Here is a 130,646-nt window from a genome sequence, read left to right as displayed (position 1 = left end):
ATGGTTTTCATTAAAAATGTCCTTAAATCAAATGCGTTTTCTTTCTAAGTGTTTTTATCTGCAAATTACCTACATACATTTATGCAATATAATTTTAAAAAGTTTAATAAAATATTGATTTGTTACTTGTTCCTTGTCCTGTGGTTTAGATAAATTGAGACTTTCCCCTAAAATAAAAAGAAGAAATTTAGTTGCAAATGGAAAAACCTAAGAAGACTGTTATTTTAATGAAAAATTTAGTTATTGATTTTTTATTTCATTCAATTTGGTTTAGGTTAGTATATCACTTGTAAAAGCAATTGCTTCTAAATGTGTCATTACATTTACAGTTAAATCGCATGTAAACTCTATCTTTATCAGTTATAAAAAAAATTCACTTTAATTTCTTAAATCAGCTCATCCCTAAAAACATATTTGAAACATATGTATGCGCAATATAATTTTCAAAGAGACATTTATTAAAACTAGATGCCCAGATGTAATTCACCGTGATCCCTTGTCATCCTCAGGGTAAGTTATGGTTTAGTCCAATTTTTTTTTGTTGGCAATTATTATGGGGTTTAAAAAGGAGTTTTTAAATTGTTTTTGAAATCTTAACTAACTGCTTAGGATAAAAAATACTGGTTTACTTTATTAAAATATCTGTAAAAATCATGACCAGTTCTCTTGGCACCCCTATGACTCTCTGCGGGAAAACTTTAGTTTAGTCTCAAATTTTTTACTGATGTAACAATGTAATATATATGTTATATTTGTTTTAAAATTAAAGATAACAAAATAAAATTATTTAAAATTACTTTTTTCAAATTCTGCACTATTTTTCAGCTGTATTGCATAATCATCATATTCTAGCCACCGTTTATACCTCTTCCATACTTAGTGGATGCGGTGTGCACTCTCTCCTGCTTGTTCAGCATGCACACCCAAATCATATTTATTATGTTAGAGGAAAGAATACAGATGGAACATAAGTATATGAACTTTCCAGTTTTCATTTAATTGATACTCAAAGCTATGATTCAGATGAACTTGAAGATTTTGAAATAAATCTTTGAAATCTAAAATTGATTCAGACAAGAACTCTTCAACTTTATTCCCAAATTCTTTAGTTTTTAAAATTTAAAATCTTCTAGTACAAGTAGTAAATGAAAGAAGCAATCTTATTTTTGGATCAAATGAGGCTGTACTTATTAGATTAATCTCTAGATTATTCATATTGTCTAAAAACCTTTGTGTATTTTTACCACCTAACCCAATCCCATAGTAGCCTTGCAATATTATATAATTAGTCTTTAGCCAGCATTCAAATCCAGGCCACAGAAAATGTAAAATTGTTACAAACATTGAACTGATTAAAATAAAAAGGTGAAACTCTGGAAGTGGGACGCTATGTTCAACCAATGTTTCTGGAGGATCATCAAAATAAAGGCATTCTTTTTTTCTTTAGTAAGAGTCCGGATTTAAACGTTATTTTTTCACCACTTTCAAATAAACTTTCAGCCTCACACCAGACACATGCAAACTTGCCTCTGTGGCTTCTAAAACCAAATAAAAACTTCCTGCCTCTAAAATGAAATGCCACTGAGTATTTAAAAACTCCTAACCTCAGTGGAGATAGGAGTATGTTAAGCTTTCCATTTTTCTCCAGACACATCTTCACCAAAGTTAAAATTATCGATCTTTTAAATGATAGCATACGTTGTCTCAAAAATTTCGCGCACTTGAAGCTTTTCGGCTTCTGTTAAAGCGTCGCATTTGCCCATGTGTATGGGATTGTATTTGGTCATGATCATATCTGTCCATTTTATAATTTCGCGGTCGGTTGGTTCTCGTCTTACTTTGACGCCGTATATATAAACTTGACTTCTCAGTCTATGATTTTCTCTAGTATCTTGTCTAATTTGAGCGTTTTTGTTTTTATTTCGAGTTGTTTTTGTAAAGACGTCTTCGTCGTTGCATATTTCGCTCAGATAATTTAAATCAATTTCGCAGTTTTCGTTTTTTTCTAACGCAAAAATATTCTCCGCTGCTGTAGCCATCTTCGTCTTCGCTTTCGCTTTCGACTTCAACTTCTGTTTCGCTCTCTGTGTCTTTCGTTTCGCTATCGCTCAATCCGTATCGTTTTTTTTCTTTGAGTTTTTTTAAAAGATAAGCGGCGTTTTGTTGTTGTTGGTCTTGTCTAAAATGACTTTTTGAATTTGCGTTGCCTCCTCTTATAGCATTTTGTTTTTTTTTCTCCTCCTCAGAGTTTAATTCTGAGTCATTTTTTTCTTCTTGTTGACGTTTTGTTTCGTTCAAAGGTTGAGCGTTTTGCAAAGGTTTTAAATAAAAAACGTTTTCGAGTTTGTGTGCTTTGACGTAAGGATATCTTTGAAAAGTAACAATTTTTTTGCTGACGCTCATGGCGTTATACGTAAAGTCCATTTCGCCGTTTTCTCCTACCGGAATGTAAACGGCCTGTTCTTTGTTGTCGGTAATGTTTGATCGCAGTCTAGCGTGCGACGTGGACTTTTTAAAAAGCGCCAGATGACCGTGACTCACCGAGGTGGTTGTTTTTAACAAGTCGGTAATGGGATGTTGGTTTCTTTTGACGGAAGGAAACTCGTCCTTAAACAACTTTTCGATTTCTCCTCCGTGATCAAAAGTAATAATGCATTTGTAATGAGAATGCAAAGAGTTCCAAGTGCTGGTGTTTTTGTTGGGAATGGAATGAAAAATACTGATGGTTGCTATGCCGTAGTGCGAACCGCTTTGACAAAAACTGGCGTATTCGGAGCTTTTTAAACATTCTTGACTGACGTCGTCAAAAAGAACTAAAACTTTTAAAATGCGATTGTCGCTATTTTGAATGCCGAAAAATTGCTTGGCGCAATGCACTACGGGATGAATAGCGTTGTCGATAGTTTCTTTCTCCAGCGTGCACACGGCAAAGGCTTCTAGATTGTTTTTTTTAGAGACGATCACATGATGCCAATCTTCTAACTGAACAGAAGACAAGTCTCTTTTAACGATTAAAAAAAGCAATTCCGCTTTGTCGTATTTACCTTTGTTGATTAATTTTCTAGCTAGAGTAGACTTACCGCTGCAAGTGGGACCTACTATAAAAACGTTTTCTGGATAATTATCGCGTTCGCCTTTAAAAATATCCACTTCTTTTTTGTCGTCTTTGGATATTTTTTGCAAAGAGCTTATGCCATTGTGTTTTGTATAACACGAAGAAAATCCGCACTCGTTAAGATTTTCTAACAAAGACTTATCTTTTTTACTTGTTTTGTTTAATGTGTCAAATTCATTTGTTTTTGTTGTCTCATCTTTTTCTTCCATTTTATTTCCAAGTTTAATAATGAATTACTTATCATACATATTTATAAGTACATTTATACAATCGTTTACTGTTAACAAAAAAAACTCAGTCTCGCTCATTTATTTAAATAGGTTTTTACTTGGATTATTTTAGCGCTGAATTTGACGTTTCTATTACATTCATAAGTGTTTTTTTTTCCGCAAGTAAAACTTGTGTCTCTCGTTCAAATTTTATTTTATGTTCGTCTATTTCTCGATTAATAGCCTCAACTCTTTCGCTCAACACCCCAACCATTTTAATCCATTTGTTTTGTCTTGTAGCAAAGTCTCTTATTTGATCTTGTAAAAAATCATTTGTTAAACCAGCTTTTATTATTTCTAATTTTATTTTTGGCAAACTTTCAATGTTCAAATCTGGCGTCAGTTTTCTTTTGAGCGTGTTTGATTTTGCCAAGTCGTCGTTGTTGGTCTTTTTTTTTTTTTTTAATTTTTTATTTCTAAATACAAATATCAAATATATATATTTTTTTATCATTTCAACAAAATTTCCTTTTTCTTTTTAATACCACAAATACTAAAATTACTTAAAAAAATACCGTCAAAAAAATACAACATTTATTAGAAAAAGTTCATCTTAATGCGAATCACAGTTTATATTTCTTATTTTTATTCTTCCTTTTTTTCTTCTTCTTTTTCTTCTTCTTTTTCTTCTTCTTCTTCTTCTTCTTCTTCTGATTTTTCTTTTTCGTATTTCTTTCCTTTTTTACTCGGCGGTGCAAAATCACAATTACACATTCTCATAGCGCACAAATCACAATCTTTACGTTTAAAATTGACCGTCGCCATAGCAGCATTTACACTCAAAATTTTTACACCGTGAATTCCGTATTCGTTAAATTCAAAAAGTTCCTCCAGAATGTTTTCTTCAATATCGACAAGGGTTTTATGTTGATCGTATTTTGCAATATAAACGTCTTCGTTTTTTGTCAAAGTAATAAATTTCAATTGAGTTCCACAGGGCGCGTGTTCATTTTCGATTAAACCACCAGATAAAGACAAAACAGCGTGTTCTGGTGATAACCAATAACAAACCAAGTCATCATCATTTCGAAGATGTTCCATATCCAGAAACAATGCTTTACAAATTGTTCGATTTTTTGAAAAATGCATAACACGAACCATTTTTTTATTATTAACCTAAAATATAAAAGGTAATATAAAAGGTAATAAAAAAAAAAAAAGAGGATACTCGGAATTGAACCGAGGACCATTTGATATGCAGTCAACCGCTTTACCTCTAAGCTATATCCTCTTTTATATTTTATAAATAAAAAAATAAAAAAAACATGTGATTTATATTTTTTATTTGTTGTTTTTTAATTCAAAAGCGTCCATATTAAGTTCTTTTCTCATTTTATTGTCCAACCATTTTAAAAATTGACAATCAGGCAACGTCTTTACATTTTTTCGTCTTTTTTGAGATTGTTCGAACTCTAACAAAAACAATTTTCTTTCCAACCCGATTCGACAATCTTCTAAATCAATGTTCGCGTTGTTTGCCATTTCTTCCATTTTTATTTTTAACAAGTTTGTTTAGAAATATCTATTTTATTAAATATCTATTTATCTATTTGTTTAGAAATATCTATTTTATTTTTTTTTATAAAAAATTGCAAAAATATAAGACTAAACAAATTTAAAAAAACAATTGAAAAAACCAAGCAATTTTATATTATTATTATATTAAAAATTATTCATAAGTGATATTATCATTCTCCAATAATTTTCATTATTAACACAGCGAGTTTCGTACTTCTTTATCCAACGTTTTGGTTTTAACAAACGAACGTTGGGACTTTCCACAATCCAACCACGTAACATTGTAAACTGTTTTTTTTTTTACTTCCTCACAAGCCATTTCTATCATAAATCTGTTAAATTTTTTTTGCAACACTTTACTTTTTTCTTTATTGCTCAATTTTTTGAAGTTCACGGGTAAATTTTCAAAACTGTTTAAACAAACCATTTTAATTACTTTTTCTGAAAAAAATAAAATAAAAATAACAGTGTAATATAAAAAAAATAACAGTTGTAATAAAAGAAAACAAATTGAGTAAATAACGCAACGTTTTTTATTTCCAGTTAAACGTTTTTTTTATTTCCAGTTAAAAAACAAACTCTTCGCTTGATTTTTTTAACAAACACAAAAACACAACATAAAAATAATGTTCTGGCGCAATTTGATAAAGCTTTTGAATGATAGCCGAATATTTATCACTCAACATTCTTTCGTTGTAACAAATGTTCTCCAAATCGCATTTAAAAAGGTTTAAGGATCGACCAAACAGCTTTACATCTTCCCCATAAATGACTTGAGCTAATTCTGCCATTTTGTTTTTTGTTATAACATTGAATGCATAGGAATTAAATATTTTTCCATGAGCTTGCAATGCTTGTTTTTCTTCCATTGTTTGACTATAAGCTTTTATTGCTTGTCTTGCTTCCATTTCTTGTCTTGTAATGCACACATTTTTACAATCCATTTTCTTTTATAGTTTTTTTTCCTAAATTTAAAAAATAATTATATTTGATATATATATAAACGTTATCAAAAAAAATAAATAAAAAAAATAAACAAAAAAAATCAAGACACAATAACAAAGTATATTATATCAACAAAAGTATAAAAGTATATTTTAACAACAACAACAACAACAAAAAATTTTTTTGTTACATTTAAAAAAAAAAATCATTTATAAAATGCTCAATGTCTTTCTGTTCAATGTCGATAGCTTCAAATGTGTTTTCCTCTGTCCCCACTTTCAACAAATACACGTCGTGTTCAAAAATATACGTTTTTTTAAGTTGTTCACATTTTTGTAAATATTCTTCCATATCTTGTTCTGTTTTGAAGAACAACAAAAAACAATCTCTATAAAGTTGATAATACTTTTCATTATCCAACTCACAACGATAATCCGTCGTAGAAACATTAATAAATTTATATACTCTCTTTCCAGCGTCGAAACAAACAGCCTTAACCATTTTTTTTTTATTGTTGTAATTTTCCTAAAAAAAAGTAGAATTATACAAATTAAAAAAAAAAATAAACAAAAAAAAACTCATTAAGTCATAACACATTAACTCAAAAACTCATAAATTTACATATTATTATTATTAAATATTACACATTAAATTTATTGTACATTATAAAAAACAAATAAAAAACAATTAAAATTATTTATTACATTATTAATTTCATTTTTTTTAATTTGCAAAAGCAATTAAATCTGTTGCCTCTTGGCGCCACATTTTATTTACAGCTTCTTTACCTTTTTCTTCCGCTAGAAACACTTTTAAAAAATCTTTATTAAACTGAAACGGATTGTGTTCTTTTTGAAGTTGTATAATTTTAAAATACTTGTCGCTGATATTTAATCGTTCTTTTATTTTTGTCCGACATTTTATCCATTTTTAACGCATCAGTTAATTTTTTCCAATCATTATCATAAACATGCAAAGCGATACAAACCAGTTTAAACGAAGCAATAGGCGTCATTACTTTTATATCATCAACAATAATTTCTCCAACAAATATTCCATTTGTTTGTTTCAATTCCATTTGTTTATTCATTACGCTTCCTTGACAATCACAATGTTCATTACAATACTTTATTTCCTTTTTTTCATACCGAGCACACATTTTTACAGAAGGATAATAATCTTTGAGCTTACGCAATCGTCGAACGTAATTAATGCTTGAAATAATGGAAGAAGCATATACATAATTTAATTGCACCTGTTCATTTAAAAATTCCACTGCTTTATCTGAATCAAAGGTCTTTAATTCTTCAGGAAATTCAGAGTCATAATACATTTTTGTCGGACACAAATCCAAATCATCATCTGTTGTTTCATTGTCTGTTGTTTCATCGTCTGTTTCTTCTTTGATTACTTTGGCGTTTTCTGTTTCCATTTTTGTTTTGTCATTGTCTGTTTTATCTTCGTCATTGCTCACTTTTTTATAACTTCTTTTTATGCCGGCCTTTTCTGTTTCCATTTTGTTTTTCTAAAATAAAATAAATAAGGTTAAATAAAAAAAACCACAATTTTATGTTAAATACAACATAATGTTAAATACAATATAATGTTAAAAACAACTACATCACAAAAAAACATATTTAATATGCATTTTTACTTTTTTTTTTTTCATTAACATTTTATCATAAAAACTTTTTTTACATAAAATCGCTAAATGGTTTTAAAAGCCCCAAATTTCGACAAAAAGATCTGTCAATACTGGTGTGCACAAGCTTATGATGGTTTTCGGAACAATCAGAACAAACGTAAAGCTTGCAATGTCGACAAGGTTCGTCCAATTCATAATTTTCTGGATCATTTTTTTTGAAATACATAAGACAATGAATGCACTTTTCATACTTCTTGTTGCTCGCATAATTAGCATCTAAATATCTTTCACATTTTTTCGAGTGAGCAAAACTTGAAAGAGCTTTATAAGTGTTGTTGCGTAAAATTTCAACATTTTACTCCACTGAATTTTTAATCGATTCTCATAATTCGTAACATTTTCCATTAGATGAGACACTTTTTCTAAAGCAAAATAGATTTCTTCCAACGTTGTGTTATTTTCATTCGTTTCTTTTTCTTTCAAACACTTTACTTTTTCAATAACGCTGCACAATTCCTCTTTACCAGTTTTCAGGTCACTTTCATTTTCACACAACAAATCCATTTATTATTTTTTTCAATCTAAAAAATAAATAAAATATCAAATAAAATTGCAATTTTATTTGCAAAAAATGCAACAACAAATAAGCAACTTCACGGTACTTTCATTGACACACAACAAATTATTATGTTATTATTTCAATAAATCATATATTTCAATAAATCTTATATTTTAACAAATGTCTTTGTCTTGCGCGTCAACATTGGTTTTTGTTTTGCAACAACAAATAAGCAATTTCGCGATGACCATTTTGAGATGCCAAGTGCAATGGGGTTTTATTGTCTTTTTCTCGCGCATCAACATTGCCTCCGTTTTCAATTCTCATCTTTTTTATATAAAATAAAAATTTTAAATATTAATCTAAAAAAAAAAAAATTGCGATTACAATTAATACAAAAAATTGTCACTTTTTATTGTCATTTTATTATTTCGTCGATTCAAGCAATGTCTTTGTTACCAGTTGCAAATAATTGTTTAATAAATCGTTAAAGACATTCGTTAATTCTTGCAGGTCAGTAACTTCATTAACATTGTACAATGATAAACAAACAGCATCAGAATAATTATACATGAGCTCATTAAATTTGCTAATAACAACTTTACACTTTTCGTTAAAATCGGTCATCCTTTGAAGCATTTGAAACATTAATTCGTATCTTTGTTTAGAAGTGAAGCGTTGAAAAAGCAAATGAAAAAGTCAATAAACTCAATAAAAAACTGCTTATGAAGTTTTACATGATAAATATTTCATAAAGAAATTTTTTGACGCAGGATACAAGTCAGATTTTTTGACGCAGGATGCAAGTTAGAAGTTAGAAACATTAACATAGTATATAACAAAATAGAACCAACAAATGAAAAAGTCAATAAACGCAATAAAAAAACTGCTCATGAAGTTTCACATGACAAATATTTTATGAAAAAATTTTTGACGCAGGATGCAAGTTGAATGTTATATATTAAATGTTATACATATATTATACATTAATATTATATAATAAAATATATTGATTTCAATGAGAATAGGAGAAATCGGAAACTGCAGTCAGTTATAATGATAAAGAAAAATGCCAAAGAATTCAGATGATGCAGAACTTCTTAAAAATAAAGTTAATTGTCTTAAAATATGGGATTTTATATAAAAAGCGCAGAACCAGAGAAAAAACTCCAACACTAGATGATTTAGCCAAAACTTGGTATTTGCAATGCAAATTTAATTGTTCGATAAACAACTAAACTTGATGGATTAAACCTGACAAAAAGTTAGTTAGTATGCTTGTCGATAACAAAAAAACTAAAGAAACTGATCATGAAACTGCTACGGAAATTAATTATCCAATGGAAATCGATTATCCAATAAAAAAAAGCAACAAAGAAAATTATCTTGTGATGAAGAGTATGAGTAAGAAACTTTTGAAATGTTAAATATGCAATGTTGTATATAATATTGTATATAGTATTAGCAATGTTATTTATAGTTTATAGCAATGTTAAACATATGACAATGTTATGTATATAGTTTATAAAATGCAACACAAAAAAATTGTTTAAAAATATATCAACGCAACATATGTAAAGATTCGACACAAAATCGTTTTAAAGCAATACGTGTAAAAAGGAGCATATTTTTATACATCCAAAACGCCTTGGTCGTCAACGACATCTTCAGGAGATTCTAAATCGGGATGACTAAATTTCACTAAATTGCCTTGATTCATTTCTTTCTTTAATCGATACTTTAAATACGGTTGTAAAACTTCAGTATCAAATTGAAACATGCAAAATTCCTCTCTTTTTAACACTTCCTCTTCTAACTTAATTAAACGTTGAATGTTTTCGTCGCTGCAAAGTTCGTTTTCTTTTAAACTCTTGTTGCTTTCTTCCAACTCTTTTAAACTGTGACAACCTCTAACGAAACAACTTAAACCGCTATACCAAGTGTACATTTTAGAAACAGTATTGTTTTTTGGCATAAACTTCAGTCGGTATTGAGTTATTCTAACGCCTTTCATATTAAGTGTTATGCGGTTTTGAAATACCGTTTGTCTTTCACTTTTGTTATCCTCTTCAACGACGTCAATAAAATCATTATCAACGTTGTGATAATAATCATGTTCGTTGCAAACAACATCCTCACCGTTATTCATGTAAAAATTGTCAGTCAACGCTTGAAAATAATTTAAAGGAGTCAATTTGTATCGAGGATAACCTTTGGCTCGAATTTTTGTTAAAGATGACTCAACAAAATAACATTTAGGAGCTAAAGCTACCACGCAACGAATGTCAGCAGGAGGAGGATATTCGTTTTGAAAATGTTTGTAAGCTTTGGAGTGTTCGTTGTTGTAAAAGGGATGAGTTTTTGGATAGTTGGAATAGTCCATTTTTGAACGAGTTCTGCAATCAGAATAAAGCATTTCCTCAACATAATGGCTAAACGTTGTTTTGTTAAACATCTGTTTATTGTCAAGCAAACGATAAAACATTAAACAAGCAGAATCCGTATCAGTCACCATCAATTTGGTGTGTATATTGTGATCTGCGGCCACTTTTTGAACGTTCAATACAAATCCACCAATGCTTCTTTTGGCTTCGTCTAACACTTGAGAAGCCATTGCTCTTAACGAACGATTAAAACGACGTTTGTTTCTTTCCACAATTAAATAACCGTTGTTATCACTTTGTCCGCCGTCACCCAATCGTCCCAACTCAAATAAAATATTGTCGGCATTGTCGCCCAACACACAAATAGTCATAGTGTCTAAGCATTTTTTGCGTCAGACTTTCTCGAAACCACTCGTTGTAAACATGTTCTCTCTCGCGTTGATCAGCTATTTCGATAACTTTGTCTTCAGCGTTAATGCAATAGAAACCTGTCGGATGATCTACAAAATTTCCATTAGCGTCGTACAACAACTCTTGAAAAGGCAAACTAAGCATATTTTTAATTTCAACATCGGCATAGTTTCTCTTCAGCAAAATATCTCGACACTGTTTCACGTTGTCAATAACATACACTAATTTAGACTGAGCGTTCACTCTAATACCCATTTTGCGATATTTCTCATCATCCATTGCCAAACAACCGTAGTGAGCGTTTGTTCGTAATTTAGCATTGGCATCGTTTATTTTGTCTCCTTTCTTTAAAGCTTCTTGTCTTTGTAAAATGTTGCTAACCACTAACTTTTTGGCAAAAGGAAAAAGCCACAGCCCGAGAACAAAATAAACTTGAAGCAAAACACCGCCACACTCTTCTACTAAAAATTTGAGCAAAGGAACGCTTACCACGTTGTCGTGCTTGTCCATTTTCATCACTAGTTTTACTTGTTTCTTAACAGGAGGCAATTTAAAACATTTTCTGTAACGATCATATTTTCGAAGTTGCAACAAATCTCTTGGACCCAACTGATAAATTTCAGCCACGTCTTTTTTCACGAGACAAGTATACAAGCCCAACAAAGATAGAAATCGAGGATCGATTTTTATGCGAACGTAACACAAAGCTCCTTTTGAAAAACCGTAATACGTATTGGGATGATAATACTTATTTAATATATCTTCTAAACTACTCATTGTATAGTCAAAAACATAACGCATTTGAACAGGCACTGGTTCCTCTTGCGCTCCACCATACTGACCATTTTCGTCAAACATTTTTATACACGTTTGCAACGTTGTGTTAATTCCATTGTCCTTTAACCAATCTTCAATGCAATCCGTATCAACCATAAAACGTTTGCCGTTTGTTGACATTCCGCCTTTCATCCAACTATTAATAAAGCGATGATGTTGGGAAGGCGGATACTGCGCCGCAACGTTGCACAAAAACTGATTGTACATTCTCGTAAAACGAAATACAGACAACTCGTTCAACATATGAAAACCGGTGTTCTCAAAATTTTTACTATCGTAGCTATGCAACGTAACCAACAAAGAAACACCATCCAACACCGTGTAAATTTCCAACAATTGACGCAAAGTTTTCAGCTTCAAAAAAGTCCACATTTTATCCACCACGGCATAACTTTCTCGAATCTTTTTAATTTCTTCTTCAAAAGTCGACGTTTTAGACAACAAGTTTCCAGCAAATATTTCAATGGGAGGTGTTTGTCTGTAACGAATATCTAACAAACAATGATCAATATGCTGATAGGGAAATATCGTTTTTTTACAAAAACAATTTCGAAGAGTTTCATCAGAACGAAGTTCCACCATTTGCTGTTTGTTTATATAATTTTTACTTTTTAAATATTGAGTCATGGCGTCAATTAATTTGGTTTTTCCGTCTTCGTCTAACAACGACGTTGCAGCATCTAAGGAAGTGTTTAAAATGCGAAATGAGTCCACAAAACGAACATTACCCATTATCAAATTACGAAATTTGTGAAAACTGGACCCGATGATTTTTAATTCTTTGAGATTTAAACAATGGACCGTTCCCTCTATAGAAAAAAACCGCAATGCATTTTGGTCTTTGTATTCACCGAAAATAAACAAATCTGTGTTAATGCTTTTTAAAATATACAGTCAAGTAATTTAATTTAAAAAGACTTTTCAAAATGATTTCAAATGATACAATATCTTGTGATAAACTAATAACTCATTCTATTAAAGAAGATATTACTGTTGAGTCAACAACAACAACAAAATACCGCGGTGGCATAACTTGTTGTGTTCCATTATGCAACAATAATTCGCTCAAAAACAAAAACTTATCGTTTTACATCATCCCAAAGGAAAGTAATTTGAGAAAAAAATGGCTATCTTTAATTAGTAGGAAAAACTTTGTTCCTTCTACTTCTCATCGGGTTTGTTCAGTTCACTTTATAGGAGGAAAAAAGACTTATATGAACAACTGTCCATCTTTACTGTCAAAACAAGTTAAAGACAACATAAAAAAACCAAGAATCACAGTAAATAGTTCTATTGGATATAAAAGAAAAATAGACGAAATTGAAAACGAAAAAAATGATGTTAATTTTTCATTTGAAGAAACCGAGTCTGAAAAGTTAAAAAAAGAAATTATTATCCTAAAGGACAAACTGAACATTATAAAAACTAAAAAGAAAGAAATGAAAAATATTATTATGAACCAAAATCACACTATCAATCAATTAAAATTTACAGTTGACAGATTTAAACATAATCAAGCCCACTTTAAATTTTATACTGGCTTTGAATCATACAATCTATTTAAAGTTTTACTAGAATATTTAGAACCTGCTGCAAGCAAACTTATATATTGGGGGTCAAATACAAACATTGAAAAAACAACAGACTTTAATTACAATAAAAAGGGAAGAGAACGCATAATGAGTTCAGAGTCTGAATTGTTTTTAGTTTTAACAAGATTTCGACTTGGCCTTTTGGTTGAAGACATGGCACTGCGCTTTGACATATCCTCAAGTCATGTTAGTAGAATCATAGTGACATGGACTGATTTTTTGCATTCTCAAATGCGTATGCTACCAATTTGGGCAACAAAACAAACTGTAAAAGAAACAATGCCAAAATGTTTTAAAGAAAAATATGAATCAACAAGGGTAATCTTAGACTGCACTGAACTGTTTATCGAAATGCCTACATCTTTTCGAAGCCAATCTGCAACTTTTTCTAATTATAAACATAAAAATACAGCAAAAGGATTAATTGGAATAGCACCAAATGGAGCCATAACTTTTGTTTCTGATTTATACTGTGGTCGTTTTTCGGACAAACAAATTACTAAAGATTGTGGAATATACAACCTGCTTGAACCAGGAGACAGTGTAATGGCAGATAGAGGTTTTGATATTGCTGATGATTTACCGGAAAACGTTTCATTAAATATACCACCATTTCTAAATGGAAAAGCTCAACTCAGTCTAGAAGATGAGAATGAAACTAGAAAAATTGCTGCTGTTCGTATTCATGTAGAAAGAGCAATACAGCGAATAAAAAATTATCACATTTTACAAACACCATTTAAATTGTCTACGGCACCAGAAATTAATAAAACTTGGATAATTTGTTGTTATTTAGCAAACTTTTTGCCACAACTTGTTTCAGATAAATAAAATGTTTGTAAAAAATATAAAAACAATTAATCTAAACTGCAAATATATTTTCTTGCATAAACTCAAAGTAAAATTTAGTTAATTTTGGTAAAGTAGTTTTTTCCCATTGCTCTTTAAGAAATTTAATACTCTCGATAAAAACATCTTTTTCAGTATAAACTATAAAATCTAGTTCTGTGACCTCTAATAATGCCATAACACCTTGACATTGATAAAAATAAACATGATTTTGTTTAAGCATTGTTTTACCATCAACAACAGAAAGAAAAAATGTTTTATCTAGGCAAGCTTCAGCTATAGTTAAATCTTTTTTTGAATAAGGACATTTGATTTCAACAGCCCTTATTTTTTCATTTACAAATACAATTCCATCAGGGCTTGTACCAAGCCAAGGCCATTTTGGGTTTATGATAAATCCACATCTCGTTACTGATACGTTTTTTATATTTTCATACTTTTTTATTGCGGTGTTTTCATTTATTTTACCCCAATTACAAGCTTTGTTGCAAGAGCTTTTTTTATTGTTTTTCAAAATTCTATTCAAAATAGAGGCAGGAAATATACTTTTTTGTCTATTAATAACAAAACCAAAGTTTGAAGATGTCAAGCGTTTTTTTCTTTCTTCAAGCCATAAACTTGTAGATTGTGATAAAGTAGCTCTTTCCAAAGTCTTTATTTTCTCTTTTGATAGAACTAAATATTTTGTAATAAACTTTAATTGAGTTTCATCAAATTCAAATGAATCACTGAATTCTACTTCAAATCCATTAATTATGGTATCAACAAGATTAAACATAACATCAGAATTTAAATCGAGTTCTTTTACATTTAGCTGATATTCAGATATTGATGTTTCATAGTAGGACGTGGAATGATAATTGTTTCCTTTTAAAAGATTTGCAAATGCTATTCCTTCTCCTAGATTATATAAACTATCAGACAGTTTTTTAATTTTTTCATCACTTGGATTATGTGCAAAAATTGGGGTTGCACAAAAGTTTCTATTTCCTGATACAAAAGGACGCTTTCGTGAGTTGTTTAGATCCTTTTCTAAATCACTCTTTTCAAAAGAAACTTTAGAAAGTTTAATTGGTTCTGAATTTCTTCCTTCAGCAGGAACATGCCATTGTTGTAACACTTCTGTGCATGTTTTATCGAATGGTACAGAGTTTAAATTTAATTGCTTATATTCATTTAACTGAAATAATACTGCCGCAACATGCTTGCAGCATCCTCCCATACCAGCTTTACAATTACATTTAGCATACAAAATATCTCCTTCTTTTTGACAAAAATGTACATAAATAAGGTACTGATTTTTTTTCATTGAAGCTGAAACATTAGCTCTAACAAGAAAAGAATTTATTTCAATCTTGACATTAGGTTTTACAACTAAATTTTTAACGAAGCTCTCCTTAAATAGCTGATACCCAGAGATTTTATGCTTTGAAGCACCTCTAGCTCCGAAATCAGTCGAACTATCGTCTATAATTAAATATTTGTGTATTTTTTCTTGGCTTATATTAGGTAGTAAGGAAAGACATCTTGACCAAGTGCTTATTTGTTCTTGTACAACTTCTTCAGCATCTATTTGATTAAACTGACTAGATATTTCTCGAAATACTGGTTGAGAAATACTATTTGAATCATTTTCCAAACTAGTTTCATGGCTATTAACTTTGTTTATTGCTGACATGATAATATGTTTTGATAATTTGTTTATTTTCGGTGAATACAAAGACCAAAATGCACCGCGGTTTTTTTCTATAGAGGGAACGGTCCATTCATTACGCAGGCATACAAGTTTTTTTTTATTTTTTCGACGTCCACGTTTAGGTTCGAAGAATCAAATAACGACCGATAAACCGGCAAGTTTAAAACGCTCGATATAAAATCGTTTATCATCACTTTGTTATCAAATACACTGTTGTGAGCAAAAACGTTAATTATCTTACACACTTCGCCATAATTTAAATTGCAACTGCGATGAGCTACTTTCAAATTCTGTCCTGTATAATGATTGTGATCTACGCAAACAGGATCCGTGTACAAGTTTAAAATCGTTCGAACATAAAAAGAAAACTGATTTTGATTTTCTCTGGAAAGCAAAGAAAACAAATCGTGACAAACGTCTCCTTTGGCAACGTCTAATTTGTCAAAACCCAACATGATTTCTTGCCACAACGCCAAAAAACCAAACCGCTTATTTTGAGAGTCAAACAAAATCCACATGAGAAGCATCACTTGCATGTCGTCGTTTAGCATATTGAAATCCAACAAAGGTACATTTATTTTTAAAATATTTTTTCCATTTTCTTGTATTTCTTTCAGAACAGACTTTATCCAATAAGGTTCCATAGAGAACAGTTCAAAAACATCTGTCGTCGAAGTTTCGTTAGAATAGACAGGCAACAAAGCAGCATCATTAAAATATACAGGTAAGCGAGATGAACACAAACCGCCAAAACGACACAAACGTCGAATAACTTCAAACACACGTTCGCTGTCCATAACAATTGTTTTGCAAAACCACCCGTTCTGCATGTTTAACGAACTGAATCGATAATAATTTCTCAGAACATAATAAGCGTCCATCCACATTTTTAAATCTTCTTCCAATACCGTTTTGTCCGTTTCGCACAACAACTGTTGAATGTCCTGAGGCAAAGAAAACAAATTTACTTTGCTTGCTCGAAAAAACAGTTCGTGAGTAACATGTTCTTGAACAAAATCGTTATTATAATAAACGTTATGTTGTTCGGCGTTCAATAGAAGATCTTTGACGCACACGTTGTCCAATTTAAGTTTGCATATTCCACATTTTCCATTTTGAAGCTCGTACAAACGCTAACGTTCCGAAGGAGAAAACGTTTTTTTGCTGTGTTTTTCCAACAACTCTTGTTCCATATAAATTTGTACCACATTTATCAAACAAAACATATCGTTCATTAGCAATTGACCTCTGTAATTATTTTTGTCCTTTGAGTCGCTGTCCATGTAACGTTTGTATAACACTTCTCGATAGGCTTCCCACAATGGATTGCAATGTTTTAACAAAGTCATCGGCATGGAACTTAAAGGAGAACGTTTCAAAATGTCATCACGTTCTTCATAATAAAAAGACAAAGAACGAATTACTTTTCCTTCGCAATCCTTACCAAACGTTTCTTCGGCCACACCATCATCTGTACAATACAAACAAATGGTGTGACTATAATAATATAACTTACCGTCATATCTTACCGTTTCGTTATCATCTAAAACGTCTTTGTATTCAGTCAACGTTATGACAAATGTAATTAATATTCCTCCTAACATTCCATTTACTTTGACTTCCTTGTCCATCAACGAATTAAAAGTGTTTTTAGTCAGTTCTTCTATTTTAATCACAATTGTTTCTGCAGACACTACATCGTTCAAAATTACGTCCAAAGATTTAAAACCTTTATCTTTATAACGTCGGTTGCTGTCATCTTCGTATATTATTTCCACATACTGAGCTCCATTTTTAAACTTTGTCTTATTTTGTCTGCCTTTTAATTTCAACATGCTAATGTTTTTTTTGTTTTTTTTTTTCTAAATAAAAAATAAAAGCTATTTATTTAACACATTATTTTTTTTAATGTTTATTCAACACATTAGTTTATTCAACACATTAATTTCAACAAAATAGTTTATTCATTAACACATTAATATTTATTTATAACATTTAAAACAAAACATCATTTACATCCTCCATATCAGCATATCCTAAACTTAAAAATATATCCTGATTTTGATCATTCCATTTTAGTTTTGCTAACAAATCATTACGTCTTCGACTAAAAAAATTATAAATTTTTTTTTTACAATTTGCATCCGAATCAATAATTAAATTAAACAAAGCAGCGCAACGTTCATTATTTTTAGCAACGTCAGCTTCAATTCGTTCTAAATGGTGCTCTTCTATGTCCATGATTCTACCAAAACTTTTCCATTCACTACCAAACCACATGCTGCAACAGGCAACAAATCGAGCTCTTCCTCGAGATCGACATTCCTCATTTTTTTTTTTTTTTAATTTTAAAACATCGTATTCAGTAAAACGCTGCACATTTTCTACAGGCTTTTTTCATGTAAACTTTGTTTCCATTTTTTAACTTCGTTTTCGTGCATTACCCATCTTTGAACATCTTTTACTGTATAAAAATTGTTTTCAACGCAAGTTGTTTCCGAAGGTTGTTTAGTTTCTTTTACTTTATTGCTATATACATTTTTGCTGTCATTGTAGTCTTCAACGTTTTCCAAAGGTTGTTTTAATTTTACACCATCATCATCCTCATTTTTATTATCGTTCTCTTCATCATAATCAATACCATTTATTTTAAAATCCATATTTTAATACTTTTTTTTTTTTTTTTTTTTTTTTTTTTTAAAAAAATATTTTTGTTTATATTAACATCCATATATAATTTTTATATTCCTATCATGCTCAATTCATGTTCATATCCATTTATAATCTTAAAAAACATTTAAAAAAACATTAAAAATTTTAAAAAACATTAAAACTTTTAAAAAACATTAAAACTTTTAAAAAACATTAAAACTTTTAAAAAACATTATAATTTTTCATGTTCATATCATATTCAATTCATGTTCATATCCATATATAATCATGTTTGTCATATCCATATATAATCATGCCTTTGACATATACCAAACCCCGAACCATTCTCGTCAAGTAGCATATTATTTGAATATCTTAGTTTTGGTTTTATTTTCTTCATAACAGTCTTCATAAGATAATGCAAATATAACTTTACAAAAAACGCTCTTCCCCCAAATTCATAGTTTAAAATTTGTTTTGTCACTTTTTTTTTTTTTTTTTTTTTTTTTTGCATTTACTTAACAAAAATAACAACATAAGATAATGCAAATATAACTTCACAAAAAACGCTTTTCGCCTAAATTCATATAAAAATCATATAAAAATCGCAACACAAAAAAAAAAATTAAAAAAAAAACTAATCACATAATGTTATACTAGATTCGCATTGTTTTAACAAATGCAATTGTTCAAAAAAATCTGTTACTTCTTTGTTAACACTCAAATTATTTAATACTTTCCACAAATGTTGTTTTGAACACACAAAATAAAGTCTATCTAAACTACTCACTCGACTACAAGCGACATAAAATAATTCGTTTATATTTTGACCGTACAAACATTTTAAAGACAAATAAATTCCATTCAATGTTTTTCCTTGAGATTTATGAATAGTTGTTGAAAAACCCAATTTTAAGGGCATGCCAATTCGTTCTGCCGTTTTGTTATCGCCTTTAGCGAACTCTTCAAGTGTAAAAGACACGTCAACAGTTTAATTAACATTTTCGTTAAAAATACTCACAACGCCGTCCTTTACGCTTTGCACAATTCCCATCATTCCATTTACTAATTTGTTACTAACGTCTATATTTTTTGTTATCATAACAACGCTATTTACTTTAAGCGATACTTTATCAGGTATTTGAAAGTCGTTTTCGTTTATAACATAATCGTCATTCAACTTAGTTCTTTTGCTTTCAAAAGTATAACGAACAGAATTTATTTTTTTTAAGCGTTTTTTATTATACTCTTCTACGTCTGCGTTTTTATAAAACACACGCGAGTAAACAACATTTTTATGATCGTCTCGATCAATGCAACGTTTGCATAACACATTTATATTTGCATTGCTCAAAGCGCCATTTCTTATTTCGTTTAAAATAGAATAAAAATGTTGATCGTTTTCTTGTCTAAAACTTTTGTTTAAATCCACCCAACTAAAATTCGCTTCTGAAAAGCATTTGCTCTTAAAAAAAAAATTCTCCGTTAACAGGCGGCAATTGATACAGATCACCGCAAACTAACAGTTGAACGCCGCCAAAAAATAATTTGTTTTTTTTTTTGTTCTTGTGCAATACGATTAAGCAAATCAAATTGAAAACTATTTAGCATTGATATTTCGTCTATAATCAACAATTGAACAGCATTCCAATTTGTTCGAGTAGAATTACTTAAATTTTTATTACGTACGCCAAACATTTTTCAAAATCATTGTCGAAATCTTGTAATTTAGCTACGCCTAAACCAGAAAATGAATGAATTGTCATACCTTTTTCAAACAAACATGCCGCTACGCCGGTAGATGCCGTTACAAACAAACCATTTTTAAACTGTTTTATAATTTCCAACAACACATACGTTTTTCCGCTGCCAGCATTTCCAGTTAACAAAACGTTTTGTCGTTTCCATAAACAATACAAGACGTTATTTTGTTCTAAACTTAAAGCCATATACGCGTTTAATACGCATTTCTGTTTCGAGGTTTTTAAAAATTTTTTACCCTATTTATACGTTTTTAGCAGACGTTCAAGAATGTTTGTAAAAACAACGGCGTTTTTTGAAATCTAGCCACCTTTACAAATACTAATTGTCAAAATGTTATTAAGACGTTTATTAATCAAATAATCATATAATCATCTCAATTTGTTTTCTACAGGTACGATTGGGATAATTCGCAGCATTTTCATATCAGAAACATTGAAATAAATGGTTATACCAGCTTTGAAACGAAAGAAAATTTTTTTTATGTTAAAGGACTAGAAAAATTTTCGGCAAAAGAAATAGTGGAAGGATTAGTCCAAGAGATTGCAGAAAATCAAAATCAAAAATGGATACAAAGGGAAAGCAAAGCGAACGTGATTATGAAACCAACGCCCATGCCCTTTACGGTTACATATAACGACTCCCCAACGCCTTATTTTTGGACAGATACAGATCGTTTAACTCATATTTATGGAGATAAAGCGCCTAAAAATCAAAAAAACGTGACAAATATTAAGGGACAAGCTTTAAAAACATTTGCACACGATACTCAAGGCGAAGTAAAATCAAGAAACAGCAAAAGAAAAAAAGTCCCTAATCCTCAAGTTTCTTCTAAAAAAACAAAAACAGTCAAAAAAACAGTTAAAAAACCACTGGTTATTGAAGATGAAGAAGAAGAGCAAGAATTGGAAAACGAATCTTGCGATAGCGGAGAAGAAGAAGAAGAAATTATTCATAAAGCTTAATAAAAATCATTTATAAAGCTAAAATTAAATGTATGTTTTGTAAAAACATAATATATAAAAAAATAAAACGCAATACTTTATTAGTTTTGATTTAACTTTGTTTAAAGTAATAAAAACACCCGTAAAAAAAATGAAATGCATTTTTTTATATAAACAAATGTTTTTTAAAAAAAAAATGTTTATCAAGCAACAAATGCCGCCAAAAAAAAGAACACGTCAGCATAAAAAAAAATATTCCACACGGTTAAAAAAAAAAAGACAAAAGAAACGTGTTATTAAAGGAAAAGGTTTGGCTCAATATATCACGCCTCAAAACGTAACAATTGCCGGAGAGCTGGGACTTTCTCTTTTAAGTTTGTTAAAAAGGAAAAAAAAACCTGATACAATTCAATCAACTTTAAAACCTATCGTCACAAATATGGAAAAAACAGCGTCAAGCCGACAATTTACACAAGCAGACTTGCAAAAATTGGGTCTTTAAAAAAAGTTTTTTTTGCACATACGCATTTTTTAATTTTTTATCTCATCATTTGTTGTAACAGTGCTTAATCAAACAAACATAAAATGTTTAAAATAATATTGACGTTTTTATTTTTAACTTTGCTTTCTTGATAAGTTGCAAAAGTATTTCAACATTTTATCACTTGCAACGTGTTTGTTTGCGCAAAGGTTATATTATAGAAGTAAAAAAAACTTTTTTTTTTACTCATAATAAAATGTCGTTTTTAAAAACTAATCAAAAAAATGACATTGTTAAAGCTTTACGAATTTTAATACACGATCCAAATTTAATTGATTTTGATTATTTAAATTCTACTTTGTCTAATTTTAAAGAAATAGTTGAAGACGTATTGGTGGAACCGGAATTTCAAGCGATTAAAGAAAACGAAAATTTGCTACGCTATTTGTATGAACGTTTTGCCTACATACTATTCATACACAAATGGGAAGGATTTTTACTTTTTAAAAAAAGCAGAGAAAATTTCGAGCAAGATTGTCAAAACAAAGACATTAAAGATTTGGGAAATCGCACCAACGAACTTTTTAAAGAACGCTACGTTTCTTTTACTGTTACCAAAGATATTAAACACGTAGCATCGACAAGATTAAGAAGAGGTGCGTTAGTTGATTTATACATGCAGTTTCCGCATTTGGTTTCTAATCTTACGTTACCCAATTTAAAAACTTATTCGAATATCATGCACGTGCTTTATCATTATTGCTATTTTACGCTGTACACCAAAAACAAATTAGCTTATACTGTGCTGCTTGAAAGCAAATATTATCAACAAGGAAACACATTGACTTATTATTATACAACAAATCAAAAAGAAATTTCTTTTGACTACTTGGAAAAATATTTTCCTCAAGTAAACACAGTAATATTTTTAAAAAAAAATTTTAGCGAAAGTTATTGTTATAAAAAAATAGAAAACGCATTTTGCAGTGTAAACGGTAAAATGTTTTATAAAAAAAAATAACATTATATAACTTTGTTTGTATTTTTATTCCACATATTCCCGATATTGAGGCACACCTTTGCAATCGCCAATTTTATACATTTTAATCACGCCCTCTCCTCCACAACAAAAACAATTTTCCATAAAAGTTTTTGAATGTGCTTGTTCTTCTTCTTTTTTTTGTTTTGTATTTTTTTCAATCCACATTTTTATTTCCACTTCATGTCGACCTTTTCCATCGCACATGGAACACACAACGTTTGTAAAGTGTTTTTCATTTGTAACGTTACACGAAACAAGTTTTTCTTTTGTCATAAATATCTGCAGTTTGTTTGGAAAAACACTTTTTGTTTTTTCACACTCTTGTGATTTAACCAAAACTCTTCGTTTTGACATTTTTTTTTGTAACTTAGCGAGCTCCAAAACGTTTTTTTCAACAAATAATTTATCAACAATTTAAAAAAAAAAAAGTATTTCAACAATCCGCTAATGCAAACAAAAATTTAAAACAAACAAAAATCAAATAATTTTATTTACTTTTATTATATACACATGAACATTGTGTGTGTGTTTGCGCTAATCACAAAAAATATATATATAAAAAAATTACATTACATTTTTTACAATTACATTACACTCTTTAATGTTATGTATTTTTATCAAAGTTTGATAATCGTATTTTTTTATAAGAGCTCGGCAACGCTTGCTGCCGCACTCGTCACCTATGGCCATTTTTAAAGCCTCGTCAGGCTTGTAGTCTGGATCAGACTCATCAGAACAGTCTTCGTCAAACGAAGACATGTCCTCTTCAAAGCTTTCGACTTCATCCAAAGAAATGTCTTCTTCTTCTTCACAGCTTTCGTCCTCCGTTGACAATTCCTTACTCTCGTCCTCAATCAGAAAATCTACTTCTTCCTCGTAGGCACTCCTCTCTTCTTCCTTATCCATTATATTTTTTAAAAAACTGTTATACTTTGACAACTCATTCCCATTTAACGCACACAACTCTTCTTCGGAATCTTTGGAACCAGAAATCCCATATTCATCATTATTATTATTCTTTTTTTTTTTTTTATTTGTTTTTATCTACAATATACAACAAAAATGAAAGCATCATCGCTAACTTACATCACATTAACACAGTCGGCGGACCGAAAGTAATTATTACTAAGCGAACCGAATGAAACGTCTTTGCGGCACACATCAAAGCAAATCCTTTGCACTAAAGTTTAATAAAAAAAAAACATACAATATTCCGTATCCCGAAGTATATACTACCTATCATCATCTAGACTCTCAAGAGTTCTTAGTTTTCCACATTCTTCATTTCTCAACCCTTCACACCACAGGCAAGCTCTTTTTCCTGCATGGCCTGACAGACCAAACACAGCATTGACACACTTTAAATCAAATGCTGCAAAAAACTTGATATCTTGCAAATTGAGTTTTTCTAATATTATTCTTAAGTTATGGTTTGTATCAGGAATATCTTCAACTATTGCAAGAATTTGACAACGCTAAACACCACTATTCATGTAAATTGCAGACTTTGTACTTTCATGTGCATCAAAGACATTAATTATAACTTTCAAAAAAGATCCTCCACCATCCATAGAAATTCGTGCAAATGCTGAATGAAGGTTTAGAGCACGCTGATTTATCAAATCCAGTATGAAAGATGATGTCTCTTGAACATACACAAGATCCTTTGAAACTTTTCCATTTTCACTGTCTAGGAAACTTATCTGTAAAAATATTTAAATAATATCATTATTTATTTATACACTAAAAAATAGCCTTCTCATTCAACGACTTGTACAAGCATCTCCAGATTTGGAAAATTTAGGGATTAAAGCTTTAACACAAAAACGTTTAATATATATTTCATAAAAAAGATAACAATAATTTCTAATTTATATATTAGTCAATTTAATATTAGCTGCACTTAATTTTACAAAAAAAATTACTTTACTTAAAATGGTTACACATTATATAGTTACAATATTTGTATGTGTAGCCATCACAAATTCATGGTGGAGGATCTCTTTCTCTTTACATATATATACATATTCATACAAAATGTTAGAACATTCTGAAAAAGCACTTTTGTGATTAATACTTATAAATTACCTTTTCTACATTATAAAATTGTGATATGGATTCCTCAAGATCATTCAATATGCCAAAAATATTAGGTTCTACAGCAGTCTTATTCCCTAATCCTTTCCGAAGAGAAGATATTAACTGTTTGGTGTCGTTAATAGAAAGTTCCAATATTACTTGAAGTTCTTTTATGACCTGTAAAGATACTTATTTTACTGTTCTTCGATTTGCCTTGTTGGCAGGACATCCAACAGTTACAACCAATTGGTTTCCACCAGTTGATAAAGAAAAAGTTGCTCCTTTTGGAGTGCAGACAGCATTCATCTTATCTTTTAATAAACCTGAAGCAACTTGTTCAGCTTGAATGCTTTCCAAACTCTTGGCAAGAGAGATCACGTCTGTTACAGCAACTGAAGAAGAACAGTTGTGGGTGTGTTCAGGTGATAACATTGAGAAACATTTTCCACAGAGCTTTAAGTTATCTGGTGAAGAAGATATGATTGGTTCTGTTTCACTACTTTGGAGCATTGAAGCTGAATTCCTGGTCAACATTTTCAACTCAACCTTCAAAAGTGGTATTTAAATACATAATTATATAAAGATAAATGCTTCATTACAATGAATGATTAAAAATAAAAAGTGGTATGGTTTTTTAAGTAAAATATGATTCTTTTTGGGGAGTAATAGGCTTACTTTATAATAACACTTTAAAAAAATTAATAAGTTAAAAAATATTTTTATTTTTTAAATATGAGAATTACCTTTGATACTCTCTCCCCACGAGCCTCTGGGTGTATTTCCCGACTTCATCAAGTAAAGGTTTCTTCTACAACTAGAGCAAACTACAGTTGGGTAATTACAAATTTCAAGGGAATACCCAGGATATATATACAGCTTCATCAGATCTTCTATTGTTGAATTTTCAGGGTGTAAAGACTTGGACCTCGATCCAAAAAATTCCCAGCAGCAGCAAAAGTCATTTCGTTCAAAGACAGCAGTCGATGAGCTAGCAACAGCCATTTTCGTTTTTTAAATAAAATTTAATAAATGAAAATTGCTGCTGCTAGCTAATGATTAAAAACATTAATTAAATCCAAATAATAACACGGGTGTCTTGTTTCAAATAACATGATTTTATAAAAAATATGTAACTTAAAATACAATCTTTAGAAAAAGTTATTATAAACATTTTTTTGATTTTTTTTTTTAAATTAATTTCACAGTATCTGATTCTTAGATAAATATATGTAAAAGTTAATTGTATCACTTGATGGAAGACATCTGTTTTTTGTTTTTTTTTATTCTTGTATTAGACTTACGCTTTTCATTACCCACAATTTATGTCGTCAATACGACGACTTTTTTTTACCGATTTTTAGTAACTTTTTTAAGCATTTATTCAAGGCTTTTAATTATCATTTTTAATATGTTAACGATTTTGATTTTAAAAACATTTTTAATGATCAATATAAACTAATACTAAACTAATAAAAAAGGTTTTGGTTGAGTGACACGACATAAAACCTAGCGGTCTCTCTGGCTCACAGTGATGCTTAAACTGAAATTGCGAAAGCAAAATTTAAATTAAAAAGGTTTCTCTTGAGAAATTTTCTAAAAAGCCTGTCTGGAATAAAAAGGAATCGTCAGGAATACATGAAAAGTTATATGGAGGGATATCGTTCTGCTAAAACAGTTTCACATATCTCCAGTACAGTTTTTACTGATTATCAGTGCATTATTTATTTATTTTCATTAGATATAGATTATATATAGAATTTTTTTTTTTTATTATTTATAGATCATCAAACTGATTTGGTATCAAATTCATTGAATGAATCATCTGAAGCTATTTCGTTACCGGAAAACGAAAGTCGAGATGATTTTAAAAAACTATCTGTCAGTATTAGTGAGTACTTATCAGAAGGTGAGAATGGCAGTCAAGGTGATGAATCAAATGTTTGTAATTTTTCTAGTGATTTTGAATTAAGTGAGACTGATATTTAATCTTAACCCAAACCAGTATATATCATATGTGAAAAACTTGCACAAGTTGCAGTTAAGTGCTCTTGCGCCCACCTCCATTTAGCCTATCAGGAGCATATTTTAGGTAATCTTTCAAAAAATCTCGAATTGTGGATCTCGTACTCTCTGCATAAGTCGTCAAAACCGAATCTAAAAATAGAAAAAGAGTTAATTATTTAAAAATTTGTCTGACAAATTTTAATTGGAAATCGATCTGCAGATCGCCTACAGCTAGTTTCATATCAACAAGACTAAGAAATTTAAGGGCTGTTGGTCATATAAAATTTAAGCAATTGCCAGATACAGCATGATAAAATTTTGTCTTTTCGAAAGCTTTCTTTTTTCCTCTCTTACCTGCCATACTATATTTAGCTTGAAGACTATTTGACCTTGCCCTAAAAGTTGCAGAAAAGAAATAAAAATCTCATATGCACAAATTAAGAGTCTTGTTATCTGCAATTAAACTTTTTATTAATCTTTAAATAAAAATAAAAATATCCAACAGTTTAAATTGTAATGAATATATTTTCTATATTTAATAAATACATTAATATATGTATATATTGTCTATATTTGTCATTATTATTACATATCAAAATAGTATGTCTGAATTTCAAAACCGTTTCTAACTACAAAATGGTGGTAATATAAATATAATATCATTAGATATTATATTTATATTACCACCATTTTTGAAAACATTTATGTAAAACATTACCATTGTAAAAGTATTTTAAGAAAAGCAATAATGAAAAACACTTGAGAAGTATTTGGGAGTTTACACCTTCCCTATAGTGACAAAATGAACTTACCGTTGCATGATGCTTTTTATACTTGTTTTGTAATTTGTTCCACCGACTCGACTAACTTGGTTGACCTAAGATTTTGCAAGTTTCAAGTACACATTTTATAAAATTTGCTTGGTTGTTTATAAAATAATTATAAACAACCAAGTTCTTCATGGATTGCAACAAAAGTAGAGTTATGCAATAGAAGTTAGTACATTTTACTAACAGTTATAAGAACAACAATATTTTCCGAACCAAATCTAAAACAAATTGATTCACACAACTAATGCCATAACTTATTAGAGGACTCAGTCGAAGCTGGTGTTCAGGATATTTTAGTAAACTGAACTTATAGTCAGTTCTTTTTATTCAAGTTCATGAAAAACCATTCTTCCTTTCCATTCACCTTGTGTTGTGCACCGCTCACAACTAAAGTAACCAGTATGGCTTTTAATACACTTGAGAAATTGTCTTGCTGGAGCATCACATGTAAAATACTTTATTGAAACTAAGTAGGATCGATCATGGTAAATTAAGTGATTTTTAAATTATCATACTCTGTTAAGAAATCCTTCATGAAGTCATCAACATTATTTGGCTTTTTCTCACCACAATATAAGGCAACAATAAATGGGTTTAAAGTGCTAAACTTACAAAGAATAGGCCATAACTGTGTAGAAGAAGACTTAAACAAAGGCAAACCATCTATGTTAACAGTCAATTTTTTTTTTTTTTCTGTGTAACCATTATTTTCATTCAAGGCTCTTATGATTCCTAAAGCTATTCCAATGTACACATAACTCCCTCCACATACATTCACAGTTTCTACAGACCTTGGTGTTTTTAGTAAGGTTCTTGAATCATTTGGTAGTTCATTGGAATGACCATGTTTAGCTAGGATACCTAATACTTCATTTATTGCTATCTGTGTCAATCTATTTCGGGACGCCCAAGATGCCAGATCTTGCAATAGTGATGTTGTTTACAATTCATTATATTGCTTATCAGAAGAGTTCAATGTTTCAAAATCATTATTTGTACTAGATGCAGTTGTATCATAAGATGAATTACATGTGATATCAAAATCATCATAAGTACAAGAGGTTAATGTAACACTATTTCTAACTATTTGGTCATAACTCTTTAAAACACTTCCACCATAAACATAACTGTCAACAGCAACATTTTTATCAACAGAATAAGTATCATTTTCACTTTCTTCTTCTAATACCTCATTAACTAATCGTTTAAAACTTCTCCATTTACTTAACCGAGATGCCATTTTATTAAATAATCTAATTTCTATAAACAATTTTTCAGAAGTAAAACGCTTAACTAAAACTAAACCATTGATGAAAACTCATATAAGTAACTATTACTAACCTAAACTACTCAAAGCTAAACAACTTTTAATTAAGTGATTAATAAATAACTTAAGTAACATTAATTAATTTGTTAATAAGTATGCTGTTCTACATATTTAGTTATATTTAGTATTAGTCAAAAGCACATCAATTATATTTCTTTTGATATTTTTATTTACACATAATAAACATTATATAATGCTTTATATATTATATTATAAATAAAAAGTGTTTTTATATTAAAAAAACTTTGTTTATGTTATTATAAAAATACATGCTAATGTTTATGATAAAAAAAATTTATTATTTATTAAAGCAATTACTGCGCGCATAACATATTTGTTAATTACATAGCCTATGTAATAGGCACATTAATTATTTTAGTGTTTATCATTGTTAAGCACAAGACATTGATGAAGTAAAAAATAAATTGGAAACTCATTTAAATGAATACTAAAAATATATAACAACTGACCAACACTTTTATATTTGTTTATAATGTATATATTTTATACAATGTTATAAACAATTTTATCACATCGACTTCAAGTAATTAAAGTAAGGTTAGAAATTCGACCTGGCATTAAAATAGAACTTAGATTAGTTTTAGTATAAATGTAACGTTACATACTAAGAAGCGAAAAATTATAAACAAAAATAAACAGGTAGTGAAGTTTAAAGATTCTGAATTTATTCTCGCCTCGTGATACAAAATTAAAATTGTATCCATTATGTAATTATTAGAAAACGCAAATGGTTTAAGTTTAAGTTGCTTAAAACTATGATTTTAAGACATCAAAAAAAAAAATTTTTCAACGTTTACCGAACGTTGATGTAACGTTGATAATAATAAGAAATACGACGAATTTAAAGCTTATGAAATCAAACGTCAATAAAACGTGAGCATTACTTTATCTAGCCACGTTGATTATTTCAACGTTAATATAACGTTGGTATTTGGTGGATTGACGTCGTGACCAATAAACAACGAAAATCCAACGTTTAAATAACGTTGTGTGCTTGCTGGGAAGAGTTACCATAGATTTTTTCTTCCTTCTACTTTTTTCCTTTACAGATTCCAATTCTATTAAACTTTGTGGAAATCTAAATGTAAAAGAAGAATTAAAACTAACCATTTTTGTTGCCATACAGAGTGGAACTAGACATACACAGTTTAATGAGATCAGAAAACAGCGCCGGTGTTGCGCATACATGGCTGATGAGATCGTAATACATGGAGAAATTTTATTTCTGTGAGATCAAAACATTTTACTTAGGATCGGATGGTTATTATTGTCGGATGTGGATCAATCGGCAGTGCATCTTTATATTTGATGTCTGTTGTCAACGTTGGTGCTCCTTCTAACATTTTTTTTGTCAATTGTATAACCCCCATTTTTTCGGATTTACATTGAACAAAGAACTGAATAATAAATGTAAGTCTATTTACAGTGATAAAGTTTTGCTGTGCTATCTGGCGTAAAATATATGACTGCGCCAAGTCTGCTTTTATCTGTGTATGTTACAATTCTGCTTAATAATATCTTTATCTTTGTACATTAAGTAATTTTGTTAAAAGACAATTTTTTTACAACTTTCCAATTCGGTAGCTGGCATACATAGTTCTAGCTGTCGAAGTGTTTGCCGACTGTTCATTATCTTTAATTCTTTTATGAAATTAATGAACTGTTCTCGCATTTGACCTTTTTTTGACTTACGCTCTGTTAATATTGGTTTATTTTCTAAGTGAATTTCCGATATAGTCGCAGTCGGCAAATAGCGTTGAAATAACGTTGAATTAACGTTGAAACCAAACGTTGAATTTACGTTTAAGCAACGTTTTGAATGAAAGTTTTTTTCAACGTTGATTTATCAACGTTAAATCAACGTTCGGTTCAAACGTTAAATCAACGTTCAATCGACGCAAAATACGTTATAAGAACGTTGAATTTACGTTGAAACAACGTTTAGAATGACAGTTTTTTTCAACGTTGATTTATCAACGTTAAATCAATCTTCAATAGACTCAATTAATTGTGTCTATTGGACTATCAATGTATATTAAGCGTATAAAATATATTCAGTCTACAGTTAGACTACTTTTAGTTAAGTTTAGTTAGACATATATTAGTAAAGAAAAAGATAACATTTGTTTATGATATATATATATATATATATTTAAATATTACATATATTTAGATGTATTTGAATAAAATCAACACGAATTTCTTTTCTTTGCTGCCACCTTTTCGAAATGAGCGTATTTAAGGAAGTCAGACAATATTCCATCAATCAAAGTTTCTGTCGCTCCATCGTATATAATAGTACTTACCTGACGGGGAAGTAAACCTGATCAACATGGGGCTTCTTCCAGGGTGAGGCTCTTGCATTGCACTTCGCCTGGGCTGACCCCTGCGATTACCGCTAACGTCGGTAACTCGACCGTACAATTTCTGGTAGAAGCTTTCAAATCTTCCTTTTTTGATTTTACTTTATATTTTCTGTAAAAAAAAAAGAAAATATAAGGTAAAAATCAAAAAAGGAAGATTTGAAATAATGAATGGAAAAGTTTCACATAATTTATAAAGATATACCTTTAACAATGCCATATAAATTAGTGTTCTTAAAGCATATTTTTCCATCTTTGCCTTTCATATTCATTGAGGCCATAAGATTGTTTGAAAATATTCTAAATTTTTAAAAGATAATGTAACTGTGAAATGATTATAAATAAATAATAATTTTTCAAATATTTAAATTGAATTTATTATAAAATAAATTTTTTCTAAAATTATTAAATAAATAAGTTTTGTAAAAAGTAATTATGAATGTGATAAGAGCTATCAGTTAATTACCTCAGCATAATTTTGTGTATTCTATCTTTTGAAGATGTTCCTTCAATTAATTGTAGCTGATTTACCTACAAAAAACATAAAGTAAATCTAACATTATGGTTTGGGTCAAATATGATATCAAAACATTGAACTATTTCAGATCTCCAAGACAAATTTTAATAAAGTGATCCAGGATTTTTCTAGGACAAATTCTAAGTTCCGAGTTTTTTCCAGGACAATTTTTTCCTATATAATTCAAGAATTTTTTAATGTATTTAAGGACTGTTGTCCATCTTAACAATCTTTTTTTAACTAAAGGGTAATGTTCAATAACTAAATAACTATTTAATAAAGTACTTATTATAACTCATCCATGATGAGCGCACTTTTTCATCATCTAATGCTTTATCCACTTCAGTGAACTCCACTTCTGATAAAATAATCCTTATTTGGCTTACAAATTCACTATTAGAAGCAGGCTCAGTCACTGTTTCGATTTCGTATCTTATTTCTTATATTTGTAAGTAGATACAAAACTTTCTTTTGAAACTCTACAAATTTTGTTAAGTTTTACAAAATAACTTTAGTATTTGCATAGTAAAGAAATTTTTCAGTTTTTAAAACTTTTAAATCTTATATGAATTTTATATTTCTACAAAAAAAAATAAATTTAAATAAAAATTTACTTTAAAATATAAAATATCATACTGCCTTCAGACATTGGAAACTTATCAACTTTATCTAATTTCTGTAGTTTATTTCTATTTTTCTTAACTTCATTGTGTGAAGTTAAGAAAAATAGAAATAAACTACAGAAATTAGATAAAGTTGATAAGTTTCCAATGAAGTCACAGCACTTTGAAAACACGGAAACAACATAATATAAACATATGTACCATCTATAAACACAATAAATATCTTTAAATATGTATATAAGGTTTAAATATGTATATAAGGTTCTGTAGTTTATTTCTATTTTTCTTAACTTCATTGTGTGGTAAATTGTTTTTAACTAATTTCTTTATACAAATTGAACTTAAAACATATAGATTAAAAAAGCTTTGTCAACACTTTGTATCACTATCAGTTGAATATTACACTTTATATTATAATTGTATCTTTTTTTTTTTAAATAACACAATGTTATTTTAAATTAATTAAATAAATTTAATGAGACAATAAACTTTATCTTGAAAAGAAGAATTGAAATCTTTTTGGAAAAACTTTTGGCAAGGTGAGTTTAGGTTCTTTCCATACGCATCAACTTTTGGCTCTAAAATTATAAATTGAAGGTAAAATTAAGTTACACAAGATTAAATTAAGTTACACCACTAAATTATATATTTCATAAATACAACGACATGATAACATTTCATTGTATATATGAAATCATATATACAATGTATATATGATTTCTTAATAAACTTAATATATATATACATATATATATATATATATATATATATATATATATATATATATATATATATATATATATATATATATATATATATATATATATATATATATATATATGTAAATATGTATGTATGTATGTATGTATTGTATGTATGTATGTATGTATGTATGTATGTATGTATGATAATTCCAGCATATAAACTAATGCCTACTTGGAAAATAACCAGGAAATTCTTTTTGTTTACATTTTCTTTGTTTATATTTTCGAAGAAAATCAACATCCTCATTGTCACTTTTTTCTTCTGTGATGGTGAACTCAAAATTTTCACAATCCTGTTTGCTTTCTGTGGAAATGAAAAAGTTATAACAGCTCTCTCTCTTAGCCCATTAATTTTAAAAAAATAACTTTAAGAAATAGATGTAATACCAAAAGAGAAATTAACTTTTATTATTGGAAACTTTTCCGATTCCGTGTCATACTGAAAGATTATTAACCGATTTCGTGTCATACTAAAAGATTATTTCAATTACTTTTTGGGCTTTACTTATTTTACTTTAAACACCAACACAACGCATAGTTAATTAAAAACGGAGTTTTTTTGTCAACGTTGAAATAACGTTGAAAAAACGTTTAATGAGCGACGTTTAAATAGTAACGTTATTTTAACGTTGAGATTTGGTTAACCAACGTTGAAACAACGCTTCAACCAAATATCAACGTTGAAACAACGTGAAGATGCCGGCTGGGTTTATATTATTGCTTCATATATTATTGATCATTACCACGTTGTTGCATTCTAAAATTTACTGCTGCAAGTGGATCATAGATGTATAGTTGACAATATGTCGGCGGAACATCTTGATTTGGTCTTAGATTACCTATACGATGAAAAACTTGACCACATATTCTAAAACATGGCGGCCCATGGTTCACGGGTTGAACTACATTAGCTTCAAATGAAGCAAAAGAAAGACAGGCGTTATAATTTCTAATATATTTTTAAAAATTCAGATCGGCATTTCTATCTGCATAGTTTCCTTTAAATAAATCTTCTAAATCTTGTGGAAATGATGGAGGTTGCGACAAAACTTCCTTTCCATTATGGCAACATAAAAAATGTGTTTCGTCAGGAAATTTCTTAGCACCACAATGCTGACAAACATAATTCATTTCTCCTAAATAATTATAATCAGGAATAGTATTACTTCTTGCTATACAATGCATTCTTTCGTATCTAGCAGCATTTCTAGCATTTTGTCGATTATTAATTTCATCTCTTTCATTTCTGCGACGATTAACTTGCCTATTAACATTTCCATTTTCAACACTAATATCTGCTTCTAGCCTAATATCATCCATTTAAACTTCACTTTCAATTGAAAGTTATACGAATCAGGAAAGAAACGAATCCTGATGATTGCGATCTTTCCTATATAATTTCCTTTCTACTCTAAATAGCACACACAAATAATATTTAAATATAACAGACTGTCATTTAAATTAATTTATACAATACTCTTATGACTTTAAAAATATATATATCAGCTAGGAGATGTTTGAAAAAAAAATAGCTTAGCAAATAATTAAAAAAATTATTAAAAACATGCAATTCTAATAATAAACATACTGCTAACAAAGAAAAATTAAAAAAAGAAAAAAACGTTGTAAACCCTTTTTTGCAAACTTAAACATTATTTCTCAAAAAAAATTATTAGCAAATATTTTTTAAAAATTCACAAAACTTTACAATATTTTGTTCTTCTATACCATATAAATACATCATCTGATAAATCTAAAATAAAAAACGTAATGAATGAGTAAATAAATAAGAAAAACATTACATACAAAAAATGAAAATCTATGGACCTTATAGAGAAAAGATGTAATGATTTACCAGAGTAGGAGTTGTAAAATTTTAATATTTTATGTTAGCTTTTACAAAGTAATTCATGCTGGAACATCATGATTCCAGAATATTTATAGCAAAATCATGTAGTAAACAGCACTTAAGACAAAAAATTAAATTGATATAAAACAAACTGTATATACAGCAAAATAATTTGTATTGGTTTTTAGATTATTGATTTTTAATAAAACTTCCTATCCATTTTTAACAATAGACACTAATATGAAGATAAGCCAAATGTCTACTAACTCAATAGATAACAAAAAAAAATCACAGCAACAACAGAACAATAGCACACACCATAAGTTAATATTATATATATGTATATAATAACTTAAGTAAGATAACATTCATATAAAACAAAACATAAGTAACAACATTACGCAAAATGTTATTAAAATACATTATAATGTATTTTTAAAATAATCTTTAATAATACAGGCTTGAAAACAGCTAGACCTAAAGCAGTAACAGTTTGACACTTAACACCATCGTGTAACCCTCTGTTAAAAGTATATCACTTGGCAGGCAAAGTTGACAAATCTTGCTCTTCACGTTTACCAAGTCACAGCACTTTGAAAACACGGAAACAACATAATATAAACATATGTACCATCTATAAACACAATAAATATCTTTAAATATGTATATAAGGTTAAATATATATACCTCATATACATATTAAAACACATTTTTCAAACAGTTATATAACACATATCAACCTATACACAAAGAATAAAAAAACACTTTGCATTTTTATAAAAACACATTGATAAAAGAGCTATAGGTGTGCAAATAAAAATTTTAAAAGTGATGCCAGAAAATTTAAAAAGATGCAAAATGTATATTTACAAACAATACTCTTTACCTTTTTTTTTTTTTTTTTTTTTATAAGAACTGTAAACCTTATAACAAAATTTAACCTTTTCATAATATAACATGTAACAAGCCATGTCAGTGTTAGCACAAAATTTTAATTTATTTTCTAAATTTTCTAAAAGAGAACAATAATAGTTAATAGCATCACAAAAATTTCAAAGTAGTAATAACCATTTTATGGAAACAGCATTAGCAGAACTTTAAATAACATCCGTACCCTTATTTTCCTTCTAAAAAATAAAATATCAAAAACAAAACTGCTAAAAGAAAAGCTAAAACAAACAAAATACAAACGCTTTAAAAATTAAAATCCTTTTCACTTCTTCTGATAAAAATTTAAATCCTTTCTACTTTATCGAATAAAAATGTATATATAACTATTTTATATACTTACTTCAATTATAATATGATCTTAACGATTATCATTTATCTTAATATGATTCTTCATGTAATATATCTAAACTAATAATTAAATTTCAAAAGGAAAAAAGTTTTAACTCGCTTAAGAGATTTTTCTTCAATGGACGCTAGCATTTAGAGAATGCGCTTTTTCAAAGCCTAGTAATTAATGACGAAACGACGGTAAACATTAAACGTTAAACGTTTCTGTGCTAATTATATTAAGATTATATTAAGATGATATCATTCGCTTTGTTGCTTCCTTGAGATTTTGCCCGCGTTTTGCTGCTACACTCTTCACCTAAAGAAGTTGCGCCATACTACAAGTTAATGAGAGATGTGATTAAGAAGTTTTAACTTTAGAAATACTTGATTAATTCTTATAATAAATCCTTTTAAAACATAGTAAAGTTCTATACCTAACCATTTGCCAGTTGGTTAGGTAAAAAGATAGTTTTCATGTAATTACATATATTAATAATTCTCCAACTTTCTTTAGGATTTTTTAGACAATTTAATCAGTATTTATTGACAAAGATTACCGTGGTGTGACCTTACAAAGTCCTATGCTTTAAGAAAGTCCTAATTTAAGAAATGACAAATTTCGTTTATATAAAAGAAACATTTGCGGAAAATAACTTTGTTGATTTCTCTAGATATCTAGTTAGATAAAATAACTAAAAATTTTTCTATAAATGTTAAATTTTATGTAATTTTTATTTATTTAAATTTTATGTATAATATAATAATAGTAAATAATAATAGTAAATAAAAGTATAATAATAAATATTTATTTAAATTTTATGTAAAAGAAATTTCTCATTTCTTAAATTAGGACTTTTTTAAAGCTTAGGTTTTTGTTAGGTCCACACCACGGTATGTCCTTAAGTTTTACAATTTCAAAAAAATTGTAAATAGCATTTTTACTGTTTCAGAATCACTAATATATACACAAATCAATTTCCTCTCACAAAAATCATTGCTTTAAAATGATTATTTGAATTATATTTTTAGATTAAGACATAAGTCAACGGTCGACTTACAAAAGTTAATCTTTTATTTTAACTATATTAATTAAAAAAACTTAAACTATTAAGTTTGAAAAATAGTTATTAAAATCATGTTTGAAACAATTCTAAAACTTAATAGCTTAGTAAAAACTAATTTATCCTGCTTTAGTGCATCCTCAAGTTGCTGCAATTGTTCGATGTTATAAACCGGGAAATCAAGAGAATCAAATATATCATCATCGTCATCATCATCATCTTTACCACCTAGTGTAAGAGTCTGTAACATGGCAGTGTTGTTGTTCACTTGCGTCTGCAGATTATTCATAGCAGCTTTAAGTTCCACCTGAAGAAGAATAATCTTGTTTAAATTGGCATTCATTGATAAAAAGGCAGTAGTGGATGAAACTAGTGAAATAGTTTCAGCATTGTGAACAAACTCAGACTCAATAAGCTGTTTTCTTTTAACATTATTATTACTGTCATTTGAGGAATTATTTTGAACCTGGCTAGTTAACAATTCTTCTTTTGAAACAACTGCTTTTGTTAATGTTCGATTGGTATCAGGAAATGGAGGAGGTGTTGGTGCACGAGAAGGACATAGTTTTTTTTTTTTGCTGTTCGATCACTTTTTTCAATCATGTTCCATTCTTTATTGACAATGAAAGCAGGTGGTAGCAGATAAGATTTTTTAAATTGTGGTTGTTCATAATAATCTTCAGAGTCAATCATAATTTTCAGGAGGATACTTTTGTATTCTAAACATTTAAGGGGGAAGTGCCCCAAAAATGTTAAAACTCATGTTCAAACAGTAAAATTGACTTTAAACAATATATAACGTTAAAATTTTATATTTCAGAATGAAAATTTTTAAAAATTGTGTTTTGTTGCCATGGTAACCAAGAAAATATTGAAAAAGTAACCTAAAAACAGTTAATGCCCCGGCTAACTTATCCGAAGAACTACATATATTCAAACTGTCATATTTCAATTGCCTTTAACTAATACTTTGAACTGTGATCTGAACCTAAAATTTTATGAAAAATATGACAGTATTTAAGGGGGCAAATAAATTGTTATTTAATGAATTTTGGTCAAAATAAGGCAACTGAAATAGACGTAGAACGTGTTCTGTGAAGTATTTCATAAAAGTGGAGGTTTAAAACACAGAAGGTATAAAATAGGACAATTACTGAAAATTTCATCATTAAACACCAAGCGGTTCCAAAGTTATCACAGCCGGGGCATTTAAAAACCTTGTTTTGAGAAAAACGCAAAAACAGAAAAAAAAATTTTTAATTTTACAAAAAATATAAAATATAACTAAATTATGTTTAAAATCAAGTTTCAGAATGACCCAGGAGCATACTGACTTCCTTCAAAGTTTTCAAAATTATCCTTTGATGCTTTTGACAACCCTCGTAAAATCTTTCGCCGCTTCTTGGATGACTCTAGATTTTTATATCCAGCTAAATAAATGCGTTTTCGATTTTGACTATCGCACAAACTTGATGTATATCTTCCAGGTGTCATGTTTAACTGTTTATAAATTAAAATAGAACTTTTTCTACCAATATTAAAGTTTGCTACAGCATCATATGTTCCAAATTTTAACTGTGTTAGGCTGACAAACTTCGTTTTTGGTATTCGATCCCAAATCATTACATTTAGACTTTCGTTTTGACTTTGTGTCTGCCCATGCAAACATTTACTTAACAAAGACTCCTCATTTAAATCTGCATATATTGGTTTTAAATGTTTTATAATTGACAGTGGAAGTCCTGCACCTGGTTTGTATGTTGATTTGCCTGTTGCTTTATCTTTCTGATATCTGCACCAACTGTTTTCACCAATTGGGCAGTGAGTATGCCTGTTATTTTCCTTTTATGAGGCAACATGAAAAATTGTAGCATGAATGGACTTCTTCATGCCTTGTAGATTGTTTTTATTACTTCTTACCGCAATCCCATAATAATTCTGAAGCTTATCAATAAGACTGTTTTTTAATTTTCCACGGCCACAGAGGTTTTTCATGTTTTTTTTTAATGTTCTTAGATGTGTCCCAACTCGTTTCTGAACATGCCCAACACATTCTAACTTTTCAACTTCAACACCAGGATAAGTAAATTTCACAGCTGGATAACTTTTACTGTCTCTTTATTTCATTGTGTTCTTCATTAATTTTTGTTTCCGAAACAAACAAAAAAAATTTTTTCAATTTTTACTTAATTTATGGGGTACTTCCCCCTTGAGTCATATGTCAAACACGATTTAAAGAAATCCATCTTATGGTATCTTACAAATACCCTGAAGTATACATTATGAAATGCCTTATGATATTATAACACTACAGTGAAAACAATTTCAAGTTTAAATATTGGCTGAGTAAATAAGTTTACACATGGTCAATAAATAATAATATAAACTTAGTAAAATATTTGTTTTACTTAACGCCAAGTAAAAAAATTTCAAGGGCGCATCAATATTAATGCAGCCCTGGTCATAAACCCAGCCTGGCTGTGTTTTATCAACACGATAATTGGCTGCAAACAAGTAAATTTATTCAAACTGGCAAATTAATGTATGGAATAAATTCTTATATTTATTGTAACTAAGGACGTGTTAATAGATGGACGTTCAACGCATTGTTATAGATCAAAGGTGCCGCCAATTAGTCAAAAACTATGCGTGTTACCGTCAATTTTCTAAATTCATGATACAGATACTCCGACTTCTACCCGTCAAATTTCCGTCAAAAAACCTCCCTCAGTAAACCCATTATAATTATGCATTTACTGAAGCTTATGGTTATAAAAAACAAAAAAATTAATCAAGAATAGTTCACAAATCTGAAAAAGGTTGATTTGAGCTATGAACTTTGCTTAATAAAAATTTAGCTGTGTTTAAACTTTGACGTCTAAAACTAGGCTTTTGCAAAAAGGCTATGTTTGGTTTACTAGAATGGATAGAGTAAAGTGAAACAAATTTTCCTTATTAAATTGAAGCTGCTATGATATAGTTTAAAGGTCGAAAAAGATATTTTAAGTGTTCTTTTCACCCCACTCTCAGATTATGCTTCCCACTTTAAGGTTCAAATCAGAAAGTATTTCTTATTTTTGTCGGAAATGTCGAACTAATTTGCCTCGCTTTTTTTTTTCTCTTGAATTTGTGATTATTTTTTTTTGTGAACGACCTAGTTAAAAAATTTCTTACTTTCAATACCTAAACTGCATTTTGTCTAAAGATATTATAACTAAAAGCATCTTAAAGTTCATAAAATACTATTCGTTTCAGGAGTTGGAAAGATATATAAAGTATGTATTTTTAATGAGCATTTTTGTTTAAGCATTTTTAAACTGTCATGTAGAGCTAAGTTATAATGATCTTATTTTTTTAATTATTACTGTTGTTACTAATAGTAATAACAGAAGTTATAAAAATGATAAGACCATACTTTTAGTTGCATATTCTTGAGCCTTCTACAAGTGATGCATAGCCTTATTTTTAACCTTTTCTAAATATTATATCAAAAGAAGTAATCTTATATTCCTATCTATTATCTCATTACTGGATAAACAACGAGTCTTCATGAGGAATATTTAAAACATTTATGTAGAAAGTGTGGCTACATAATAAAGCAGGACAGTCACTATCAAATAAAACCTGTTGTTATCTATAAACAAGCAATTCTTAGCTTTTACAAGCTGGATACAACCTCAGACTATCAAAAAGTTCATCCTGAATATTTATGCAAATCATGTTATATGGTCTTATGCAGGTTATATTTAAAATCAAAAAAAGGCTTTGAAGTTGAGAGGAATGATAAATTCTTCACTTTTTCGGAAAAACCTGCTATGTATGTAACACATTCACTAGAGTTGGAAGAAATAAAAAAGTACATGCGATAAGTATTCATCAACAGTTAAAAGCATTTGCATCAAAACATGGTTTTGACTGTTACAATGAAAATAATAAAAATTATTTTGTAATAGTTAAAATCAATAGTTATCGCCAATCAAATGGCATGTGGAGACTAATTGTTTTAAATCGTGAAGTGCCATTATCCATTAATATTAACAAATCTCTTCCAGATCAACTAAATCTTTAATCTGCTAATATTATATTCTCCAACATTTCATGCATAAACATCTGTAAATGTAATAATGACTTCCAGTATCTTTTTTTGTAATCAGAAATAAATTTTCTGATTTTAAAAATTTCCAAAGCACATCAAATGAGGATGTTGGAATAATTGAAACGAGAGAAGGCAATACAGTTGAAAACTTTAAAGTTATTAGACATAGAGGTTGTTCATTAATATGTTTAGAAGTCTGTTGTGATTTTAGTACCATCTACCATACTAACTTGGCTGTAATGGAACCCAGGTTAAAGAGAAATGTCAATCATCTATTACCTTTAACTAGCCATTTTTTAACTGTGTACATTTTCTTACACCAGTATATGTAAAAAATGTAATAAAGACAACTTGCATTCTTCTATATGGAAGTTCAATAGTACATTACAACAATTTACAGTTTTGAATAATTTCTAAAATCAAAATTAAGAGTTATTACAATATTTTCATAGTCTGGGAGTATTTGCAAATATAAATTAGCACCCGTTTAGGCGTTAAGCTCCACAACATGTGAGTATAAGCACACCTTTAGTGGCAATGTAACATTTCTTTTCATGCTTTTTAAAATTCGATTCTCTAAGATATTTATTGTAACATTTCAGACAGGTAAATTTAGTTATTAAGCGTTCTTCTGTTTTTTTCAGCATTTTGGTTTCTTCTGCAATCAGCTTCTCTGTAGGAATTGCTGGTGGTATGAGCTCCAATTCAAAATCCTCTGATAACAATTCCGCTAACTCTTCAAGATCTATCTCAATTTAATCATCCACAACTAATTCAATTTGGTTATCAATACTTTCAAGCAAAAAAGAATAATCTTGGTTAATAGCAAAGTTTTCTGTCATACTCATTTTATGTATCGATGCTCAGTAAAATACTTTTAAAAATATTTTTATTGGATAGTCGAGACCATCTTTTTCCGACGTCGAAAAAAGTTAAAATACTCCCCGGTTTCGCAATTATCACCTATTGTTTCGCTTTTGTTATCTAAACAATAGCGTAACACGCATATCTTTTTTATAAAACAATGCGTTGAACGTCCATCTATTAATACGTCCTTGTTGTAACTAACAAAAAGTAACCCGTAATACGGGATATGGTCGGTCTGTTACTTAATTTATAGTGGCAGTTTTCCACAATTTAAAGTTGCGAAACCTTAATTATACCCTTTTAGAAAAACGCCTTCAAATTGACAAAATTAAATCATCTGTAAAACTAAAATAAAAAGTATGCGGAGGTAAAATAATTTAACAATTATTCAACATTATTTGAGTAATTTACAACTGACGAAAGTCATATCATTGTAAGGCAGAACCATTGTCCTCGACATTACTAAGTTCAAAACAATACCTTTTTATTTACTGACACAAAATAACAACACTTTATCATGCTTTAAGTTCACGAAAAAGTAAAGCTAAATTCTTGTTATATTTTTTAGGACATGAACTTTAATTAATAAGATTAATATAAAGCGAACGTAAATTATACATGAGTTATTAATTTTTTGGTATCCCCTTAATACATGTGTCTTTAAAAAGGGAAAGTGTCTATAAAACGTTAAGTGCACACAACTAAATAACTTTGTTAAAACTAACTGAACATTTACCATTATTGTATATGGCACTAATCTGACCACTTTTATATATGGCCTCTTTGTTTCAATAGCTTTTAGTAAATGGTAATTTGTAACCATTAACTAAAAATTCCTTTTGTTACTCGAAATTTAATTCTCTTTAATAATTTCACACTAATAAAGGACCTCCCTTCCCCGTTTCTGCCTTAATGGTGATGAGGAGAATAGATTTATCTTTATTAAGGGTTATCAAGCTTTAAATGGAGACCTTCTACCAGAATAATAAAATGTAAAACAATGATATAGTTGTATAACAGTTTTTTCTTTTTAAAATATATAAAAATTTTTTCTTTCCTCAAAATTGTTGCAAATGCAAACTAAGCTAATTAATTAGTTAAACACCTTATAAAATTTAAGTAACTCGATATTTGACAAATGAGCTAAACTACAATCATAACCCCCCGTTTAAAGAGATCCTCAAAGTTACGTACAACATATTATTAGGGATAAAATAGGGAAAATTTTTTAAAAATTGAACAAATTGCATATATTTATATCATTTTAACTGACAAAAATTTACAATAAAAGGTAATCAGGTTTTTTTATAAATCGTATAAATCCGTCAATCGTAAATCTTAAAGAAAAAAAAAATGGAATTATGATACCATAATTACAACCAAAAAAAAAAAAAACCAAAAAAAAAAACAACAAAAACTGAAAATCAAATTAAGGTATAAATTTCATATTTAGCATAATGTTGTCTTGGCTGTTAGTAAATAAATAAAAGCAGTATGTTCCAATAATGAAACTACCTATTATTCATTTTTAACAACAGACACCAACGAGAAGGTAAGCAAAGCAGTCTATCAACACAAAACATCACAACAATAACACGTTACAATAGAATATTTACACCCTTGATCCTAAAATCCAGCGAAAATAACAAACAAAATTAAAATATGAAAGGCAAAATTAGAAAACCAATTTAAATTTAACTATATTTATCTTTTAACTAAACATATAAATACATAAAAGTATATTTCTTTTTATATTTAACATTAGTTACTCAATTACTTCAAATTTAGGACATTAAAACGCCCTAGGTTTAAAGATCAAGGTTGCATACTCTCTCATACACATTACACTAAAAATTAACAGACATGTGTTTCCAGAATAATTAAAAGAGGCTAGACAACACAACATAGCTCTAAAGCAATAACACCGCCTGGCACTAAATGCTGCTAATTCACACCTCTTCTGTAAGTACATCGCTTGGCTGGCAAGGTAATCAATATTGCTCAACATAATGAAATGTCACACCACATTGAAAACATAGAAACAACAGAATTTAAACATATATACAACTATAAACAAATATGGTGTTATATAACACATACATACACATTTTATAACAATATTAACTGATAGATATATTTATCAAAAACTATGAAGAAAAAAAAATTAATAATAACTAGCAATAAGCAACCCGTAATACGGGTTATGGTCGGTCTGTCACTTAATTTATAGCGGCTGTTTTCCACTATTTAAAGTTGCGAAACCTTAACTGATGCCCTTTCAGAAAAATGCATTCAAATTGAAAAAATTGAACCATCTGTAAAATTAAAATAAAAAGTATGCGGAGGTAAAATAATTTACCAATTTTTTAAAATTGAGTAATTTACAACTGACATAGATCATATCAGTGTAAGGCAGAACCATTTTCCTCGATACTAAGTTCAACACAATATGTTTTTAGTTACTAACACAAAATAATAACACTTTATCATGCTTTAAATTGACGAAAAAGTAAGGCTATATTCTTGTTATATTTTTTATAACATGAACTTTAATTAATAAGATTAATATTAAGCGAACGTAAATTATACATGAGTTATTAATTTTTTGGTATCCCCTTGATACATTATTCTTTAAAACAGGAAATTGTCTTTAAAACGTTAAATGCACACAACCAAATAAATTTATTAAAAATAACTGACCATTACTATTTATGGCACTAATCTGACAATTTTTATATATATGTCCTCTTTGTTTCAATAGCTTTTAGTAAACGGTAATTTACTACCATTTACTAAAAATTCCTTTTGTTACTCGAAATTTAAATCTCTTAAATATTTTGACACTAATAAAGGACCTCCCTTCCCCGTTTTTGCCTTAATGGTGGTCAAGAGAATAGTTATTTTTATTAAGAGTAGTCAAGTTTTTGATGAAGACCTTTTACCAAAATAATGAAATGTAAGACAATGATTTACGTGTATAAGAATTTTTTCTTTTTAATATTTATAAGAATTTTTTCTTTCCTCAAAAGTGTTGCAGATGCAAACTAAGCTAATTAATTAGTTAAAAACCTTATAAAATTTAAGTAACTCGATATTTGAAAAATGCGCTGAACTACAATATTCACTACCCATTTAAAAAGATTCCCTAAATTACGTACAGCAAATTATTAGGCTTAAAATAGAGAAAATTTAAAAAAAATTGAACTAATTGCATACATTTATATCATTTTAACTGACCAAAATTTAAAATAAAAGGTAATCAGGTTTCTTTTTATAAATCGTGTAAATGCGTCAATCGTAAATCCTAAAGAAAAAAAAAAATGGAATTATGATACTATAATTACAACAACAACAACAACACAATAAATAAAAGACCACATAAAAACTGAAAATCGATTTACTTCTTTATAGTTACCCATTTTGACATGGCAGTTAATATAAACATTTATCGAAAATGTAACATTAAAATCTGTTTCGAAGTACAAAAGGATTAACAATACTATATATATATATATAAAAAAAAAAGCAATTTAAGATATAAATTGCATTTTTAGCATAGTGTTGTCTTGGCTTTCAGTAAATAAATAAAAGCAGTAAGTACCAATAATGAAACAACCTATTATTCATTTTTTACAATAGTCACCAACATGAAGGTGTCTATTAGGATGTCCCAAAAACACACTTTTTTTATAATTTCAATGTGCTCTCAACTGATCCCCATTCTATAGGTCCTAAATAGCTACCAAAATCTTTTTTTTTAATTTTTTAATGGCTAGAAGTGATAGATGTAAATTCTGAGTTTTACGGTTTTGTACACTTATGTGTATTTACTAAAAAACAGCGCTATCTAGTATTTCAATATGTTTTAATATGATGTAATAATTAGTATACAAATAATTCCCATAGAATATTATTAAAGAATAGGATCATTCCCTATGAACATTGTTAGAGATTGATATTTTTCCCTCTGGACAATATTATTAGTTCGTATGATTCCCCATGGATTGGTTCACAAATAACTCCATTTAGAAATTTTTTTGAAGGAAACTATTTCTAAATGGAATTATTTGTACACGAAAGGAATGCTAATTTGTGCACGAAGAAATTCTCGTGTAAACGGTTATAAAAGCCGTAACGGTAAACTTAGATAAAATATTATACGAGAGGGAATAACGACTTCATAGATTTTTGATGCAAATGTAACATTTAGCATAAATTTAATTAAAAAACTGATTATTTCGAAATTCATATAAAAATGGGTAGAACAGCTAAAAAAAAGATGATAGGACAGAATAAGATAAAACGGAAAAATACAGAAAGGTTGAGGTATATTTACCTATTGAAGTACCCACTGAGGGAGTTACCTCAGAGACAGCTTCCATCTAATGGTGATATTCTTAGATACTATCAATTTATCCTTCGCGAGTCACAAGTTAAATACAAACCCACTTCTACTAATGTTGGTTGCAAATTGAAATCGAAATCCAAGGATCTTGTTTGTGAAAATGGTGTTTGTACAGATCCTGATAGTTCTTGCTTGGTATCTAGGATTAAAAAAATTTGGGATAATGCTGGGTTTGGCAAGAAATTTGTGATTTGTGGGTACAATATAAAGACTAAAATCATTAAACTTAATTTAAAATACAAGAAATTGATTAAATTGTCTTCTCTAAACTGGAACAGCAGTCTTGATAAGCAATCAAAGTTAGAGAAAGATTTTCTCAGAGAATCCTATCAGCTTTTTGACATCTCGACTAAGAACTTTAAAAAAGATATTCTTGCTGATAGATTGAGAACAGAAGATGCCAAGCTGGAAGATATAAAGTAAGTTCATTAAATAACACTTTTTTTAGTAGTGAGGTTTTTTTTCCAATTAAAAGTAACTTAAGTAATAGCATAATATTTCCTTTAAAATATTTACGTTTAACTCTTTACATGGTTTGGTCATCTTCCAAGAAAAACTAGAACAATTGTTAACTTATTTATAAATGGCTTAATAGATTTCGTTCTATGTTTTTTCACACACATTTTTAAACTCCGATGATTTAAATGGTAGTTCAAAATCTTTATAAAGTATATATTTAATGGCTGAATATGTTAATGACTTTGACTTAACAGTTTTGTCAGCTTTAACAAATTGTGTGAATAAATTTTTTTTTTTTTATTTTACTTCACTTCTGCTGAAACAAACACAAAATCATATTAAATACACTGTAAAACTTTACCGTGAAAATCACGGTACTATACCGTTACCCATAAATGCCGGTATTGTACCGTGATTATTTTACGGTAAAACACCGTGAATTAATCTCGGTAAAACGCCGTTATTTTACGGTAGAATACCGTGATTATTCTGTAATGAAACAGCGTGAATTACGGTATAGTACCGTGATTAATTTACAGAAATGCCTCGCTCATTTGTTGTAAAGTTTATATTGTATAACATAAATCAAAATATATTTTTACTATTTTCGAAAATGCTTCGCCTGTTTCATTTTGTCTTATTTTTTCTTTAATTTCAATTGTATTTCAATAACATTTTTTTCAATTGTATCTTCAATTATAAATATCTATTAACATATATGTTTGTTTATATGCTAATGGCAACAAAAACACGTCATATTTTTAAAAATCTTTTCAGTTTTACATTACTAACATGTTATTAAATAGAAAAAGTTACTCAGATAAATTAAATGAATATAAATAAATTCAAATAAAACGAAAATTTAAAATCTCTTACATATCAATATGACGTTATATAAATAGTTATATTCGGTAAGTAGGAGTTCAAGAATGTATTAAATTCAAAAATAAAACAAAAGACATTGTAAAACTTTTGAAATTTACAAATAAATATAAATAACTACATAATAAATTGCTGTTTCAAAGTTATATTAAAAAGTTTAGCAACGTGGTAAATTCAAATATTATTAAATTTCGCAAACTTCTGCAGTATTGACAGCACAATTTTGCTTATTGCTGAAGTCTTCTTCGTTCGCCTTGCTTTGCTTCCTTTTTCAGGATTGATGCCGAAAAATGCACTAGAACGGTCAATAATATATGTATAAGCAATTGACGTTTAAAAACATTCTCATCAATAAATATCATTAACATCAAATACTATGTAAACCTTAGACAAATTAAACACATTTAATTAAACATAATATAAGCATTATATACCGTTGACAAAATTCTAATATTGATGAAGCTTCTTTTGGATATGGTATATTGAAAATATAAAAACTCGCAAATAAACAACAAAATGACTTGATGAAATTGTTCATTCCATCAACTACAACAATGCAATCAATTACCAGCATGAATCGATTTGCTGTAAATAGCGAATTCCCTAAAAAAAGAATGCAAGTTGGCCTAACAAAAATCCATTTTAAATATATATAAATAAAAATGATCAACCTCATACCTTTTTTTTAAATTATTTTCAAAATCTTAAAACATGTTAGAACTTGTAATTCAACATACCATAAACACATAGATGAGGAGAATTTGATATTGGCACCAATTCTGTTTGATCCATTGTCTCCTAAACATATTTTTCTTACTACCAAATATCTTTTAGTAACTGCATTGCATATTATTATAAAATGAGTGAAACACAATTAATGGCTTGAAAATATGTATTGGATATATTTTAAATTAATGATTACTATCTTTAACTTACATCCACAAACATAAAGAGTGCATCAAGTTTTTCATTAAACAAACTAATCAAAGCCATTACAAGACCGGGAGCCACAGGTAAATCTGACAAAGTTTCATGTTTTGCTTTATCTAAACTTATTAACACCTTCTTTACTTTAAGGTCTGCTATTCCACAACTATGCAAAAATAAATATAACTTTTCATCATATAATGCTTTCATCAAAAGTTCACCAGCATTCACTCCACCCATCAAAACATCAAAGTGATGTAGCAAACCATCAACCTAAATAGAAAAAACCAATTTACATATATATATATATATATATATATATATATATATATATATATATATATATATATATATATATATATATATATATATATATATATATATATATATACCAAAACTAAATAAAATAAACTTCTACAAACATCTTATTAAATACTATAAAAAAAATCTCTATTTAGTAGTAATATAGATTAATACATACTGGTTAACAATATAAGTTATATTATTTTTAAATAAAATGAATTTAATTTACTGTAAATAAATTGGGGAATTTTATCAACAAATCATTCAATAACATCTTTTCATTTATTTCAGTTCGTTGCAAATAGTATTCGAGTTCTTCAGGACTGTTTGAAACACTGAGAACTGGTTCTCGGTTCAAGCAACCATAACTATCAGTTTTTCTTTTTATAACATCTACTGATAATTGTTCCTTTTGGGATTCCGTATTTAAAACACTCAGTAATGGTGGAACATGGTTTGGCCGCTGCAGATAGTCATAACGGTTTACTAGTTGTAACGTTAAACTGTCATGACCGCTACCAATCACTGTAGTACCATATTCATCTTTAAACGATTTAGGATATTTGGCAACCATTGAAGATGCAATTACATCTAAATGTTTTTTTAATGGCTTTGGGCAAACAGCAAGGACATCATTCATAATAATCCTTATAATTGCACACCGATGTGCTGTTAAAGGTCTTTCTCCAGCTGCTAATATATCTTGTACCTCTTTAGACATTTTGGCCCAAGGTAAAACAAATGTCAAATACCAATCAGCAGCACTTACATGTTTAATCTTCATTACTAGACAAAATTGACACTATTTTAAATACAGCAATTAAATATATAAAGAACACTAACTAAATATTTTTTCAATTACTATGTTTTATTAACAACTTATTTTAATAACTTACTTGAATTAGTTGAGTTATTTTTCACTTCAACTGTGGGCACCATTTGCATGCTGGATTGTGTGGCCACAATAAAATCTACAGAGTTTTGGGATTGTTCTGCATAAAATTTTATTAACATTATAAATAAAAATATATAAATGTATATGATAATAAAAATCATATTTATTTTGAGTATCATAAATCGTTTTTACCAGAGCTTTCCTTTGCCCAAGATTCAAGGAGTTTGCGTTGTTGGATGGGTTTTAGCAAAACCAAATCATCAACTTTAACCAGGTAGAGATCTGTTTCATTTTCAACACCTATTTCCCATAAATTTTTCACAACCTGGTTTAAAACACATCCGTCAATATTTGGCAGTGTTCTTAAAATATTACTTTTAATAACCTCCATTATCTAAAAAAATAGATCATATATAACATGTGTATATATCAAGAGTATCATAATAAAAGTCATATTATATTGTAAGTAAATTTTACAGAGTTTGATGTGGTTATTAAATTTAAAAGATTACAACTAATTAAATTTAAAAAACATATATAGTATTCACAAAATGCAGCATTCAAAAAATAAATTAAATTAAAAATATATATATAAAATATTAAAAATTATACTTGCTTCCATTTTAAATTATACAAAGCAAAAAAACAAAATATTAAAAAATTTAACAAAATTCTTAGTAAGGCATTATACATGTAATTATGCAGCAAAATTCTTAAAAAAGAAAGTTTTCTTAAAACGTTTTTATAATACTCTCTACTATTGTTTTTGATTGGTTCTTATGACTGGTTCTTTAAATAATATTTCTGAAAAAAACTGCACAAATTTACTGCATAAATACTATGAATAAAATAGTTTACAAATAAAATCTTTTATCATGATATTGCCAAATAAAATATATAACTTTTAAAAATCATTTATGTAAACCTGTAGTTGTTCGATGAGCATGACACAGAGTGCTTTAAGGAAATAAAAGAGCGATTGCAGTGCTTGTAAGATGGTAGTGGAAGGTAGTCTATTAAAGAAGCAATCATTATACATCGAATCTCATTATTTTCTCCACAGACCTCATACATACCAAGCTCATGCACAAATTGTGTGTTCTGCTCATTAATAAGAGCATACTCAATTCCATGTGTATCAAAAAAAAGAAACAAAATTCTTGCAAAAATAGGAAGTTCGTGATCTTTTGTAAAGTCAAAAATCAAGAATAAATCTTTTTTGTAATGGGTACCTTGATAGACAATATGGGTAGAAAATGTATCTGGCAGTTGTCCACATGTAGTTATAATTGCCTCAGAAATTGTAGAACTAAAATTTGTGACATTGAATGAAAATGAATTGACCGCATAAATTTTTGAACTTGGTATGCTTGAATTATTGTATGATTGCAACAACTGGTGTGTCTCTGTTAAGGTTTTACATACATGCTTGTAATTGTTAAAATTTCTGGCACATTTTTTAAAGTAAGAATGCTTTTGTTCAAACCTCAAAGTGAAAACTCGCATTAGAGGCCCGTAACGTAAAATTAGCTGTGGATAGTGGGACAAATAATGATGTTTTGGTAATAGTTTTGAAGAAGAGAATAATTCTCTACGAGAAGACAAATAACCATTTATTGAAACCTGCAGATAAGCAATATGTTGAATGTCAATTTTAGGTGAACATATAATCTCAACAATTTCTTTCAGTCTTAAATACAATAACCACACAGGATCTTCAAAATCTGTAATGTAAATTCCTATATAAAGGGGAAACAAACGCAAAAACACCCAGTTTTGAACTGCATGACCACTTAACTTTTCAGTACTCGAAGTTTTATTCATCTCACAAGGTTTATCCAAGGCATCTCCTTCAAAATATTTCTGCATGTTAATTCTTCTGTTGATGTTGTTAAATGAAAACCATCGCTTATTAACAAAATATTTAACAAATAGATACATATCTCGTGAAGCAACGCCTTCGAAGATATCATGAGCTAAGCATGGTGGCAAACCTGTAGACACATGAAATCCACATAAACCATTAAATGGTGAATTAAATTTTATTCCTTCAAAATTGTTACCATTATTCTGAGCTAATTGAAGCAGGCTATTATTGTAGCTTGATTCTGTTCGATCTAGTCCACAGAATTGAGGGTTAAAATCAAACTCTGCACGTGTTGCTAAACAGTATCGACAAAAGTGTGAAACTGTGCTAAAATTTTCACAAAAGCCTCCTATAGAATGTGATCCTAAATTATCCCCTAGTACGCATAGAAGTTTTGTTTTTACAGATAAACTTTCAGAAACAGAAACAGAACCAGATATTTCTGCCAATTCAGAAAATATTGGTGCAAATACTTTGCTGAGGCCAAAGTACTTTAAATCTGCATCTTTACACATAAGTACCAGCTGTAGCTGCTCCGATGCATATCTCTTGTGTGATGGAATATTAGCTAATGTTAAGTAAACTGCAAGTATCTTGTGTTTTTTTCTTCCTGATCCAATTGGGTTGACAATTTCAAAAGAATCTTGATATAGAATAAGATATAAAATTTTATCATCAGACTTTGCAATATCTTGAATTAGGGATCCACTCAGTAAGTCTGAATATATACCAAAATTTTCCTCATGTTTTAGCCAAAACCCAGGTTCATTGCTGTGTTTATTGTACATCATTTGTAACAAGTCCTTTATTGGAACATGATGAACAGTTCTAAATTTTTTATTGGCATCAAAACCTAAAGTAAATTCTATTGGAGATATGTAACTCATGTGTTTATGAAAATAAGCTTTCCTTTTTTTATTAGTACTTAAAGCATACAAACTGTTTTTCTTTATTTGTTCTGATTTAGAAAATTCAGTTAAAACATTTTCACAGATATCGCTGCTTTGATTCGAGATTGCAGAAGTCAGACTTTGAACAGAGAATTGAGTACTCGAATTATTAACTACCATAAGTTCATCAAATATAGATTGAACACAAGAAGCTGGAAATATATTTTTTACTTGCAATTTTAAAAAAAAGAGAGCTTGATCCTTCAAATATTTTTCAGAAGAAATGTAATCAATACAATCATGAAACTCTTCATTTTCATAGTGTTCTAAAGATCCACATGAAATACTTTCTTGTTCAAGGGTGTTAACATCTTTATTGTTGTTTAAATTAGAAGAATTTAAGCCAACAACATACAGTGGCTTGATAAAACTTGAATCCCATTGCTTGTGTCGTCTTGTTATATGAGATGCAAATGAATTTCGATTAGTGTAAGAACTTTTGCAATTCATGTAAGGACAATGAACGCGGTCAAGTGAATCAAGATGCAATTTAAGATGTAAGATAAACTGAGATAGTCCAGCACATATTTTTTTACATAGTGCAATATCACATTTAAAACTTTGGAAAATGTTATTTATTTCTGTTGTTGGTTTATTTTCGATAATACTTTTATTATGTTCTTTTCTTATATGCAATTTGAAAGTTGAATACGTTTTGAAAATAATTCTGCAATTTTGAATGCAACAAGGAAATTGAATATTAGCTAAATTGCGATGGCTTTGATAATGAGTCATATAACTCAGCAAAGATTTCATTTTTTTGCCACAATGGTTGCATGCTTTTAAATCCAATTTAGACATTATCTTTTTATAAACTATATATGTATATATAAATATATAAATATATAAATATATAATATATATATATATATATATATATATATATATATATATATATATATATATATATATATATATATATACATTTTTATATATACAAAATATATATACATATAATGCAATAATTATTAGGATATTTTGTATATATACATAATTATATATACAAAATATATATACATATAATGCAATAATTATTAGGATTTATAATATTTATAAGATTAAAAGGATATAATGTATGATATAAAACACAACTAGATAACCTAGCTGTGATCTTCAGGGTGAAGTCTTCAGCCTGAAGATACCATGGACTTCAGCTATGTCTTAGTAAGATATAGCTGAAGTTAATGATATCTTCAGGTGTGTTGATATCAACGTGTTTGATATCAAACACGTTTTATATACTCAATCTTTAATCTTATATTTGATGTCAAACACGTTGATATCATTTAAGTTATATCATAAAATTAAGTGCAATAAGAAATGACATTGAAACAAATAATATTATTTTGTAAATTATAGGATGAATTATTTAGACATATACAAATATTTCAAATAGAGATTATTCAAAAATCATTGCTAAGACTAAATATAAAAAAAAAAACATGGCAACCCAATTTACTTGATTTGTCTAAAAATTTAACGGTAATATACCGTGAAGTAGTTAAGAGTCGTGTTCGCAGCCAAAACACCGTAATAGTTACGGTATTGTACCGCAAAATGCATTCACGGTGAAATACCGTGTTATTCACGGTATAGTGCCGTGAATTTCACGGTAAAGTTTTACAGTGTAGCCAAATAAAAAATATAAAATTTTCATATCTCAAACCAAAAATAAAATATTCACATATGTTAAGAAAAAAATAATAATCACTGTTCAACTTTTTTAAATCATGTAAATAAAAAAGTGCTAACTTGCCTCAGTTCCCCTTAAAATATTTGAAAATAAGAAACGTTAAGTATTTTAAAAATGTATGACACAGCAGAGGCAAGTTAGCGCTTCCAAAAAAACCTAAGATTTAATCTGATTTTTTGTAAAAAACAACAACATAAATATATATAACTACAAAAATAAGTTTCAAAAGCTTTGAAGAAAAAAAAAAATAAAAAGAACATATTTTTAGTTTATTTATTCAAAAATATATTCCATATCAAACTAAAAACAACTTTTAAACAGGTGGTTTATCAATTTTCATGTCGGTAAATTCATTTTGAATGGAAACTTACCAAATTTACTAAACTTTTAAAGATATTTAAAAAATTGAAAATTTATCAACTTCAAAATTGCACACGGTAGTTTCGCAATGGACATTTATTATGCGCAAGCGCATTACGTAAAAATAAATTGTGCATTTAAAACTGTTTTTCCACTAGCCTCGAAAACGAAGAATTTAAAGGTATTTTCAATCTTTCATATATAGGATACTAAAGTATTAAATCTCACTAATGAAATTTTTTTTTTTATTAACATACGTTTTTGTAATTAGAAAAAATCAAAAGTAACAAAAAATATGTCACGCTTGAAGCTTTAATTCACCTGTAAAGCTGACCGAGATTTCATCGGGGATTTTACAACCATTTTTATTCCTTAATAAAACCTACGAAGATCGATTTTTGAAATATAGTATTATATATCATTGGAAATAACCATGAGCGAGATCTCGTCTCGTTCTCGTTTCTCGTGAGAAATGGGATTTTGCAGAATCTTTCTTTTTGATTCGATACTTTCGGACTCTTTCCTTTATTTTTTCTCTTTCTTTCATTTTTTTTTCCGGATCTTGTTTTATTCGTTGACGATGAGCTTTTTGGTGATCAGCATTCATATATTTTTTCCGTTCGGAATCACGCTGGCGATAAGCAGCTTGATAAGTTTTAACTCTCTGTTTAGAACTTTTAGCCATTTTAAAATGCAAAGCAAATTTTGCTAAGTTTTGCTTGAATAACTTTTAATTAATCAAATCTTATTGGCATATAAAGAATTAAAAAAAAAACCTTTAAGGAATTGCGATGTAAAATAGTTTTCGTCTTTATAAACAACCGTAACTTTAAAAATTTTTTGTTTTTTTCAAACCCCTTGGGAGTTGCGATTAAAATCGTTTTTTTTATGTTAAAAAACTTTACGAAAAAAGCGCTAAAACTTTTGGAAATAAATGTAGTTTTAACTTACGTTACACAAATTCAAAATGAAAATGTGCCTTAACTAAGCATCGTTATTCAAAAATCTTAATGTATAAATATAAGATTTAATATTCTTTCACATATAATATTACAAAACTTAAGTTTTCAAATTAAATTTTCGAAAAAACAGAACTTGATCATGTTTTTGTTAACTTACGTTACATGAAAATTGCAAAAGTTATTTTATTTTTTTTTTTGAAATATATTTATCTTTTAAAGAAAAAAATCTGACCAACAAGAAATTGAACATCTTAGCTCCATTATCACTTTAAAATATTTCGGAATATACAAAAAAAATCATGGGTAAAATAACATTTTACAGTGGTACTTTTTTAACATGCATCAATGAGAAAAACCGTAACTTTCGGAGCCATAAAAATGACTTAAATACATTTATTTTAGAACTAAAGGTATATTTTAAATAAACTTTCATGTGTCTACATCAATATTCATTTGTTAAAAACTGACAAAAAAGAGTTTAAAATTTGACTGCTTTTTCAGTTTCCGCCGTGGAATTGCCCATATATATATATATATATATATATATATATATATATATATATATATATATATATATATATATATATATATATATATATATATATATATATATATATATAAAATACCAAAAGAATCTCAAAAATCTAATGCAAATAAAATACGAAATCAAAAACAATTTATTAAACATTTATGGGAATCATTTCTATGCCAATTACATTTTCTAAATGTAACTTCTCCAAATGGCAGCTATTGAATGCATAAATATAGACAATTTTGTTAAAAAATTGTGATTATTAGGAATGAAAATTACTCAAAACACGAGTAAAATTAATCTAAATAAGTTAAATATTTCAATTACCACCTCATATAAAGCTATGTATGAAATAAACATAATAATTTTGCTAGTAATAATGTAAGAAAATAGACTTAGTACAGATTTCAACAAATTAAATTATAACAAATGAAGCAAGGGTGAAACAACAAAACCTTAATCAACTTGTAACAATAGATACTTGAGATTTCTGTCATCTAAAATTGCGATGCGTTTAATTTTATCTAAGTGTGATACTAATTGTGATTCTTAACAGACTTAAGTCACACAGGTTTTTTAAAATTAAAACCTTGCAAAAGACACAAAACTGGCCAAATCGATATTTTGCTACTTTTAAACAAAGGGAAACCATCAATATTCAACTGCCCACAGGGAGCTGAAAATTTTGCAATTTTATCATAAACATGGTTTAATATTTTTTCAACTTATTGCTGAACCAAAACAAAAATAATGACACCTGCTCGATATGCAAATATAAAATTGTGTTGAGTTTTTTAAATAGGCAAATCAAGATGAAACAGACAGAGAATACACAGTAAAGATGACAAAACAGTCAGATTAACACTAAACTGAACAGCCCAATCAGCTAATTGGGTAGTCAAATCTGATGAAAATGTTTCATCATCATTATCATTACCAAGATTTTAAATATGAACAAGTTCAGTTTCAACATTGACAGTGTTATGAGAAAATATATTAAGAACAGTTCCAAAAACTGAATCATTATTATCTACAACTTTTTCACTTAAAGCAGGAAAACTGTCTTCTGTAGATATGTATGAAGGGGTAACAGTTTTCTCACTGAAGGAATTCTGTGTATTAAATATTTCACAATTGATATCTTCATTAAACTATATATGTAACAAGAACAATAAATTATCCCGAAGTTAAGATTAAAAAAAAAACAAACATTTAATTTGGATGGTTTACTCAAATATTGAATTGCTAAAATGAGAAAAGTGATGATTGACAAAGTCATTTCATAAATATAATGTATTACAACCAAAATCACTTAAAATGAGTTTAAAACTAACTTAAATTAGATAAGATTATTTTAATAACAAGTTATAATAAAGGAGCATATAATAATAAAAACAAAGATAATCAATAACAGCAAAAGCAACAACAAAAATAAAGATAATAACAATATATATACTGTTATTATCTTTTCTTTGTTGTTGTCATGCTATTTTTTTGTTATCATCTTTATATATATATATATATATGTATATATATATATATATATATATATATATATATATATATATATATATATATATATATATATATATATATATATATATATATATATATATAATATAAAAAAGTTTTTTATTTAAAAACTTGATTATCTTACATTTGTTGTGATTAAAACTTAATCTTCTAACCTTTAAATAGCCTTTTCTTTGACCATTTCTGTTTTATTGTTAAATAAGTCTTGCATGAATGTTATTCAAACTGTTTAATATAAAAACATAGCTAACCTTTATAAAAAATTACTATAACGATATGTGCTAACACAAGCGAAATTTACATTATTTACATCATGCGACATCTGAACTTTTTACAGTAGCATTTACTACTGCAAGAGGTAGGATGTAGCAATTGCAATTCTAGTTACAACATAACTATACGTTTTAACAAAAAATCAACATTTTTTTTTAAAAGCAAACGTACGTTTGCTGTTATTATAACAATACGTATTATAATAATAGCATAATAAAAAACATCAGCAAAAGCAAGAAATTTGCGAAATATATCTTGTAAGCATTTGACTTCGCGTCTATAAAATTATCATAGATGACGCAGAAAATATTTAAAATAATGACGGTTATGGCAAAACGACATTCGGCCAGAACTCTGTAGAAGCTACAATCGGGCCAGTGTTGGCCCAATAACAAATACCATCGCAATGGCGTACAACTACTCGCCAGAAGCATGCCAGACTCGGGCCAGTACTGGCCCGTTACTAATCTAGTCGTCACGGAGTGCGATGATTCGCCGGAATTCTGACTCAGTGTCGTAGGCTGTCTGGGGTGTTTTCTAAAAGAATTTAGATAAGAGTTTTAGAAACCGTTTAGTTCTTGCTTTCAAAAATTGAATTAAAAAATTTAAAGAGTTTAGAAAAAACATAAAATTAAAAAATAATACTCTTTATTACAGCTCCTGAAAGTTTGTTAAAAAGCAATCGAATCAAACTTTTTTTTAATTATCCATAATATTTTGTCATTTGATTATCTTATAAAACTTTGCAACACTAAAAAAAACAAAATATAATAGTTTAAAAACGTGTTCCTATTTTCGGTATCTCAAAGTACAAATCAAAATAATTGTAAATATCGAGAGGAAAACAAGAAATCTCCGGAGACGCATGCGCACTACAAATGTCTGATTGGTATCAAGATTAAAACGACCGTGTGCATATCATCACTTAGAAATTAGCTTGAAACATTTTTTTTTTTTTATTTATCCACAAATTTATCTGACTTTCTAAACAAATAATTTTTATAGACTTTCTCAAATAAAGATTTTTTCTCTATTTCCACCTCTGGGTCCACTGTGTACCAAAATATTAGAGAATTTTAAAACCAAAAATTTTCCATTTTTTACTTGTAAGAAATGCATTTTGGTAATATTTTTTTTTGGTAATATTTTTTTTTGGTAATATTAATAGAGCTCTTAGCTTACCAAAATGTCGTCAAATCATCGAGTGTTGTCGAATGTCGGAACGCTCCTTCAGAAATAGTTTAGGAACTCTTCTTGAGTTGAGAATGTGAACGTTGCCGCTGATTTCTTTTGAATTACTGGTATTAGTGATATTGATTTGAGCATCTTCTGGTATTATTGCTCCATGTAATTTTATGTTCTTTTAATTTCTGCATCATATCTAAGTCAGTTTCACAAATTTTTCAATATGAATTTGCCATATAGTTTCCCAATTTAACTTCATTCTTAGGCATTCGTGTAAATTTCATCTAATTGCTGCAGTAATCAGTGTAATTTTACATGTCGAATTATATTCTAGCAATCCTTAATACACTTTAACGTCTAGTTAGCTTGAAATCTGGCTGTTTACCTCGATACTTCTTGACATAAAAACCTAGCATTTGTTTTCTATTAAGTTGATCCAGCAGCATCTTAATAACAAGCTCTTCGGAAAATCTAATGTTAACAAGCTCTTCGGAAAATCCACTGTCATTTCAATACCCAGCGATAGACAAAATATAGCAACTGCAAAAATACGAAGTTAGGGTAATTTTTACGGATTTTGCAAAGTGAATTCATTTTGAGGTATTTCTCGATTGTGTTTTTTTAGATTGTATTGTCTTCTAAAATACTATTCCCAGATTTAAAATCTTTTAAGGCTATTTTTCCTTAAGACCGTACATTTTCAAAAGACTACAAATTGCTTAGAGTTGTAATTTATTTAATTGTTCAAACCTAAATTGGATAGGTGTTAGGCATTATATGAGATTGACAACCTTAAGCGTAGTAAAAATCACAAAAGAAGCAAATGATGTTATCACTTAATTTTTTGAGAAAAAAACTTTTAAATGATTTTTGAAATCTCTCATGAAATGTCTTTAAACAGAAGAATTGTCTTTTGAATGAAATATCTTTTTTTCCCGGAATGTCAGGATTGAAAAGCAGTTAAAAAAACATAGTAAAGGAAATTGGTTGCTTTTTGTGATAGAACACTGAAAACTTTCCATGTTACGTTTACATGGATGGTTAAAAAAATGACATTTTGAAATCATTAGACTTAGTCTGGCATGGTCTGGCTCCAGTACAAAGCATGCTTTGAGAACCGAATTAACGTTTTTTAAAGTGTTAATTATGTCAAAAATATTACTAATAGAGCCAGCTTATTGCAGAGAGTTAAATTTTGTTTACTTAGCTGTTATCTTAGTTTTTAGCTTTGGTTTCTTTTGTAATAAAAATTTTTTAATTCGAATTTTCTTTAAACAAAAAAAAAAATAGAGTGGGGGGGGGGGGATTTTTATTTCCTGCTCTTTGGTAAAAAAATGAAATTTTACATTACAAAACATGAAGGCAACGGAAGCAATATCAGAGCGAATTGAAAATATGCAGGTAGGAAGACACAGATTTGAAGCTTATAGTAGAGTTTAAAGTAAAGGGTTTCATTTCAATTAAAATACCATTAGCAACAACATCTACGGAACGTGAACGACAAAAGGAAAAGTTTTTGGAAGTTATAGAAGTAAACAGCGTATTGAAAATTAACCATTAAATCCAAACTTCGGTTTAATTGAAACTTGGCTGTAAATACACCGAGAAGGAGAGCATGGAAATTAGTATAAAGTGTGGATTATGCGAAAATTTCTGATGACCTTATTGTTTGCCTCTGCTCTTATCTTCGTTGGTGATACCTCCATGTTTGAAATTTTTATGAAGTGTTAGAGGTAGAGAATACTAAGGTATAACTTTTGATTCATCAAAATACAAACTCTCAGTTTCTCTACAAAGAGCTCCTAACTTTTTAAGTTCAAGTGCAAATCCACAGGCTTTAGCTTTCCTAGTTATCCCAATGTTTCTCGCTAGATCTGTTGAAACATCACAAATTTTGGCAGTGACATCTGGGCGATCATTTTTGCATGCACCAACGCAAACCATTTTGAGTGAAAGAGAGAAAGAGAGAAAATATATACATCACAAAACACAAATATGTAGCAATGGGAGAAAGAGAGAAAAGCTGCATGATCCATTATTCAAAGTGGATTAACTTACTAATGCAGTAGTATACTATGGCGATTTTTTGTACATATATTTCTTAGATATAGCGCTTTTCACTTTTTTAAGTTTTCAAGTTTTTTAGATATTAAAACTTTTGTTAAAGGAATTGATGAAAAATGTGCAATAAATGTCTTTTGCATAATTAACCAATACTAAAAAGTATTATAATGAAAAACAATTCAAAAAATGAATGCAAATCGCCTCTTATTCACTGAGAAATCAAGTGGTATAATTTATTTTATTGTTTTTGCTTATTTTTATCCACACATTTACTTTATTTTAAACTAGATTTAACTTTAAAAAGCTCAGATCAAATTGTCTAGTCAAAGAAAGTCATTTTTTATGTGTTAAAAAAAAACAAGCTAATTTAGATCCCACTAAATTATTAATTAATGAAAGATGTTTCATAAATTTTTAAAAAACTTGTTTTTTAGTAATACTTCACTTTTTTCTGCTGATTTGCCCGGAAATCTGATCCATAGGCGCCGAGTCCACCCGGGCAAGAGGGGTAGTTCCCGGAAATTTACACTTATAATACATTACTACGGATTATTACGGGGGCAAATAGATACTCTCGCATTCATGATAATCCGTGATAATATATTATTAGTATATATTTCCAGCGGAGAGGGGGGCTGCCACTGCCCCTGTTGCCACCGTGGACTCGGCGCCTTTAATCTGATCTCTATGATTCTGTAGTTATAATTGATTTGTTGTGATAAGTTTAGAATTACGTTGCGTTAAGTTTAGAATTTTGCTGCGATAAGTTAGAACTTTGTTGCGATAAGTTTAGAATATTTCAGCGTTTGATTAAATAATTTCTTCAAAAAATGTTGCTTCTCCTGGTCCCGTATCAAATTCAAATTAAACATTTTGTTTGTTTACACTCAGGTTTATTGCGAAAGTATTTTTACTAAAAACTTGGTTTAAGTGATGCATTACTACTTTACTTTTGCTAATTTGTATTTCTCCTTTATGCATATAGTAAAGAGGGTTAGAATAAAATAGTTATGACAATGTTTAATCTTTTTATCTTAATTAATTATTTAATAAACTTTTTGCAGATTTTTTTCTGAGTAAGATGATCTCAAATTATAATTAAAAAAAGTTTTTTTTTTATAATTTGTTAAGTTTTCGAAAGCGTATTGATATATTATTTTCTTTTTTTGAAAAATGGACATAAAACTCTCGGAAATTAAATTTGATACCATTGAACTTAGTAAATATACTGGTAGAACTTTTTACGCTGGTCAAGAATCTTTTTTCAAAATCAAATTTGCTATTCAAGGAAAAAAAGTTATGAGCTAAAAACGGAAACGGAGAACTGTGGGGTTGAATGAAATAATCGTCTTTTCCATACATTACTTTTAAATAAAAAAAACGTCTGTACAGAGATTGGTGCTTAAGTGGTCGGACGATGCCGTATATGCCATATCTCCATCAGGATAGATGGAAGATAAGCAACTCGTGACGTGGCTCACTGGCGTGTATGTTCCCGCCATTAACAAGTTCCAGGTAATTAGTTTAGTCTTTACTTTAACCAAATAGTTATATGATTAAGTAAATCTAATTATTGCTATTCAATTATAGGCATTCATATTTTAAGTCGTAGGTGAACATGTGACACATGTCACCAATGGGGTCGTACTTATTTGCATCTAAAATAATATCTTGTTAATTTGCTTACCAGCTTATTCGTCACACATTCTGTGGCTACAAGATGTCGGTGTTTATTGCCATGTCAAAAGAGTTTAGCGTAAATTACTTCAACAGCTTTATGCAGAGACGAATGAAAGAATGTTGTAGCCAACAACAAGCAAACCTTTTCAGCTCTTATGAAGTTTTTACGCGCACTTAGTCACTGGATTTTAGAATACTGGTTTGTTTCCACTCGACATCAACAAACATTGATAAGTCAAAATTGCAGATTGCTATTATGTTTGAATCATCATCATCATCTCAACCACCAGAATCTATGATAGTACCCTTATTACTACTAGTACCAGGAACTACACCATCTCAGCCACTCCATTTTAAATATATACTAACAATATCTAGCGTAAGCATATATTGCATAGCATCAGCTTCAAAATCACCTCTAAAGTCAACTCGCCTGCAAACAACCTCCAATATTGCATTAACTCCGGCTTTTCAAAAGGAAATTTAAAAAGAGGTTGAAAAACAATTGCAATCGACCCGATCGCTTGCAGTCGCTTTGCAACAAATGTTTCGCATTCAAAACGTTGACATAAAAAAAACGAAAAAATGTTGACGTAACAAGGTTCGAAGGGGAGTGTCTCAATAAACTTGAAATACTCGAGAGATTGAAAGATGCTGAGAGCAAAAAAAAATTTAATCAAAATTCTTAACTATTTCATTTGACCCCATTTTACTCTATGCTTCTCCAATTGACAGGCCTGAAAATTTTTCAAAATTTCTTGCATGCAAATGATTAATGTCCTACGGTATTGCAATAACTGCACTCCGTCAGTTTGAAATTACTCACGTTAGCTAAATGATTACAGTTGTTGTAAAATTTGGTTAAACTCCGTGGTCAAGTTTAACGTTTTAAGAACTTTGAATGTTTACTGATTCATTTGTTGATTGAAGTTAACTACTACACAATGCCGATTCTGGCTCATTGATACTTTTCCATACTTAAGGAATTCAAGATGGTGTTGTGTTTTTAAAAATGTAAAAAATGTTATTAGATTTCCATCTCATTGTTAATATCATGCCGGAACCTGCAAAGAAGTATAAAACTGTATATTTTTCGTAATTTATTCTAGACCAAAGAGTTGATTATAGTCCATAAATGTAAAGCACGGTTTTAATTTGTAGTGTCCAATGGCTAGGGTATGAATTCCGTCATCTAAGATAATTCTTTTGTCGTCGTTAGCGCTGAGTGCAACCTTGTTGATTTCTTCGGTGTAAATGTCATGGTCATGTGATCGTATAACGTTCATGGTTGCATGCTTTTCTGTCTTATTCATTAAGCAGTCGTAATAGTCTTGATGAGTGATGTGTTTATCAACAACTTTCTTTTTAACCCCTTTGAATTTTTTCTCTTCTTTTTCATTAAAGAGCTTATAGGAGTAGAGTTTCGGTCTTAGTCCAACAAACTCTTTAATTATTTTTCCACCAGCCTCGTCTTTAAACATGCCGATAATCTTATTATTTAACCCTACTTTAAACCCAACGTTTTCAATAGCAGGATGGTCTTTAGAAAAGTTGCTCGTGTCAAATTTGGTTTCAACATCGTCAGCAATGTCTTTGAAAAAATCATCTGTTTCGATTTCGTAAAACAGAGAGTCAGTATCAGTCATGAGTAATTTCAGCTTATCCCCGTATTTAGGTTTCATGTAGTCGTAATGATGCTCAAACATGAGAATTTTGCTTATGTCTAGAACGCTCAGTCCTAAGTAAACAGGCTTGTTGTAAAAGAGTTTTGTTCTTTTCATGTGAACCGCTGCAAGGTTTTCATCAAAAATGGTATTTCTATCATAGTTAGGTTTTCTTGACAATTTTAAGACTTCTTTTTTAGTGGTGACCAGTTTAATATCAACATGCTTTCGAATATTCTCCATGGTTTTTCCAAAGACAGAGTTGTTCATAAGCTTGAAGAATTCTTTTTCAAATTCGTTTTTAGCTTTTGCTCTTAATGTGGTGTTGAGGTCAATGTATTGTTTCATGAAAGGTTCTTCTTCAAAGGTGATACCACGATGAATTTTGGTAATGATCAATCCAAGTCGTTCATAGAGTTTTAGGTTTTCGTGATGAATGACATATTTCTCCTTGTTGTTTAAATTAGGAACGAGCTTTTCTACTTTTCCAATGGTTAGTCTTTCAGGAGCCAAAGGATAGTCGTTGTGTAAATCGTGAAGCTCTTTAGGATAATTCAAGTCGACTTCGAGAATGCAAGACATGGATTTCCAATTGGAGAGTTCATCTTCAGTCATCCATCTGAATCCTCTAACGGGAAGAGGCTTACACATAGCCCATCCATATAAATTATTTGCATCTAAATACTGAATGAATTTCGAAGGTTGTGAAGGATCATAGTCTGGCATGTATTTGTTGTTAGCAGTTCCATGACGTTTGCTGATCATGCAAATTCCACCACGTATACCTTTTTCTATCATATTAAGCATATCAATATCAGACAGAAGCTCTAACTGAATTCCAGTTAGCTTTAACATAGCATCCCAAGCCAAACCAGGTGAGGTGTAATACCAAGCAGGGTCAAGCTTGTAATATTCCATGCAAGTGTCTCTGAAATTTTCAAAGACATCAGCAAGTATCAAGACGTCAGACATGTTGTACAGTTTTTGGTAATCTTTAAACGTTTCACATCCAAATACATCCCAAACGTTTTTTGCATGCGCGTAGTCTTCACAGCTTATTCTATCATCATTCAGTTTGGAATAGAATGCTTCAATAGGAGGCAATTGCGTTTCGGAGAACTTTTCAATCGAGTCCACCCAATCATAAGGGTAAATACCTTTTTTTCTTAATAAATCAAACTTCTCTCCAGAGTAATATTGAGCAACGTTTTTGCATTGATCGTTGTTTAGATTTTTAGCCAAACTGTCTAAACTACCAGCTATGAATCTATAGCTGTCAATAAACCTTAGCTCTTTCCATACTTCCTTTAGTTTGCCCTTCTTATCAGTAAATTCTCTCACTTTGATTTTTTTCGAGAAGCTGATATATTTTTCTTCATTGTTGGGTATGCAATTAAGCTTTCCACCTAATTTCTTGATGAACAAATGACTATCGTAACCAGACAAATTATGTAAAATGATGGGTATGAATTTTGGAAGTTTATAATTCAAGTTGCATTTCTTATGAGCAGCTCCACGATACTTTCCAGTCAAATGACAATGATCCCACACTTTATCATCGTTAAGATCTTTATTGCAAATATGGCATAGAGTTGCAACCTCAAAATTCTTTTCATCCTCATCCGTTTTCACTTTCTTTTTTACTATATCAATCTTGTCAAGAATCTTTATAAGATCTGATTCAAGCATGGTTATAAACTTTTGAGCTACGTCATCGTCATCGCTTTCAGCTGTGTACATGACTGGTTTTCCTTTGTAAAGGCTATCGTCAAAGCATTTGATATAATAGCAGAAGGAGCTTGGAACGTGCTTTTGGTATTGTTTGGTGTACGACTCTTTATTATTATATTCAGTGTTGTCCTCGATGGGTTTGATAAAACTTTCAAAGTCGGCAAATACAACGTATGGAACCCTCATAGACTTGTTATAGTTTTTAAACTGAACAGTCGTCCCTTCTTTAGGAAGTTCGATTCTTACTGCATCGTTGTCATAACAATAAGGTTGATGCTGTTGAAGCTTTTCTTCCTGGTCATAGCCTTGCAAGCAATTTCTGCAATAATACATTTTATGCTGATGATTTGATGTTTGTGTTGACAATAACCGACTCATACTTTTAATCACGCAATAATGGTCAGTGTCTTCGTTTGAAATAAACAACAAATCAACACAGTTATTTCGATCTGCGAATTTAGATATTTTCAAAGGGTAAAGTTTTTCATTTTCATACCCAAAGACGTTAATGCTAATAGTTGGATTATTTTTCTCAAACTTTTTAATTTGAGCGATCTTAACAGGAAACTCCATTCCATCCCAATTTAGCTCTTCTGATTTTAAAATAAGATCATTGTCAATTCTTTCGTTGTTTTTATTTTTCAGATTCAACGCTCTAGTGACTGACCATTTAAAGCATTGATTGTCCTTGTTTTCCATGTTGATGATAGCCTTTTTGTCTTTCAGCTCTTTAGACAGTTCAATATAGGAGGAACCGCTGATAGGCTCGTAATCAGTAAAGTTAATATCCATCCTTAAAATCTTAGACAGGGTAGAATTAGATCCTAAAGCATTGTATTTAACACTACTTTCCAATACTTTTTCTTCCATCTCACCCATGAGCTCTCTTACATTTGTAGTTGCTAGAATAATCTCCGATCTTGTGGAAAAGCTTGCTTCCCGAGTCACTTCTTCACCAGTCATCATGCTTACAGATTTCATTTTGCACGTTAAAATAATTCTTACTCTGGTGTTTCTTTCCCCTTCCATGGTTTGAATGGCAGACTCTCTCACCAAATTAAAAAAGGATGCAATGTCTTGATATCGAGAAGAAGGCCTATAAGAAAATTGCCTCACAGAACTCTCCGCTGAATGTTCAGTCATTTTAAACTTTACTATAATTGGCTTTGGCAAGGGTTGTTTGTACACTGTTTTTGATACAAGAGATTTGATAGACTGTATCTTTTTATCGATTTGTTTTGCTGATTCGCTCACATTCTTCTTGACTACTTCAGGAACGTAGGGTTCTATCCATTCTTTAACATCGTTAAACTTAGTTTTAACATAGGATGCTACACTTTTTGTAGCTGACGACAGACTTGAAAAAAATGAAGGTCTCTGTGGAATGACTGGTTTTGGCGCTATAGCAGGTGTTAAATCTGAAACAGGCTCGTCAAGGATAGGTCTTTGCAAATGGGCTGGTTTTGGTGCTATAGGAGGCTTTATCACTGCAGAAGAAACAAGCCTTACTTTTGTCGGCTTTATTGAAACTTTTACAGCTGGTCGAACAAACCTCACCACGGTAGCATTAACAGGCAAAGGTCTTGCCTCAGTCGTTCGTCTACGAAAAGTAGCAGGAGCAGAGGCAACTCTAGGAGGCTGCAAAGCCATTATAAGTTCCTCCTTTCTCATTTTAGAGTATCCTCTTATTTTTTGCCCTTTAGCAATTTCTTTTAATTCTCTCACCGTTTTGTTTTCCATTTTATTAATAAGATTTTTTTAATTTATATCATTTTCAATTTTTAAATTCTTATATTGAATTTAAAAACTTCTTGTTCCAGAAATCTCATACTTGCATCCATCAACTACTTTTTCATTTCGACATTCAAAGTAATTCCATCCATGCCCCGTCTTTTTCTGTGATTCGTAAGCAGACTTGTATTCCACCACCTCTCCAGTATCAACATGAGTTATTTTCAAACGTAAAGGATTATTTCTAATTAAGCCAAGTCTTGCATATTTAGGATCAATAGGCTTCTTTTCTTTTTTCTCATTTTTTCTAGGTCTTCCCACAGGTCTCACCTCTTTCGATTTTTCCAAAATTGCATCTTTATCAATCAAGTTGTTCTCAATCGCAATCATTATGAGTGACATTTTATTCTCTGACGTTTTGGAAACGCCGTTTTCTTTTAACAAATTTTTTAAAATCTTTCTTGTATATATCATCTTTTCTATATACAAGATTTTTTTTAAATCAAATTCGATTTTTTTTAATTTATGACATTGATTCGAAGAATCTTAAAAATCACTAGCGATTTCCATGGATACAAAGTATCTTAAAGTTTTCATACACAATGTCATTGGAAGCGAGCGAATGATTTAAAATCGCGCTTTTTAGATTTCCAGAAATCTTTTTCTTCTCCTCGAAATCGCAATCCAAACCAAGCACATACTTGTCAATCATTCTTAGCTTTTCTTTTTTAGGTAAGTCTTTCCAAGTACTGAGACGATCTTTGATTTTCTTTTCCATTCGTGAATATTCTGTTTCACCATTCCATACAAGTTGGTAAAGCTTGTCTCTCTCTTCCTCACTGTACTCTTTTGGAATATTAAAATTCCCGTTTTCAGTGACATACACAGGGTTTCCATCTCCGTCGGTAATGATGACTCCCCCCTTGCCAAAAGCAAGAAGCTCAAGATGTCTTTTTTTATTTACGTCAGTCTCTTTTATACTACATTCTAGAAAAAACGGAAAAAACTGTTTCATTTTATTCTTCTTGTAACAGATTTAACCCTTTTTCGGTCTACCCACAGGTCGCTCTTCCTTCACGTCTTTAATCCATTCGTTTTTATCAATCAAGTTGTTCTCAACCGCAAGCATCAATAATGACATTTTATTGTTTGACGTTTTGGAAATTCCGTTTTCTTTCAGTAATTTTTTCAAATCCTTTTTCGTATATCTCATTTTTTTAAATAAAAAATATTATTTTGAAAACATTTCAATAAACAATATTCATTCTGCTTCCATCTGATTTAAGTCTGAGCAATTTATCGGAAATGAGAACAGCAAAGGCTTGAGTGTTTGCAGGAACGTTTGCATTGAATGTCGCTTTTATTTGCACATCTATCACTGAAGTTTTTAACCTCTCAGCCTGCTTGCTTACATCGAAAACAAAAAGAGGACAAATGTACCTATAATTTAAGGCAAACAAATTGGGTTGAGATATAATTTCGTTAATTCCATAAAGTCTATTGTCAAACTTAGCTGCGTCTCTATAAGCTCTTGAGTATTTGTTGTTATTAAAGTCTAAATTGTAATCAACAGCGGGATACCTTTCACTGTTTAAGGTGACATAGATGTTTTTCAAGTCGCAGTGATCAAAGACTGAAGGATTTAGTTCTTGACTTCCAGATTTATTGGTTTGGAATCCAACAATGACATACCTAGGTCTTTCACTAGCAGATCTTGCGCTTAACCTCCAACTAAAGTTGTTTGATACAGGAACAGCGATGGTATCACATTGTCTAGATCTGAACGAAAATGGGACATCTACTTTTGATTCAATGATTTTGTAAAGATTGACGCTACTCGCGACAGAGGGCGTGACATGAGGCATAAACAAAGACAATTTAGTCAAATCCACTTTTCCTGCAGCTGTTGCAGCTGTTCTAAAAATAGCATCGCTATCGCTCTTTCTCACAAGAGCAAGTGTATGCTTAAATCCATAGAGCACTTTATCGTAATCGTCGCAAAATCCAAAAATGTGTTTTAAAGGAATGCAGAACGAAAACGTTCCTTTTTCTTCAGGCTGTGTAATGATGTAGGTTTGTCTATTTTTAAATCCAGTGTTGTTAACAAGATCTGCTAAAGCTGTTGTGTCTCTCTGCCACAGCTGGTTCATACCCTCTGAAATTTGGAACTCCGCTGGATATTTTAGATATCCAATCATAGTGGTAGCTTGTCCAGGTTCGTAAATGGTTTCCACCTCTTGATTCGACAACTGATAAGAAATCTGACTGAACATGTGCATGATACCGTTGTTAGCAAGAGCAACGACGTCTGCATCAGCGTAAGAAGTTCCATCCGCTTTTAAAAGTCTTCCTTCAACCAAAATGTACGCCTCAGATGGAAGCGTGAACAAATCTTGCTGCTCAATATTGATTCTTATTTCTCCATCCACGTTTAGATTCTTATTCACTGGTTCGTATTCATGAAACTCGAATCTCTCAATTTCTTCATCAACAATAATCTCTTCTGTAAAATTTAAAACATCGGAATTTGCCATTTTTATACGTCAAAGAAAAAAAATTTTTACATCCTCATGCAATCAAAAGTCCATTTCCCTTTTTTAGATTCTTTGAAAGTTTTACCAGGTCTTGTATTCTAATCGCATTCTTCTTCGATAATCCCGATCCATACATGGAATATTCATCTATAACCGGTGCTGCTGCCGCTCTGTTAACAATGCTTGAAATAATTTCTTTGCTTTTAAGGTTGAGATCATTCTTTGCAGCTTCATGAGGCTTAGATCCTTCGGATCCATGGAAATTCGAAGAATTTTTAGGAGTTCCAGTCTTGGCATACAATTTCTCAATGGTCTTTTTACCTTTATCAATAGCCACATCTTTAGCAGTGGAAATGGCTGCAGAAGCTAACTCTTTTCCTGCAGATTTAGTAGCCATGATTGCTTCTCTTCCCAGTTCAGTTTTTGCAATTTTATTAGCCAAAGTAGATGCTGCTCTTGAAGCGCTTGAAGATGCTGCTCTTCTCAAGAAATTCTTAAGCGTGTCAATTATCCCACTTCCACCCACAATATGCTTCTTAACATATCTATTTCTATAAACGATCATTTTTTATTTCCAAAGATTTTTTTATTTCATATTGATATACGCGATCATAGCCTTGTACTCGTCTTTATTAATCCTATTCTGTCTCAACAGTTCATCGCAAATGGAAACAGCCACATTTCTCGACTCTTTATTTCCAGCATGTCCTGCAGCTATGCTCAATTCAAGCTTTTCCACAAGAGCGTTTGGATCGCTCGGAAGGATAATCACACCATGACCTTTTTTACCCTTTTTATTCATCACGAATTTTTCCCAAATAGGCTTTATAATTTGTCGGTATTTTTCACCTCTTAAAGCTTTTGGCTTGTTTGGATTTGATTCAGATTCCATTGCTTGAGTTTTAATAAGTATATCTTCATAATTTTTAAGATCATCCTCAGTGTAATTGGATTCATCAGGTTGCGACCTTGTGATCAACTCCCAAAGACCTTCTGTTCCATCATACTTTTCTCCATCAATAACAACATCGTTTTCATCGATGGTTATTTCTTTTTTACCGATATACATTTTTCCGCGTTCTTTCGAGTGAATTCCAAACACTCTGTCTGCAGCATATCTTTTTGAGGCGTATCTTGACAAATACTCTAAAGCAATATTTCCAACATTCATTCTTTTAATTAACGCTATCTCGTTTTCAGGATAGGTTAAAGCCAGTGGAGTGTTTTCAGCCTCTCTGTATGTGATGCTCTTTAGTTCGTTTTGCATCTTTTCATTGCTTTCAATCAGAGGCTTGTAAAGTTTGCTCAAGTCAGTCTGAAGATTAGCATCATAAATATTTTCATTCAAACTGTCTTGATAGATTCTTTTTCTTCTTTCAACAAGTTCTTTCACAATTTCATCCCTCTTGTTAGGGTCTGCTATTTTAAAAAAGGACATTTTTTAAAACACAAGAAAAAAACTTAAACGTAGACTTAATTATGTTTTTAAATTAGTTTTTCTTAGATTCGTTGCGAATCCGTGGAAATCTACGATTTCTTAGATCCTTTGGATCCATGGAAAAATCTAATTTTTCTTAGATTCTTTGAATCCATGGAAATCTACGATTTCTTAAACATATTATTAAACGCTTTTATCGCATCTTCTCTTCCTTTTTGGATCAACGACTCTTTGGTTATCTCGTCAATGTTGATTTTTGTTTTAGTTCTTATTTCTTTCATCAGACTCTTAAACTTTTGAAGCTCGTCTAAAATCAATTCATACTCTGAATCGCTCACAACGTTGTCTACTAAAGCCTTTGAAATGTGGCTGTTGATGGTGTTCAATTTCGACTCTGCCAACACTTTGATCTTTTCATGCTTCTCCGCTTTTAATGCTAGTTTTTTGTTGACTTGTCCTCCTACAATGGATAAAAACCCCATTCCAATAGCCACACCTTCACACGCAATCGCAACAGGGGCAGCAGCGATGGTGGTCAAAGTTCCAATTCCAACAACTCCAAGCGCAACACCACCTGCTTGCAACGTAGTGTCTACAAAAGAAATGATTCTGAAAGCGCGATGATACTTTTTGCTCAAATGCACTCTCTTTTTCCTCTCGTTGTCCATCTCTTTTTGGATTTCACTTATTTTCTGAAGACGGTAATTGTGCCCTTCATCTGCAGGAGCTGTTGGAAGAACTGGATAAAGTTTAGATTTAGCATCGTAATTGTATTCCATTTTATATTAAACGAAAAAAAATATTTTGTTTTTACTCATTAATGAAATTGACAAAGCATAAACTTTCCCCTTTTTTAATAATGACATCTGACTTGCTGTTATTAATAATCTCCATGATCACATTATCCACCGACTCTGATATCATCATGCTGAGGCCGAAATAATCCAGTTTTGATTTTAGGCTTTCCCTCAAATTCACTAAAGCTAATCCGCTTTTAAGTTTTATTCCAAACATAAAAGTTATTTTCTGATGACTCAGTTTATTCAGTGTGATGTCTTTTTGAGCAAATATTTCATATCTCGTTCCTACTTTTGAGGGAGCATGCTTCAAATACTTGTCGCAAAAAAGATATGATTTATTAGACGCCTTTCGATCATTATTAAAAAAATATTTTTTATACACATGATTCTCCATTTTTATTATTGCAAAAAAAATAATTTTTTTAGATTCGCTTGCGAATCCATTTTATTCCATCTTGAATTTTCAATTCTTCAAAAAGAATTAAAAATCTGTTTAAGCAGCAGAAGCACACACTCTATATTTATCCTTATGAAAACCTTTACGCAATGCTTCAATCTTTAATCTATTTCTTTTCTCTTCCTCCTCCTCATCAATGTATCCTACGCTTTCATCTTCCTCGTAAAAATAATAATACTCTTCACGGCTCAAGTATTGTGTTCGACCTAGAGTAAATACACCAGCATCGTCGTCGTCATCTTCTTCTTCACGGCTCAAGTATTGTGGTCGACCTAGAGTAAATACACCAACATCGTCGTCGTCATCTTCTTCAGGGTTCAAGTATTGCGGTTCTTCTGTATTAATCATTGACATTTTTATAGCAATAGAAATTTATTTAAGTCATTTTCAATTTTTTTATTTCATCTGTACATTAGTCACTTGTGAAATTTTTAGATCCTTCAGATCTTTTAAGCATAATAATACACTTGTCCTAGAAGAAGGTAAAAGCTTCCAGATTGTCCGACTTGTGCATCTCCAGAGTTGAGCGTGACAACAAGTCTTCTACCAGCCGCGACAGTAGGCATAGAATCTGCTTCTCCGAAATTTCTGTATAAAGAAATGGTGGTGGTGGAACCGATGGATGAAGTGGATTGATACAAAAGTCCAGTCGATGTGTTGTTGAATGAAGTCACATTTGATCCGTTCCATGAGGACAAGTAAAAATCTTCTAATCCAGAAGAGGAAAAGAAGCATGTGCTGTCACCGTCATATCCTGGAAAATACGTGTAATTGTTGGTGTTGTACGGTGTCCAAGGAGTAAGTACAGAGCCGTTACCTGGAGGTAAATTCCCATCGTACATTCTAACTCTAGACTCCCACCAATTTCCAGAAGAGCCGATGACGTGCATCCTGATGTATTTCAACGAGACGCCATTTCCTTTCCCGTTGGTGTTCATCAAAACGTATTCGCTGCCGTAAGTGGTATTCAAATATCGAAACGTTCTGCAGTACAGCTTGTAAAGAGGGATGGAAGCAGGAATAGAAGCAAGTGTGGAAATGAACGGTTGAATCCAATACGTGATGGCAGTAGCGTTTCTGTTGACGAGTTGAATGGAGATGTCGTTTCTAAAAGGCATGTCCAATGTGAAATACCCTTCCAAGGAAGTGGTGTTAAACATGTTGCATCCCTGCAAAGAATTGACGTAAAAAGCTCCTCCCAATGGTGAAAAAAGCAAATCAGTGGCAAGTCCTGTTTGATCCACTCCAACTCCGTCAGTCACTTCTACATAATTCCCTACATTGATTTCTCCATCTGTAAAGATTCGAATGAAAACTTGGCCTGGAATATTCGTGCCAGAGGTGCTGTATAAAGCCAGCCACAATCTTCTCAGCACTCCGGATTTTCCAGAAAACGCAAACACAGGAGAAGTGGTTAACGCTGCTACTGTCTGAGACTTAAGCCCTAAACTGGTAAAACTGGATCCTGGAACAACACTGGTCAAACTCGATTTTTGCAACAACAAGTCCACATAATTTTTTGTCGCTCCATCTTGTGAGTTGCTTGGATCAAGCACGTTGATCAATTTGTGCGAATTCAAATCCAAGTCTGCAGCTCCAATCACCGTTCCTCCACCCGAAGCATGCGTGTCTACGTAATTTTTTGTAGCCGAATCTGAGGCTGATGTAGGTTCAGCTAAATTAGTTAATTTGTGCGACGTCATGTTAATGTCGGTGTATGAAATAGTGTTGTAAGAGACTTTGGTGTCTACATACCCTTTTGTCGCTGCGTCTTTTAAATTGGTAGGATCGCTCACATTAATCAACTTGTGAGAGTTCATGTCGATGATTCCAGTGATGGTGCTAGACCCGTCTGTTTTAACACACTGACTCGAGCTGACGTCGACGTAATTTTTGGTGGCAGCGTCATGAAGATTAGTCGGCTCATTCAAATTAATGGCTTTGTGAAAATTTAAATCCAAGTCTGCAGTGCCCACCTTTCCTCCACCTGAAGCATGCGTGTCTACGTAATTTTTTGTAGCTGCATCGTGTGCGTTGGTGGGTTCACCCAAATTGATGATTTTATGAGAGTTGTAATCCAAATCTGCAGTGATGGTGCTGTTTCCATCTGTTCTGACATAGAGATCACCTGTTATAGCTGTTGCTGAATAAGGATCATAAAAATACCTCCCTAATTCTGTTCTTCCAAATTTGTCAATCATTTTTTAATGAGGAAAAATTTTTTTCACCAAAGTGTGTTAACAACGCTTTGAAAGTCCTCCCCTTCCTGTAATTTTTTCAAGACGTAAAGGCACAAATGACCACAATAAGACGTATCGCCAAACTGAACTCTTTCACTGTTATAATAAACTGGACTTTTCAAGTAGTCGACCAGCTCAACAAGAAGAGGCTGAGCGTAAGAATCAAAACTGTATTTCTTATCACCGTCTTTATACCAGCATACCCAATGAAATCCATCTGTGCTTGAATCTCCCGTATTCACAATTCCACATTCTTTTTTTCTTAGCTTTTTTGGTAACTCATCCCTCACAAAAACACCTCTAAAGTTTTTAATTTTAAGCTTTTTCACAGCATCTATTAATTGAAAGTTGGTCAGAGGCTTGTTCGGTAGTACAATTCCTTCAACGTTGATCATTTTAAAATTTAGAAAAATTTTAAAAAAATTCGAAGAATTTCTTGGATCTAAAAAATCTTACATTTCATCCTGTTCTATTTCATCTTCTTTCACCTCTAAATTCAAGTCTTCACACATCATGAGGCTATGAGGTAAAGATGCATTTTTTACGATGACGGCTTCGGACAGTTTAACTTGAATAGACACAATCGAAGGACCAATATACACCCCATCAATTCTAAGTCCTCCAATAGCATAACATCGTTGATTGATAAAATCATGTCCAGAAGATCTGACCAAATTTTTATTACTACGTTACCCTTTAATTCCATTTTTTATATCAAGATTTGTTTTCTTTCTATAAAATGTAGTTGTCATGAGTAATTCGTCTTTCTCATTTTTCTTTATAAACGTCTTTGCATAAAAGACTGGCGCTGCTTCAGGATGCTCAGCTTTATATTTTAAAATACTCAATTCGTTTGAATTAATTTGCTTTTTTCTTCCTCCCTTTTTAAGTTTGGCTGACAATTTATCCACTTCGCCTCTAATAAACAAAGTAATTTTTTCCATTGTAGCAATAAACTTTTCTTCTTGTTCAGTTTTACCCTTTTTAGCATCAAAGCAAACGAATGGCATGGAATAACCAGTCAATTTTTGTGTCGCTGGTTCTTTATTCTCGCATACACCATACGAAAATAATATAGGCGTTCGTATTACAAGAGGACCATCTCCAGTTGGATAAGAATATTTTACTGGCACTTTTTGATAGACAACTGGTTTGGTCGCCGCGTAAATTTCTCCAACTGATAATTTGCTCTCATCAAAATTTTCAATTGTAATAAAATTCATTTCTTTTATATATGCAAGATTTTTATTTAACTCAAAATAAAAATTTTTTTCATTGTATTATTATCCTAAACCTTTGACTAAGGAATTAACTTTATCATCATTTGAATTATTTCACTCATTTTACGGTAGCAAAACTTCAAGTTATTCTTGGTTGTTCTCAATTTCATATTTTCTCTATCCCAACGATATTCATCTTGTACTTCTAAATAATCATCAGCCAATTTTTCTACTAAATAATCCATCTTTTTAAGAATATCATTCATATCATCTAAATTCTCTGCTTCATACATACTACAACGTAATTCATTCAACAACAATTGATACCTAGACATGAACATATACAAATCATTATCTCTCATGCGCTTATACATTGCAATTTCAGACACATTTATTAATTCAATCATCTTATTCATTTCTTTTTCTATATGCAAGATTTTATTTAACTCAAAATCAATTTTTTTTCTTTTCATACTTTTTAGGATACTTTGAATTTTTAGATCCGTTTGCAGATACACCCAATCCGAATTTAGCTTTGGCTTTGATGATGGGTTCGATGATTTTTCGCTCGCTTATTTCTCTCTGAGTAGGATTTTGTATAGAATCCATTTCTTCAAGCATCATTCGATCTGCTAAATTTCTGTTTTGTTTGTCGTTAAAATACTTGTAAGCTAAATCGTGGTGATATGCAGCATTGTCCACTCTATCCACCGGTTTGCTCCACTCTTGATACATGTCTGTGGAAGTGAGTCTTTTATCCAAATTGGTGCCAGGTCCTGCAAAGTTCATACCTGGAACGTGTATTTCTCCTGGAAACTTTGCCCATGGAAGCTTTATTTTTTTTGAAAAATTGTTGATCGATTCCACCAAGTCTCCTCCGCTAAGCGCATTCGCAGAAACAAATTTGTTCTTTTTTATCCCGCAGATGGTGCAAGTCCCTTTAAGCATATTTCTATTGCTTTTGCTTACTGCATGGCGTAAGTTGCTCGTTTCTGTTATTTTTTTACATTTAACGCAATACATTTTTTTATATTCAACATAATAAAAAATGGAAGTGATTGATTTGTCATGGAATGTAAATAAAAGCAAAAGGAAAAACAACAAACTTTTGCCTAAAAGTATACGCGGAATCATTATTGGAAAATCAGGTTGTGGCAAAACAACACTGCTACTCAATTTACTTTTAAGACCTGGATGGCTAGACTATAATCATTTGCAAGTGTTTGGCAAATCCCTTTTTCAGCCTGAATATAAAATATTAAAAAACTCGTTCGAGAAGAAATTGCCTAAAGAGGTTATTCTTGATTTGTTTAACATTCAAAGCAAAATTGAACAATTAAACGTAAGTCCTGAATGTGTCATTGATGAAATTTCAAAAAAATGGAATAACACAGAGGATATGGAATGTCAATTTTTCGAAACGGCTGATGATGTGCCAGAACCAGAAGATCTTGATTCATCCAAAAACAATTTAATGATCTTTGACGATTTACAATTGACCAAACAAAACAAATGTGAAAAATATTACATCCGAGGAAGACACTCTAACGTCGACTGCTTTTACCTCGCTCAAAATTATTTCATGCTCCCTAGGCAAACCATTCGAGAAAACGCTAATTTTATCTGCCTGTTTCCTCAAGACTCGAAAAACATTAACCACATTTACCAAGATCATGTATCCAGCGATATGAAAATAGAAGAGTTTAAAAAGTTTTGTAAATATTGTTGGTCTCAACCTCACGGATTTGCAGTCATTGATTTATCCTCGAAAAAAGACAATGGAAAATATCGAAGCGGATTTGACAATTTTTATTTTCCCAACTCTATATAAAAAGATGAGCGGATTTTATCTCCTTGCAAAAGCAAAAAAAGAAACTCCAACCATAAGAAACAGTGTCATCCAAACCGAGTTTGATAATCCTATCGAATTCGAACCTAATAAAAAGTATGAAATGGCTCTTGTTGGCTTTGACACTATTCACAGTTACACCAATATCAATTCGACAAATAATGTTTTCAGATACAGTCCCAACGCCGGTTCAAACAGCTACACCATTTACATCGAAGAAGGAGCGTATGAAATTAGCGAGATTAATGATTATCTTCAGAAGGAAATGCAAAAACAAGTTGGAAACTTGTATAGAGCGGATGGTGTTGTTATCGGTGCAAACCTAACCACTTTAAGATCTACGCTGAAATTTGGAAAACCTGGAACTACAACAAAATATTGGGTGGATTTCAACGTGAATAACAGTTTAGCCCCTGTTCTCGGATTTAATAAAGCAGAATATACCTATGTAGAGAAAAAAGAAGATCCGACAGATCCAAATAAAGTCACAAGTTATATTGACTATTACGAGTCTGAAGCACTTTCGAGAATAGACGATGTAACCATCATCAGAATCACAAACGATGTTATTGGATCATCTTATTATAACGGAAAAAGAACATCTGACATTTACTCTTTTCATCCTGACACTCCTCCAGGCTACAAAATTAGCGAAAAACCTTTCCACTTGATATACCTGCCTATCATGGTTGGCAGAATTTCAAGAATGGAAACAAGAATTACAGATCAATGCGGTAACTTGATCGACTTTAGAGGTGAAGACATTATCCTTAGATTTCACGTTAGAGAAAGAATAACCTCTGTGCTCCAAGACCTTTTTACGAGCAGCGCAGTTCAGCGATAATTTTTTTTCTTTCATTTTAAAAAATGAGTTACCAAAAAGTAAAAATTAACATCTCGCAAAGTCAATCTGACAAAATAAAAAAAGCGATGCAAGAAAAGACTGATGTCAATATAAGACTATCTCATTCAGATCTAGAAGGTGAACATATTCTCGCTATCACTCGTGCGCAATTGAACAAAATTACAAAAGCGTATGAAGCTGGAAAAGGAGTCACACTCAAACTGAGCAAAAAGCAATTATCATTCAACTCAACCATTGAAGGTGGATTCATCGGAGCTCTTCTACCTTTATTAGGTATGTTAGGTAGTACTCTTGCAACAAGAGTAGTTCCTGCTCTAGCCACCGGATTGCTAGCAGGTGTAGGCTCTTCTGCTGGCTCTGCTATGGTTGACAAAATTGCAGGAAGAGGCGTCGTTTACTTGAAAAAGAATGGAAATGGAATGAAAATGACTGCTGCGGGATCAGGAGTCTTTTTAAGACCTTGGGTAAAACCTACTATTGGTGAAGGACTCTTTGTTAAAAATGGAAAAGGCTATCAATCTATTGGATCCGGATTATTGCTCGGACCTAACTCACCCTTTAATAGTATACCCTTTTTAGGTGCTATTCTATGAAAATGTAAATTTTATATATATTGCTGATATATAAAATTATTCTTTACTTGTATCTAAATTTGCTTTCATATTACTAACAATTTTTTCATTATAATGGTGATAAATTCTTTTTGCTGAGAAAGCATTCGATAACCCTTTAACCTTTGTTTTTTTCATTTCAATACGATTATATGTATCAATAATAATTTTTAATCTTCTTAAAACTTCTTCTAATGGTATCGTTTTAATCATTTCTATAAACGATATTTTAACACACTTTGGAAGCTTTCGAACGTTTTTTTCGAATTTAATATATCGACTAGATTTCTCAGTAGAACATTTCACTTCTTCACCACTAAGCATATTAATAAGATCATCTTTATATATCGCATCCATTTTTATATAAAAGAAATTTATTTAACTCAAAATTAAAAATTTTTTTTCATCTGTATATCTTACAAGACGTTACATTTATGAGCTATGATAAACTCTTTCCTATAGAATAAATTATAAAAAAAATGAGCATTGTCTAATTAAACACGAAAATTATGGAAAAGTTTGACAAGGATAACATCGACGATATAGAGCACTTAAAATCCATATTTCTTCTTTTGGAAAACAAACACGACCTGTCGGAGGAAGCTCTAAAACATCTGATGGAGACCAAAGACGAATTGGATAAACGCAAGACTGAAAAAATAACGTTTATCGCCAAGACAAACCACATCATCCAGCGATATCAAGACATCTTGCAGACGCAACTTTCGTATGAAGACCGTGCTAAATTTGACGAAGAAAAAAACCAGCTTCAACGTCAGTATTTTACCATGGCAGAAGAAACGCTTTCTCAACGACAGTGGACCGATATTAAAATTGCCCAAAAACTTGTCTCGCATACCAAGTGTAAATTTTGCATCAACGACGATCCGAGTCAGTTTGAAATGGACGACAGCAACAAAAAATTCTGTCTCTTGTGCTCGGGACAGCAAGAAATGTTAGAAACGACTGTTCCGTATAAAGACAACGACCGATCCAATTCGGTGAACAAATACACTTATTCGCGTATCATCCACTTTCAAGAATGCATCAAACAATATCAGGGTAAACAAAAATGCAAGATTCCCGAAGAAGTCTTTGAAAAATTGGAGAAAAAATTCAAGGCGCTGAACTTGTTGATCGATTCGGAAAACACCAATGTGAAATATTCTCGCATCACCAAAGAACACATTTTAATATTTCTAAAACAACTCAACTACACGAATCAGTATGAAAACGCCAACTACATCTATTACGTGCTCGTCGGTAAGCGAGACGATATAGAATACCTCGAAGAACAGCTGATCAAAGATTTCAAGGATTTGTCTTTCTTATACGATCTGGTGTACGGAAAAGACAAGCCGAAAGAATTAAAAAGAAAAAGTTTCATGAACGCTCAGTACATCTTGTTTCAGCTGCTTCAAAATAGAAGTCACCCGTGTCGTCTGGAAGATTTTTCAGTTTTAAAAACCATCGACAAGAAAAGATTTTACGATGACATTTGCTCCCATCTGTTTGCGAAACTCGGATGGAATTTTAAGCCAACCTTTTAATTATAAAACCGTGCTTTACATTTATGGACTATAATCAACTCTTTGGTCTAGAATAAATTACGAAAAATATACAATTTTATACTTCTTTGCAGGTTCCGGCATGATATTAACAATGAGATGGAAATCTAATAACATTTTTTACATTTTTAAAAACACAACACCATCTTGAATTCCTTAAGTATGGAAAAGTATCAATGAGCCAGAATCGGCATTGTGTAGTAGTAAGTTATCCTTTTAAATTTTAATTCATGCAATTTTGTGATAAAGTAAATTTGTTAGTCCGCCTCTTCTAAACTATAAAAATAGTCAATTGCTTTTTTCAAGTCGAGTTTTCTTTCCGTAAGGAGCCTCTTCTTAATATTAGGATATCGCTAACCACATTCCTATATATCTCTTAAAGTCTGATTTAAAAAATCATTAAACTCGTAGTGTTCCTTCAGTTTCAGTAAATATTCCATATGCTCTGACTAAGTTTCTCTCTCTCTTTTAGACATCTTTAGTGAAATTTGTATCGTTCGCTAATAAAATATGGGTGTAAGATTAAGATCTTTTAAACTCTTTTGTAAATTCTTTTACCTCTTGGATGATTTGATTGGAGCCATTCATCTTTGAAGTAAACAGTGCGTCTTTGTACCGTTAAAATGGTGAGGAATAGAGAAAACTTTTTGTGCTTATATTTATTTTTAATTGGCAATAGAACACTGTTATATTTGTTCAAAGCATTCATTCCAATTATTGCTTTTTATACCAAATTGTTCGATTGTACCAAATGTATTAAAGGCCATGTTGTCATTCTCTAGTGATTATTTCGTACAATATTATTGTCATTTACTGTTAGCTCTTGTTATCGTTTTTAACTTCTACAATTATATCTTTGGTTTTTTCTTCGTCGTCACTTGTTATGTAAGTATTAATTCCCCTCAAAATTTTTTTGGTTTTTCACATACTTCTGCTATTTCTTCATTTCATTGTTTCCCCATTTGCCTACCACTTTCATCTTCATCTGTATGAAAAAGTATGGAGTCAATAAAGAAATTTTAAACTATGGTTTAACTTCACTGCATTACTGGTTAAGATTATTTTGAGTGTCTCTCCCATATTTCATTTAAATTTGAGCTTAAAAAATGGAGAGTCACAAAACCGTTAAAATTAAAGTACTTAAACAAACTTCTATCAAAAAAATTTTTTGAGGTGTTTAGTAAAATGGTTGATCAACCGAGAGCTTGAGGAGCAGAACAAGTGCAAAAAGAAACGTGTGTCAAAAAGTCACTTCAAATCCACGGCTATTAAGCAAAGTGATAGGCATTCATGAAATCTGAATTCAGTTAAACAAATTTCTGATAATTATCGACTGTCAATAGCCATTAAATCCAAATTTTTTAGACATTCTTTATAAACAAACTTAAAGTCTTTACTCGAAGAATTACCTGTAAAAAGTTCACAAGGTGCTTGCTTATGTTGAAAAAAAAAATCGTTCTTCTCTTCCTGTGGGTTGTATGGAAAAAGAAACATCATTCATGGGAACGCCCATAACTTATATATAGAGGATTCTTTATTCTGAACAGTAAATATGCTAAATTTTGATCAGTAGATTCAGGAATTTTTAAAAGGTCTGTGGACCATTTCATTACAAGAATTCTGTGGACCATTTCATTACAAGAAATGGTCTGTGGACCATTTCATTACAAGAAATGTGAAAGATGTTTTAGAGAACCATGACTCAGAAGTTGAAACAAAAGTACTTAATGAACTTAAAGAAAAAAATCCATAGTCTGTACGGGAGTTCAAAAAACATCTGCGAACAGATTGAAAAGGAACGTTTGAGAAAATCTTAAGATGTTTTGATGGAGTTTTAAAAAAGATTTTCGAAATATTTTGAAAAAGTCTTATTGTTTTTTTTTTAGGAAAAAGTTTTTTGGAGATTTTGAGAGATTTTTCTGATCACAGTATTCAAGAGAAGTTTTTGAGAAATTTTTCTGATTGGAGGATTCTAGAGAAGAGAATTTGAGGAGATTTTCCTTTTTAAGAGAATTTTGTGAGAAAAATTTTTGGAGATTTTAAAGAGATCTTATGAGACAAATTTATGAGAAGATCAATAAGAGAACTTTTTGAAGAAGTTTTTAAAAAAAAAGATTTTTTTGGAAAAAGAGAAAAAGAAGATTTAAAGGTGAGTACAATTCATATAGGCTACGAATCCAAAAGTGGTAAGAAAAAATTACTTGAGTGACTTTAATTAGGAGTTATTATCTTTATTAATGTATTATTGTTTGTATAAGTTAATATTAAAGGAATATATTCATGATACAGATAGTTGAGAATATTTGTTAAGTAAAATAAGTAAGAAAAGAAAAGCCAGTGTTAAGTACTATTATTTTGTATTTATTTCGATTTATTATTATTATTATTATTATTATTATTATTATTATTATTATTATTATTATTATTATTATTATTATTATTATTATTATTATTATTATTATTATTATTATTATTATTATTATTATTATTATTATTATTATTATTATTATTATTATTATTATCATTACTATTCATTTCAGAGATCTTCGTTATTAGTTTCTGCTTTATTACTTTTATATTGTAAATAATTATTTAACTGTTCTCTTATCTATCTAACAGCTACTTCATCTCTTTAATTCTGAGACTTTAAGTACTAAAATAATAGGGAAATTCATTTAGCAACTTTCTGAGCCTCCTAAACTCTTGTGGGCTTTTTTTTTTTTTTTTTTTGTATCTTCTTTTAACTGAATTACAGGGTTGAAAAGTGATGACATAAATGATGAAAAAGAAAATGCAAGTTCTAAACATTTTTTATAAGCAGAATGGTTAAATTTACTATTTTGACCTTTCTGCTTATGAAAAATATAAGATGGGTCTAAGGTTTTATAAAGTAACGCTTGTTTTACACCAAGCCTCCAACATAAACTTTTAAACAATTTCGGTGTAATAAAAGGAAAAACAGAAAAATTAAATTTGGCAAATCTAGAATACGTCTGATGTTTTTGAAACACTTTCTTATATTTTTTGGAAGACCTAAGCGAAGTGACGAAAGACCTAAGCGACCTGACGAAAATTGACAGCTCATGACACTTTTTTTAAGAAAAATAATAATCCTTCCGGGACGAATTTGCAGCAAAAAATCAGTGACCAAGATTTTGTGTTCTTCCGCGACAAATAAAATACTTTTCTTCGTTCTTTTTACAGCTGTACTATGACTTTTTATGAACCTGGATTTTCTTGGTTCTTTTTCTTTGTCTTGCTTACTTTTGAGATTTAGGGAAAACCTTGGTTCACAAAGACTTTTAGATTGCAGAAGGAATATTTGTGTTGACTAAAGGAGAATAATAATGAGGAATACCTGAAAAAGGAAAAACGGAGAAAGAAGCCAAAGCTTGAATTTTTGAAGAAAAACATTATAGAATATAAATCTAAGTTGCAAAAAGAAAGAAATTTGAAAAGGAAAAAGGTTATTAAATTCATTTTGATTGAAAACATAAGACTATTGAAAAAACCTGCCTTATCTTTTCGATTTTTCGTGCATCAATCACACGCAGTCCATGAATAAAATCAAGTCCTTATATGTCTTTCCGTCATTTTCATATTATCCTTAAGATACTACATTGATATTGCTTTATGGCGAGGCAAATCACTTTACCACATGATATAACTGGTGGAACTAGTTAACGAAAAGTTTGCAGGAAAAATTTGTTCTGAAGTTGTAATTGAAAATGCTAAACAGTATTTCAGAGCAATTGATCGACTGTGTGATATTACAGTGATGTACCGAGAAGCAGAAGATACCGAATCTCTAGATTTAACTGACAGTATATACACCAGTGGAACTCTAAAGGTTCACCGAGTTAGAAGATATGCTCCCAGATTAATTGACTTAAATAGTACAGTAAATAAAACATCAGATATTCTTAAATTATTCACTTGGGATCAAAAAAATAAAGAAGTTGATGATGATAATAATCGTTAAAAAAATTTATGATATCTAAAACTTTTGTTTAAAAAACAAGAAATTTAGAATTTCTCTTAGGTAAACATTTTGTCTATTCGTGGCATTGGAACCTCTTCTTTAGTTTTGAATTGAGTTTTATTGTTTTGCATCTGTTTTAAATATTAACCAAGAATAATTCTTTTATTTCAACCTAAAGTTCTCGCGCTTGTTTGAAAAAGAGGCTAGGAGTTGTAACTGTACGCGATTTAAAATTAGAGTCCAAATGTAAGATTGGAATCCAAACTTAAGTATGCCTGCCGGATTGTAGCAATATTCAAATTGAAAAATATATGCAATATTTTCTAAATATATATTCAATCTTTTTCAAATATATTCAATCTTTTTCAAATATATATTCAATCTTTTTCAAATATGTTCAATCTTTTTCAAATATATATTCAATCTTTTTCAAATATATTCAATCTTTTTCAAATATATTCAATCTTTTTCAAATATATTCAATCTTTTTCAAATATATTCAATCTTTTTCAAATATATTCAATATTCCTGGGATAAAGCAATTTACGCGCGTAAATAGAAGGATAATAACTACAATTAATGGCAAACAAAAAATTAAACACAAACAAAAACAATGGCGACCGAAATCATTGAAAAAGACATGGGTGCTGATCTATATAAAAATTTAATATTTTTTCTAGATGAAGTTGAATCTTTTATTGGAAAAACCACTTGTGGTGATTATTTGCCGTTATTATTACAGCATATTGATTTAATCGATCAACTTATTCCAGTATTGAACAGTTTTAATGAAGAGTTTATTGGTGATTTAAACAACAAAGAAAGAATAGAAAGTATATTATATGTATTTTTGGAGATTCGGAAAATGCTTTCCCTTTATTATCATGAAAAATCTTCAAAATACTGCAGTATCAATATTAATGTGTTATATAGTAAAACCCCTGGAAGGCTAAAGTACGAAATTCCAAAAAATGTTCTAAAAGAATTTAAGTGTTTGGGTTTTTCTTGGAATGTTGCATTGAAGGTTTTAGGTGTTTCACGTTGGACAGTTCATCGCAGAGTAAATGAACTTAATTTAAACAAAACAGGTCGTTTTAGCAACATCAATGACCACGAAATAGACAGAATTATAGCTGAATACATATCTCGTCACGGTGTAGCAACAGGGGAACCATTATTATCTGGTTATTTTAGATCAAAAGGTTACCATATACAAAGAAGAAGAATCCGCTCTAGTTTAAACAGAGTGGATCATAGGAATACTGCATTGCGATGGGGAGCATTGGTTAGAAGGCGATCTTATTATGTACCATGGCCAAATTCTTTATGGCATATAGATGGACATCACTCTCTAATTCGTTGGAAATTCGTAATACATGGGTGCATTGATGGTAAATCAAGGAAAGTAATGTTTTTGGAAGCCAATACAAATAATTTAGCAGAAACGGTGTTAAATCTTTTTTTAAATGCGACAAGCGAGTTTTCAACGCCTTCAAGAATAAGAGTAGACTTTGGGGTAGAAAATGTTCTTATATGTGATGAAATGATTGCAAGAAGAGGTCATGGCAGAGGGAGTTTTTTAGCTGGATCTTCCACAAGAAATCGAAGAATAGAGAGGTTATGGAGAGATGTGTTTCGATGCGTCGTGCTACCTTTTTATTACACTTTTTATGCTATGGAACAGAGCGGCATTTTAGATATTGAAAATCCAATTCACATGTTCACACTGCATATAGTTTATTTAGAAAGAATAAATCTTTCCTTGAAAGAGTTTAAACTTATGTACAACAACCATCGTTTATCTACAGAAGAAAATTGGACTCCCAATCAAATATGGACTATGGGAATGATAAATATTGACAATCCTATGTCAAGAGATGAAACTGAAAATGATATAAATGATTTTAATATCTATGGAGTAGATGTTGACGGCCCTTTATCTCACGATTTAAACAATGTTGTTGTTAACTCAGTTAGTATTCCGAATAGAATTGATATTGAAGCATTCGTCAGAAATTCAATAGATATGTCTAAAGAATCCACTGAAATGGCAATCGACATTTACATAGAAGCCTTAGCACTTGTGGTGGAAAAATTTGAATCTTATTTATAATTTCAGATGAATTTAACTTCTTGTTCTATTTTATTTTGTATTAGCTGCTTGTTAATGTGTACAGAATAGTTTCTACTGAATAGAATCCTTTGTATCTATACTCTCGAGTCCAGAATACAAGTGGGGTGGGAATAAACGGCACAGTTGTTTATTAAGGACTCGAGAGTACTATATTTTTTTACTTCCATGTAATTCGTTTTGAGCCTATATTCAAATCAAGCAATATATTCATTTGCTACTAAATGGAAATTATCCATAATAGGGTTACTTTTTAAATTTTTGCATTCGTTCTAGACGGTCTCTTATTATTTTTAGAGGGTAAACCAGAGACTTGGAAAAAAAAAGATTAGCGTTTCTCTCAAATATTATATATTACTTGGTAAGACTTCATATATGAACATGTAAAAATATCATCAAACATATTGCAAAATCATATTGTTCCAAAAAAGTTATTAGTAAATGCCATGTCATAAACATCAAAAAGGTCGTTATTAGCTGGAAGCTTGCATAACAGCGAGCCACGCGGCAAAACTAAACAATTAGAGCAAGTATGTGCAGTTGGTATATACATATATGCTTCATGTGTCTTCTGATCCTATAAATGAACAAAAATAAAAATATTATTATAACTTGCAACACTTAAGAATGTCTAGTTTTATTATTTTTATTTAAAAAAACAATTTTTTATGAAAATAACCTTCAAATATTTTTTGAAAAATTACATCATAAATCCAAGCATGGAGTTTTTTTACACACATTTTTGCATATTTATTAAAAAAATTTCAAGATCTTGCAAATTATTCTTGTTTATGTTTTTAGCTTATTATAGAAATCACACTAATTAAAGTAAACTGGGGTGGTTTTGTCCCACTTTGCACCTAAATTATCCTAGGTACAATAGCTGGTGGCCAATTAAAAATTGGCCACAATTGGTCTACAATTAAATTGGATACAATTAAAAAAAAGCTCACTGTACCTATGGCCAATTTTTTTCAAACCCCTCTATATGGCGGAACTTTTTTATTTAAGTCAATATACTTATATCAATAGAAAGTAATTGGTATATTTATTTGATCATATCAGTTTTACAATTTTTAGACAAGTGCGGAGCATTAAACTTTGACGTTGAAAATACGTGGCCCTAGGTACACGAACTTCCCCTACACTTTAAAAATTCCAGGGCTTTTCCAGGATTTTTGAGAAAAAAAAAGAAAAATCCCAGGACTTTCTAGGATACTAGTCCCGGACATTGCAGGACTGTGGGAATACTGTTATGGTAGAGAATATAAACATTTTAAAACAAAATATATATTGTGAAACAAAGTCATGCAGAAACATGCAGGGCCAAAGTTGCCCTTTTTTACGTTTTTTAATTTTGCAAGTTTTGTATTATGAAGAAATCTAAAAACCATAAACTATGAAGAACCATCCAAACCACTTCATAGTGACACTTAAAAACCATTATAGAAAAGTTAAAGCAACATTTTTACAATTAAATGCCCTTCCTGATGTTAACATGAATCAGGTTGTACTACTATAAAAATAATATTTTAATAATATACATCTTTCAAATTATAATTTAGTTTCCGATAACAAACTAAATTTGAATGAAATAAATTATTCCGATATTTATTTTGAGTATGAGCAAAATCTTTCAGTTAAATACTACTATTTTATTAAATATAATAGATCTTTTACTTTTTCATCAGCTTCAATAGTAGGAATAAATTCAACAGACGGTTGCAATGCAAACCCAAGTAGAGGCTCTTCTGAAGCTCCAGTGACGAAAGAAAGAATATTTGCCAATGAAACACACTCTCTTCTACCACTGGCAACCTAAATAATATATTATGTGTAACATCTAAAACATCACAGTGATCACTGTTTTACATTTTAAAAAAACTTACCTCTCTGACATATTTCACAAACATAGAATAAATCTCTTTTTCTTTAACTAAAGCTGTCGACCCTTCCGATGAAAATTTTGGCTTCAATAATTTTAAAAGCATTTTTGCTGTGAATTGTACTTTTGAAGGTCTTAATAATTCAAGTAATTGTGGAAACTCTTTGAAAAACCTTATCAAATTAAACTTGTTTAAACCTTTTTGTATATTAGATATACAAATATCTGCTGTATTTTCGGTGATCTTAATAATGATGCTGTCTGGTAAATATGTTGGTAGCTGCCCTCCTTGAAAGAGTACAATACCAATTAACAAACCTACAAAGTAATATTCCTCAGCAAAGAGTTCTCTCAAACCACTATCAAATAATCTCTCTTTAATCATTCTATTGCATTCTCGTATCCACTCTCTCCTTGGACCACCATAATCCTTAGCTAGTTCTCCCATAAAGTCAACTTCAAATGTAATTAAAAAATTTTCAACGGATTCTAATTCAGCAAATATTGACATTAAAATATTTTGTCGATCGATACAAATAAAGTTTGTCTCAGAATCTTTATCCGTGTTTTCATCAATGTTTTCTACATCTTGAACTCTGCCCTTGATCATTGTTTTTTGAAGAAACCTTAAAATTTCTATTGGATCCTGAAGATTATTTTCTTTAATTTCCTTAATTTTTTGGTTTTCAAAATCAATTTCAATATATATATTTTTATCAACTGAACCTTTTGCTACAAATGAAGCTGATGTAAGTTCTTTTATTTCCTGTATATCAACTTCATTAACATCTTCTTGATCTGTTAGTTGTGAACTTTTTGATACAAATGAAGCTGATGGAATTTCAATAACTTCCGTTGGAATGATCATTTGATGATCATTGCATCGTTCTTTTAGCTGTAAATATAAAAGCCCTTGTCCAGCTAGTTTTTTTACAACATCATATGAGTAATCAATATTTGAGCATTTATTTAATTTTGATATTTTTTTTCGTGATACTTTAACAAAATCGAATTCATCTGAACCCAGCAAAGGAAATTTTTCATGCAACGACTCCTTTATTTTCTCTCTTATTATTTGTTCACTATCGAATTCATTGATAATCAAAATTCCATTTGCAATTACAGAATCCCATTTTAGGAATTGTTCTTCATCATTTTCTGTAGATGAAATTAGTGCAAATTCTAATGTTTTTGTCATTTTCTTTGCTTTATTTTGATTGGCTATTTGGTTGCCTATATTGCTACTGTATGGTGCTGACGACCTTAATCTATCGTTTCTATTAAGGCGCCTAAAAATACCCGATGAACCACTTTCATTGAGCATTCCTCTAGCTCTTTGTAATGTGGAGGTTATTGTGAGTTCCGATTGTGGCCTGCTGATATTTGTGCTTTGATTTGTGCGAAGAAGAATAGAAGCTTCCTCTAACAAAGATGCAACTTTGCTATAACTATCCATATCGGTATAAGTATAACTGCTTTTTATAACTACACGCTTTTTCTAAAAATATTATTGAAGTATTTTTAAATGTTGACAATGTTTTGTTCAACCAAAAGCCGATTGGCCGCGTTCTCCCCAGGAATATTGAATATATATTTGAAAAAGATTGAATATATTTGAAAAAGATTGAATATATTTGAAAAAGATTGAATATATTTGAAAAAGATTGAATATATTTGAAAAAGATTGAATATATTTGAAAAAGATTGAATATATTTGAAAAAGATTGAATATATTTGAAAAAGATTGAATATATTTCGAAAAAGATTGAATATATATTTGAAAAAGATTGAACATATTTGAAAAAGATTGAATATATATTTGAAAAAGATTGAATATATTTGAAAAAGATTGAATATATATTTAGAAAATATTGCATATATTTTTCAATTTGAATATTGCTACAATCCGGCAGGCATACTTAAGTTAATTGCTGATTGATTTTATTAAGGTTTGAATTTTCATTCGCGTAAAAAATATGAAATACAATAGTTCTGCCCGGGCTCGAACCGGGGACCTTTCGCGTGTAAAGCGAACGTGATAACCACTACACTACAGAACTGTTTTGTGAAAAGCATAAATCTAAATATTTATTTTTATATAAACTTTTTTTTTTTTTTTCATAAATGAGCAATTTTCTAAAATTATAAAATTACTTTAAATATCTTGTATTAACATTTTCGGAATTATGTACCAATACTAAACTAATATCTAATTTTCATATCAAATCAATTACCTTAAGCTCTGTTATTTTCATGTTGCCTGCTGGAGGATAAAAAACTCTCCAAATATATTTTGCTAATATGTTTGGTAAGTTATTCGAAAAATGTAAGTATAATATTGGATTGTGAACGTCTGATGTTTTCCGAATTTTTAAAAGCCGGTAATATTAACTCTGGCCGCTGATGATTCAATAGCACTTTGTCAATCTCGATGAAGGAACGGTTCATCGAATTTGTTTAATGTCAAGAGGCTCTTAACAAATCCTCTACGGAGTTATAAAGAGTCTCATGACATTAAATAGTTTTGGTAACCCTAACTTTTCTAGCTAAGAAAGAATCATAACACTCTATTTCACTCAATCCTGACAATACCACTGAAAAAGTCTTTCATAATAACATAGATACTTCGAATCAAGTTAAAGAAAAAGTAAATTGGTAACGGAAAGTTTTTTGCAGTGAGAAATACATCTTTTCCATTATTTTTTACCGGGATCAAACAAATGGAACTTTTGCGTTCGACTAGTTCATTTTCTTTTTACCTTTAAGACGTGATAACCCAGTGGGCATGCGTCGTCCGCGCGACGTCCATAAGACGTCCGTTAGACTTCCAGACGTCCTTAGCACGTCCGTGGGACGTCGTGCGGACGACGCATGCCCACTGGGAATAGAGTGTCTCGTGAAAACCTCCCCCCCCCCCCTGATAAATTTAAAAAAAAGAAAACATTTTATTTAAACACAACTTATATTTAATAAATAAAAGCAACGTTAAAAAAATGGTTATGTTTATGCCATTTGAATAAATATGAATAAATAAATATCTACAATAAATATATTTGCTGAAATTTCATTTCAACGTAACAATAACGTCGTAACGTTCAATTTCACTTATTACGGAAAAACTTTTAAACTAATTCGTTTATTTTTTATATTTTAATTTTTGACTAATTTTTAGAATGAAATTCTTAGTACAAATGTACCACACAAATCCTTATAAATTTACAAATTAAGTACACATAAACTCTTTTAAGTCATTTTTAACGATAACCGCTGTAATTCCTTATGTATGGTTAACGGTTCTGTATCAAACTCCCATCATCGACGTAATTCGAACATTACTATCTTTAAAAAATATATCAAGGTTCTCTATAAATTATGCCAGTAATTCTTGCTTTCTATCCTGGCGTATGCACTTGGTAATTCTTTCGACTTCCTCCAACATCTTCTTGCAAGACTCTGGTACATGAGAGCATGTTTTGGTCTTTGCATTAGCAAACAGTTCAGGACAGTTTTCCTCACCGTTGCTGATTTTAACGCACTTTTTCATAAGATCGTATGTAATTTCTTGCGAAACAACGGAATCAAATTGATAAAGAGGGTGTGAACGGATAAACGAGCGAATCCATTTGGCAGTCGTCATAACTTGACCTATCCATAATTAACAAAAATTGCAGAATAAGTTGCTTATTCAACTTTTTGTAAATTTCTATATAAAAACTTATCAACATATTTACCTGATGCTCTGGCCCTGATAAGTGTTAGATATTGACTTATTGTACACCTTGTATCAACATCAATATCCAAATGGTTGAGATAAAATTCAATTACGCCCATTAGGCCAGGAAATTCATTGCCCTATATTAAAAAACTCCAGTAAAAAAAAAATAATTTCCTATCTTTGACAATTTAAGATTAAAAGTAATTGTATAAAGTAGTTACATAAGATGATATTTTCAGGCTAATATTTATTATATCATATTTATATATTTTATTTATACTTAACAATTCTTATTATCTATTATATTTAATTTTAAGTATATGTTCAAATAACAAACCTTTCCATTGATAATTTCATTAATTGTCATTTCCTCATAAGATGCATCATCATTTTCACCTGAGTCATAAAAACAGTTCTAAGTTTCTTTATTCAAAATTGAAACTTCATTATTTTTATATCTTAGAGAATAGTTTTTCAGTTAAAAGATTTAAGAGAATTAAAGTTACCTTTTTCTAAATTCTTTCTGAAATAAAATTTTTGCTCAAGAACTGCATCTCGCTTCACACCTCTCTTCATATTCTCTTCCACTTTTGACATTGGGATAATGAGGTTCAAATTGTATGAGAGAATGACTCGTGTTAGTAACACAACAAATGTGACATATGCAGCATTTTCAAAGTCAGTTAGTTGAGTCTAGAAAATAATGGAATAGATAACATTTTTTTTTGCATCTGAAGCTGAAAAATTGCCAGCACTTTTAAATTTGTGAGTTTATTATTATTGGGAAAAAGCATAAACAAGTGTTTACCTCAATTGGTCTCATTTCTACCCTCCATCCAATGTTACTTCCTGGAGGAGGAGGTTTAAATCGAACTGATTGCCAATTAGTGGAGTTTATGTTTTCAAAGTGATCTACTTCATCCTCGTCACTTATATGCAATTTTTCTTCATATACAGCTAGTGGATCACGAGTAAAAAGATGTGCTACATGTTTTGCAAGTTGCTCATCCAGCCCTAGTTAATCAAAAAATCAAAGGGTAGTTCTTAAAATCAGGATTATCATGTAACAGGAACAATGAAATCTAGAACAGATTGGTTTGATTCTTACCTCCATCAAGCAGGAGTTTTAAATGTTCTTCGTGGTAAATAACAGGCATATCATTAAAAGCCTCACCATCAGGGGAGATATACATATCTACACAGCTGTATCTAGACTTTGGTAATACAAATTTTTGATCTTTCAGTGGCTAAAAAAGTGAAGAGGAATTTTATTTTACATAATTGTGTTGCAAGTTAGTTTCATATATTGAAAAAAACAAACTATTGAGTGAGGTTACCTTTAAACCAAGCTCTTCTTCAGTTCGGTCATCACACATCATAGAAATATTCTCCCACCTTGTGTCAGTATCTAACAAATACCCTTTAATACATGGAGAACTTGCTGAGAGTGCCATCTAAAAAAATTATTTCTAACCCTTAACTAATAGCTATGTTGCAAAAGAGATAGCAAGCTTTAATACAAATTCATAATACAATTATTAACACAACATAAGTTCAAGAACTTACAACAATTGGAGCAAGAACTGCTTGCTGATCATATAAGACACGAGCCTCTGGAACATTGCATGCTTGAAATGTCACCTAAACAAATCATTTCCAGTCAACACAAATATTTGACAACTAAATGAGTAAAAGTAAATAATTTTATCAGATTAAATCAACAAACCTGAAGACATCCACACCCTAATCCAAGTACTACTGAGTCTAAATGTACATGGTTTGGTTTCAAAACAGCTTTATCCTCGACAGCAAAATCAGGCACTTCTTCCATGAAGGGGTTGGGAGTATTGACATCACGAAAAACTAGAGTCAGATTAATAATATCTTTTAAGTAAAACTGATTTAAACAAAAATTAAGCAAAACATATTTAATTACATAAAGTATATTTCAGAATATTTTTAAACTCTTACTTGGAACTTCACCATAAACTTTTCTTTGTTTACGCATGGTTATCATTTTAGCCAAATTTCTAAAGTATTTTAAGATCAAACAAATTTAACAAATTCCTGTCACTAACTTAACATTTAAAGTATTTATTAGTGATGATGAAAATTGAAGTCTTAAAAACTAATTAAAAACCAAGATTACTGAAACAGACACTACAAATTATTTTCTGTTTTTCATTTAATTTTCAAATATTGAAAGAATTAAAATTAAAATTCTCATACTTGAACCGTGGATGAAGCTGATTAAGGACTTCATCTGGGACATACAAAGATCGTGTAACATCATTATTTTCTATCTTAAATTCAATTGGTGGATAAAAGGAACTTGGGACACCAAGCCTAATTTGTAAAACAACCATATACTAAAACATCTGTAAACATGTATACATATTTATTACAACTTAATGAAATAATATTTATCTACAGCTCTTAATGTTTGTTTATATTTTTTATAAATTAAACCAACTAAAATAAAAATACTACCTTGGGTATGTTGATACTGTTACAACATTTTCACCTTGTCCACTTAAAAGTGACAACAATTCTTTCCTCCTTATAAGTTAAAAAAAATATTTTATATCATAAATAATTTCATTTTTCAATTTAATAATATAATCCTTGGTTTATTACATGTTATTTATCATATTTGTTATTGATTAAAAAATACTTATAAGATTTATTGTTTATTACAAATTACATATAAGATTTACTGTTTATTGGTAGTTTATTATACGCTCAACAAAAATTTACTTTGTTGGAGCTTTTCAATGTGTTTCTCTCTTTTTTTATATAATGAAAACTAAATTTTTATATTTGTTTACCTAAGTGTCATGTTTGCTTCAACAGTGTTAAAATGGGCAATATTGCCACCATAGGGTGTTCCAGGAGATGCTGAACAAAAATTTAATAAAGAAATATTGAACAAAATAAAATATCAAGAGTAAGCACAAAAGGAACTAGCACATTAAAAATGACTTTACTGATCACTAATATATATCGGAAATAACATACACTCCATCATATATTCACACATTTCTGGCCTCCATGCAGTTTCTGTTTCACTATAATATAAGCATGTATAAATATAAGAATACAATATTTGTATAAATAAAAGAATACACCAGAGCATGGTTAAATCAGTAATAAACTTTTATCGTACCCTGGCTTATCATTTTCTGCTTGCTGTAATATTTCAAGAAGATCTTTAGCCTTATTTAAAAGAGGAGCAGATTTTTCTTCATCATTAATCTTGATCATAAACATTTCAATCTAGAAATATGACTATCTAATTATATATGTGTGGTATAGTAATTACATCTATATTATGATGTAAGAATACTAATGTGTAAACTGAACTTATATGCATGTATAATCTTTTTCACGTACTAATAATGTTAATTACCTCATCTCCCCACTTTAAAGTGTCATAATTGATATCTTTTACTTTATTATACCAATTAACAAACTGAATTAAACCATGGGTCTTTATGTGATCCTTCCATATTTGAATCTCTTCATAGGTCAAGGATCGTATATTGCCTGAAAAATTAAGATATAGTTGAAATGAGTTTTTAAACAAATTACAGTTACTTACTAAACTATTACTAAAGCTAAGTTTTAGTAATAAAATTATTACAAATATCTACTAAACTATTGTTAAAACTTAGTTTTATTAAGGATTTAGTAAATAATTTTAAATATTTATATCTAAAAATAGATATATTTCAATACAGCTACTATATTTATAGCAGCAGTTGTTTACAAGTATATAAATTCACGAAATTTGATAGTTTTAGAAACTTTTCACTGGTATCTTTGCAGCATAAATTGCAAATGAATAATTAAAATGCCCGATGGTGTAAATTGAAAACGAAGTAAAAACTTAATTCTTATAAGTAAGAAAACAAATTTTTAGCAAAAAATGTTGAATCATTTTTTTTTTTGTTATTGGGGTTGAGGTTAAATAGTGAGAGCGACAGAGAAACGGTAACGAAATTTGTATATAACCGTTACCTTGACACTATATAACCGTTTTATACTACCGTTGACAGCCGCGTAGCCCTTTCGAAAAAAGCCATCCTACTTTAGCTGCAGACTTCAAATAGCAATTTATAAAACAAACCCGTTCATGTTGATTTTTTAGAAAGCAAAAATATTTCAGAGAAATTTTTTTTCTGATATTCAATTTTAAAGAATACCCAGTGGAAAAGCTGATTTCCATAAAAAGCATTAACAAGAAATACAAATTTTAAAAAAACCTTTAAAATGATAACTAGTTAGCAGGAAGACCGTAAAAAAGATAAAAACTTAATTAAATATATAGATTGCTAAGTTCAAAAAAACGTACCTCCAGTTAAAACTCCCATTGCTGTAAATGTATCTTTACAACAGATAGAATAAAGTCCTCTTCTCTCAAATGGGTTTTGTAAAACAAAACGAATTCAGAAATAAACTTTCTTCGAACTACGAAGAGAAAAAAAAGCTTCTTAAACGAAGATAAAAAAAAAAATCTTTTGATCTAAAACGATCAGCAACAGTCGACTGCACTTGTTCTTTTTTGACTGTAGATGTAACTGTCGCTTTTTATATAAGATTAGAGGCATAAATTAATAAATCTAGAGTTTATTCACGCTTTTAATAATGTATATTTTTTATTTTCTTAGTAGGCATAATTTTGTATTATATATTTGCATATAATAGTATTTGAATAATAGATTAGCATCACAGTTGTGGGAAACTAATATTTTACATAATCGATGCTTGTAAAACTTCGAGAAATTTTCCACATTCATTTGTAGCGAGTTGTTTTTAGCCGACAAAATTTTTTGGACGATCAGTTTTACAATGTCTCCTCTTATCCACATCTATTTTCACGAATTCAATATTTTAGAAAAAAGAAACACGCATGCGTAAAAAATTAGTGTTGGACTTCTAATCTCCAAAGATTAAGTAAAAAGCTCATAATGAGCTAAATAGCGATATAAGATTTTATTTCATAGGTCTCAATTTTACGACTGTTGTATTTTTTTTTGCTAGCTAAACTCTCAAGTTTGGAGATTTTTCCTGCGGCTCTATAAAAGACAAAAGATTGTTTGATTAAGTACTAATTAACACCAATCAGCCAGCTTATGGCTTAGAAAACGTCTAAAACCAACCTTGAAATTAACTTGATTGAGAGCTCATTAGAAATTAATTTTCAGTAAAAAATCTTAAAATATTAATTATGCTAAGAGAGAAAAAAAAGGCGTTTTTTAAAGCATCGATTCTTCTTATAACTGAACTTTGAAACAGTTACGAAACTTTTGAGGGAGGGACTTTATTGATATTTGTTCTTTGAGATAACGAAATGTTAACTATACGAATGTTTAACTAATTGGCAGTTACCTTTGCGTCACATTTCATCTTTCTACATAACATGTTATTATCAAATTGAAGTTAATGTATCTCTTTTTTAATTATTCTCCTTTATTTGTGCTGTTAAAATTCTAATTTTATCTCAAACGTTAGTGTTAAAGTTCTAATTTTACCGTAAACTTTAACCGCTTGAGCACACGGTATCAATTTTTTATCCACTGTAAGTCAAGTTTTAGACAGCGTGTGATTCGTCTAACACAAACGGTGCATAATTTTTCGATTATTATTAGAAAATATTTTCACATTCCAAATATTCAAAAAATAACTTTTTTTTTTGTTTTGTTTCAGATAGATAGATAAAACTCTTTTCGTTTATGACCCTGTAAAGTTTAATTTCCACCCCCCACCCACCACCCCACCCCCACCCACCGCCTCCATTTATCTCCTAAAGTAAAACTTTAAAAAGTCTAAACTTTTAAACGATAAAATTTATTTTGAGTTTCTTAAAAAGATCAAATGCTGAGATTAATAATATTTTTAAATCATAGATTTTAAAACTCATACCAGCGAAGAATCAGTAAGAATCTGTAGCTAGTCTAAAAGAATAGATATTTTTAACTACTGAAATTTCTTTAAATAAGAAAGGTTGGTAATTAGGTATAGATTCTCATATCTTCTTGCATAACTCTTTAACAACTTGTTTCGCTTAACTGGTTTTGTCAGGAAATGTGCAGTAGGATGTTGTCCTGAAACAATTAGTTTTATTATAACTTTGATTATAGCAAGTTTTTGCAGAGTGGAATGATGAATTTAAATAGAAACTTATTCGTCCTTCCGTATGACTGATTTTTCCCCTACCTTAATATCCTCATCCTGTGTCGATGCAAGGGCGCAAAGCCTTACAAAAACTTATACAATCGGTTTAGGTTTCTCTGTTGATTGTTATAACTAAATCTGAATCTTGCATAGTTGAAGACTTAACATCTTGTTTGAAAATAAGTAATAGTGAATGTGCATAAAATGATTATAAATAACTTAGAAGTCTAAATGCTTCAAATGATACAAGAGAAGCCTTCTGTTATTGTTTTTAGAAATTATTCTTAACTACGTTATCAAACAGTTTTTGAGCAATAAAAATCAGAAATCTTAAATTTTAAATCATTTTTATTTACCATAAAATCATTAAAACTTTTTAAAGATTTGTTGATATTTCTAAAATTACAAATTTAGGCCACTTTCTAAGTTGTATGAGAATTTTTTAAATATAATTTACTTTAAGTTAGAACAGAGTTTCGAAGTTTACAGCATTAAAAAAGTTTTTTTTCATACAAAAACTTACTAACTTTATGTTTTAGATTGTTTTTTGTTTTTTAAATTTAAAGTGGAGAGTTTAAGGAAGGGAAGGAGAGAAGAGAGAGAGAGAGGGGGGGGGGGGGAATTCTTTTCAATTTAAAGTTTGATATCGTTTTTTTTAACATTATTTTTGACTACTTTATTAAACAATTTTTTGTTACCGTATATTTTTGAATAATTGTTTCCTAAACTATATTTTTAATAACTTTGGTTCCAGAAAAAGCAAGAATTTTTTACTATATTCGAAATTAAATGTCAAAGTGTTTATATTTATTTTCAGCAGGGAGATTTAAAAAAAAAAGCATTGTAATTAAACAAACAATTGGTACAACTTTTCTTGTTTGGACGCTGTCGTTTAACTTAAAAAAAACGAAGCATTTCGCATTTGATACGTCGAGCTTAATATTTCAAAAAATGAATCAGGTATGACTGCAGGTATCGGCTTCTTTTTTTAATGAATCTTTAAAAACTTGACGTTTTGTACTTTTCTTTTTTAAGTATCAATTTACTAACAACCATAGTCAAAACAAAATTAAAAAATTTATTCCTTTGTTTAGCTAATTCAGCCTAATAAATGAGCAGTTTGTATGGTATATGCGGTTGATTTCATTTAAGCATTTTTCTGCCCAAAAACTGATTCAAAACGAAACAAAAGTATCAGATGGATGCTGTAACAAAAGAAAAGGTAATATTGACACTCATATGCACATATACAAAGTGCACATGTGCGTATGCATGGATCTTAACTGATGTAACTTTATATAAATCAGTGTTGAATATTGAAAAAATAGAGAAAGAAAGTGCAGGATCTATCCTTTAAAAAATTTAAAATTGGTACTTAATGTTTTAGGATCAGCAATATCTTTTAAGTCGAAGCGATGTTCACTTGCTCACTATATGATCGATTCTAATTTTTACAATTAAGCTTTATGTAGCTTTCTTATTTCTACCTTTTTTGCTGTTGAGGTTAAAATGAATTTAAAGAAAGGATTTTAGAAAAAAAACAGCACTTTCTGTTAATCTTTTCCTAGATGCTTGGCGTGATTTAACAGTTTTAACGCTTCAAAACAGTTTTACAATTCTACATCACTTTTAAATTTAATGGCTCTCAAGTGGTCTCAAGTGGTTTGCACATCAGAGTTTAAATAGTGTTTTGCTTAAGCCAATGTAAACTTTATCGTTATAATCTGTTGTGTCTGACGCAAGGATTGCTTTGATATATGTTCTTTGTGGAAGAAAGTTTAGTAAACGTTTATTACCATAGTTGCAATTACCATAGTTAGATCTACCAATCGTTATTGTGTGTTAGAATCACTTAATGGAAAATAAATTTTGGGATGGTACGGATTGATAGTAGACTTAATAGAAGATATGCAGTTGATTTTAAATGTTTCTTTTGTTATAATAATTTTGACTTGGATAATTCTCTTTGTTTTACTCAAAGGAAAGCAGTTTGTGTAAACATATAAAAATATAAACATTTACAAAAAAGTAAAAATAGTTTTATAAAAATTAGGACCTAATGGTATTTTGTAAGTGTTGGTTTGTCGAAAAAAAGCAGTTTAGCTTGAAAATCTTTCAATACTTCCACCGACAATTAAATACAATAACCATTTGTTTAACTATGATTAGAAGGAGATTCAATGAAGGGTGCAGATTTAGTAAAGGGTGCAGATTTTTGGAAGGGTGTAGATAGTAGTGGTTTTTTCAATCGCATTTCTGTAAACAGCCAAACCAGACAACACTTAGATAACTGATATAAAGAAAAACTGAACCAACTTGTTGCAAAAAAAGCGATTGTAGCCCGTATTTCCAGTCATAAAATAGACTATAAAACTTGACTATCATTTTATTACTTGGCGTGTCGCAAGCAGACTGATTTAAGTGTTTCGACATTTACAGGGTGTGTTAAAAAACAATCGCGACAATTTAAATCACCAGTAAAAAATAGCTTTTTTCCCGGTTTCACTTTCTACAAATTCCAGTAAAAAAATATTATTTTCAGTAGAAAATAATTAATCTCCGGTAAGTAAATAAACCGCCAGTAATTAATTTTATTTCCAGTAGATAATACTTTTTTTCCAGTAATTTAATATTAGTTCTAGTAAAATAAATTTTATATATATATATATATATATATATATATATATATATATATATATATATATATATATATATATATATAAATCTAGTTGTAGTAATAGTAGTAGTAGTAGTAGTAGTAGTAGTAGTAGTAGTAGTAGTAGTAGTAGTAGTAGTAGTAGTAGTAGTAGTAGTAGTAGTAGTAGTAGTAGTAGTAACAGCAGTAGCAGTAACAGTAGCAGTAGCAGCTAGCTAGATCATTTTACTTTCATGTAAGATTTTTTTCAATTATTAGAGCAATATTCAGATTTCTTTTAATCATAATACATTATGAATTCCATTCCTCAATACTCATCAGAAAGTGAAGCTGATTCACTACCTAGTTCTCCAAAAAAAAAAAAAACTTACAAGCAATGGGAACTTGACTGCAAATTAGAAAATTTAAATGAAGTCAAAGAATTTTTGAACAAAGAAAAAAATTGGAGTTTTGATTTTCGAAACAAAACTGAAGAAGGTCAAAAAGACTACTACCGATGTAATCTTGTGAAAGTTAAAGGAACTCAATGTGCTGCAAGCATTTATCTTTTGTATGACAGTTTCTCATCTAATGTATTATTATACAGAACAACTTCACAACACACACATGATTCTATTGAGACTAAAAGGGGAGGTAAACTTTCTGAAAAAGTTCAGTTAGAAATCAACAGACTTTTTGATTTGCAAATGAAACCCAAACAAATTCGTGACTACTTGGCCAAAAATGACTTTTGTGTACCATCTCAAACACAACTGAATAATATCCTTGCAAAATTGAGAAAGAAAAAGTTTGGAGTCACTAACATCAGTCTAGGTGAATTGGAAAAGTGGTTTATTGAAAACTCTTCAGTGCCAAAAGATGAACATACAGCATTTATTGTGTCCTATACAGTGACATATGATGAAGAGTTCCTTTTCAGATTCTTTGCTTCAACCAAACATTTGCTTAGTCTTGCCAAAGATGCAAAGATCATCCATGCTGATGCTACTTACAAACTCATTTGGCAAGGCTATCCAGTTTTTGTTGTTGGTACATCTGATTCTGACCGCCATTTTCATCATTTTGGCATAGGAGTTTGTATGTCTGAAAAAACTGCAGATTTTACATTTTTATTTGAAGCATTGAGAAAAGGTGTCCAAAATATTTTTGAAGTTGTTATGACTCCTGAGGTTTTGGTTTCTGATGCTGCTCAATCCATTCAAAATGCTTTTAAGTTATTTTTTGGTGAAGAACAAAAAATTGTGATGTGTTGGGCACACATGTACCGAAATGTTTCACAGAAAATTAAATCCATGGTGAAAATAGAGAACAGAACATCAATTTTGACAGATATTGAAACATTACAAAAGTTATCAAGCCCAGAATCTTTCTTAATTGCCATCAATCTGTTTTTTAAAAAGTGGGATGACCAAGAACATTTGTTTTTACTTTACTTCAAAACAGAGTGGGTTAACACTAACTCCAATTGGTATGAGGGCTATAGGCATTTCACCCCAACCACTAACAACTGTCTTGAGTCATGTAATAGAGTAATTAAAGATGAGCACACCTTTCATGAACGATTTCCTATCAGCAAGTTCAAAGTTGTTGCTTTGCAGATGATTGAAAACTGGTCTTTTGGTTACAAAAATAATCTGAAGTTGTTTTCAAAAACAACAACAATCAGTTTGGCTACCAAGACGTCAGCATACCAATGGGTAAAATCCAAGAAAGAAATTCTTACAGAAAATAAAGAAGCAGAAAATTTTTATTACATACCAAGTGGGGAGCAAAATGTAATTAAAAAAGAAGACATTTTGATCTACAAAAATCAAAATGATGCCACTTTCGATGAATTTGTTAAGAACCAATTTGGAATTTGGGTGGTTCAGATGAAAGATGACAGTTGGCAAGATGCAAAATGTACTTGTCCTCATTTCTTCAAAAATTACTCCTGTAAGCATTCAGTAGGAGTAGCAATACGTTTGAAATTGTACAATCCACCTCCTGAAGCCAAAAATATTCAAATGCACCAAAAAAGAAAGCCAGGTCGTCCAAAAAAAGCTCGAAAAGCTTTGCTGATTCAGTGAATAATTCCTGATGGTTATCTGTAACCCTGATTTAAATCTATTGGACAAAGTATAAAGTTTATGTAAAGTTTAGCTTAGAAGAAGTTTATGTGTTTAAGTGAATTTTAAATATCAATCTTCAAGATAAATAAAACTAAGTTTAATGTAAACATTCGTTTAATTCAAAATAGATTATTGTTTCTTTTGGAATTATATTCCAAAATCTATTTACACTTAAAGTATTTTTCACTTGAGCACTTGAAGTATTTTTCAAAAAAATTTTTTCTACTGAAAAACAAAAATTTTCTACTTGGAAGTTTGAATACCGGAAAATAACTTTTAAAAAATTAACTTTTTACTGATAAAAAACTGATTTCTTACCGCAAACATTTTACTGGAAAAAAGTTGTTATTCTACCGGAAAAAATATTATTTTTTACTGGAAATAAGTTACTGGAAAAAAAATTAAGTTTACCGGAAAAATGTGAGTTTAATACATAAGACTTTATTGACAGCCAAAAACAATCAACAATAAATATGTTCCGAGATTCATGAACTAGGGAGTTAACGAATCTCGGAACGTATTTACTGTTGGTGTTACATACCATGAAAAATTAATGAAAAGAATTATCAAAAGTATCTAAATTTTGACAACAAACAACTTCACTAAAGCACGTAAACCTCATTGAATAGATTCAAATAAATTAATATAAAATAAAATTTACACTTTCGATTTTAGTGTTAAAGTCTGCTGAACTTAGAAATGTTTATTAACAATATTTACTAATGAAATAGTAAAATGACATAAAATTACAAATAACAAAACTATAAAAATTATTTATAAAAATAAAGAAAATTGACCTGTGTATGTTATACTCAATCGTTAGTAAAATATTCTTGTTTTTGAAATATAATGGAACAATTTGCAGCAAAACAAAATCTCATAGCTAGGTTTGTTTTTAGTCTTACAGATAGTGCTTAATAAATTTTAAATCTTAAAATATGATAAAAGCATTAAGATTTTATTTGTTTTTAAAATAGAGTTTGATAATTGCAGTTTTTACTTTTATTTTATCTTATTGTGAAAAATTGAGCTCCAAAAAATCCTATGAATGTTTTTTTTAATTTGTCTTATCACTGTGTTAAGCATTCAATAAAAGGTTATGAACAATAATACAACAGTTACAAAGATTGCAAAAAGATGTTAATAACATGTGAGTTAGTATTTAAAAAAAAGCACCAGATTAAAATCCTTTGAAGAAATCCTTTTTTAATTTATACTTATTAACTATTATATCCTATACTGTTTTTCTATTTTATTTATCATGTATCATCTTTTTATCTGTGTATTGATGCTTTGAAAGAAAACTATTTTTAGATAAAAAAACAAAGAACTCAGCAAAAGTTCAATTCCACATACCAACTAAAATCAGACATCTTTGGCTTTCTAGAGAAACCATGTACAACATTTGGAATTGTTTATCATATGATTGTGTATGTTATATTTTTATTTGCTTGATGATATTATGAAAAAACAGTAATTACTTATGAGCTCATCTCATAGAAATTTTTTTTATCTTGTTGTCAGAGGTTTATAAACATTGAGTTGAGTTTTAAGGTTACAAAATTTGAATTTAAAAAAATTCAAGCTTACAGATTCTGTAACATAAGTTAAGAATTCTAATTAGTAGTATACCTATCTTCATTAATTGCTTTGCCCAAGTAGGCAAATAGTTACTTGATATATAATTCCATGTCTGTTTATATGTTTTTCAATATTTGTAATGCAATACTTTTAAGGGAAAATGCCTCACCCTCATGCGACAATATTTTTGAATAATTTTTTGGCATTTTAATCTGGTGATAAAATCTTTTATATCTCTGTTGTATTAGTAAGATTGTATTTGAGTATAAGAGTTTGAAAAAATTGAACACTATCATTTTGAGTTTTTATTTAGAAGAAATATATAGGGAATGCATAAAATTTTATAAAAAAGAAAAAAATCCTACTTAAGTTTTTTTTTTTCTTCCAGGTTCTCATTAATTTTATCAAGTTTATCATTAGATGTAATTGTCACTATTGATGCATTTGCTACAAACATCATAGTTCATGATGTTATTTACTATTTGGTGAGACGACTCTTTTTTTTGAATTATTGCAAATATATTTACCCAAATATATTTGCAACAATTTTGTTGTAAATATATTTGTCCAACCATTATACATTTGTCCAAATATAACATGTTTGTGCAAATACAACATATAATTGCATATATCACAAGTGTTGTAAAAAATGTAGCTTTCATGAATGCTAAAAGACATTTTTTCATGCTTTCGTATCTGCTATCTTTTGTCAAGTGGATATTTGTTGTTGTTGTTGAGTGGAAGTTTTATTTTTGCTTATGTTAGGAAGCCTCAATGGCTGTTATATTTACAGTGGAGTATTCTTTACGATGCTGGTCGTGTTCAAGCCAAACTCAATATATGGGGTTCAATGGACATTTGCGCTTTATTACAAAACCATTCATGATAATAGGTAACTATGTTGTATGTATGTATATATGTATGTATGTATGTATGTATGTATGTATGTATGTATGTATGTATGTATGTATGTATGTATGTATGTATGTATGTATGTATGTATGTATGTATATATGTATGTATGTATGTATGTATGTATGTATGTATATATGTATGCATGCATGCAAATATGTATGTATGTGTGCCAAACATTTTTGGTAAAAAATTTAAGGGTGGCCCTTGAGCATTGATGAGTGATTGAGTGTGGAGTTTCCATTCTTAAATTATACAAGGATTTGGAACTCAAATATTTTGTATAAAATAATGATTATGTAAGTTGTAAATTTTCCAATTACTGAAACTTCCACTTTTCGGAAAATACCACTATTTATTTGGGAAATGAAAATGTGAATAATACCTTAATCAGTAATCATAGTTCATTAGTAAACCAAGTAAGCATTTAATAAATTTTTTAAATCTGGATGGTCACCACTAATTGTTAAGCAAAAGTTATGAATTTTTGCAAATAATTTTATTTATGTAATTGGGAAATGCTAGGAGGGTGCCAAAGTTTAAAAATATTAGGATAGACCTCAAAAACACTCACACTTATTTATATAATATATTAGCAGACAAAAGCTTGAAGCACATTTTGCTTTCTAACTTTTACAGGTTGATAGATTTTTTATGGTAGTTTAGTATTACTTGTTGACTTTAATTGCTTTTGTAGTTTTTATTCCATTAATTTACAAGTTTCAAAAGTAATTAATGGAAATTGCATAGCATAAAATGATGTTATCATCATGTTGAATCAAAGCAAATAAAGACTTTTTTTTTCAGTGCCTATATTCTGTCAAATAATGAGTTAATTTACATCAGTTCTTTGTTGGATAAACTTTTTCATTAAAAGCTGCCTGACAATGTCTTGATAATCTTAGTAAGAACATCAATCAGTATCTTTTTTAAGGACTTCTCTTTGTGCAAAAAGAAATTTTTTTGCATGTGGTATTTTATGCTAGGCATTAGTAAGCATCACGATGATTTATTTGTAAATAGCTTGATGAAAGTACCATGATCAAGCTATTTACAAATAAATTAAAGTAAGTCTGACCAGTCATCTTGCAGTTGAACCAGTATGTTGCAGTTCCATAGGAGTCAAAAATCATAAACTTTGATAAGTCACTCCAAGGATATTCTCCCTTCATTTTAATGCCCTGTGAAATGAAGAGTTCTTAGAACAAACATTAACATCATCCAATTTCCATAAAATGCTTTTGAAAGTTGTGATGCATCACAGTTAAAAACAAGTTAAGCCAACAAATTAAATTGAATAGTGATAGTAACAACTAGCCGCCGTAAATATTCTAGCAGTTTCTAACAATTGATTTCAAATTTACTATTTAGATATGATTTTAATATTGGCAACAGTTGTTGTTTACTTTACCCATGATTTAAACAGATTGCCTTGGAGATTCTCAATATTTCAGTAAGTTTTACTTTATAATTACAAATCTTCTCAGCAAATGTTTTTAAATATCTTCGTTAGAAGTTTTAACAAACTTGGAGTTTGTTATGTAATAATCCAATTTATTGATATTTTTCAATGAAATGCACAATCAATCAGGCTCCATTTTAAGACTGAGTTAGGAAGAAGCACAAAAAGTGTAAGTCATCAAATAATTTTCTAAAATTATTTCAAGTCACTGGTTTTCATTTTAGATTTCTGAACGTTTTGCAAATACTTCGTATTTTACGGTTAGATCGGCAACAAGGTGCATTCAAGATCATGAGTGTTGTTGTGTATGAGCATCGACAGGTATCTTTAAGTGTTGAAATCTATACTGAACATTTGGGTGCTTATGAAATTAATTGAAGAAAATAAAATACAGATTTTAGTTTAAATAATATTGTAGCATTTCTTTCAGGCTGGCTTTGTTTAATGCATGAGTCCTACTAAAAATGTTGATATTTCTTTAAGTAGATTTATTATGTTAATGCATTAAGTTACTTTTTGGCATACAGTGTTGATAGGTTATTATAACATTAAAAAATGTTTTTAGTTCTGTTCTGGTTTTTTGAACTTTGAGGCAATTGAGTATTTTATGAAATACATTTAAGTGATTTACAAGGAATCCAAAAAGAGTTAAAAGACTTAACTCCACATCTTTTTAAAAATATATATTATACAGTTTCCATATTGAAATTATCTAATATGGAAAAAAAAAATTATTTATTTATTGCAAAATTGTTTTTTTTTTTTTTATTATTTATTGAAACAAAACAAAAAAGAATTTTTCTTAATTTTGCTTTAGGAGCTGATGACATGTTGGTATTTAAGTTTCATTTTGCTTGTGGCCTGCTCATTTTCTGTTTACATTGCTGAACTAAGTGATCCTAAGGTGTCATCTAATAAAGTTAAAAATCTTGGTGATGGAATGTATTTTGGAATGGTAAATTTACTTTTTTTTTTTTTTTTTCCTTAAAAAGATATCTTATGCAAGAAGTAGCAATCGATTTTGGGCATTTTACATAAACAAAATATTGGCTCATGATAAAAACATTGAATTAATGAAATAGCCCACTTTATCCATCAGCTTTAATTCTATTAAAAACATATACAATGTTGTTAAAATGAAACACCTTTTTTTTACATGCTATAAGTTATTGATAAATAACTTTATGTAACTTTATGAGTTCAGTTATCTAAAAGTGAAATTTTTCTTTTTTTGAAAAAGAAATGGAAACATTTATTTTTTTCTTTTTCTTTTTACAATCCTCTTTTTAACACAGTATACTATGATAAATAATTTATGGTATATTAAAGTTTCTCTTATATACATGTTGTTGTTGTTTTTTTTATCAGCATAACACTTACAAACTTATTTATATCATATCTAGACTCACCTTTTGTTAAAAAATTAGCATATATTCTATATGTTAAACATGTTTTCATATACTCTATATGTTAAACATGTTTTCCTTAAAGAAGTGCTTACTATTGCTGGTGATTATAAAAAAAGTACTGTTACTGGTATCTGTTAAGAAGTACTTACTATTGCTAGTGTCTGTATTATTCTAGAAAAGCCACCTGTACATTAGGGCAGTTATGATTTGATTACAAAGAAAAAAGTTTCTAAAGTAATATTTATCCACAAAAAGTTTATTAATTGAATCAATCTGTTTTGTAAATCTTTTTTAAAGTGCAAGCCTGCCAAAAAAGTCAAATACATCAAACTATTTGACAATGTATAAGTTATAAAAAGAATTAAAAAAAAAAAAAAAGTATAAAGCATTAGTATTACTACATGGTGGTATTTAAGCATTAGCAAATTAAGACAAGTCATTTTATAAACTAAATTAGTACAATCTTGTGATCCTGGTGAAGGGCTAAGATTAGCTAAAATACCTGTATTTTAGTTTACTTAGCAGGTCACTTAAATAGGTTCTTTTAAAGTAATTAAACTCCCTTACATGTATTGAAGCTAAAAACAATTTTATTTGACTGGTCATATCTTTTGGTTTTATTACTATTTTAACTAATATTTGTTTGACATGTTTGTAATTATAATTACCTTTCTTTTTTAGGGTATCTAAGGTTATGGTTTAACTTAAAATTAAAATTCATCAGCATTTAATTAAAATTTTTATTTTTTCATTTTATCATTTAGATATCTCTTTTAGCAATCGGCTATGGAGATTTCAGTCCAAATAACTGGGTCACTAAGATTATGGTTGTGGTATTTTCTTTTATTGGTACTGCCTTCTTTGCTCTACCAGCTGTAAGACTTTTAACTACTTTTACAAAAATTGTGGTTTATTAACAATAACTTTAAGTAAAAAATGATCCTTTTTTTATATTTCTGGGCTGGGTAAAATTTACGTATTTGTGACATTTTTCTGTGAAATATTTGCAAAGAAATTAGTTTGAGAATGCTTGTTCTTGAAGTATCTTCTGAGTATTGGAAACAATTACAAATCAAAATCATTACCTTCAATTGGAGCCCTTGAGCAACAAATTAAGCTCCTTAAATTTTGAAAACTTTGTAATTGATTTGGTTAAACTTTTTTTTAATGTTTTAAATCCAACAGCAACAAATCCAACAATTAAAAGAACCAAAGTTGTTATTTTTTCTTTACTTTTTTTTTCTCTTTAGAATTAAGAAATTTTCTGTAGAAATTGTCTAGCCAATCAAGTTGGTTGCAATTTTTATTCAGGGCGTCATGTTCTCCAACACTGACACATTGTTTATATTACTTGATCAAATACTTTGATTTTGAATAAAATATTAAATTTAAAGTAATAGCAGTATGTTACAATCAAAATTACTGATATTGTTTGCTACTATAATTATTTTTACTATCGATAATGCCATTATTGCTGCTTTGCAGGGTTTTATTTTCTAATTCTGAAAAGCAGGAAGTTTTGCTAAATAAATTAATTCCTTTAAATCCATACAAATGCAAATCTATATATTTTTTTGAAGAGATAGGTTACATTTTACTTTATTCAACTATACCATGGTGTATACAGATTGACATTGTTACCTTTTGGTCTTTATTCAATTTAATTGCTGCTCATTTTATAAGCTAAATAAGTACACGCTAAAATACAGATTTATATTAGAACTAATAATAAATTTGATAGATTTTTTATATTTTTTTTTTTTTTAGTTTCTATTTTGATTAATATTTGTTTGAGATGTTTGTAGTTAGAGTTACTTTTCCTTCTTCAGGGAATCTTAGGCTCTGGTTTTGCTTTGCAAGTAGCTCATAGTAAAAAAAAAAAGCATTTCAATCGAAGGCGCCATCCTGCTGCTATGTTAATTCAGGTTTCTTAATCTAGTAATTTTCAGTATACTGTAAGAAAACACACAAAAATCAACAGAAAATCAAATATTTTTATTTCAAATCTGTAAATAAAGTTATAATAAACATTCTAAAATATGTAGTCTAGAAATAATAATAATAATAATAATAATAATAATAATAATAATAATAATAATAATAATAATAATAATAATAATAATAATAATAATAATAATAATAATAATAATAATAATAATAATAATAATAATAATGATAATAATAATAATAATAATGATAATAATAATAATAATAATAATAATAATAATAATAATAATAATAATAATAATAATAATAATAATAATAATAATAATAATAATAATAATAATAATAATAATAATAATAATAATAATAATAATAATAATAATAATAATAATAATAATAATAATAACAAGAATAAGAATAAGAATAAGAATAAGAATAATAGTAATAATAATAGTAATAATAAAAATAATAATAATAATAATAATAATAAAATAGTAATAACAATAATAATGATAATAATAATAATAATAATAATAATAATAATAATAATAATAATAATAATAATAATAATAATAATAATAATAATAATAATAATAATAATAATAATAATAATAATATTAATAATAATAATAATAATAATAATAATAATAATAATAATAATAATAATAATAATAATAATAATAATAATAATAATAATAATAATAATAATAATAATAATAATAACAATAACAATAACAATAACAATAACAATAACAATAACAATAACAATAATAATAATAATAATAGATAGATAGATAGATAGATAGATAGATAGTTAATAATAGTTAATAATAATGATGATAGTAATTAACATTAATAAAAAAATTAGCATGATGTTTTATCTAGTAATAAGTTAGAATTAAATCCACTTGTTGACTTGTTGCTTTAAGAAAGTTAACGCCTAACATACAAATATTATTAATTAGTAATATTTTAATTTAGTATCAATGTTCTGACAAAGCTTTTGTTAACCAATTTTTTCAAATTTAGCCTTTAGCCATCTTCAAAAATTTCCTAAGGATTCATGGTTTTCCAAAACAATATCAACAAACTTTTAGTCATTTTATACTTGGTTTAAAAAAGTTTATATTTTTAATTTTTCTGTTTCTATGATTTCTTTTTGACTGAAAATGAGTATGCAATAAAAAGAGTTGTGTTTTTCATTTAAATAGGCTTTTTGTAAAATGTCCAAAAATTTAATATAATGGTTCAAAATACAATTATTTAATTTGTTTTGAGATATTTTTGAGGTGATTTATTGTGTTTTTTGATGTCAGCCACTGGTAACCATTTCAGCAGTCAACATGTTAAAGATAAATTGAAAAATTGACACTTACCTTTTTTTTTATTTTAAAATATTTGTACTTTCAAAGCCATGTTTGAAAATGAAAGAAGTTAATTCAGATTTTAATTGAAATTTAAAATATCTTACTTATAAATTAATTCTTACATTCAGTATTTTGATCATATATGTTGTAAAGAAATTTAGTTTGTTTAACATTAACTAGGAAGTACAGCAAAAGCAGTTTGCAGCATTTATTTTCAAAAATTCCTTTCATATTGAAATTAAAGTTCAATTTAAAAAAGTTTGTACTTACAAAATGAAAAAAAGATTTTTTTAAAAAATATTTTTGTCTCTTACAAAATGAAAAAATATTTTTTTCATTTGTAAGTAACAAAAATAATATTTTAAAATTTGTATTCAGTCTAGTTTCCATGATATAAGCAATCAACTAATGAAGTAAGATTTATAAAATGCATGATGCAACTTATGCTCTACATTTCTTAATCCATATTATTACAAACCAATAGAAAACTGCCCCTCTCCCCTTACCAAGATAATGCAATATTAGTTTATATTAAATCATATCCTCTAAAGTCACAGTATCTATTGTCTTGCAAGCTAGATGGTATTTTAAAGAACATTATATGTAAATTTAGCTCAGATTTATGTGTATTTAGCCTTGAACCTGTATAAAAAATATTTGTTGCAGATATGTCAAAAGAGGCAGAAAAGGGCAAAAAGTAATGACAAGATTAATGACAAATTTGAACTTTAGGCTTGCTTATTATAGTTTTTCTTGATAAACATTGAAAATACATGTGCTCACTGTTGCCAATATAAATTATATGTTATGCTTTGGGGCGTTTTTCATTTCCTGTAGTTGTAAATGTAAACTGTTTATTTAGATGGAAATAAGATCCAGCTAAAAAAATCTCAATAGTATATTTGAATTCACACACATGTGAAGTTCATTAATAAATGAGACATTTTGTTCCTGAAACTTAAAAAAGTTGAAGATTTGTAAAACAGTGTAAAGTGTGTTTAAGTTAAATAAGCCACGCCTATTTGATATAAGATTCATCTCCTGGTCATTGGTATATTTCTTTATTAAGTCAATAAATGTAAGTTAAGGAAATATTTTATATAATATGTTAGTAACTAATTTTTGTAATTTGATAAATTCATTACAACATATAAAAAAACATGATTTGTTGCAAAGTGCTTCTGTTATTTTTGCATGTTTTTAAAATAATAAGCAATTCGCATTCATAAAAATATTTTTATCAAATTGCTAGAGTTAATACAAAAGATGAATTTTTCATGGGGTATTTTTACAAGGAAAACTGTTTTTTGTTTTGCCATTCTTTAACTATTTCAAAGTAAGTTATAATAAAATTTTGTGTCTAATTACTTTGATTTTACAGAGAAGATTTAAAATCTATAACATGAATTTCTAAGATGCCTCTGCTTGAATAATTTTAAAAATGTTCAGCCAAAAAAGTTATGACACAGCTCTTTTTGAGCCAATCATCACTATAAAGAAACAGCAATAATGCTATAAAGAAGTTCTTTCTTAATTTTCAAAATCTGTCTGAAACTTTTAACATATTTTTTTGTAATGGTTTTTTTTTTTTTTTTTTTTTTTTTTAATATATTTTTTTAAATACTTTTGTCACTTTAGTATGCTTGGAGATATCATTCCACAAAGCCATCTTTATCATTAGCTAGTACATGGTTTAAGTACAATGTAATTATTGAAGATATGCTGACACCCATATGCATTGATGGAAGTTTACCTTCTCTTCATGATGACCATAGTTGTGTTGGAATTTTGTGGAAAAGCAGCCAGATGCTTAGTCATAAGTCAAAGAGTGCTAAGCGAAAATGTTCTCCCGCTGTTGATACTGGTATTTCTTCTGTTATTGGCATTCATGATCAGTCTCACGAAAATGAAAGTTTCTTCTTTGGTTATCAAGCTGGTGAAAATCAACTTCATGCCAGTATACCCAATCACCTGACACCAGTAAATAATAATGATATCAGAGGTAATTTAAACTCAAAAATGTCCATGTGTATTTAAAAATATACATTCACATGTATATACAAACATATGTGAGAACAACATAGAGGTTTAAAATAAGACTCTTTATGGCTTGCAAAATAGTCAATAGTACTTAAAGCTAAACATAATAGGTTGCTTTAAAAGTTATAATAGGTAGATTTTAATTATTTTAGAAAAACTGTTTAGTTAAGTTTTAAAACGCAAGTCTCTGTTTTAGTATATATTCTACAAAGACAAGCGCATAGCCTGTCTTCTTTTTATTTTTTAATAATTATGTTTTCATTTTATATCAACTCATAGGCAAGCTCAACTCTGAATTTTCCGAGGAGCATCAGAGACTTTTAAATATCACCACAAGACCGTAAGTTTAATAGTTTTTGCCAATTCTTCCTCGTTTTGAAATGTACTGAAATGTAAAGAATCCTATTTTGGTTTTGAAATGTACAGAAATGTAAAGAATCCTATTTTCGTTTTTATAACTTTAATATTTTTATTTTTTAAATTTCTTTAATATTTCATTGTTTTCTTTTTAATATTATGTAAATTATGTCTAAATTTTTGTTTTTAAGTTTAAATAATTCTGAAAGACACTTTGTGCGATTTCTTATAAAACTCAAATTTAATGTTGCTCTGAGAAAATTCAAGGTATGTCATTATATTTATGATATTTAAGCTAATTTATTTATTCAATGGACACAATTACATTTTTATTATTTTAAACAGCTGAAATGTTTTTAACCAAATATATATGTGTTTATAAAGTAGATGTTTTTGTAATTTATTCTGTGCTCTTTACTTACACAAGAAAAAGCGTTCATTATGCATTTATTTCCACAACTAACACAACTGTTTTTGTTATTTTTTTTCGTGGTATTTGACCAGATTGCTCAACGCCCTTATGATATTCACGATGTGATTGAACAATATACTGCAGGACAAGTTGACATGTTCAGCTTAATACGAAAGTTTCAATCGAGGTTCGTCAATAATACTAGATCTTATTTTTATTGTTCGATTTCCTTCAAGATAGTTTTTTTTTACTTTTTTGCTTAACATTAATGTATTATATACTTGCAACTTAATTCTTGCTTTATTAACTTTTTGTTTGACTTAATTTAACTTTTGTTTAACTAAAATTAACCGGAAAATGTCATAAATAAAACAAGATTTTATTTCTTGTGGAGTTTTTTTATTCTAGTTTAAAAAGTTTAATAAAAGCACTGACTAAAATTACGGTAGTTGTGTGATTCAACCAGTGAAATGAGCTTCGTCATACCAAGATTTTATTCTTTTAAATTTGACCTTAAGAAAGTTGATGAAATTTTATCAAATAATGAACGATTTCTTTTTTTTTAGGGTTGAAAATGCTCTGGGAATTACTGGTTGGTTGTTGTTTTTTTTTTTGGAAATTGCTATTATTTTTATTTATCGTCGTCATTTTATTGTCGTCAATTGCTTTTATTTTTATTTATCGTCGTCATTTTCATTATAATCGTGATAATTATACTTATTAGGTTTTTTTTTTTTTTTACATTTTAAAAAGTTAATAAATCCTTATGTTTAAAGATGAAAACCGTAAAATAGCAACACCATCTCTAGCTAATCGAATGGAATCATTTGAAAAAAAGGTGATTATTGTTATTATTATAAATTCTTTTTTTTTTTTTTTTTTTTTTTTTTTTTTAACTGCTTAACGTTTTCTTAAACGCTTAACAAATACCATGCGTGTTTGCGTACCTAATCTTCCCAAGGTTTTGATGGATTTTGATTGATATTTGTAGTTATCTAGTTTTATTATTACAAGCATCAAATGTTTGTTAAATTTTTACTTTCTCTAAAGATTGACAACTTAAATATGAAAATGGATGAACTTATGGAAATGCTGAATTGCGGGCGTCTGACATAAAAGAGTTGTGAATTAGCTTGAGAAGTCTCTCTTTCAGAAATCTGTTTGCGATTTATGCAATAATTCTGGTGAATCGGAAACCTGAAGAAATCTAGAGAAATTACTCAGAATTAATGTTTACGGCGTAGTGGATTTGGAAGAGCAGAACTTATGATATCAAGATGTTGCTATTCTCGCAAATTAAATTCAAAATTTACCCTATCGACTGTAAATCTTAAGTATCTACTTAAAAAAGGTGTTTCTATGAATACAGCAACCATTTTACTTTTGTAAGGTTATTGAAAAAGAAATAAAGACAGGCATTAGAAAGATTTTGACAAATCCGTAAGTATACAAAAACGGTAGACAAATGTAATCTCTAAAGTAAATAAGGCCCCAGACTCGAGTTGACTGTACCCATTTTTATAAGAAACAATAAGCATCTAGGTTAATGACCAGTATTAAATATCTCTTTCTAAATATTTGTGATTTTTTTGCAATGGTTTCAACATTCAAAGATGTTAAATGATTTGTGGTTTCACAAGCTGAGTATTAACTAAGGTATGATTAAAAATAACTAAGTTAGCTTTAAAACGAAAGATTTTGATCGTACCTGAATCTAGATCAGAACAGTTCAAATTATAATGTAAATGATACTTAATGAAATACTTTTGTGATTTATAGTGTGGGTCCCAAAGTATACAGTTCGGATTGGAAAGAGGGGTGGGACTCTCCAAAAAGTTTAATTCCATTAACATCTTTATTCTCCATTAAGTAATCTGTTATAGATAAACCGAAGCTATTTAATTTGGATTGTCCTTATGACACAGGTTGCCTTGGAGCTTTTAAGTCCTGGGCAAGATGATAATGCCAGGGCTCCCGGAAGGAAATCAAATTAAGGAGATTACGGTAGAGGAAGTTGTAAGAAAGCCACACATGAACCTGTGCTTATGTGAAATGGTTTCAGGCATCTATTTAGAAAATAAGTTATTGTAGTTTATGAGTAATCAACAACTGACTGATTAGAAGCAATCATCCATTTTTAATTAACTGGACATTGTTTTCAGTTTTTCCCATGGGATACTCATCAGTTTTTATAGCTACCATTTCATTTGCACTTATTTGAAGATGTTTAATGGTTGAGTTTGCTAGTATTGATTGACTTGTCTCTAGTGAAAGTGATCTTATCAAATTTAGCAACAGGATTTTATTTTAAGTTTAAAGGGGTGTCGTTTACATTGCTTGTGTAAAATCTGTTGTTACCATTTATGCAAGTATGAGCTAAAGTAAAATTAGACTCGTCATCTAAGATGAATGCTCGATTTCAAAATTTTTCATAGTCTTCTGGATTTTATTCTTGCGAATTCTTTTTGAATGTCGGTAATTCTTTCTGAATGTCGGTACGGCTTGGGATCTTTATTTTTCTTCTCGAACGGACCACAGTCTTTATTAAATGACACTCATTTTTTTGTTTTGTTTTTATTTTTATATTTTTGTTTAAAAAAAAAAAAAGTTTTATTCTGTTTAACTTTAATCTCGTTCTTTTTTGTTAATCCATTAGAAATTGAGTCAATCAGTGTATTTTAAATAGGGCAATTTATCAAAAACGTTTGATTCTCTTGACCTTAAAAGAAAGCACAATAACGTACTGGTGAGATAAAGGAAAGAACAATAACGTACCGCATCATGTAAGAAGAACTTGAGTTGCACTATCGTAAAGTACATGTCAAACATGTACTTATACAATGAATCTACAAAAAGTCTACCCAATGCCCAAACTGTCCCATACTAGCATGTACTATAGTCATCAGCTTTCATGCTTCAATTTTGGGATTCATGTAACAGACATGGGCAATGAGATCATGTGTGTGTGGCATGAGGGAGGAAACCAAATTGCGTATTTAATGCAAGCTATTAATTCAGGACATTTAACTTCCTACAAAAGAATCTAACAGTTTGGAGTGACAAATATGCATTAAAAACAAGATGCTTCTTCTCCTCTACATTTGGTTTATTGCAAATGACACATTTGATACAATTGTGCATAAATCTTTTACATCAGGACATGGATACTCAGCTTCAGATAGAAACTTTGCCACCATTGTAAAGCGAAACAATCTAAGTTATGTAGTGTAGACAGTGTAAAGCCTTCTATTTGCAGCCGTAGACTTGACACGTTCAATCAGCTCTAGATTCTAGACTTGACAGACCGTTTAAGGTTATTGACAGGATTAGGAAAACTTTTTTTGATTTTGACCTTTAGATTTTTGTCTCGGTTTTGAATACATCTTTTTGCCTCGCTTTTGAATACATCTAAGTAGGTAATAAGCTAGTTTGCCTGGTCGAAAGTGACAAAAGATAGTCCAGGAATCGTCAATTTTATGGAAAACTTTAGTACCCTTACACCGTTTAAAGCATATCGAGTTTTAAAACGAGGAGTACAAATTGAAATGAATTAAAAAGACAAAGAAGAAGGACCTCCAAGCCATGATGTATTATTTTGATGAAGAAAATTGGTTATACTTTGAAAAAATTAAAAATGCCTAAACTGTTGGAGTTAGATCATTTCGTGTTACCTAAATATGGACATAGATCATTTCTTTAATTTTTCATTTTTAAAACATCCATTTTTTATATTATCTTAAATATTTTTTAAGAATATGGTTAACGGGTGGTAACTAAAAATCCGGACTGATTATAGCTGACTTTTAAATTGCCACAAGCTAATTTTTTTTTTTTTTTTAAATTTAATTTTCAGTAAGTTAATTTACTTGTTTTTAAATAACTATCAAAAATTAAAGAAAAAAAAATAGTGTCTAAAAAAGAAGGGTGAGAAAATGGCTATACGAGTTCTACTCAAATGATAAATTGCAAGGTAAAAAGCTCACCGAAGATCACTTCAATGCTGAAAAAGTTCCAAGAAGCACTATCTATGACATAATCAAACGTTCTAAGAACAATTCTGGATAAAAAAGTATGCAAGGAGTTGTCGTGTGGCCAAAATCATAGGCTGGCGGCTGGCGGCTGGCGGATAGTCATCTTTTTTGTCAAAAAAGTTGACAATCCGCCACCCGTGCCGGAATGTCGCCAAATCGAAGACTTTGGGCTATTTTGAAAAGCAAAGTGTATAAGAGTAACTGGCAAGCAAAAGATGTAAAGCAACTACAAAGAAAAATAAAGCTTTGTCCAAAAAAAAAATTGACCTTGACCTTGCACTTTCACTTTTTGGGTCAACTTGTCTTAGAGTTGGCCGAATCCGAAGAAACAGACTAGTTGAAGACAAATTTAATTGAAATAAATAAAGAACTAATAACTTTGTTTAACAATATTTTTATTTAATCTCTAGCTTAAAAACTAAGGGAATAATTGTCCTTGAAAGTCAGTCCGGATTTTTAGTAACCATCCGTTAATCTCACGCTTTTTATCTATAAAAGTTTATTAACTAAAATTGTATTTTTTTTTTATGGAAATGTTTTTTTTTGATTTTCGGCACATATATCACTTAGCCCCCCTCCACCCCCGCTTCAAATGCTGGTTGGCCTCCGATAAAGCTCGCTGTGGCTGGTGAAAGAAATTTAATTGCTAGTAAATTTTGTAATATCTTTATGACGTCTGCCTCAGCTTCATGTTTTTTTGTTATAGTAGTATTTAAGAATATCTGAACGAACTTATTTTTCCAAGATTCCGAAATTGTTTGTTATTTGAAAAACATTCCTGGGTCAATATAAAGTACGATATCTGTAAATTAACAAATAGGGTGATGCATTAAATAAAACACTTCAAGAATCAAACTTTTTTATTTTTATACAAACTCAAGCAATTATATAAAGGAATAAAGATTATTTAAAATAATTCTTATCCCTTTATATAATTGCTTGAGTTTGTATTGTATTTGCACTCGAAGAAATACATTTTAAATTGTATTGATATATAGAAAAAAACAGTAAAGAGAGAGATAAACAGTAGCTCGTTCTTTACTCGATGCAACCAGACAAAGAACGTGACATGATTAAATGAAAATCTGTATTCGAATATAAACTTACAGAGTAAAAATTTTGGTTGGGAACTGCGTAGAATCAAATAGTGTTTCGATTACAGTAGCAACAACTGCATCAACTATGTAATTGATTTCCTGCATCTCTAAAAACTTTCTTTTAAGTTTTAAAAGCTTATTCGTTATTTAAGAGATGATTGTATAACTGAGACGACCACTATTCATAGTACTAACATTGTAAATGATTGAAATGTTAGGTTGATATTTTTTGTTCTTCTGATGTTTTTTTTGTTTTCTGTCCTCCAAACTTCGCTGATGCTTTGCCAACTGTGGAAGCAATCAAATTGCAGAAAACTCAGTCATAGTAAGGTTTATTAAATTTTTTTTTTAATTAACGGTCCCAACCGGTTAAAAAACTTTGCTTTGTATTTTTCAAGTCTGTTTTAATGGTCATAACTTTATGCCGAGTCAAACCTCTGTTTGACTCGGCACTTAAAGAACTTAAATTATACATTAAGAGTCGACAGAAATTTCATGTCGGAGAGCGCAGGAACTCTCAGAAATGTGACGTTGTTGATAGTTTTAATAGTAGAAAATCTCTTTTGCTGGTTTTTTTACAAATCAAGTTAATGACGTCAAAGCGAAATCTCTTAAACGATAGGGGACTTAAACAATGACGTTTTAATTTTTTATATCCATTATAAAGAGTTTTTTAAACGGTACAAATGAACATGCTCTAAGACCTTGCAACACATCCCCCAAAATTTTTTTTTTGATTATCACTAAAAACATTTCTTCATTCAAAAAATGTAAAAGATAACTTTTTTTAGTGGGGGCCTGGGGAGAAATCATAAGTTTTAGAAGAGTGCCCAGGAATTTTGTTGTTCAAAATAGGTAACTAAGAGGTAATAGGCATACTCAAATTTCAAGTACGTTGATAGTGTCGATTAAGGATGACTTTCAAAAAATTAGGGTAATTGGAACTAAACCAAACCCTGTCCCGATCTGCAATTGCCCCCTTTCTAAAACTACGTCTCCCATGTTCATAACATTTTTTTTTTTTGTTCTATCATAAATTAGATCGAAATTCATTGAGAGATTTCAAGTTTCATCAAAAAACCCTCTTTTCGTTTAAAATTTATAACCATGCAAAGCTTAAAATTGCCTCCTATAACCCCGTGAAATAACTTTAAATGGTTCCTCTAGTGATACACCCATGTTGGCTAGTGACATAAGTCCTTACCCCGTAGCCAAAGAAAGGGTGAACAGAACCAGAAAGCGTATGGGATTTACTGCCGTGCTGACAAGTTCCCCTTACAAACAATCGCTTAGTGAGAACAAAAACTACAAAACTTCAGATTTAAATTTTGTTATTAAAAAAGAAATTTTTTTTTATTAGTTTGAAGTTTATGTGAAGTTTTGCATTTTAAAACTCAGTATTTTATGATGCTCAAGAAACCATATTGTTCATTAATTCTCTACAAAAAGGTTTACATTTCCAGATTAAATTATGAAATTTTAAAACGAAAATTTTTTTTTTGATGTAATTTGAAGTCTGTCGATGAACTTTGATTTAGTTTAATATACAACCAAAAAATATTGAAGTGTTTTTGGGAAACATATCCTAGGGAGGGCTATTAGGGGTTGAGTGGGGTTTGCTTCAATGACTTAATACCGTAAAAATTTCTAATCCTTATGGTTAGATTATGATTGATATTATGCATTTCAAAATCATACGAAACATTTTTTTTATAGGAGGCTTAATATTTTACTTTTTACAAACTACATTCCTGCAAATAGAAAGCTGGTATAAAAGCGGTTGTAGTTATAAACAACTGCAGCATGTTTTAGCGCCTCTATATAGTTTGGGCTGTGTTCTCCATCTTTTCTCATTCGCCAAAACTGATTGAAATCCTGATGAATGGATTCGAGAGCTTTTTCGGTCCAGTAAGCTTATCCTATAGAATGTAAGAAGTAAAAAAGAAATGCAAGTTTATTTAATAAATATTCTTCTTAATTTATGCAAATTTTACAATTAAACTGTTAAAATAGAGTATTAAATTACTAATATTATAAGTTATCAGTTAACAGATCTTCTATAGCAAGTAATGAAACTAATAGTTTATCTTGATGTTCCTACGAAAATGTAATAACTGATTTATTAAAGGTTGTCGAAACAATAATCTACAAATTATAGTATAGTATGTTCTATTTTCATTTAAAAAGATGTTTGTACATAAAATTTTAATTAAAAACAAAAGATTATTATATTCCAGTTTTTCCGTTGTACAAAAAGTAAAAAAATAGTTCAATAGTTCAATCATATCGCTCCAAAAATATTAAAAAATATGTTCTTAAAATTCTGCTCCAACTTTTATGTTGTGAACATCCAATAGGCGTGGTGGTAGGCGCTAGAAGCGCTTATTTTTACACCACGTGGGGGATCTTGAAATAGTGAAAGGTCTCGATAGTCATCTCGTCACCTTGTCATTAGACTCACTTTGCAACCCTTCTAATCCTCTCAGAAAGCTGATCAACAAGGTCTTGTTGCTTTCATAACATTTCATCATGTATCTATATTTTTTTTCAAAAAGTACGGCTATAGTTTTCAAAATCTCAATGAAAAATTCTCTTGTAATTTTTAGATTTAAAGTTTAAATACATACGTTTCATGTTATCCAGACATGTTGCCGGTTCTTTTGTTTCCAAGGGTTTTATTTGTAGTTGACAAGCACTTTAGTTTGACAGAGGTTTGATTGGATGTTTGGATGTTTTATTTTAATGTGGTTTATTTCATTTCGCATGTACAGCCGGCGGCCAACAATAAGATACCTGAAACGCCATGTGATAGTAGAATATGCCATACGCCAGGGCGTTCGTCAATTTACAAATGCTTGGCATAAGTTTTTGTTAAATAAAAATTCTATTAATGTATTGTTTTTGATTCATATCGTGTCAAAGTAAAGGATTTCTTATATTACGATATCAAAATATCAATTGAAAATCGTACATAAATTGTGTTGAAAACTATCGTGACGCAAAAATTAACAAACCATTCTTCAGCTGTTCATTCAAAGCTTTTAATCTCGTTTTTCATTAATATGTGAACTCCTCAATCACAACATACGCAACGTTAACAGCATTTCACGAGGAACACTTCTTATGAAGAAACATGCACCCTTTTTTTCTAAGGCTAGTCGCAATTTTATACACTCTCTTTAAAGAAACCTTTCTGACTTCTGAAAATAAAAAATGCTGAGGTAGAGAAATTAAAACAATCCACTATGGTTTCTGAGACGCGATTTTTTGGCATAAATTAATAACTTCAATTTAAAGACAAAATAGCTAATAATCTTTATTTCTAAAGATTGGCAATATGTTCTAAATATTTCATAATTAAAATTTATATGATTAAAATATATATATATATATATATATATATATATATACAGTACTGTGAATATGTTTTAGACCACTTATATTTTTTCAAAAAATCCCGGAGAATTCTTCTCTAATATTTAAGTTTGTAGTTCTATATTATAAACTTATTAAAACACATGTATTTCACACAAAAATATGGAACAATAACAAACTATTTAATGTCAAACTTCATAAAAAACTCTTAATATCTACTATGTCCTCCTTTTGCCTTAATCACAGCCGATATTCGCCGGGGAATAGATTCATACAAATTAGTTATAAATTCCTGGGGTATGTTGTGCCATTCTCTTTGAAGTACTTCAAAACATTCTTCAGCATTTCGGGGAGCATGTTCGACCTTCTTTCTGTCCAGGTAATCCCATATATGCTCAATTATATTCAAATCTGCACTCTGGGGAGGCCAGGTCATCAATTGTAGTACTCCTTTCTCTGCCATTTTACTTAAACAATTCTTTGCCACTCGGGAACAATGTTTTGGGTCATTGTCCTGCTGCAGAATAAAATTATGACCTATTAGTCTCATTCCGGATAATACAGCATGGTGCCTTAGGATATCCACATAACGTTCCCCGGTGAGTCGCCCCTCTATTTTGATCAAATCACCTACTCCAGATGAAGATAAACAGCCCCAAACTTGTAAAGAGCCTCCTCCGTGTTTAATGGTAGGGTTTAAACACTCGGGCTTATAGGCTTCTCCAATTCTTCTTCGAACATATTGGCGTCTTTTTGTTCAGGAATTTGAAAAAGAAGCATGAGTGCAAAGCTTTCGACATTTTTCTATCAAGTTTACAGCACTCTGAAGTGAAAAAAGTTCTTTTTTAATCACTAGTTGAAGTGAATGATTTAGACACCCAGCAGACTTGTAAACACACTGTGGTTCTTTGAAAGGTGCTTTTATATTTGCAGCATTGTCTCTTAAGCAGAATGTGATCTTGTCCTTTAGCTCCCACTCTTTCACAACATTCTCAAGTCTTTGAAAAATGTTTGAAGCAGTATGTTTTTCATCAAACTTGGAACATGACAGGCAGAACTTGATCCGCTCCCATTTGTCTGAAATGAAGTGTGCCATCATGCCCAAGTACTTATGATGAAAGGATGACCAAGCGTCCAGAGAGATGGAGATAGTTTCAGTATTTTTTTCTTTAAGGATAACTTTCGTTGCAAGCTTAATCTTTTCATAGGCTGGATTGAGCATGCTTCGGTAGTATTTCTCACTTCCAATGTCAAAGTGTGGTGTAAAAACTGCATGATGGCGTAAAAATCCCGGATTATTCACAATTGACCAAGGCTGTAAGTCGAGGATAATCATTTCAAATATAGATCTATGAAACTTAAGACCTTCTTCGGAATTTGAATCAATTTTTGAGATATTGTCAACCCAGCCAGGCATTGTAAATTGCAGCATCTCAGTCCTCTGGCGTTTTGATCTGATGTCAAATAAAGGTATTGTTCTTTTTTTAATTGTAAGAGGCTCAAGCTGATCTGAAGTTGGTATATTTTCAGGATTGTCGGTAGTTGTGAGTATTGCTTTTTCAGTTAGGAGATTTTTTAGAGTAAGCTGTGGATGCCGACTTCTTAAATGTGATGAAAGTCCGCTAAGTGATTGAAGTTTTGGATTGTGGGATCCACGAGATATTTTCAAATTGCAGATGTTGCAAGTTGCGTATTTGGAATCACTGGCTGTTACGGTAAAATGATTCCACAAATAGCTTTTCTTTCGATTATTTTCCATTGTAAAATTTAGCACTGAGAAAATTTGATTAAATTATTGATTTTGGTTACTTAACTTAAATGTTAACTTATTTAAAGAATGATTTGAGAATAGTAACTTGAATCAATTATGTAACGTGACTTCAATTAAAATTTCTACAATTGTTATAATTAAAAATTGATTTACTAACAAACGATTAAAATTAGGAAATCGTCATGATCACACTCTAAATTAAAAAAAAGTTATCTAGACTTTTAAAAAAAATCTTATAAAAGTTTCGGTTCATTTCGGTTGTGGTTTGAACCGAAATTTCGGCCGAAACAGGAAAAGTAAAAAATTGCTGACGCAGAAATTTCGGCTTCGGCTTCGGCCGAAACTTCGGCCGAAATTTCGGCCGAAGCCGAAAGTTTCCGTTCACCAATGATTGATACTTAAATCAAGATGTGTTATTGACGTTAACGGCTTGAAAACGTCAGACGGAAGACAGGATATGTTGTTGTAAGATAAATCAAGATATGTTAATGAAGTTAATGAGTTGAATACGTTAGATGGAAGACTGGATATTTGGTTAGAAGATAAATAAAGTCCTTTTAACGAAGTTAATGACTTGAATGCATCAGACGGAAGACTGGATATATGGGTGTTGTTTAGATAAAGCTGAGTCAGGGAGGTTAACGAACTAAATGTCTCCGGTGGAAGTGTATTTATAGAGCTTGAACTAAAGCGAAGAATTTTTAATGAATACAAAGATTAAAATATACCGGATGGATCAATGAATAGGTGAAAAGGTATTGTAAGATGTGTAATATTGGATGGAATTTCGTTTGATATTTCAGTTAATGAAGTGTATTCACAAATTGTATCAGTATTTAAGATAAAAATGCAATTCATTGGACTCCTATTTGCGCCATATTTCAATAGCTGGATCCTAAAGAAAAATGATAATTAACCGTATTTCATGTTAAAAAATGATTAACTTTTTAAATTAGCAGATTAATAGAATGTATTAATAACTTTATTAAATGTAAAAACATTCATCCTTAAGTTTATACACTCACATATAGCAGATAGATGAAAAATGCAATTAGTGTTAACTCTAGCGGCCTGCGCTTGCGCTAGGAAATAGATTTAAAGTGTCCTTTTATTTAAGTAGTCCATGGACTTGGTTTTTCTGCCATTAACGCTTTTAGGACAGGTTTGTTTTTAGCAAAAAACTACAAGTTTTTCAAAAATAGTTTATTATTGTCAGATTTATTAAAAAATAAATATTAGAAGGCTTTCAAAGTGTGACATTGTTTGAAACGGTCTAGATTGTTTGAAATGCTCCGGACAGTAGAACATTACCATCAAAATTTTATATTCACTTGCGTCAGATCGTGAAAAATTTCAATGACGCTTTATAGCGTAACTAGTCACGAAAGAGTTAAATGTTTTGCATTAATCCCAGCTTCAAAAGGCATTTTCGATTACAAGTTTTTACTATGCATATTAATCCCCATTACTTACAAACAATATAATTGTATAAAGCCTAGTCATTAGAGTTGTTCTTTTTATTATTAATCATACTCTTAAATCACCACCTAAAAACTTTAAAAGTTATTAAGAAGGAAAGATATATTTAATTCTCAAACGATTTTGCGAATTTTTGTTACACAATTCACATCGTACATCAATTAAGTTAAAAAATTTTTGTTTTGTAATAGAAAATAGCTTGTCTAACCTTTATTCTTCAAACCATTTTTCTTTGCCGTTGTTGGAGTTGACGTCAACATTTGACGTTAGTTTTTGTTAAGATTAGACTTAAGCAAAACAAAACATTTCCTTAATCGTTGCTCGTCTTTTATCCGATTGTCGTTAAACATAACTTTCACATGATTCACGAGTAATCTAACATCAAAACATCAACTTACGTGACAATGCAGCCGATGAAATAGAAATTCATACTTTAGTCAATATCGTTAAAGCTCTTAACTTGTGAGCCGAAGAGAACTGAATAACAAATGGATTGAATGTACATCATGTAAAAAATGCGCATGCTCGTGAAATGGTCATGCGCTTTAAAGAATTCTAAAAGTAGTAAGTTAAAAGGTGGTTCCGACGAAGATTGAAGATTCGAGTGAAAAACTGTCTAAACGACATGCTTAAATAACCTTAAGACAAAATATTAAAACTTGATGGAATCCCAGAAAGATATTGTGATAATTGATATCTTAAAGCATTTTGGAAGTATATATATATATATATATATATATATATATATATATATATATATATATATATATATATATATATATATATATATATATATATATATATATATACATGATACAGACATCTCGCACTGCAGCCACTGATATCAATATGGTTTGAAGTCAAGCGCTATAACTGCAGGCGTAAAATTTGCAAGTGTGTTTGTGTAACAATATCGGGGTGATGCCAATCTTTGCTGATGCTTAAATACCTTCTTTCCTGCAAAAAAGGTCTTGAGATGAGATTGTGAGGAGGAAAAAACGAAAGAAGTTTTAAGCATCATCTCTAAACTTTATCCGACTCAATCATATAAAATAATAACAATATAATACAACTAAATTGTAACAACGCTGATAAAATAGTAAGTGTACAGTTAAAAAGGTTTGCGAAAATTCTGTTTTACGAGTTTTACTAACAAGTCGAGCCCGGAGAAAAACGCGACTCGGAGGTCAAAATAAAAGACTAAACAATCTTAAATTTTTCAACGTCTCTGCGGAAGTTTCTTAAATCAGGCATTGTACAAGCACAATGAATAAAACATGTCTATGTTTGAACATTAAGTAAGAAACTCATGTGGATACATAGAAAAAAAGCTGGTTGAGAAAATCTAGAAAATGCATTTTTGGAACGTTTTATGGAAAGAATTTAGAAAAAATCTAGTGGACTTTTTTTGAAATTTTTGGAGATAATTTTATGAGGAAATCGAAAAGAAAACAGAACAATAAATACCCAGTAGTTCTTTGTCTATTATAGCGTTACGCGTTTCTGCATCAACTGAAGCTCTACCACCATATATAAGTGTTATTATAAAGCCCTCTATATCTTGGATTAGCGAGAAATCGATGGGGTAGTTACTTGTATCAGTTTAAATGATAAATTTAATTTATAGAAAGCATTTTTGTTAAAAAACATTTAAAAAATTGCTTCATCGTCCGTGAAGCCTAAAATCCAATTTAAAAAATGATTTCAGTTCTTTTGTATTTTGTAAGATAATGCATCATGATGATAATACCTCAGTTTCTTTATTTTTATCAGGCTTAATTTCGAGTTTACTTATTAAATGTCAGATCCAAAATAGTAAAAGTTTCTGCGTCTTTAAGACTTTTCTAATATTTTCTGTTCTTGGAAAATGAAAATTTTTGGCAATAAAAAACAAACCTCTATAAAAGCGTGTTTTTACAGTCAAATTTAAATGTTTAGGGGTAAATTTCATGAAAAGGGTTAAATATCATGAAAAGGGTTAAATATCATGAAAAGGGGTAAATATCATGAAAAAATCAAGAGTTGATATAAAATACAATTTGCGATTTTTTAACTTAAAGTTCACTCAAATTACAGAAAAACGAGATAAATTAAATACGACTTAGGTTCTAAGAACTAATTTTTTTCCAATTATGACAGTAGGTATATATCAGTTAACAAAAAAGATAAAATATACCATATGAAAGTTTAAAACTTCTTGCTGAATAAGAACTTGTTGCCTCAGCTTCACGCTCTTTGTCTAACCAATCATTCTTAATACCTCTCAGCTGCGTTTTCTTACATTTATCTGCTCTGTCACTTTTCTATCCGTACTTTGAACTCGTCTTTTACATTTCTTAGCCAAACTAATGGTGGTTTTAGAAACAGCTTTTAAACCTAAATCTATTTCGTGAAGCAAAATAGGCTAAAGGCTAACTTTGTAAAGGTGAATTGTAGTCTCCATGAAATTTCTAGCTCTTTTTCCGCCTACACCTGCTACCTGAACCTGAAGGAAAATGAATATGGCGCTTTGCTTTATTGGGAAAGTTGGTACAGTGATAATAAACAGCGCGTATATTTTACTCCATTTGGTAAAACTGTTATTCCAAGTTGGTAAGAAAACTAGTAAAACAAACAAGCAAAGTTTAGCAATTCTAAACTAAGAAAGATTTGAATTTCTAAACTTTGCTTATTTGTAGCTTGAGGTAGGGGA

General features: G+C 29.7%; 14 protein-coding genes, 2 non-coding genes and 3 pseudogenes across 23 annotated transcripts; 6 read left to right on the top strand and 13 right to left on the bottom strand.

Annotated features, from left to right (window-relative positions):
- Positions 1-4,543: 4,543 nt before the first annotated feature.
- On the bottom strand, positions 4,544-4,615 carry Trnac-gca (transfer RNA cysteine (anticodon GCA)). The gene has a single exon. It is a non-coding gene; the product is annotated as a tRNA-Cys (tRNA).
- A 5,751-nt stretch (positions 4,616-10,366) lies between these two features.
- Positions 10,367-14,173, top strand: LOC149888158 (uncharacterized). The gene has a single exon (XM_090088234.1). The coding sequence runs from the start codon at positions 12,610-12,612 to the stop codon at positions 14,104-14,106; it is 1,497 nt and encodes a 498-aa protein (XP_089944360.1). The 5' UTR covers positions 10,367-12,609; the 3' UTR covers positions 14,107-14,173.
- On the bottom strand, positions 13,117-15,884 carry LOC149888157 (uncharacterized). Its single transcript, XM_090088233.1, has 2 exons — positions 13,798-15,884; positions 13,117-13,663 (listed from the first exon to the last, which is right to left on the bottom strand). The coding sequence occupies exon 1, from the start codon at positions 15,800-15,802 to the stop codon at positions 14,138-14,140; it is 1,665 nt and encodes a 554-aa protein (XP_089944359.1). The 5' UTR covers positions 15,803-15,884; the 3' UTR covers positions 13,117-13,663; positions 13,798-14,137.
- Positions 15,885-18,560: 2,676 nt separating this feature from the next.
- LOC149888156 (ATP-dependent DNA helicase PIF1-like) lies at positions 18,561-20,421 on the bottom strand. Its single transcript, XM_090089011.1, has 5 exons — positions 20,241-20,421; positions 19,490-19,921; positions 19,263-19,435; positions 18,996-19,049; positions 18,561-18,605 (listed from the first exon to the last, which is right to left on the bottom strand). Exons 1-5 carry the CDS (start codon positions 20,419-20,421, stop codon positions 18,561-18,563), a joined length of 885 nt encoding a protein of 294 aa, XP_089945137.1.
- Positions 20,422-23,932: 3,511 nt separating this feature from the next.
- LOC145200819 (uncharacterized) lies at positions 23,933-25,781 on the bottom strand (annotated as a pseudogene).
- A 4,427-nt stretch (positions 25,782-30,208) lies between these two features.
- Positions 30,209-33,697, bottom strand: LOC149888154 (uncharacterized; annotated as a pseudogene).
- LOC149888155 (U1 spliceosomal RNA) lies at positions 31,260-31,411 on the top strand (annotated as a pseudogene).
- Positions 33,698-36,605: 2,908 nt separating the features above from the next.
- On the bottom strand, positions 36,606-38,131 carry LOC149888153 (uncharacterized). Its single transcript, XM_090089287.1, has 2 exons — positions 37,505-38,131; positions 36,606-36,674 (listed from the first exon to the last, which is right to left on the bottom strand). Exons 1-2 carry the CDS (start codon positions 37,760-37,762, stop codon positions 36,606-36,608), a joined length of 327 nt encoding a protein of 108 aa, XP_089945413.1. The 5' UTR covers positions 37,763-38,131.
- Positions 38,132-46,548: 8,417 nt separating this feature from the next.
- LOC149888152 (uncharacterized) lies at positions 46,549-47,210 on the top strand. Its single transcript, XM_090089009.1, has one exon. The coding sequence runs from the start codon at positions 46,638-46,640 to the stop codon at positions 47,208-47,210; it is 573 nt and encodes a 190-aa protein (XP_089945135.1). The 5' UTR covers positions 46,549-46,637.
- A 794-nt stretch (positions 47,211-48,004) lies between these two features.
- On the bottom strand, positions 48,005-50,777 carry LOC149888151 (uncharacterized). Of its 3 annotated transcripts, none has more exons than XM_090088290.1 (7): positions 50,446-50,777; positions 50,255-50,329; positions 49,588-50,144; positions 49,065-49,328; positions 48,866-48,926; positions 48,563-48,731; positions 48,005-48,423 (listed from the first exon to the last, which is right to left on the bottom strand). In XM_090088290.1, exons 1-7 carry the CDS (start codon positions 50,642-50,644, stop codon positions 48,303-48,305), a joined length of 1,446 nt encoding a protein of 481 aa, XP_089944416.1. In that variant the 5' UTR covers positions 50,645-50,777; the 3' UTR covers positions 48,005-48,302. The 3 variants fall into 3 exon arrangements, with proteins under 3 accessions (XP_089944416.1, XP_089944415.1, XP_089944414.1); XM_090088289.1 differs by having other exon boundaries at positions 48,866-48,923; positions 50,255-50,350; positions 50,446-50,733; XM_090088288.1 differs by having other exon boundaries at positions 50,255-50,350; positions 50,446-50,724.
- A 391-nt stretch (positions 50,778-51,168) lies between these two features.
- Positions 51,169-53,871, bottom strand: LOC149888150 (uncharacterized). Its single transcript, XM_090089008.1, has one exon. It carries the CDS (start codon positions 53,869-53,871, stop codon positions 51,169-51,171), a length of 2,703 nt encoding a protein of 900 aa, XP_089945134.1.
- Positions 53,872-69,725: 15,854 nt separating this feature from the next.
- On the bottom strand, positions 69,726-70,757 carry LOC149888149 (uncharacterized). Its single transcript, XM_090088278.1, has one exon. It carries the CDS (start codon positions 70,755-70,757, stop codon positions 69,726-69,728), a length of 1,032 nt encoding a protein of 343 aa, XP_089944404.1.
- Positions 70,758-71,598: 841 nt separating this feature from the next.
- LOC149888148 (uncharacterized) lies at positions 71,599-73,229 on the bottom strand. Its single transcript, XM_090089007.1, has 3 exons — positions 73,136-73,229; positions 72,947-73,042; positions 71,599-72,431 (listed from the first exon to the last, which is right to left on the bottom strand). The coding sequence occupies exons 1-3, from the start codon at positions 73,227-73,229 to the stop codon at positions 71,599-71,601; spliced, it is 1,023 nt and encodes a 340-aa protein (XP_089945133.1).
- A 4,986-nt stretch (positions 73,230-78,215) lies between these two features.
- LOC149888147 (uncharacterized) lies at positions 78,216-79,372 on the top strand. The gene has a single exon (XM_090086669.1). It carries the CDS (start codon positions 78,216-78,218, stop codon positions 78,996-78,998), a length of 783 nt encoding a protein of 260 aa, XP_089942795.1. The 3' UTR covers positions 78,999-79,372.
- Positions 79,373-86,869: 7,497 nt separating this feature from the next.
- Positions 86,870-88,502, top strand: LOC149888146 (uncharacterized). The gene has a single exon (XM_090087417.1). It carries the CDS (start codon positions 86,908-86,910, stop codon positions 88,153-88,155), a length of 1,248 nt encoding a protein of 415 aa, XP_089943543.1. The 5' UTR covers positions 86,870-86,907; the 3' UTR covers positions 88,156-88,502.
- Positions 88,503-88,507: 5 nt separating this feature from the next.
- On the bottom strand, positions 88,508-91,573 carry LOC149888145 (uncharacterized). The gene is made up of 3 exons (XM_090087416.1): positions 90,063-91,573; positions 89,854-89,991; positions 88,508-88,750 (listed from the first exon to the last, which is right to left on the bottom strand). The coding sequence occupies exons 1-3, from the start codon at positions 91,512-91,514 to the stop codon at positions 88,586-88,588; spliced, it is 1,755 nt and encodes a 584-aa protein (XP_089943542.1). The 5' UTR covers positions 91,515-91,573; the 3' UTR covers positions 88,508-88,585.
- A 472-nt stretch (positions 91,574-92,045) lies between these two features.
- Positions 92,046-92,118, bottom strand: Trnav-uac (transfer RNA valine (anticodon UAC)). The gene has a single exon. It is a non-coding gene; the product is annotated as a tRNA-Val (tRNA).
- Positions 92,119-93,001: 883 nt separating this feature from the next.
- LOC149888143 (glutamate--cysteine ligase catalytic subunit-like) lies at positions 93,002-98,949 on the bottom strand. The gene is made up of 17 exons (XM_090087415.1): positions 98,128-98,949; positions 97,183-97,319; positions 96,940-97,049; positions 96,792-96,841; positions 96,602-96,671; positions 96,264-96,332; positions 96,003-96,119; positions 95,745-95,803; positions 95,500-95,636; positions 95,340-95,414; positions 95,111-95,227; positions 94,882-95,020; positions 94,582-94,787; positions 94,280-94,466; positions 94,111-94,169; positions 93,790-93,910; positions 93,002-93,703 (listed from the first exon to the last, which is right to left on the bottom strand). The coding sequence occupies exons 1-17, from the start codon at positions 98,144-98,146 to the stop codon at positions 93,429-93,431; spliced, it is 1,947 nt and encodes a 648-aa protein (XP_089943541.1). The 5' UTR covers positions 98,147-98,949; the 3' UTR covers positions 93,002-93,428.
- Positions 98,950-100,765: 1,816 nt separating this feature from the next.
- On the top strand, positions 100,766-117,626 carry LOC149888142 (potassium voltage-gated channel subfamily KQT member 2-like). 6 transcript variants are annotated; one of them, XM_090087796.1, is made up of 17 exons: positions 100,766-100,910; positions 101,045-101,172; positions 106,032-106,147; positions 106,687-106,783; positions 107,064-107,190; positions 108,582-108,663; positions 108,897-108,993; positions 109,490-109,627; positions 110,846-110,956; positions 111,911-112,006; positions 115,031-115,394; positions 115,712-115,772; positions 115,981-116,056; positions 116,294-116,388; positions 116,768-116,793; positions 116,978-117,039; positions 117,252-117,626. In XM_090087796.1, exons 2-17 carry the CDS (start codon positions 101,149-101,151, stop codon positions 117,315-117,317), a joined length of 1,638 nt encoding a protein of 545 aa, XP_089943922.1. In that variant the 5' UTR covers positions 100,766-100,910; positions 101,045-101,148; the 3' UTR covers positions 117,318-117,626. The 6 variants fall into 6 exon arrangements, with proteins under 6 accessions (XP_089943922.1, XP_089943924.1, XP_089943923.1 ...); XM_090087797.1 differs by having other exon boundaries at positions 100,799-100,922; XM_090087798.1 differs by lacking the exon at positions 111,911-112,006.
- The last annotated feature ends 13,020 nt before the right edge of the window (positions 117,627-130,646 follow it).

Source organism: Hydra viridissima, unplaced genomic scaffold (genome assembly GCF_058129835.1).
Source record: "Hydra viridissima isolate aposymbiotic clone 2 unplaced genomic scaffold, HvirCarnegie_v1 scaffold_5, whole genome shotgun sequence".
Lineage (NCBI taxonomy): Eukaryota > Metazoa > Cnidaria > Hydrozoa > Anthoathecata > Hydridae > Hydra > Hydra viridissima.
This window is presented reverse-complemented; position numbering and strand designations above follow the sequence as displayed.

Coding starts and splice junctions, on each gene's coding strand:
- LOC149888158 (XM_090088234.1), top strand. CDS start 12,610: ATGATTTCAAATGATACAATATCTTGTGATAAACTAATAACTCATTCT.
- LOC149888157 (XM_090088233.1), bottom strand. CDS start 15,802: ATGTCAGCAATAAACAAAGTTAATAGCCATGAAACTAGTTTGGAAAAT.
- LOC149888156 (XM_090089011.1), bottom strand. CDS start 20,421: ATGGCTTTAAGTTTAGAACAAAATAACGTCTTGTATTGTTTATGGAAA. Junction 19,050..19,262: donor TTTATGTCGCTTGTAGTCGA/GTGAGTAGTTTA, acceptor ATATGAATTTAG/GCGAAAAGCGTTTTTTGTGA. Junction 18,606..18,995: donor TATCTTATGTTGTTATTTTT/GTTAAGTAAATG, acceptor ATGTTTTTTAAG/ATTATAAATGGATATGAACA.
- LOC149888153 (XM_090089287.1), bottom strand. CDS start 37,762: ATGAATGCCAATTTAAACAAGATTATTCTTCTTCAGGTGGAACTTAAA. Junction 36,675..37,504: donor AGCTATTAAGTTTTAGAATT/GTTTCAAACATG, acceptor CAACTTCTTTAG/GTGAAGAGTGTAGCAGCAAA.
- LOC149888152 (XM_090089009.1), top strand. CDS start 46,638: ATGGGTAGAACAGCTAAAAAAAAGATGATAGGACAGAATAAGATAAAA.
- LOC149888151 (XM_090088288.1), bottom strand. CDS start 50,644: ATGGAGGTTATTAAAAGTAATATTTTAAGAACACTGCCAAATATTGAC. Junction 49,329..49,587: donor AATTCCCCAATTTATTTACA/GTAAATTAAATT, acceptor TTTTCTATTTAG/GTTGATGGTTTGCTACATCA. Junction 48,927..49,064: donor CACTCTTTATGTTTGTGGAT/GTAAGTTAAAGA, acceptor AAATATGTTTAG/GAGACAATGGATCAAACAGA.
- LOC149888150 (XM_090089008.1), bottom strand. CDS start 53,871: ATGTCTAAATTGGATTTAAAAGCATGCAACCATTGTGGCAAAAAAATG.
- LOC149888149 (XM_090088278.1), bottom strand. CDS start 70,757: ATGCACATGTTCAGTCAGATTTCTTATCAGTTGTCGAATCAAGAGGTG.
- LOC149888148 (XM_090089007.1), bottom strand. CDS start 73,229: ATGGAATACAATTACGATGCTAAATCTAAACTTTATCCAGTTCTTCCA. Junction 73,043..73,135: donor TTACCGTCTTCAGAAAATAA/GTGAAATCCAAA, acceptor TTTCTTTTGTAG/ACACTACGTTGCAAGCAGGT. Junction 72,432..72,946: donor TGTTGCGATTGCGTGTGAAG/GTGTGGCTATTG, acceptor TTTTTAAAATAG/CAGACCCTAACAAGAGGGAT.
- LOC149888147 (XM_090086669.1), top strand. CDS start 78,216: ATGGAAGTGATTGATTTGTCATGGAATGTAAATAAAAGCAAAAGGAAA.
- LOC149888146 (XM_090087417.1), top strand. CDS start 86,908: ATGCTTTCCCTTTATTATCATGAAAAATCTTCAAAATACTGCAGTATC.
- LOC149888145 (XM_090087416.1), bottom strand. CDS start 91,514: ATGGATAGTTATAGCAAAGTTGCATCTTTGTTAGAGGAAGCTTCTATT. Junction 89,992..90,062: donor TTGTGAAATATGTCAGAGAG/GTAAGTTTTTTT, acceptor TATATTATTTAG/GTTGCCAGTGGTAGAAGAGA. Junction 88,751..89,853: donor CTATTGAAGCTGATGAAAAA/GTAAAAGATCTA, acceptor GTTCATTTATAG/GATCAGAAGACACATGAAGC.
- LOC149888143 (XM_090087415.1), bottom strand. Junction 96,842..96,939: donor GCAGAAAATGATAAGCCAGG/GTACGATAAAAG, acceptor CTTATATTATAG/TGAAACAGAAACTGCATGGA. Junction 93,911..94,110: donor ATGAAATTATCAATGGAAAG/GTTTGTTATTTG, acceptor TTTTTAATATAG/GGCAATGAATTTCCTGGCCT.
- LOC149888142 (XM_090087796.1), top strand. CDS start 101,149: ATGGATGCTGTAACAAAAGAAAAG. Junction 116,389..116,767: donor ATACGAAAGTTTCAATCGAG/GTTCGTCAATAA, acceptor CTTTTTTTTTAG/GGTTGAAAATGCTCTGGGAA. Junction 116,794..116,977: donor AAATGCTCTGGGAATTACTG/GTTGGTTGTTGT, acceptor TTATGTTTAAAG/ATGAAAACCGTAAAATAGCA.